General features: G+C 36.7%; 1 protein-coding gene across 1 annotated transcript; it reads left to right on the top strand.

The window, feature by feature from the left end:
• Positions 1 to 19,528: 19,528 nt before the first annotated feature.
• Positions 19,529 to 79,798, top strand: cplx1 (complexin 1). The gene is made up of 5 exons (XM_088632240.1): positions 19,529 to 19,682; positions 19,807 to 20,058; positions 20,986 to 21,101; positions 62,330 to 62,505; positions 74,406 to 79,798. Exons 3-5 carry the CDS (start codon positions 21,071 to 21,073, stop codon positions 74,601 to 74,603), a joined length of 405 nt encoding a protein of 134 aa, XP_088488366.1. The 5' UTR covers positions 19,529 to 19,682; positions 19,807 to 20,058; positions 20,986 to 21,070; the 3' UTR covers positions 74,604 to 79,798.
• Positions 79,799 to 144,179: the final 64,381 nt, after the last annotated feature.

The raw sequence follows: 144,179 nt of genomic DNA on the forward strand, positions 1-144,179 counted from the left end.
ATCATACAGTATGTGTTATATAGCATAAATCCACCATTGGCACTAAAATACAGCAGTTTAATGGATACATGTATGTATACTAAACTGCTATACAGTATATCTGATGTATTTTTAATTATTTTTTTATTTTTTTATTGATTCCTTAATCAGGAACATATTTCACTGTGCCCTGTGTCACTTTAACTATTAAATATTTATTTTAAAATACAAAACAAAAGAACAAAATACAGCAGATAAATGTAAAGGCAGAATGGAAGTTGACAAAAAAGGAAAATGTGAAAAAGAGGGTGTCAAGCTGAACCTTCACTGGAACAATTCTCCAAAAACCTTTTCTTCCCAATTTGCAAGAACATAACATCCCAAAATACTAATGTTAATTAGTATTAACCCTCATTAATGTTTCAATGTAAAAAAAGGAAAGCTGTGCAAAAATGTGTTTATACCGTATATAGTACTATATGTGTGTATTGCACTAATATAATTTATTTTAATACTAATGGCATCTCATAATCCTGGTCATACAGTACCACTATAATTCATTGATTGCAGATTGTGATCTCCATTTTTACCTTAGTTGATTAAAACTGATCAGTGTATGGCTATATTATAATATTTTTTTTAACTGTAAGTTATAACTTTACATTCTGTAAATTTAGCTTCTTATTTAATTCAGTGAATGTGTAAAAGAATGATCTTAAGGTGGAAATGCAGATACTTGATAGAATTTGCTGCTTATCTAACCCAGTGAGCAATCGGGAGAACTGCTTCGACTGGAGAAGCCGGTGAGAATGACAATGAAATTCCAGTGAAAGAGTCAGAAAGAAAGTTTGTATTGTGAATTAATTTCTGTGCTGTTGTATTTTTGCAGCTGGCATTTTTATTCACATTTTTTGTGAATATGTCCTGCTTTGATAAGTTTCCATTATTTTTCCCCCTCTTCTAACAACAGTGTCTTCCAGAAGTCTTTTTCTTCATTGTCCAGACAATAGACAGCCTTTAACAGGGATATAAACAAATTTAAAGATAAATATTTGATCATTCTCACAATTTATCACTCACTTATTAAAATCCAAATACACTTCTTTAAAGAAGAATTTTGAAAATGCTGCTAGGTGAGATTTAAGGTTATCTCATTCTATACCTAGCTTTGCAAATATAAATATTTTTGGCTGCAGTTTCATGAAGAAAAGATGTTTTATCTGAAGACTGATAGAAAATGGAGAATAATCACTAAGGAGAAGCAGGAGAGGGCACAATGACAACAGTCACAGCCAAAGAATCAATATTAATAAAGAGTCACCTTTGGGTCATACATGTGTAGTCAGGACACATGAACAGTACAGCCATCTAAAATATGTGTCAAAACTAATATCAGAGGAAAGCACTCTGCAGTAATCCACAGTCCTATCCCACATATTGTTTTCAGTTCTTCATAGTAGATTGATAGATTGCACTTGTGCTGGGTTAGATGTTACTAAAAAGGAAGCTTCATTTAATCTGTTTTTTTCATTTCTTAGTCTAATAATCATATTTTATACGCTACGTCTACATATAAAATATATATCTTAGCAACCAGATTTAAATGTGACATGGCTGTACAGTATTTTTTTCTGAAAAGGGGATTACATGCCATCAATGGGACCTGAATCGTACATCAGTTTTTTAATGCACCTGGTTTAACAAGAATTCTCAGAAAACAAGGGATTTTGTGGACTATAAAGTAAACAAAACAACTGAAGTTGTTAATATTACTATTTGGAGTGTCACGCCCAGTACATCAAGAGGGCGCTCTACTTCTCTCCTGTTCCTAGTTCCCTGTGATTATTCATGTCTTTCTGCTGTGTATTGTTGTGTAGCCTATTTACTTTCTGCTTCTGCTCTGCTCCTGGCTCAGCATTGAGGTTCAGATGTCCTGAGATCCGCCTAACACCAGGTCACTCCTGTCCATGGCCAGAGGGCATTGGTTTCTTTACGGCATTTCCTGAACAGCTGAGCCCAGGCTAACCCCCGTCTCGCCGCTACATATACAATAGGGTCTATTTTTGCTCTCCTGCCATTCCACGGTTCGTCCTCTCCGACATCCGACATCCGTGACATGGAGTTACTGTATATTGTTGAGGTATTCCCCAGGAATCCGGAGTACGACAGGGCTGCCCCCTTTCACCCCTTCTCTATGTTCTCTTCACAGAGCCCTTAGCAGAGGTGGTGAGACGGGACCCTGTCATCGATGGCCTGGAGATACCGGGAGGTTTTTTCTTCCTCGAGACTCGGAAGCGCTATCCGCTCCCTCTCTCTCTCTCTCCCTCTCTCTCTGCGTCCTTGGCCTCTTGGCTGGGAGTAGGTACACATGGCCTGCCCGCGGTGCTTGCTTTCCACCTCGAGACTCGGAAGCGCTATCCGCTCCCTCTCTCTCTCGCTCTCTCTCTCTCCCTCTCTCTCTCTGCCTCCTTGGCCTCTTGGCTGGGAGTAGGTACACGTGGCCTGCCCGCGGTGCTTGCTTTCCACCTCGAGACTCGGAAGCGCTATCCGCTCCCTCTCTCTCTCGCTCTCTCTGCCTCCTTGGCCTCTTGGCTGGGAGTGGGTACACGTGGCCTGCCCGCGGTGCTTGCTTTCTTCCTCGAGACTCGGAAGAGCTATCCGCTCCCTCTCTCTCTCGCTCTCTCTCTCTCTCCTTCCTTGGCCTCTTGGCTGGGAGTAGGTACACATGGCCTGCCCGCGGTGCTTGCTTTCCACCTCGAGACTCGGAAGCGCTATCCGCTCCCTTTCTCTCTCGCTCTCTCTGCCTCCTTGGCCTCTTGGCTGGGAGCAGGTACACGTGGCCTGCCCGCGGTGCTTGCTTTCCACCTTGAGACTCGGAAGCGCTATCCGCTCCCTCTCTCTCTCGCTCTCTCTCTCTCTGCCTCCTTGGCCTCTTGGCTGGGAGCAGGTACACGTGGCCTGCCCGCGGTGCTTGCTTTCTTCCTTGAGACCCGGAAGCACTTTCCGCTCTCCTCTCTCTCTCTCCTCCTGCGCCTGCACCTAGCTGGGCTTTGCCCACAAGGACAAAGGCCAGGGCTCCCTCGCTGCTCCTTTTGCTCTCTCTCTTTCCCTTTTTCTCCCTCAGAGATGGCAGACAAGAGGACACTGATCCGGTTCCACTGGATAAAGAAGACGGAGCCGATGCCGACTGCAAAGGCCTTCTTTATGACCTTCCTGCGAGGGATCTTGCAGTTGGTGGCCGGAGATCTCTACTGCCTCCAGGACAACAAGGCAGAGAGATATATGGAGACCTACATGGCCACGGACGCGGCATACGAAAAGGCAACGAGACTGATCAGGGAGAAAGGTAAGCACCCTGGTTTCTCTGATTTCAGGCCGGAGCATACGAGGAAGACGAATCAGAGGACCATCACGGTTTGCACATACAATCCCTACGTACCAGCGGAACGGGTAACAGCGTACCTAGGGAGGTATGTAACCGTGGTGGGAAAACCGACAGAGGTCAGGGACGAAGGCGTCTGGTACGGCAAACGCCAGTACCGAGTCCTCCTGAAGGAGGACCCAGAGGGCGTTGACGGTTTCCAGCACCCCCCGGCTCGCTTCAACATCGGAGCCGACAGGGGGTACCTCTACTACCCCAGGATGCCGGATTTTTGCAGCAAGTGCAGACAGTCCGGCCACAAGACAAACACATGTGACATCGTCAGATGTCACAACTACAATGAGGACGGGCACCTGGCAAAAACCTGCCGGGCAGCCAAAAAGTGTGACGGATGCGGCGCCGAGGGACACCTCCTTCGCCAATGCAAGGTAAGCAAACCTTCGTTTGCGCAGGTGGTGGAAGCCGGCAGGCAGAAACCGGTCTCCAGACAAAGGGAAAGGGCTGAGAACAAAGAACCCGCACCTCCCCCGCTGAGACCCGAAACTGCCGAGGCCACACCCCCAGCCGCATCGGTGCCACAAGATGGCCGCCAGGAAGAGGGACAAGATGGCCGACCGGAGGAAGGGCCCTGGATAACTCCCAGCAAAAACGGAAAGCGAAAGCGGGAGAAGAGACCCAGGGCAGATCCACCTTCGGCAGGACAGAAAAAGAGAGTGGTAAGGGAAAACCGTTTCCTCGTCCTAGAGGAAACGGAACTTTCTTCCCTCCAGGCCCAGGAACAACCGGAGGAGGCACTTCAGGAAATGGAAACCCTCCCCCCCGAGGCCCAGGAAACGGAACCCCCCTCCCCCGAGTCCCACGGACAAAAGGAGGAGGCAGCCCAGGAAGAGGTAACCCCCTCCCCCGAGGCCCAGGGACAACAGGAAGAGGCATCACAGGAAGTCGGAAACCCCTCCCCCGAGGCCCAGGAACAACAGGTAGAGGCAGCCCAGGAATTGGAGCCCCCCTCCCCCGAGGCCCAGGAGCAACTGGAGGCCCCCGAAACTCCCAGAGAAAGGGAAGAAAGGAGTCTTCCTGAAGCGGTGGCAGAGAGCATCCTTGAGGACGACGAGGATTATTTCGAAGCCGCCCTGGAGCCCGGACTGATGGTAGGGCTGGACCTGTCCAGCATGTTTACTTTTCAGTCCCCAGCGAAACCTGGAGGGAGCCCAGCATATTCCCCCCAGGACCCGAACGAGAGGAGTTACATCTAGGCTAAACAGTGCCCAGATGTAGACTCTCAAGTTTCTACTGTAAGTACAGAGAGGAGGATTAACTTTCACTAGTTTAACCATGACTGTGAAACTAACCTTCCTAACAACCAATGTGAGAGGGCTGAGAGACCCGGTGAAAAGACGGGGAGTCTTTCATGATCTGGCCTCAAAGTCTTTCTCAGTTTGTTTCTTACAGGAGGTCCACCTGAAGGATGAAAGCGACAAGCTGACATTCACCAGGGAATGGACGAAGGGAGAATCATGCTGGAGCGTAGGAGGGGTCCACTCTTCTGGAGTGGGAATCCTCCTCGTAAACCCAGAGATGACGCTGGTTTCCTCCTTCTCGGTGGTGCAGGGCCGGATCCTGGTCGCAGACATCGACTGGAGGGGGCAGAAGTTGAGAGCGATTAACGTCTATGCACCGACGGAACCCTCTATCCGGAAGGAAGTGTTTGCTGACCTGGCCAGCTGCTGCACCACCAACAGACAGGTGGTGCTCAGCGGGGACTTCAACGTCGACCGGGAGAAGGGGAGCGACGCTAGCTCGGCAGAGCTGGAGTCGCTACTCAAGCAGTTCTCCCTGGTAGACGGCTTCAGACGGTGCCGCCCTAACGACGCCGGAACGACCTGGAAAAACTCCCGGGGAGTGTGCAGCCGCCTGGACTATATCTTCCTGCACACGACCTGCTCCCTGGAGTCGGCGACGGTGTCCCCAGCGTGGTATTCCAACCACGAGCGCTTGACGGTGGTGGCTAACACCAGCCTGCCGGCATTCGGTCATGGGTACTGGAAGCTGAACCGGGAGATACTGGAGGAAGACGACTTCAGGGCACTGTTCCGGAAAGACTACGCGAGCTGGGGCGATCTGAGAGACGGCTACAGCTCCGTGGTGGAATGGTGGGAGTCGGTGAAGGACAGGACCCGAACCCTGGCGCAGACGTACTGCAGACGGAAGGCGGCCAGGGAGAGGAAGGAAGCTGCACGACTCCAGAGGCAACTCGAGGAGGAGTATAGCTCGGCTAACGGGGGAGGAGCCTTCAATTCAGCCCGGGCACGGGACCTGAAGGAGAGGCTCCGCAGACTGCACACGTAGAAAGCCAAGGCTTTCCTGGTCAAGGCACAGAGGGAGCATTATGAAAATAATGAAACCTGCTCCTCCTATTTCTTCAACCAGGTCCGGGGAGCCCAGAAAAAGAGGGTGATCCACAGCCTGAGACGGGGAGATGGAGAGGAAGTGCTGGACGAGAGCGACAAAGTAGAGGTGGCCACCACTTTCTACACGGAGCTCTTTTCAGAAAAGCAGACGGAGGTGGAGGCAGGCGATGCTTTTCTGGAGGGGCTGACGGCACGAGTACCGGAGGAGGTGAGGGAGGACTTGGAGGGTCCGATCACGGCCGAGGAGCTGAAGGCGGCGCTCTTGTCTATGGAGAATGGCAAGGTGCCAGGGCCGGACGGACTCCCCAAGGAATTCTACACCTGCTTCTGGGACACCCTGGCGGCAGATCTGGTGGAAGTGGCGCAGGTGATCTTCCGCCGGGGGAAACTCGGAGACACCATGAGGGAGGGCGTCATCTCCCTGCTCTTCAAGGGAGGAGACGCCGCCGACCTCAAAAACTGGAGGCCGATCACGATGCTCTGCGTGGACGTAAAGATCCTGTCCAAGCTCCTGACCGGCAGACTGAGAACCGCCCTCCCCCACATCATCCACAGCGACCAGACGTGTGGGGTGGAGGGGCGATCCGTCAGCTGGAACCTCCAGCTGACCAGAGACGCCATCGCCTGGGCCGAGGACCGGAACGTGCCCATGATGGTGGTCAGCCTGGACCAGGAGAAAGCCTTCGACAGAGTGAACCACAGCTATCTGTTCAGGGTGCTGGAACGCTTCGGTTTCGGAGAGAGTTTCAGCCGCTGGATTCAGATTCTGTACTCTGACGTGGGCAGCAGAGTGAACGTGAACGGAAACCTGGGGGATTTCATTCCCCAGGAATCCGGAGTACGACAGGGCTGCCCCCTTTCACCCCTTCTCTATGTTCTCTTCACAGAGCCCTTAGCAGAGGTGGTGAGACGGGACCCCGTCATCGACGGCCTGGAGATACCGGGAGGCGCGGGGGAAACCCTGAAGATCTCCCAGTACGCCGACGACACGACGCTGTTCCTGAGGTCGGACAGGGGGTTGAGGAAGGCCCTGCAGGTCATGGAGCAATACTCCAGAGCCTCGGGGTCGAAGCTCAACCGCCGAAAGAGCAAACTGAAGTTCTTCGGGCCCTAGAAGCACAGGACGACGGCGCCGGAGGATCTCGAGCTCTGCACGGAGCCCCTCAGAATACTGGGGGTTTCCTTCCAGAGCCAGGACAACGAGACCAACAACTGGACTGAGAGGATCGCCAGGGTGAACGCCAAGCTGGGTCTGTGGAAAACGCGGTCGCTGTCCTACACGGGGAAAGTGATGGTGTTGAAAGCAGACGTCCTGCCGGCTTTGGTTTACCTGGCGGTGGTGTACCCGCTGCCGGCCAGACTCAGACGAGCGCTGCAAGGGATGGTCTTCGGCTTCGTCTGGGGCGGCAGGTACGAGTATATCACGAGAAACCGGATGTGTCAGCCGGTCGAGGAAGGGGGTCGAGATGTCCCACATTTCCCCCTGAAACTTGACTGCATCTTTTACTGCAACCTCTATCGGGCGCTGCGGGAGCCCATCGGCCACAAGTACCAGTACTTTGTCAGGCTGTGGCTCTCCATCCCGATGAGGCACTTGGTCCAGTGGTCAAACACTGGGCCCAAGGCAGAGAGGCGACCGAAGTTCTACACCCACGCTGTCAAGTGGAGCAGGAGGTACGAGGCCACGAGACAGCCAGAGCTCTGCACCAACCACAGAGCTCTGTACAAAGAGGTGAGGGGGCATCTGGTCGCCGACGAAAGGCTGCGAGTTCCCAGACAAGTCTGGGAAAGGACGCAGCCTAAAGAACTGGACAACGAACTGAAGGACCTCAACTGGATGGCTGTACACAAGAGACTGGCTACCAGAGAGGTCCTCTACAGACACTCGCTTACCAGGAACCCGCATTGCCCCCGGGACACGTGTTTCGTCGAGGAGACTCAGGAGCAAGTGTTCTGGAGCTGCCCCTTCGCCAAGGTGGTGTGGGGCAGAATGGACAACACCATGCAACTCTTGGGGATGGGTGCGGTGCTCAGTTACCAGTACATTCTGCTGGGGCTGGCACCTACCGGATTGGACAAGGGGACGCAGTTCCTGATGTGGCTGCTGCTGTCCCTCACAAAAAAAGGCCTGTGGGACGCGATGAACAATCTCATCCGGCACAACATCAAGTGGGGAGCGAGAGAGCTGAAGGAGAGGATCCTGGCGGACCTCAGGAGGAGGATGAAGCGCGACGTAGCCAAATGGGGTTTCCCCACGGCGAGGGAGCGCTGGAAAGGACTATGGACCCTGTACAGGAATTAATGGTTAACAGCAAGTGGTAGGGTTTGGAGGGACTCTCATAATAGCGCAAATCCACCAACACTTGCAATGATTGATAACGGACAATCACCGCCGTTCCGCCGTTGTTTTATTACGTGGAGTGTTAATGTGTGAGATATTTCCTTTTGAGATGTTTTTTTTTTGGAATAAAGTATATTTTATAAGAAAAAAAAATATTGTTGAGGTATGCAGCACTCAAAACATTTTAATATTATTTTAATGGTTGCTTGCAAAACAGTGGTGTAAAAAGTGGATCTAGATGTAAGCATTTTTTCCTGTTTGTATTTCTGGCTCCAGAAAATTTGTAGATCTATATTAATGCCTTTCTTAATTAATATTAATGTTTTTCTTCAACTTTAACCTCAGGATGAACCCATCTTTCAAACGATGTAGTTAACAAATACAAATATTTTCAAATACCTGTATTATTTAAGTCTGTGATATAGTAGAATGTCCAATGTTGTTTTTCACATGTGTTATTAACAATTATTACTTAGTAAACTTAGCACATAGTGCCCATAACAAAACATATAATTCAATTTCCTGGTGCTTTTCCATGTTTGTGCATTGCACAAAAACATACAACACTGATCTTTGCAGGAAGGTGCTCATTAAATATATAGCTCAAAGACTGGTTTAAACTTTAAGTGTCTGTTAAATTGCATATTTCATTTAAAGAGATACAATGAAGAAAAACTTTTTTGGTTTTAAAAATATTGACATAGCTACAAAATATGACATGATAGTTAAATCATGTTAAGACATATACAGACTGCATATACACAAGCAGAAGTGATTGAGATTATGATCTAACCTTCCTCTTGAACTTCTTTTAGATCTCCATAATTGCAATGGGACTTCTATCTGTTCATCTGTTCTTCTATTTTCATTTGGTAGAATAGCTACATGGAAAATGGGTTGCCTAATGTTTGACAGTGCGGTTTCTATGATATTGATTATTTTAAGGATTATATCTTAAACTGCACTGTGATGGACTGGCTTCCTGCACAGGCTGTATCCTGCCTTGTGCCCTTTGTTTGCTGGGGTAGTGTCTGGCTCCCCTGCGACCCTGAATTGGATAAACTATTCAAAAATGGATGGATTTTTGGATTTTGAAACTGTACAGAAAGCAAAAAATGTAAACGTCCAAAATGCATAATTTGAAGGAGTGAGACAAAGGTTAAGAGATGTAAAATGGAAAAGAATAGATATTAAATCAGTGAAAAATTAATCACAACAGTTTCTGATAATTGATAACAAGATTCTGAATAAAGCACAGAACAGATTTATCCCAAAAATCAAAAGAGCAAGTCAAAAGCTAAAATATCGTATCTCAAATGCTTCAACAAGCTAATTAAGATATACTATATTTGTGAAAAGATAAAAAAAAATAATAGCAAGATGCAGTTAAAGAAAAAGAGTACACTCATAGCCCGGTATCCAAACTGAATTCATTCCTGAAAATCTGTTCGGAAGGCGGGAGATCGTAAATCGAAAACAAAAATTCTATTATTTTCGTATGGGGAAGATTCCACCCCATTCCGAACTGAAGACAAGTTCACTCAAACACCCTAAATGTATAATACCTTACAGACCATTATAGAAAGCATAGTGAACAACACAGTTTTAGTCAAATAAGCCAACTATAGCTGTAAAATAATTAATGATATCATATTTACACTTTTTCATTCTTTCATAATAGATGATTATCCAAGCGATCGGCTAGGACAGTGTGCATACTGTTGTCGACTATTACGCCTTACCATAATGAACAGCAACTACAAAACAAACACAAAAAATACAAATGAGAGCAAAAGCTTTCGCTGTGAGCATAAAGAAAGCACTGCTGCCTCACGGCATCCTTAACCATAATGCATTGTGCACACGCAGCTGTTCGGTGGCACTGAATTCAAGTGTACAAAGAAGGTTCTCACCCAAAATCAGTCACTTTCGAACTTCAGAATTTGGATAGATGAAACTTCAACCTTATAACGATTTACAGGGAACAAATTCTTCATGTTTGGATTAGTGAAAATTTAAATACCGAATATTCTTATACCTGGGTATGAGTGTACAATGAATTGTGAACACATTCAAAAAGGGCATTAGTCCAAAAGAAATGGAAAGAAATATTGCAATAGAGGTTAAAACATAAATAATAAAAAATATATGTCATTATTACAACAACACATGAACTGTAAAGCATGATGTAAAACATATCAGTGACAATAGCAGACAGCTTCTAGACAATGGAAGTGAAATGGCTTACTGTATGTACTAAATGAGCAATTCACTCAGATGTTAACTAGGTAAGAAGTCAACAACATGTATCACGAAGCAGAAGGCCAAGGTTTTGTGTTAAATACAGACTTTTATGTATTTTATCCATGTGGACTGTTTTAGGTTAGTACCATAAAAGTTGTATTGAACTGAAGTCTGAAGATCATTATGGACAATGTCAATTTTATGCTGTTTTATATCTTTGTGAGTAGATTTGGAGGGATTTTTTAGGCTGTTTTACTGTTGGAATTTGGAAACTATTGGAAAATCCATTTTGCAGCCATGCTTGAGATTACTCATAGAGGTACAGATGCAGCCATTCAAAGTGAGCGGTACAGACATGTACCGGAGGTAATTGGCTACGGCGTCGCACATCGTGACGCAAGATGACGCGGGGTACCGCGGTACGTGATTGGTTGACCGACAGGGACACTCATGGTCTGTTGGTCTGTCATAGAAAGACTTACAGTAAACGTCTTTACTGTGCCCGTTGTAGATATTGAATTTTACCACTGAAGGGAAATCTTAGTAGCTGAGCATAAAAAGAATAGGAGCATACTGTAACGCGTGTGAAGGCCATAAACTATATTAATTTTGGAACATAAACATACAGTATATGGCTGGTCTTGGTACTTTAAAGAAAAAATACACACCAGTATTCCATTTCTCCCTAAACATTTTAAGCATCGAAGTCTTTAACTAAAGAGATACCGTAGTCAACAAGCATACTTTTAGAATTTGATTAAAAGGGAATATAATATGGAATCGCGTATCTAACGAAATTAATAACGATATAATTATATTCATGAACCGCAACACAAGAATAGTACACGCTGTACATTGTCTGTCGATAATGTTTCTGTAGTGCTTTTTCAGCAGTCTGCATGTGACCTTGCTGGTGGCGCTGTGTGTTAGGTTCCTGACTCCCATGTCACACGGTCTGTGATCGAATCCCACTAAAACTATGACTCTTTTTTTAACAAACATTTCTTTGAAAAAATGAAACGTTTCCCTTGGTCAGAGATATAAATATATAATATATAAATAAATTAAATTTAACTAACATGTGAAATAGCGTGTGAAAAAGTGGTAGTTTTAAGCTTTTCTGCTAATATAATATGGAATCGCGTATCTAAAGAATTTAATAACGATATGATTATATTCGTGTACTGCGACAGGGCTGTGTAGGGCTGTTTCGCCTCTCTCTTCATGTGACTGTACCAGGAAGAGGATTTCTTTCCATTCGAAACGTGTATTTTAAAAGTTTAAGAAGTAAAAACCTTACAGCGTACACAGATTTCTAAACTGATCAGGATCGTTATCTTTGTCTTATGCATAATAATGTTCACCGCTCTGTCCAGCAAATTAATAATAAACTTTATTTTATATACCGTTTTAAACGAATAAGTAATTAGATTGCTCATAAACCTAATCACTTGCTTTTTCTTTTTATTTAGGCTCAGATTTCAACTATAGATCGTATTATTAATAACCATAATAACAACCAACCAACAAAAACAACCATATAAACATAATACCAACCAAAAACATAGATAACGACCACAATACAAAATCAAATATATCAAACCATTATACTCTCGCAAATTCCTCCAATTATCATAATCCCGCCCCTTATGCAAAACCAAACCCTCCTCCCATCCCAGTTTATCCTCTTTATCATAAACAAAATCCACCTCAATTTTCAACATAAAGCATTACACAAAATCAATACCTCAACACTCCATACTCAACAACGATAATTCACAAACAGCCAGAACATGTGACTCCACATTCCCAAACAGACCTCATTTCCATATCCCCGCCCCTTATGCAAAACCAACATCCCTCCCCTGTTCTCTCTCTCCCCTGGCGTTTGTAATCGTTTTTATTTTCAAATAAATTTTAGCAAAGTCATGTTTTTTAAAAATCTTAAGATTTTTATATTTATGTCTTTAGTTAGTGGTTTCATTAGTGACAAAGGCTAGTGACCTTTGTTTCATTAGTGACAAAGGCTAAAAGGGCTTTTATGTAAACCATGTTTGCTATTAATTCATTCAGGGCTAAAGTATGTTCATTGTCTTCAAATGAAAGAAGGGTTCCTTTCGCCGTGGTCGGGTTGAAATTAGAAGCTTGCCACGCCCGGACTGTTACACCAACGTATTAGCATGTTAAAGCGATTTCATTGAGGAGCCTCGCCTTTCTTAACTAGTACTGTACTTACTGGGTTTTTGAGGGGGGGGGGGTGGGAGGTGTCTTTCGCTGGAAATATCGCCTGCTTCTACTTTACGAGTACAACCCCCTCTCTGCCGGAGTGCTGGCTGTGACGAATTAAACCGGTTTCACAGGTATTTTCAAAGTAGGAAGTACAGTGTTAACTGGTAGCTGGGCTCCTCAATGAAATCGCTTTAACATGCTAATGCGTTGGTGTAACAGTCCGGTAGTGGCAAGCTTCCAATGTCAACTCGACTCAATTGGAAGACAATGAACGTATTTTAGCCCTAAATGAATTAATAGCAAACATGGTTTACATAAAATACATTTTTCCAAGAAAGTTTATAATAATACGATCTATAGTTGAAATCTGAGCCTAAATATAAAGGAAAAGCATTTTCAGAGAGCAATCACGCTGTGTTTATGTAGAAAAAGCGATTAGGTTTATGAGCAATCTAATTACCTATTCGCTTAAAACGATATATAAAATAAAGTTTATTTAGAGATGAATGATAAGTGTTGCAGTTTAAATAATTTTCGTAGGAGGGCTTGGACAGATTCCAAGTGCATTTTTGCAATTTACGTTGCATTGTCCAATGTGCTATTGTAATACAGTTTAGAATACAGTTAGTCTAAACTTTATCAGCTTTATTTATGGGTTGCAATTTAGAAAAAGTCAAAAACTGCACTCAAAATGCAATTTAGAGCTTTCTGGCAAGAGGAGACACCCAAATTATAATGTAACATGCCACTGTTTGTGCATGAACAAAGTTATACTGCAATTTTCCTTAGATACGCGATTAAAAAAAATAAATTTTTTGAATCCCCGGCGGAACACACTCCATAAGAATCAGCACTTTTATACAGTATATCGCCTTTAAACACATATATTTAAACACGCGTTTACAATTTAAATCAAAACGCGATTCAAATCAATATAAATGTTTATTTTGTAACGCATAGGTGACATTGTTATTAAAAAGACTTAAATTCGATCATGTTGTGATATTTAGAAATATAAATTTGTTTGGTGCGAGTGAGGTTTTATTTAATCTCTGACCAAGGGAAACGTTTCATTTTTTCAAAGAAATGTTTGTTAAAAAATAAAGTCATAGTTCCATGGGATTCAATCACAGACCATGTGACATGGGAGTCAGGAAACTAACACACAGCGCAACCAGATTTGATAACGCTATAAAAACGCTATAAAATAATGTGACTAGGCACAGAACAAGTTTACAGCACAGTACAATAATAAATGCTGACCATGACTTTAGAAGCATAAATTACCTTACACTCAATTTAAACACAAGCTGTCTTTAGCCCTCTAAGCTGGTTCATACAGAAATGTAGAGATCCAGGCTCAGAACACACAGCTTCATTAGCGAATACATATGCAGGACAACTAGAGAAGACGTTTTACAGAGGATGGATTTTTAGAAACATCCCATCAGTGACATCACTGAAGTCAACTCCTAGGTACTGTAACTGTCGTGTGGATAGTTTCACAAGAATCAGACAAAGGTTTAAGCATCGCTTGTTCTAGATAAAACTGCAAAAAAAAAAAACCAACAACCCATAATGTACTTCTTTGTGGCTCTGTTTGCCCAAATCATATATTCACAATGTGAAATTTAGAAAATAATATTACGTAACCAAAATCCGCAATATGAAAACAGAACCTGTGTAATTGTTGATAGATGATGTACTCGTAACATTTTTACAAGACAAACTACAACATTTAAAAAATGACTTGTATGTACTTGATATCTCTAATCAATCCACGGCGACATTGTTAAAGCAGAGTCCCAGCACAAAATGAAACTAAAACGCCCTGGGCATACCGTTTCGCGCTTCTTATTAGTTGCTCAAAAGTAATTTGACCGTATGAAATGCATAATATAAACCTAGAAACATATACGTGAGCAGTATTTACGTAGTATCGGTGTTAAGACATACCTCTCAAATACTGTAAATCAAGTTAAAAATATCTCAAGACCGATTCTGGTCATAATGAAACCATGTTTCATGTATGTTTTCCGAGTAAGTACCGAGACCAGCCATATACTGTATGTTTATGTTCCAAAATTAATATCGTTTATGGCCTTCACACGCGTTGCAGTATGCTCCTATTCTTTTTATGCTCAGCTACTAAGATTTCCCTTCAGTGGTAAAATTCCATATGAATATTCAATACTTAAACGGGCACAGTTAAGACATTAAATATACATATACATACTGTATACAGTACAGTTTGCATACGGTAATATGTTTATGTTCCTAAATCAATCTCTTTTATGAGCATGTGAAAGGCATGGTGATTACAGTACTTTGCATGATTGGAAAAAAATGCGTGATTGCGAAATGCTGTGGTGTTACTTTTACAAAGACGGTCAATGAAAAAAGGAATGTGGACCAGGGCAATACTTTGAGTTTACACTTACAGCTTGTCCAAGGTCATTCATTATTAATAGTATTAGTAATATCTTCGTTAAAGACTTTGATGGCGACAGCTCAAACATGAGAGGTTGAGCTTTATTAGCTCCACCTTGCGGAAATTCCGGATACTATTATTTTGCTAGCGGTATTTACCGGTAACTCACGGTATTTACCGGTAACTCGCGGTAGACTGCGTACAGCGTACCGGAAAATAATGTGGTATCGCCCGTGCAGTTTGAATGGCTGCATCTGTAACTAGACTCTTTGAGAAAATACACTGATATGCTACTGTATATTTCAATAAATTTACATGGTGTGAGGAAGTGTGAATGTTATGTATTAAAATAAAGTGCAAGCAAGAAAGATTGCTGGATATTTGTTTGTGCATCAACATCACATAGCCGAAGCATAGACATACACCCATAAGACTGTAAATATTATGATTCCACTCCCCTTTCATCAAGGGTTTCTGCAATCAAAGCATGTAAATATGTATTCATGTGTATCTGAGTTAGTGTAGAATGTGAAAACAACTAAACAAGACAAAAGGATATGCAATTGTGCCAATTGAAATATTAACTTTGTCATGAAATTCCTTCCCTGACAGGTAAATATGGACAATCATCAATTCTCTATCTAAATTTCAGCTTGCTGTTATTACTTAAAACAGAGACAATCACATTAATATAGTATATTCTTTTATTACTTTTATTCAGTTGTAATAACAATATTGAATATTACCAAGACAGCTTGGTGAATAAAGCAAGTTTTAACATTATCATTTTAAGAAGCAGTATAAATTGATCTCTGAAAGTAAATGGTAGAAATACTAAAATGCTTGAAATCCTAGGAAGGTTAAGTGACAAATGCAATAGAATTTTGTACTACAAAACTTAAAGGTCTGAATATGTTCTACTTTAAAACTGACAAACTGTAGATTCATCACATGAATAACAGTGTCAAGTGTAATTCCTAGATATAAAGAAATAGTATATGTATTAAACAGAGGGGACTACAAAGGGCACTTGTCTACATAGAGGAATACTTCACAACCAAATTTTAAACATAAATCTAAAGAAACAAATGTAAATTGATAGGATGGTCTTTTAAAGTTGAAAACAATATGCTTTTAACTAGGGTTGGTCCCTAGAATATGCACCTCTGTGTATTGTTGAAATGCAGTCCCTTGGATCCTCCAAGAAAAGGCCCGGTGAGATTGTGAATCAATATGTTGTCAGTGAAATGACAATGTTCTGAATAATCTCCCATGGTTTATAACCTTTATTTCCTTTTTTTAGGAATAAAGCCCTCACAACTAAAATGAAATGCAAAATTAAAACTGTTATCACATCACAAATGTAGTAATGGAATACAATGAGATTTTTTAAATAGACTTCTGGGTTAATTCAATCTGAATTACTTGCAATAGATGTTTGCCTCTATAACTTGAATTTCTGCTTTCCAATTACTTCAACAGCAATAGCAGCACTATGAGAAAAGATATAACCTGCCATGCATGGAAAATGATTCCCCTTACCCTGTGTACTTTGCTTATAGAACGTTTCTATTTAGTTCTCAATTTACCCTATATCGTGTTTACCTTTACTGTAGAAATTATAGATCAATACATACACATAGAAGGAGACTACAGTATTTAGTAGGCTAAAAAAAGGACTTCTGACATGGGGGGGCTAGAATCTTCACCTTTGCAGGGATGTGCTTTCAATACTATGAAGCAGGGCAACTTGAGCATAACACTGAAGGGACAGTGTGCCTTGGTTGTTCTTACGTTAAGCTAATACACCAGAGTTGCTGTGTCCTTTGCCTTAGGAAATTCACTTCACTTTCTGTGATTATCAAAGTATGAGCACTGTTGGACTGAAACGACCATTTTTGGAGTCTAAAAGATGCTGCACAAGCTCCATCACTGCTAAGCCTGTCCAATATGTTGAAGAATAAATCAATTGTTCATTGATCATCACAGGTTCAGTGAGAATGAAAGCAGCATTTAAATGAAGCTGTTGGTTCTAATTGCAAGTTATGTTTCTAGTTATTCTTTTTATTCACCAAAGCATCTGTACAAGAACACTGTGTAAAAATAAATGACCTATTGTTATTCTGGAATCATACAGGCTCTGAAAAACACATTTATGGCACTGCATTATGCAAGGCAGAAACATACAGTATTAACTGTGTGGATGCCATCAATAGTCCCTTTTTGTATGATTGCAGCTTCTTCCTGATAAACCTTTATATGGCTTTTCAAGATGTAGGATTATTGCATTGCTTTAGTAGGGATCACCACACGTGTAAGTGTAGCTCATACAGTACATCCTTACTGAGGCACATGCTTTGAGTTAAAGCAAACAAGGTAATTTGTTTAGCTTCCCATCTCAATTAGCAATCGGTACAGCTACTGCACCATAGGTGAACATACAGTAATAAAATTTTCATGAAAAAACCCAAAAGGGTAGCCCAGTTCTAGATAGCCTCCAACCATTTATATATCAAAAGATTGTTCTTCTGACATTGGTGATTTTTTTGTCCTTATGAATCCAGGGGATTACATTTAGGTTCACTACCCCATTATATTTTCAGTCTTTTTTCCAATTGGAATGCAGGGTACAAGCCACTCTTTATTAGCACTGGCACCATAGCTGTTTTCAAAACTGCTTAAAGTAACATTCTAGCAAAAACGTGTTATACTGTAGGTAAAATAAATAAATAAAAAACATTATGACCCACTTAAAAATGAAATGGTGTATGTCTGCTAAACTATGTAAACTAAGGAAAAAATGTACGAAATACATTTTACAAAGGTTTGAATACATTGTACAAATTGAAATATAATACTTTAAATAAAGTGTTTGTTAAAAATACTAGGCTACAGCATTTCTTTAAATAAAAACCTTTTTTTTCCAGGAAATATGTTGTACTCGACAAAGGTAATTACATTCGACATGAAAAAGGATTACTTTTTATATAAAAGCTTCTTTACACTACGTAGTCTAAGTCCTAATAACTGCTCGGATTTGTAAATGCATTTTGGCTACGCTAATTTTATCAAAATGTTTTAAACGAACAGACCAAAATAACGCAAAACAATCTATTCACATCAGTGTATTTTCTAAATTTGCTATTTCGATTTTCTTCCATTCACCTTCGGTATTTGTACGGAATGAAATATAAACATTGCATATTCATATAGAGTTTGATATACAGTTGCCTACAATCTCACAGAACGCAAGTCTATCATCTCCATGAGAGAAGGCCGCCTTTTGGACATGGTGTCAAAAGCGATAATTAAGCAGCAATCTGTATTATCTACGCGCTTAGCCATCGAAAAATAAAAATAGTAAGAAACATGTCAGACGGACATGTTAACGTTTCTTTTTATTTCCAGTAGTAAAAACACTATACTTTCCTGACGTAACGGATGACGGATGACGCAAAATAGCTGCAATTATCAACTACAGTACATGAGGGTTCTCCCGGATACTTCTCTGAGGATGTCTGTGTTTGTCTTTTTGTAAGCTTTGAACTTATGCTGTATGTATATACATGACTCCACCCCCGTCGAACACACAAAAAAGAAACAGAAATAAGCATTCTATCATATATCGAATTATGTTTCTAGTTTACATAGCTACAGTACAATTAAGAGTACATGATTATTGGACTTAATATGATAATGGCATTATTATTTCCATTAGAAGTATTACTTCTATATTTATTATATATACTGTATTAGATATGTGTTAAGCAAAATATATACTTTTTATTCCAAAAAGATTCTTAAAGCAGCATTTACATTTCTCTTACATATCTTTTCAGAGAGCGTGCATTATTTACGTTTTGAATCAGTAAAAATAAAAAAATAAAACTGAATAAAAGTCCCGTAGGACATTTTTTTTCTGCAGCTTCCGATCCTTTTATCCTGTGACCTTGAGGTGGCATCACCTAGGTCATTTCTATCAAACACCCATTTCTTATTCAACAAGCATAGCAATCCCCTTACATACCCAAATGAGAGAAATACAGAACAGTGAAAGAAAAACTAAACAGGCAAGTTGTAAATATATTCTAATACATATACATGTATGTAAAATGGCTGTAATATTTCATATAACTCTATATTCTTGTGCTGCGGATGCTACCCCCATCTTAACAGCTATCCACTCACAGTATGAGTACGGTGTTTCCATATCTCTATGCAGGTTCCTTTTACATAGGTGAGATATCTGAGCATGCTAATTTAATAATCTCACAAACTGCATCCGAAATATTGAAAAATATTTTAATATAAACTTAAATTAGAGAAATGTAACGCCATTCTTACAGTGGTAATAGCGCTTTAAATACCCCAAGGACAAAAAGAGGTGAACGCGTGCTGCAGAAGCGATTACTGAAAGATGAACGACCAGTGGCTGTTAAACTCATTCTGAGCATCTCAACTGTGATTTACGCACACTCCTTGAATCTTTGCGGCAAAAAAGGGATGTGTTATAATGTGACAAGAACAACACAAAAAAGATATTATAAAAATATATTAAACCTCACCTTTTTCCCCACCTTTTGTGGGGAAAAAAGGAAAAGATCCATAAGGAATGATGAACAGGTATAAAATACAGCCACAATAATCAAAGAAAAGGAGGTTTGGAAGGTAGGTCACAAAATACGCTGAGAGGATTGTTTATTGTGGAAGTGAGCAAGTCAGGAAATTCCATTGCAGGAAAAGGGAGGGAGCGAATCAGCAGCATTAATAATTGATTGTTCTCTTTTCTCAGTGTCAGGACGTGGGACGTTTCAGAAGGTAGAACTCCATGTGATTCACTGAGTTCCTTCATCAGCAGCTGCAGTTCCTTTCACAAACACTCGTACAGTCAGTGTGCAAGAGGAAACAAGGACGTCCTTTAGGTTGGCAAACAGGGATGTGCGAATTGAGCAATTAAATATCCCTGTCTTCCATTGAAAGGGAACTTCATTTCGGAGAGTTAAGTCATCGGTTTTTTTTTCAAAGAAACAAGTCGCCGGGACAGGTAATTATTACGTTTGCTTTGAAACCTAGTTAGTTGATCCCGTTTGCGGGACAAAAGGGGAGCTCTCCGTTTACTATGGTGCTGAAATCAGTGTAAGGGAAGTGTGCACCGTTCGTTCTTTGTGGATATATGACATACAGTATGCAAGGAAGGTTCAGCTAAGGTAATGTGCTAGATTCCTGAACAAATAATAAACAAGGATTCCTAAAACGGTATCGTCTTCATAACATAAAACAATTCGGGTCACAAGAATAAATCAGTGAAACCGTAATGCATTCAGTAAACACTAGAGGTTACAGAGATAATATCTTTAATAACCGCATAGATAATAACTGGATAGAAAGTTTCCTGTTTAGAAACGGATTATCCCACTCCGCAAGACAATTAATATTTCCTAACCTCACGGAGAACTTGAAAATCAGAGGCAAACGAGAAGAACATATATTGACATTGAATCCATATACAGTTCCCACATAAGACATTTTAAGTTGCAGTTTCCTCCCCTCGGCTGTCCCGAGAATGCGATATTTTAAGCGTATTCACGTTTATTTTAAATACTGATGCACTTAAATTCCACAACTTTAAGACAGGTGTATGTATATTCTTCATTCAAGGTGACAGGAACACTGCAATTTTGTGTTTATTTTAATCATGGTAAGGTGAAACGCTGCAATAACCGATTAAATTATTTTATTTTCGTTTTAAGCAACAAAGTATATATTTTAAAACGTTTTAATTAAAAATACGTTATGTTTTCTGCTCTTGTCGTTAGATGAAAGACAAGGTTAGAATGACCTTTGAAAGCAATCTATTCAGGATATTTAACCTCCTTAGAAGTATTATCATACTGTCTTTAACACAATGGAAGGAAACAGTGTTTTTTGCTTATAATAAAAATGAAGTTGTGTTATGTGTTATAAATTTTAGATCTGGCAAGAAAGGACTACTTTAACTGTCTACTCTGAATGTAAGATTGTAAAGCAGAAGAAGGAAGGAATTAAAAGCCATCACCATGGACTTTGTTATGAAGCAAGCATTAGGAGGTAAGTTCTTGATCATGCCTTTTCTTCAAGTAGTTTCAGAAACCTTAAAACTGCACAGTACCACAAAGAATGGACCTTGAAAAGTTACAGATAACATATACAGTACGTATTTTAAAGGGGATGTTTTATTATTAATTTGCATAATGTGCACTATATTTTTATGGTCTCTATCATTATACCTTGGATAACTCATTAAAAAGTAATTTTTTAGCTTTGAATTTGTGAAGTGTCTTGGGTAGAAAGCTTGCTAAATGGCAACACTTTCTTTTTATAATGTTCATTTTTTTAATTTAAGTTCAAAAGTAATTCTGCATTTTGCATTTTCTGCATACAGAGCTTTATGGAATATGTCAGCTTTACAACTATTCAATAGAGGATTAGGACTTTTTCATGGATGCGTGTACTGGCTTTCATCCAGTTGTGATTCAGCATTTAGATAGAACTGCAGGAATTTTATTCTGCAGGGAATAATAAAAGCCTACTCAACAACTAAGGTCTCCTGTACACTATTTGTTGTGCAGAACATATTTATTTTTACTTGAAACAACGTAGCGCAACATGTCAAATTGTGGTGTGAGTGGAAAACATATATGTTGACAATGATTTAATTAGTTATATCTGCATTTTAAAATGTAATATACTTTATTCCCCAAACTAGGATTCCCACAAGTCAGAACCTCACAGTGATCCTTGCCCTTGCTTATTTCTTACTTCAGTTTACCACATTTTGCTAACTGTTCAAGGTGTTGTTAATTTCAATAGTATTATACATTTTAGCCTATTGCAATGACATCAGTCATTGGTAAACAATCTGACATTTGGACATATGTCTTTCAGACCATTGTTTCCCAATCGATTACTATACATTTTCATTTTTCCAGGATGACTGCAAATCCAAATCTTAGTATAAGAAACTAACAAAAACACAAACAAAATAATGGTTGCTCTAACTTATGGGATATATTTCACAAGTACGTCTCTTAAATGCTTTTCATAACCTTGTTTTAATATGTACAACAAAATATGGGAATCCATATTTCATAAATCCATACCACAGGTTGTAGGGTAAGTGCATTGTATGAAGGAGTAACATATTGAGACATGTATTCATGGATGTTTTACCAATTGTATGTTTTCTTTTAAGAAACAGTTTATTCTACTGTTCTCATGTTTATTTAATCATGTGTGGCAATGCATGAACCTACTGACATGATGAATTTCCAGGCACAGACCTGCTGATTGAAGGGAATATTCTGCAAAGAGGTGAAATGGGATTCATTCCATTAAACAGCCTTTAGATAAGACCATTTGTCAGGTCCATGGTCCAGTACACAGCTACATCGATAACGAAAATGACTAAAATCTACTGAACTGTGCGCAAAATAATTTTACTCTTGAGAGAATTGAGATATGTCAAGGCTTTCATGGTCATGTTGATTTTTTTTTCTCTGTGGGCTGAACATGAGCCTTTTACAGCTACTGCAAAAATGTGGGTTTTCTTTTCACATTGTGCAGCTTCCTTCACTTCACCATGTGCTGTGGTTGATTTGTAATGTCTTTTTCATGAGTAACATGATACTTTGAGTTTAACAATGACATTTTCTAAACATTACTGAAATATAAGAACTTTGAAAAAAAATCCTTTGCAGCTTTTACTCAGACAGTCCTCTCATATAGGCCTGGCATTATCCTTACTATATATTTATTTATATATATTTAAAGCACTTTGTGTTTTTTCTGCCAGTTCATCTGGACCATTTGACTTCACATAAATCAATATTCAGCCAGCATTCTAATGGTTCTCCAAATCTAAACCATTGGCTTAACATGTGTTTAATGTAAACTGACACTGTCCATCCATTCATTTTCTAAACTGCTTTATCCAGCAATGCATCAAGGGGGATGCCAGAACCAATCCTGGCAAGAAACCACTTAAGAATAGATAGGCAACATGCAAAATGAATGTCTATCATTAAACTCAATCTTCCAACATTCGCATGACATTCCCAGAAATGGAAGTTGAGAGATACCGTATCTAAGTTATGATAACAGATTAACTTCAACATAATTGAAACAGGATTAAAGAGGTCTTTACAAATTTGGCTTGTAAGTAGAAATGTAGAAATTAAATTTTATAATTTTGGCATATTATAATTACAGAGTCTATCATTTTATATTTTGCTGGGGAGCACTCTTTGTGGAATAAACTTGTCATTAATACATAGTATTAACAGTATCAATTTGTTTGTCAGTGTAAAATTGCTCTTTCTATAAGGAGCAGGAGTAGAACTCCTTCCTCATTAATCAACCCTGTGTGCAGTAGCTGTGTGTAATGTTCAAGTAAAGGAGATATTAAATATTTTAGACATTTTATTTTAAAAATTTGATTGTTCCGGTGTTGAATTTGGTGGTACACAACATGCAACCAAAGTGGGCAATTTGGTTTCTGAATTTGATCTTTTAAAGGTGACTAATATCCACAAATATGAGTACTGAGGTGTAACTGCACAGTGATTAGATGCTTATGGCATTGTACGATCTCTATTTTCTCTTACTGTAGCACACAGTTTTGAAATTAACCATTTCATTCATGACATTTTTTTAATTATGAGTATTGTTTCTTACTAATAACATCTATGAAATAATTTGAAACCAAAAGCCACCTTTTTCTTGTACTCAGTGTTTCAGCTGGAGTTTGATAGATGCCAAATAGAGCTAGATGTATGAGGCAGAAGTTCCTCAAGTGTCGTCATCGCTCACATGCTGTGTGGTTGCAGATAACAGACAATGAGGAAGTTCCTTTGTTTTTTTGTAATTGGATGTTGTGGCATTACGTGGGGGGGTGCCCAGTATGGAGGCGGAGCCCAGGTAGAAGGGCGACGCCTTGTCTTTGTAGTCCCAGATGTCTTCGCTTCTAGATGATGAGCCATAGATGGGCAGGTCCTATAAAGGCACACTGGACCCCTCCCAAAGGGATGAGCAGGCCCCCCCTTTGGAAGGGGGATTTTTACACCAACAGTCCCGGGGGGAATTACACTCATGTAGGGTGTTCTTTTGCTTTTCTTTTTCTTTTTTTGCCTGTCTTGCTGTGCAGTCCCACAGGGGCAGACTGTTCCTTTTCCACAAGTTTTATTTTTGTTTTTACCTTACACACCCTGTTCTACCAGACTGGATCCTGCTAAATAGGATAAATCTAATCTGGTCACTGCTGTGCTAGCAGTTCTTTTTTTCCCAGGCTGGACCCTGCAAAATAGGGTACGCCCAGCTGGGAGGTCACGAGGCACAGCAGTACACTTTTTGTTTATTTTTCACCTCTTTTTGTATTATTTGTGGTCCTTGCTACCCTCACATCAGTACTTCCATCCCCTCACCCGGGGCGCTGACTTTTTAACGGTGCTCGCCACAGCACCTCTCCCACCCCACTGTCACAATGTTTAGTATATCAACCCTCTCAATAATAATTGCAAGACGGCTAGAACTGTTAGCAGTATGGTTAGTTTCCAAGCAACTAACATTGTTTTATACTGTGGAAAAGTATTATGATAGTAGGAATAAGATGGATGTTAGCAGCAACAAACAAATGTTTAGGAATTATTTTGAGTTTAAAGTAACAAAAGCACTGACTTTTGTAATTAGAAATCAAGAGAGGTTATTAGTACGAAACATTAGTTCCATAAATAAAGAGTGACTCATAATAAAAGATAAAGATTGAAGCTGAAAAACATAAACTGCAATATACAGTACCAATAACTTTCCTATAATTACATGGTATGTCATGTAATTGCACAATTTTGCACTAGTGCTGCAATATTAGTACAGTATATCCTTATTTAATTTCTACATTACATTTTTAAAGATTGGTTTAATGTGTACATTTAAATATTTTGTACAAATACAAATTTAATAATAACTATATTACTACAGTAAATGCATATTATTATTGGGGCAGTATAGAGTGGTAGGTAAGTCTCTGGTCCCTGCTGCAGACATAGAGTTATACCTAAAATTAAGAGTGCATTACCTCATTTGGTCCACTCTACACATATAAATGATGACCAGTATTTCCGGGGATAATCATCTCAATGGACTGGTGTCCCATCTGTGAGGGTGAGTCGCATGCTTTTTCATACATTTAGTGCAAGGAAAACCAGAATAATCTCTGGTCTGTTGAGCCACTGTAGCTTGGATATGAAATTACCCATGAACATATTATGATTGTCAAAGGCATTGACAAAATCAACACAGAAGGCCTCTTCAAAATGAAGTGTAAACCATGAACCAGAAGACACAAGTGGAAACTATGTGGAAGAGCTTTTAAACCCCCCCCCCAGTAGGAAACCCTTCTTTACCCAAATGGGTTTGGGAGTATAGAACAACCTACCCAGGCATGTGATAGATTTCAGTACCTTGGCTTCTTTCAAGTAATAGCTCCATGAGATCCTTCGATCAATAAGCTGCTAACTACCAAACATGCCATATGAGAAGTCTCGAAAGAAAAGAAGATCTGAGCATTATCTGCATCTTCTGCATACAGAAAAGGTGATCAGAGCAGAAGTCATCAAAGAATAATGGAGACATTCTAGACATCTTTCAATGAAAGCTGTGTGATTTTTAAGAAATGGCTTAGACAGATTTTGTTAAATTAGAACTTGAGAAATTTTGAATCATTTTTTTCATATTGGATAATGTCAAACAAACTTGATTAATCATCTAATAACACAAGCAATTTGATATTTCAGAAGGAAAACATTCTCATGTGGACATATTTGTTGACGCTGGTGGAATATTTTCTCAAGCAGATAAGCAAGTACTTGAGCACCTAGGTTTAAAGTTCTTTGGTGTTAGTGTTTCAACAGGTGAAAGACATTTTAATTTTTAAAGAGTATCGTGATCAGGCAGCCATCTGGTTCATGCAGAAAAAGTGTTTTATCTTATTGAAATTGTACTGTTCCCAGAATGATACCTATTAGCATTAACTGGATACATAGTTTTTGAACTACAGTATAAAATGACATTAAGTATTATAACAACTTAGGCTGTGCAAAAGTCAAACCTGATATTCCCAAATTTTACATCAAATGATGCAGTAGTATCAAAGAATAAGACTTTAAAATGTCAAAGAGGTGGGTCATACTGATGTTTTGTTTGACAAAAGAGCACTTTTTTGTGCAAAAAAACACTGTCACATTGCAGTATCCAGTTTCTTGCCATGCCAAACTACCAGGTTTGGAATTGATTACCTACCAAGCTTTAAACCAGAAGAAATTTAGAAAGATAAAAGTAAACAATATAAATTTACTAGAGGCTTTCAGGCTTTGAAGCCTAATGATTTAGCATGTGGTGAGAATGCAGAATGCCAACTAGACCAGCCAGCTAAACTCACATCTGTAGACTTGAAAAGTAAAGATCAGAATCCTTATTTAGTAAGGAACCAGATAAAGCAGGTATCTTGGTTATCTAGGACAACTGCAAAGCAGGATAAACCTGTTTCCAGATCTTTTTCTGCAACATCAGTATCCATAGTGTGTATTGAGCAGTGCATTCACTCAGCAGTTTTGTAGGCAGAATTTATATCACAAATACCAATCCAAAAAAGCTTGTCATACGCAAATTTAATAAAATGCACAAAAAAAGCAGTATGAGAAATACTTAGGTGTTCATGTTGACAAATCTTTTACCTCTTCTGAAATGAAAGGTAAAACATGAACCAGAAGATAAAATTGATTATTTACTTAGAAATGCACTAAAACAGAGTACAGGAGATACTTCTTTATGCAAAGGATTGAGGGAGTATGGAATAGGCTACACAAATATACCATCATAGTCTGACTTCTGTCACTTAAAATGTTATGGAAACAACTACTTGAACTAAACAACAGGATCATCTACAGCACATATAAATAAGGGACAGACAACAAGGATCTTGAAAAGACAGGTCTTGCTTAAATTGAGTAACAACAGTGATGGAAGCTCAGAACATTCAATTTGCGTATATTAGACTTCCAGAATGTTTCTGATAAAATCCATATAAAAAGATCAAACTACAGGCATTTAGTGAAATGAGTGTTCTTGAACTGAGAATTAGTTTATAAAAAACAGTGTGCAGATGAGGCGTGAATTCACAAAATGGGGTGTTGTACTGTACCTCATGGATCTATACTAAGACCACTGATCTTCCTAATTACATCAATGATCTTGATCCTGGTAAAGTTAGTAAACTAGACATTTTTGCAGCTGACAAGATAGTAGTATTTGCAAACACTATATAAGCAGCAATTGAAATAAAGATAAAATTTAAGACTGGATAAACACACAAAAGATAATATTTTGGATGAAAAAAAGTTACTGTACGTTTCATATTAAATCTTTTTCTGAAGGTTTATTACAGAAAGATGTATACAAAGTCTTCTGCCAGATACTGTCTGCAGTATCTGTGTCTTTTTCAGTAAAGGTTTATTTCATTCCACCTGCCCAAACAGGCAAGTTTATATAGGAGCCAGGATATTCTCAGTGAAAGCACATTGAATCCCATATCAGACAATGAACCATGACTTTAAATTTTTAATGTCATTGTTAGCATCACAATGGCACAGGTAACACATTTCCTTCTTGCTCAGCTACTCATTTTAGAAGGAAAGCCTGGGACCTGGGAGCCGTCTGGAAGGAATAAGAGCAAGCTACATCACTTGACCCTACTTGCGATTGAACCCGGGACCTTTCAGTCAAGAGCTAGACACCCTTGCCATCTGAGCTTCCACAGCTCCTAGATGGATCAGTTACTGAGCATTATTTTCCTATTTGTTTCCAGTTTACTTTTTCTGCTTTGTTAAGTAACCACTATAATGTTAAATAATTGTCTTTTGTATCATACTTACCACATTTTGTTATTTTTAATAAGTATGGTACTAAAAACAGCGCACCTCTGACTCGAGGGAAAAAAGAAGTGTTGTACTGCATGTTCACTGACACTTATTGATTTATCTTCTGACCTAAAAACAGTCATCTCTTTTTGCTGAGCATGCACAGTTTTAGCTGTGTAATTAGAAGAAAGAGCATGTGATGGGAACTACAGCAAAGCACTTATGCATTAACAAGAACTATGTTATAGATGACTTGATAATTTATTCAATTCACACAGTACCATGGTTAGACTCCCCATAACAAATATTAGTAATTTGTCAAAAAGGAATGCTTTGCTGTGGTATTTGCTGAAGGAAGACAGAGAAGATTGCACAAAACGTACTGCATGATAACCACCATTAAATAATTAAAAATTTGAATGTCCTCTTTGATATTTATCTTTCCATTCCCAGAACTGAATCCTAGTTTTTTTTTTTTACTGATATAGCATAATGCATTAAAAAGTATTTATTGTGAATCTGAAGAGAGGAAAAATATAAACAGTTAACAATGTTAAGTAGTCCCTTCATCTGCTGTAAGAATTCAAAACTGTATAATGTTGAGTCTCATTATTAGGAAACCATATTATGCATTTGTAAACTGTAATGTCAGCGGCCAAGCATAAACACACTCAGGAGACTGAAAGGACCAAACACAATACACAATACACTTTTTTATCAAAGATGTTATGAACAGAAAAAAAAATCAGATCAGCAGAGGAGACTTTGATTGTGAATCTTGTTTATACTTAAGTGCCCATCATAGGTACTGTGTGAGCAAAGTTAAAACTTTTCTTTACATTCAGTCAATTTGTATTTGTGTTTGTAAGATTAATATGAATAATAAGCACAATATAATATATATTCTATTTTTGGGTAATTTAATGGATATATTTGATCAATAAAAGCAACAGAAGCATACTATGTGTTCAAATTTGTTAAGTGAACACAAGTATTAGGATACATCAACTTTAAGTACATTTTAGAGTGTAAAAGTCATTGTTTGATTGCATGGCTCTTTGATGCACAAATCACATAACATCTGAGACTTATAGAGCTCATCAAACCCTTTGTATAACCCTTGCCTTGAAGGTACTGAAGGTACTCCTCCTGTTTGACTTCAATGTAAGCCTGCTTGTGTCTGAGAAGTTGCAGGGGTCACTTAAACTGGAACCTGAAGGAACTTTGTCTGACTAATCCTTCTTCTACCTGAAGGCACTAAGCTGTTTGAGCTCCATGGTTTGGGAGGTCCCAGTAACATTCAGCTAGCGACATGGCCTAGGCTTAAACTTCCAAAATCTGCTTTGTTGAACCAAACCTGCACTCAGAATAAGCTCCTTTACTGGTTGAGCCAGTCTAGAGCCCACATACTGTATGACTTTTAAATGCATCTACTGTATTAATCCTGTCTTTTATTAAACCTGAAACAGATTAAGCTTCTTTTGTCTTAATAATTTTACCCCTGAGTCTTGTTGATCTTTTTGGGATTTTACCTTAGTTTACTTTGTGTTTTGAAGATGCTATTGTTGTGTATAAACCATATACTGCATACAGTATATACTCTGTTAAACCAGATGTTGTCTAAATATGCCACTATAAGAGTTTATATACCAACATGCTAGTACATGTGTTGTTTCCAAATAGTTAAGAAATCAAATTACAGTAAGAAAATAATATTAAAAGAACTTTAGAGATTGCACATCAAAAAGTTATTTTGAAAAACATAATTGTTGCAGTGCATATCATGCTTTTATTTCTTTCCTGGTTGTTGTTTATTCTAAACAAATGTTCTGTGTGTTTTATACTATTACTAACCAAGTACAAGCTTGGTAATACATTTATGCTTGGAGTACACAAAAAAGGTCCTAAAGAAGTCAAGAAACTTTCTTGGCTGGATACGTAGAGGACTAGGTGGCAATGGGAGAGTGTAATAATTCTCAAAAGAATGCTTATATTGTATATTGTATTTGTCTTTCTAAGGATGGAGCAAAAGGTAAATGACAAACCAAATACCTACAATAAACTAAAAGGAATCTATTGTTGCTTTTTTAATCTTTATATATTAGCAGATGTATAGAGATTAACAGAAATAATGGATATTTTCATGTATACAACTAAGTATTAATGTTCTACTGTATATATACCGTGCATACATCTTTTTTTGTTCAGTCTTTGTGAAGTGAATTTGTGAAGTTTGAAAACCATTCTGTAAGAGAAGCGACCTGTTTTAATTTAATAGGAAGAATTCCACATGTAAATGATCAAAGTGATGAACATTGATTGAGAGAAAGAAAGAGATACGTCTGTTCTTGGAATAAGTGCACTGCAGCCTTCAGTCTGCTCCTGGACTTCAGTTGCTTCAGGCCTCCATTTGCTTTAAGCCAATAGAAATAAAGACACCAAGACAGCAGAAACCTATTCTGGGAGAAAGTGCCACATTTAGTCAGAACTGCAGCAACCTAACAGCCTTAGGAGAACACAGAAAGACCACCCACAGAGAAGAGACATTAGACATGTGCCTGAAGACCCATCACCCATCATCAGGGAAGATCAATCAGGATATTAACCAGGCAGAAAGGGAGTCCATTCCTTACCTCTCTGCAAATGATAGAGATGGTATTTAAGGCACAAACTCCACTGAACACAAGATGTGGGTAGCAAGTGTGCACTAAGGAGATCCTCAGCTGGAAGTCCTGAATTTCTAGATACCCAAGATGGGTCCTCAGGAGGGGAAGAGTTCCTAAGAAGTATGGAAATCCAAGGAATAAAGTTATAGAAGATTGATTACTAGAGAGACCTACATGTATGAGGGCTTCACTAAAAAGTGATATGCAATGAAGATATGATGCAGGAACAACACTCCTGAAATTAGTGCAATTTCAAGGAATGCAAAAAAGATAATTTCAGAAAATCTTGTCATAGAAGAGGTATCTCGTATGTGAGATGATCCAGAATGGGAAAAGAGAGACTGCCATGCCAAAGTTGTGCTGAAAGAAAAAAAGAACAACTGTCTTGATATAGTGTTGAGGTACAAAAAGGAGGAGAGGAAGGGGGATCTCACCAGAGGGTCTAAAGAAGATCAAATTAGCTCTCTTCTTACCAGGAGAGGAAACAGAGAGAATTCACATCCATATCCACATCAAAACTGAAAGGACTCCACTAAGACGATCAGCTAATTATCCTAATATTCAAGAAGCATTCATTGGTACACGCTAACTTGGGCAATATGGGAGAGAAAATTCTGAGCTCAAATACCACTGGGCTCTGACTAAATCATAATAGCTCAGACCAGCTGTAGAAACAATTCAATGGTATGGCCACCAGGAAAGGGTGATTCTCTACAACTTTATCTACTGTCTCTTATATTGAATAGTGGCTCATTTATCTGTACCGATACCATTGTCCAGCATTATTGTTTCTAAGACAATGGCAGCCACTGTATTATTTTCTTTCTTGTGTACTTCTGGATCTCTCCATTGTGTGGTTCTATAGCGGAAGGGAAGGAACTGTCCAGCACTGGGGTAAAACAATAGATGCCACCAAAGCCTGGTACCTTCCAAAGTACCTTCCAGTACTCCGTTATATATAACAGAAAATGCAGGTATAAATAAACCACAATTAAGCCAGAAGGCTCTATCTGTACCTTATTCTTTATCATATTAAAATTCATTTCAAGCAGTCCTCCAAACAAAGGATTATCTGCCATCCTTATGAAAAATGAAACTGAGGTCCTGACTATGTTACCATTAAAGATCAGTTCAGTTCACTTTATTGTCATTCTACACTTATACAGATGTACAAGAGAGAACGAAATATAGTTTATCCTGGCCCGATGTGCACAATACACTAGAAACAATTAGCATAATGTTACAGTACAGTACAAAAGAACACACACGAGTGGGGGACCGAGAAAGAGTAGGTAGATAAATAAATAAATAAATGGGTATTTACAGTAGTACAAGTAGTAATGTGCAAATAAGCATTCTGAAATGCAGAGGTGGTGGGGAGGGGGGGGGAAACAAGTGCAGACAATAGTGCACGACATAGTCATAACACGACACGACAGTGAGACGGGGGTGATGGCACAGCAGTGGGTGGTTTATCAGTAGGTGGTGATCAGTCTGTGTGCTGTTTTCAATTCAGTAATCTAACAGCCTGCAGTAAAAAGTTATTCCTGACCCTGGTGGTGCTGGCTCGCAGGCTGTGATACCGTCTTCCAGAAGGCACGGGTGTAAAGAGACTGTGAAAAGGGTGAGAGGGGTCTTTGATGACGCTATATGCTCTCCTGACACACCGCTTGTTCTTGATGCTCTGGATGGTGGGCAGTGAAGTCCTGGAGTTGGACTGGGCTGTTTTCACCACACGCTGCAGAGCTCCCCGGTCAGAGACAGTGCAGTTCCCATACCAGATGGTGAGGCAGCATGTCAGGATGCTCTCGATGGCTCACCTATAGAAACTGATGAGGATAGGAGGAAGAAGACCAGCTCATTTCAGTCTCCTCAAGAAGTGGAGACACTGTTGTGCCTTTTTGACTAAGTTTGATTTATTGTGGGTCCAAGAGAGGTTTTCAGTGATATGCACCCCCAGAAACTTGAAGCTATGCACTAACTCCACCACTGAACCATCGAAACATAGGGGAGTATGGACGGCCCGAGTTCTTCTGAGGTCGCCATCTCCCTGGTCTGTCGACATTGAGAGACAGATTGTTGTCCTTACACCAGGCTGCAAGCTGCTCCACTTCATCCATGTAGGCTGATTCATCGCTGTTAGTGATGAAGCCCACAACTGTGGTGTCATCAGCATACTTGTTGATATGATTACTACTGTATTTGGCAACACAGTCGTGGGTCAGCAGGGTATACAGCAGTGGGGTAAGCATACAGTCTTGTGGTGCAATGATGGCATGGGAAGTGTTACCATGGATCCTCACAGCCTGGGGCCTGTTGGTCAGGAAGTCCAGGATCCAGTTGCGCAGTGGAGTTTTCAGTCCCAGGGAGGACAGCTTGTGTATCAATTGTTGGGGGATGATGGTATTGAATGGTGAACTGAAGTCTATGAACAGCATTCTGAAATAACAGTCTTTACCCTCCAGATAGGTCAGGGCCAGATGTACTGCAGCGGCAATGGCATCTTCGGTGGATCTGTTGTAGCGATAGGCATACTGGTGTGGGTCTAATGTGGGTGAGATAGAGGCCTTGATGTGTGACATGACTAGTCTCTCGAAGCACTTCAAAATGATTGGGGTGAGTGTGATGGGGCGATAGTCATAGATGACAACCTGGCCTACCAAAAGGTTCCCCCTAAATTCAAATGGTGAAATCATTTTTCTCAATCTGTGACACTGCGTGTGCATAATGAGCACCACATGTCCACCTGGTGGATGCTGCCCTTTCAGTATTAGATGAAGTGGGTAACCTCTTATATGTGAAACACTTTGAGATGTTTTGGGATGAAACACACTATATAATTTGAGGCATTATTAACATTAAAGCTTAGGCACAGATCCCATGTCTCAAAAATATTTACTTAGCTTCCACATTCTGATATAAATCCTGGAGAAGCAACAACAAGAAACCTTTGTTTATTTGGCACTGCTTTCATTCCTGTGGCTCTGCCATCACTGCTTCAGCTTCACTGGGTTCCTAAAGGGAATTGAGATAATCATGCTCATGGCATGGCCAGACTGCTGTGTCTTAGTTAAGGAGTCTGAACCAAAACTGCAACAGATAAATTCTACTGAAGAATATTTGAAATGTTTTTCATCTTTTATATCAGTTGTACACACTCTCAAACATAAATGTCTTGCTGATATTTCATCTGAAGGTTTCTCTCCTCTTTTTCAAGAAATGAATTGCTATATAGTTCTCTTTTATGAAGACAAGCAGCATGTGCCAATACAAATTTTCATACAGATATCTGAGAGCTGATATTAAAATGTCCATGTCCGACATAAAAATGATTGTTTATGGAACACGTCATGCATTGCTTCGATTACAATTCAGTAGTTGTCATCTTGCATTTGTAACATGTATGTGTTGCTTATTATTTCTGACCATAGTCAAATGCTAATTTAAGATTATTGAATTATGTTCTCCCACCCTTAAGATGTCCATGTTAGACAACTTATGATTTATACAAAGTTATATTTGCGTACATACATGAGAATATATTCATACAAACACATATACATATATCCATAAATAATGTTGGTTAACAAATGAAAATGTCAAGTTATTATTGCAGTATTTGTTTATGATTATTGTTACTGCTGTTTTTTTTTCTCTGGTTGGCTGTGGCTGTTATTCTCGGGAATAACGCATGGAATAATGCATATTAAGCAAATGGGACCTTGAGTGACAAAATCATGTGAGACTCAAATGTGATTTTACTCTTGAAGAGGTATAAGTTGTATTTTACATGGTATTTTAAAGCATTTTTTAGGAGAAGAAAGCAATTTATCCTAAATTCCATACTCTTATTTTAGTGAGTGGAAAGAGAATGATGTGTTCGTGATACATTCTTTAAGTACTTACTGGTACTGTGAAGGCAGTTTATTTTAGAAAATAACAATTTTCTATTTAGAAATAATTAAATGCATGTAAAACCCATGAATTATGTGTAAACACAAAGAAGCCTATTAGTATACAGCAGGGTGCCTGAGTATGTCTTTTTTGTTGAATGTCTAAAGCATCTTTAGACATTCAAAGATAATTTTAAGGAAGTTCAGTGTTCGACCAACCCCTAAAAATGTCATCAGAAACCACATTGCCTCTCTCTTTACCCATTCACAGGGTAGTCAACCTGAAAAACAATGTAAAACAAAGACAATCATGTGCAAGGTCTGACTGCTTACATTAAATATGATATGAAAAGAGCTTCATGTCTGCTGTTATGATTGTCTGTTCCTCTGTATAATACAGTATGTCTACTTTACAGACACTGAGAATTTCTATCAGTTTTCATTTAGAAATTCCCATGAAAATATTAATACCACAGTGGGGATTCTTGTTTGGGAAGAGTCACATTTTGTGTCTTAGAGAACTAAAAGATGATAAAATCTCACTTTTAAACCTTAGAAAACACAAAACATTTCTTTGCTTGTGGATGAAAGTCTGTTACCCACAGCGCTACTGAAACCATTGCACCTTATAGTATGATTTTCAGCACCTTCTGTTGTCTTTTCTACTGCACATTTTTGCCATGTTTTCTTAATTCTTCTAGAGGACCACAGGAAAGACACCAACTGCATCATTTTGGCAGGATATTTCAATTTATGCTTGGAATGCACTGCAAGAATTGCACTGCTTAGTGCATCTTAAAACTAGCAGGGAGCAGAATGACTCGTGACTACACTAAAGCTGCAGTAATTTCAGAGGCAGCTTCAGTTACCATCTGCCACTGAGAGATTCCTCCTGAACAATTTATAGTATTGTATCATATGCTTCTTCTTTCAACTGTGTTTTAAATGGATATGCAAATAGCATTTAGAGGAGTTGTTGTTGGTAACAATTGCTGGTTCAGAGAGTTTTCTTCACTGTTGCTATGCTGTCTTGGAGAGTTATAAATTTGTAGTTGATATTAATTTATATTTTTTCCTCAATAACACACAATTGCAGCATTAAATTATTAAAACATTAAAACATTTTGGTTGTATATCATGCAAGGAACAAAGTTGGTATTCAACCATTTCTGTCCTTATGATGATGATGAAATATGAAGTTATAACTGCTGACCCTTTGATTATCAGGCATCATTTTAGTCCGGGGTATATCTTAGTTATTTTTAGCATTCTGCTTTACTACAGACTGATAAAAAAGAAATATATATCTAAGAAGACAGTATTAAAAAGCATTTTCATAGAAATGCTTTTATAACTTTGGATCTTTTATAACTTTGAATTTCACATGTCAGTATAATATAATTGTTCAATTTTTTCAATTGTGCCTTGGTATCATTTTCACAGATGCACTGTTTTCTGATTTTTTAATATTAATATTTTTAAGGTGTTTTTGGAAAAATGTTCTACTGTGTATTCGAAAAAAAATATATATATTCAAAACAGCAAACTATGTGCCTTTGAGGGACAATTAACTATCAATGTGATTTTTAATAATGGTCATAGTATTATTATTAATTCTAGGATTAACACAATCTTTAAACCAAACTTAGTGGTATTGTTGGTTTAACATTTGATTTAAAGCTATACTTTGTGCTTTATGTGACAGAGCTGTGTATTTAAACATTTGAATCTTATCATTCTAAGATTAAGTGAAAAGTTACAGTATAGTACCATTTGAAATGGTTGTAGCTGAAATGAGGTAAGATACAATTAGTTTGGATTAGAATATTGTATATTATATATTGTCTCAATTACCTAGCCACTCAGAAATTAGAAAAAACTCAGAATAAATACAAACAAGTGAAGTCACACAATTGAAAAGGGAGTCATTTGTTTAAATTAATCCTTTTTTAGTTTATTGTGAACATATGTATAGTACGTCTTCATTCATTACTTCTTATTGCAACATTTTTTTTCATATTTGGACTTATGTCAAATTTCGCATTCGCTAATAAATGTTAGAAAATAAAAATCTAATAGACAATTGAGAACTACAGGCATAGTATATGGCTGTAAAATAAACATTTACACTGACACACCTTTGCTAAGTGTTAGTAAAAATACTAATAAATATATGACATAGTTATTAATATACTCTGGATAAAATATGATAACAAATGTGAGACTTCAATTATAAAATGGCATCATTCACATACATTTAACATTAAAAATAAAATTACAATTTGGTATTGATAAATTGCAATCATAACTTTAAGTGTACAAAAATAAAGAACAGTTGTCGTAAGCTTGCATTAACAAAGTCAGTTTTTCTTAGTACTAATCAGCTTTTCCACATACAATTAAAGTCACTTTTTTATTGATAGAATTATGGCATATTCTACCGTATTGTCCTTATACTGTAAGTACAGTACATCTTCTAGGTGGAAAAAAGTAGAATATTTACAGTTTTTAATCAAGTATGTTTTTGGACATTTGATGAATCTGCTGTAGTCATTCTATGCACTGTTTACTAGAATTCCAATTAACTGACTGGTTTTACCTTATTGTAGAATGATTGTTACTGTATATTTGCATAGCTGTTTTTGTCCAAACCTTAGAGGGTTTGAGAAACTGGATAAAGACCAAATAGTTTAAAGATAAGAGCCATAAGAGTAAAGGCCATACTGTGTCATGCTTTCCGCCACACTTCTTGCTAAAACAGTTTGTAGTTTTGCCACCATGTGCACAAAGGACACAAAAATTACCAATCTTTGTAACACTTTTGCAATCATTGCAAAAGAAATGCTTGCAAATTCATTCTTGTTTGGTTTTGGTCATCTTCATTTAAAGGCTTCATTTGCCGGACTGTTCTTATTCATGAGACTGTGTCTTCTATCAATATGAGCAGATTGCTAAGTGGCTTTGCTGTAAATTCAGTGTCATCAGTGATTCCCTTGTGTTTAGGCCTACAGTCTCCTTAAATTTAAGGACGCCAGCTGTGCCTTTAATGATTAATTGTTTTTCAAAGCAATAACCTAGGTTTCACATAATGTGACCGAGGTACTTTATGTACTTTTGTGTCAGGTGTGTTCTTGTTTTTGCATTAGCTCTCCACTGGAAAGCTTAGGAACCTTCAATATGTCTTCATCTCTAAAGCTTTAATTTTCTGACAATCTGCTTTTCTTAGTGTCCAGCTCTCACAATCATTCTTGCTCATTCTTGTTTAATTTAAATATTCAGAGTATTGTCATTCTACAGTATAAACGTTAAGAGGTAGGGGACCATTTAAATATTTGATTTTTAATTAACACTTTTATATATATATGCAAAACAGAATATACTGTTATATGTTCTATAATTATCTTCTATACTTAATTATGTGGAATCTAAAACTGATTAAAATACTGCTAATCTAACTTAAAATCACTTTCCTAGTTGCCTTTATACTGTATGTAATAAAGACTAAGAAATTAGTTTCTGTTAGTTGGTTGCAGACTGTGATACCTTTACTGTAAATCATACCTGGCTGCTCTCATTTCCAGAAAGAAATGTGACTAGGTCACATGTGTTTGATGCAAAGTGTTACTTCATTGTCAGATGTGTTTTTGTTTGTTTTTGTTGGCAGTTGTATTTTATTCTTTAATTCTTTGTTTTGAAAAAAATGTTAAAAAATGTCTCTTGGTCCCTCTTTGAGGTGCAACTGTTAAAACCTACAAATATGAAGGAGATATACAGGATACCCTAACATAAAAAAATAACTTTTCCTTACAATACAGTATATTCTTCCTGGTACATGCATTTAATTTACAATACATGGCCTTCCATTCCTTTATTTGTCACCCTTTAAAAATGAGGAATTAACTAATTTATAGTGTGTTTTAATATGCAAAAGTTTACTATGGTAAATGTTCATGGAATATTGCCTTTAACTATGGTAAATTGTATCATAAAATATTCATACCATGCAGGGTATAACTGTTGCCTGTCACTTACCCAACCCATTCTTTTGCTGTCACTTTTCTTTTGGTTTTTGAGCTATGTCAGTGACTATATCAAAGAATCATTGCCTCACCTTTGAGAAATCACAAAAGCAGGCACTGTATCACACACACACATACACATATATATATATATAAGTCTGTATAAATCTGTTATCTTTTATTCAGTCCCTATAAAATCCAACAGCATGCACCAGCTACCGTTAACATGGCTGGGGAAAATCGACTAGATGGAAAGGTCACATTTTGAACAGGGCATTTCAGACCAGTGCAGATTCAGCCCATTTATCAAATACCATCAATTCATAGAGGCTGCCCTTCATGTTTATCGTCAGTTTGACCTCGCTAAAAGTCAAGCTGGTGCACTGTTATTTGGGAAGAAAAATCCAATCAATATTTCTATTGGTGTTGAAATATAGCCAATTGGATATAAAATCCCACCTGCTTCTGTATTGTAAATCAGTGTGACATCGGAAAAAGCAAAGTGACAGCAATGCACTGCAGCATCTGCTGCATTGACAGAATATGGACAGATGGAGCTGAAAAGGGCTTTGTCCTGTGAAACACCAGCAATATTGTATAAGTTATTGCATACCTTCTGCTGGACTTTCAAAGATACATTCCTCAATTAAAAAAAAAAAACAAGTGGAAAAAGGGTCTTACATTTGTATGAATTTTGTAGTGAAATTATAAAAGATTGTGAAAATATCCAAGTTCCAGGTTCTCTGATATGAGCAGGTTTGTGTGAATCCACCACAGTAATCAACAGCCTATCAAAGCTTTTCTGTACATAATGTATACTACAGTACAAAAACAGTATGCTTATAAAAAAACTTCACCTACTGTATCATCAATAATTTAATAATTTATCTAATTTTAAAAATAATTTCTTACACTGTTATTTTCAAATGCATTTAAATCCAAACCCTGGCAATACTGTTAAGACTTACTGTATAGAACATTGTCGCTGAGTCAAAAGTATATCAGCAGTTCAAATGCTTTGAGCCCCATACTGGATTTTAAAATTTGATTTTTTTAAATTCTGGTTCTCTGAAATTGTTCTATGTTATCCTTCAGAAAATCATATGTTTTAATTACAGTTTTTTCTACCACTGTACTTCACTTTTTAATTCCGGTTCCATATAATCGCTGCCATCCCAACTTGATTGCATTTTCCACTTCATATGTTTAGTGTCACCTCTCATGGTATTAGCACTATAGAATGGCTTTTCATAAATGGCTTCATAAACGTAATCCACTGTACATTATGAAATATCAATACTCAAACTGAGCACATTCTTTAAATAAGCTACTGTAGGTAACAATGTCTTTTTTATTTTTTATATTATAAAGACTAATGGGTGACATTGTGGCACAGTAATTAGCAATATTACTGTACCTTGCAATGCTGGTGTCCTGGGTTCAATTCCTAGGGTAATACCTGTGAGGAGTTGACATGTTCTCCAACTGAGAACAAACTGGTCCGGGTGTGAGTGTGTGTGTTTGTGTCTACGTATGTATGCCCTGCAATGGACTCATGTCCAGTCCAGGGTGTATCTCACCTTGCACCCAGGGCTTCCTGGGTACACCTTGGAGCACCCTGACCCTTAATTGATTGAGTGGTTATTGAAAGTGATGTGATGATTATGACTAATTGTTTTTTTTAATACAAAATATCCCAATTTTGAATCATCATTCGAAAATATCCCTTTTTTGGAATCATCATTATGTACTGGCTCACAGTAGCAACCTCACAACATGACAACATGGGGAGAATGAGGTAGTGGAAATGATGTCATTGTTAGTCTGCAGGTGCTTGAGTTAAACAGCAGAGTCCCTGTTTTGTCAAGAGCTGTGTGAGCCCTGACCAACTAGTCCCAGCTGCAACCTCTGCAGTTCTGAGCCAATAATTCAATGACACCTGGGGAATTTGTGGTCTCAGTCAGCTAGTGACATGACCCAGGTCTGAACTTGCAGAATCTGAATCATATAGAGCAGCCAGAGCATAAAGTAAATTAATTTACCACACAGGAGCCCCTGAGCATAATTGTCTGGGGAATTTCCAAGGAAAAGTTCTATAACTAAATGCTGCAGCAAAATGCTGGTGATGCACTATTCGGACATATCTATTGTCAATTAAACTTAAAATAAATCCATTAAGTAATTGAAATTCAGTGGAGTAGTGTTGAAAGTCAGTAAACTGGTAATGTTTTCATCTTGTTTAAAGCATGAGCTGTCAGCATTCTGTAGGAGTGAAATCTAAAGCTAAAGAACACACAGTCCCACTCTAATACCAAATTAGCACTAAAAGACCTGAGATGAGCTGAAAGGCTTAAGAAAGTCATTGTTTAACTCTAATAAAGAGCTAAGCTAAAATTAGATTTTAAAATGTTTAATCATGTTATGTGATGGGACTTTAATATATTTGTATCAATGTCCTTGTCCAAAGTACAATAAACTGCTTTTAATTCTCAGTCAGAAGCAATGGATATCTAATAATCTCAAATGAATAAAATAAAATGTTGCAATGATAAGTCACTAATAATCAAATGAATTCCACAGAAGGAGAGGAAATATAAAAGAACAATGCCTAGAGACCAAATACACACCTATATAATAATTATATCATTAATCAGAGAAACCTTATTGCTCAAGATGGCTGTTTATTTTATTTCACTACAGGAAAGGTTCAGCAAAATCCCATTGAGGACATGAGGAAATTAGTCAAGCTATGCCCAGTTTCTCACATTTCAGTAGATTGGTGAGATCCGCTAATGAGGTTCACCAGGCAAATAAGCTCCAGCAATGTGGTATGAAATAGATTTGCTCATCTATGGCTCTTCTTTGGAGTAAGACTGAAAAATAAATTGCAAAGAAAATATATAATTTTTTTAAATTAAAATGGTAATGTTAACTATCTTTTTCAGTATGATTTGACTTTATATACTGACTTCTGAGTTTATCACACCAATCAGACTACGGTATAACCTTATCCTCAGCAGTACATCCATAGACAGCCTTCTGGAGAAAAAGTACCTGGAGCATCTCAAAGTTTTTTTAACAGATTTTCTGAAAAAAAAAACTGATTTCTTGATTCATTTTTGCTCATGTAAAAATCCTTATTCATATAACACACTAACAGCACATGATGAAAAACTGCGCCTTACATAATTATTTATATTTCAATCATGCGCGCAACCGAAATTCCACCAGTGCACACAGTCTGTGTGTCTGTGTCTCCATGGAGAAAAGCTGGGGTATGCAAAAAGATGAATTCCTAATGCAAGAAATTGTACAGGGCTAATAAAGAAACATTACATTACACATTACATTACATTAACCGCATTTCCTCCATTTTCAGGCAACCATCCTTTTAGCTTGTTACTCCACCAGTTACTAAAGTAACAAGATCAGGACAGAGATCAATACCGCCAGAATGGAATTAATCTATTAATTTCCTTGTCCACCAGTGTCTTAAGTCTTACTCAGCCATAGAGTTCCACCACTGCTCTCCGTTCTCCAGTGAATCTCTCCAAGTTTGTTTTTCCCCGGATTTTACTACTTTGCTTAGTTTATTGGATCTCATTCTTGGATTTCCCTTGAATTCTGCTTTGCCTCTTTTTTGTGCTTGACCCTGCTGGTGTTGGTGTACTAAACTTTGTTTCACAGACAACTCTTTTCAGATCTCCCTCTATAAAGTTCCCATGTGATTCACTGCCTTCAACCCCCAGCTGTTAGACCGTGCTTACAGTGTTTTACTTTTGGTTTCATCTGCCTGTTCACTAGCTGATTCAGTACTTACTCATCACTTCAGCCCCCTGTTCTAAAGCCATTGCGCCTCTATTAGTGAGTGCAATGGCATTACAGTTTCTAATTAAATGTAATAATCATAACCTTGAAAATAGGATCATCAGAATATTTTTGACAGCATTCACTTGCTATTTACTGAATTCTGTTAAAATGTAACAGAATGTAAATGAGTTGAAAAGAAAGAGGGAAGAAGATTCAAGTCGGCAAGTGGTTCTAAAACCAATGCCATTAAACCATCTTGATAATAGTGCACATTATGCTGTAACAGCATAGATTATGCTGTTACAGATAAGACTTTAAGACTTTATTGATCCCGAAGGGAAGTTGATGAAAATATTTCCCTTCGTTATAATTAACCTGCAATACTATAGCCCTGGAATTGCAGTATATCTTTACAATCAATAGCCCCTCATTACAGAAAAAACTTTCTCTCAGTTTGTTCTCAACCCAACTGCTATTACTCATCCAACATATGATACCTGTAGGAGTATAACTGCATAAGAATGTCAACCTCTACTGCCCATGCTCGAATTGTCCTGTCAACTCTTACATTTCACAGCTCTGCACAGCAGGTGTTAATAATAATTATAACTTGACAAGAACTGACTTAATGCCTTAAAAACCAGCAATATATTTTTTTGCATTTTTCTCACAGAAACATAGAAAAATGTAGGAACATAGTCCAATTTAATTTTTGGTGATAAAGTACAATACTTTGTCATGTCACAAATTTCTTACCTGTACATCTTCTCCTGTCATAGTAAACATCTGACATAATCAACAGAAACTTGCAATATGAAATTGAGCCATAATGCAGAGATATTCTAGTCACAGAATAATATTGCAAGGTGTCATCACTATTATCTTGAGCTTTGGTGTGCGCTAATAACATTTGTCAAAGAGAGAAAATGCCATTGAAATGAGATCTGTCAAACAATATTGATAATATATTGGTTGTTGTTCCATGATGAGCATGACTAGAACATTATTTTGTGACTCTTCAGACTTCCCTGTTTCTGTTAAAATCATTTTTTTCCCTCTGTAACCACTTTTGTAAATCTCTTGAATAAACCCTTTACACCTTGAAAAATGATGATAGGAGGACTTGAAACATTACAAAAAAGGTGTTAAGAAAATCAACTCAATGGACTCCTTTCCCTTCAGAAAACAAGGCAGAAGTGACAGTAATGAGAGTGCATTCATAACTGAAGATAGCAGACCCCTCTTTAAAAAAAGAGGAGTCTTGAACAAAATATACTTGAGATACTTCAGAAATTGACAAATAAGATTCAAACTTAAAGGATGGATTTAATTACTTATTTTATGAATGCTTTCTTGCATTTTTTTCTGTTATGTGTTTCTGCCTCTACAGTAGAAAATTCATTTTCATCAATACTATTTTGTTGATTTGGTTCACTTTTATCAATTGGTCTTTTGAAATTATTACAACCAAATTACTTTCATAAAAAAATACAGTGCAAACTAAGTATTATGTGAGCAATTAAAAAATGTAGATGATGTAAACTGTGTCCTTAAGCAATCTTTCTGAACTGAAAAAAAATGGTAAAATAATCTTTATCTTTGGGGCACTTAATACATCTGTTACAGTAATTTTAAAGATGTGGTACTGTATATGTCCTGCTGAAATTGTTTTTAATATTATAAATAACTAAAGAATATAGAGGATAAATACTGACTCTTGTTCTGCAAAAATAGTCTTTGAGCCCTGCTGCTTCCCTTGCAGTGAGTCAGCACTGGAGGCAGGAGCAGCTTGTTCTCGTCCCCCTCTGATCTTCTATTTCAACCTACTCTTTTTATTATTCCCTTCACTTAGGGAATTCTTATTATTTAGAGCAGGAACACCTCCCAGCGACAGCAACTGTTACACAATTTTTTGGTGGCCTCAATTCTCTGCATGCGACAGAGATAACTTCTAGACCATTTTAAATTGTTGAAAGAAATCTATCCAGCCACCGTAAGTAAAAATGTAAGTGTTACGACCCCAAGTGTCTAGGGGTAAAGGGGTGTAACATTTAGGATAATTTTTGGAAGCAGGTGGGTTCTGGTGAGGGACTAGGAAGCGTGATATTAAGGGGTTGGTGCAAAAAGTGATCATTTTAAGGTGAATAAGTGACTGGTATGAAATAAGACACAATAACACACAGGGTAAGGAACTAGAGTGGTGCCAAAGAAAAGAAAATAACAAACAAAATGGAGCTGGCTAGGAAAGTGAGGGAAAGCTAACCTGACTACAAAAGAAAACCCGAAACACACGGTCTTCTGCGTCTTCAACACCCTAGCTAAACTCCACTGACTACCCAAAACCATACAAGACAAACGGCACTCACCCGTACTAAACTAGTGTTACTTATACAGAGACCACCAACTATGTGTGCAGAATGTACCCGACAACCTAAACTAACCTTATATACAAAAGTTCGCACAAAAACGCAAGTGAACTAGGAATACAAATAAGGGAAAACAAGAGTAATCAACAGGAACAGGGTACAAAAGAACACAAAGGATGAACATGTAACACGTTAGGGCAAGGTAATGGCAAAACAAGGATAAACACAAACAAAAGAAAGTACAAGAAATGAACAGAAATCAACAAAACAACAAAGCTGAAGCTATATGAAAATACAGACACACACAAAACAAACCTACAAAGCCGAAGAGCAAAGCCAAGCCAAGCCAAGCCAAGATGCAGTCTGATTGGCTGAGAGGCTGATTGATGATGATGTCATACGGAACAGTGGTGTAATGGTGGGCCAATGGGGGAGGGAGAACAATCAAAACTGTATGTATATTTATAGACTTCAATGGAATATAAATCATATTAATAATTAATAAAGTATGAATGGCAAATTAAATTTAGCTGATCTAAAGCCAATATAGTGAGTGTAGGAGGAAAAAAATAAAACCACGTGCAAAGAAAACAGAGGAAATTTAAAGTATGGCGAATTATTAGTTTTGAAGGAATTACATTGCCACTGATGTTTTACAGAATAAAGATGCAGAATAATTAAACAAAAAATATATTGATTAAATAAGTATCCAGATAATTTTACTTCACTAACCACTTCCTAGAACTGATAGTGATTTCCTAATATAAAATAAATCTTAATTTATTCCTGCATCATTTGCTATTTTTTACAGGGGACACAGGTACTTGACATAAGCAGATATTAGATTTTTATTCTATAACTATGGTATACAAAACATTGTGATGCTACATGTGGTGGTTCACAACAGACGGGGCCCTGATCAAAGACATGCCCCATGCAAAAGTCTTAAAGGCAGACTGGTATAGTGTTAACATGCATATTCAAGTTTTAGCTCCAGATCTATTTATGAGATCACATCTGAGTGATGTACTGTTAACAGCACCCATTTGAAGTCACCTCACATCACAAGCAGACCTCCACAAATGACACAATGTCATTAACAATTACAGTGCCTTGCGAAAGTATTCAGCCCCCTTGAACTTTTCAACCTTTTGCCACATTTCAGGCTTCAAACATAAAGATATAAATTTTTTATTTTATGTGAAGAATCACCAACAAGTGGGACACAATTGTGAAGTGGAACGAAATCTATTGGATTTTTGAAACTTTTTTAACTAATAAAAAAATGAAAAGTGGGGCGTGCAAAATTATTCGGCCCCCTTGCGTTAATACTTTGTAGAGCCACCTTTTGCTGCGATTACAGCTGCAAGTCGCTTGGGGTATGTCTCTATCAGTTTTGCATATCGAGAGACTGAAATTCTTGCCCATTCTTCCTTGCAAAACAGCTCGAGCTCAGTGAGGTTGGATGGAGAGCGTTTGTGAACAGCAGTTTTCAGCTCTTTCCACAGATTCTCGATTGGATTCAGGTCTGGACTTTGACTTGGCCATTCAAACACCTGGATACGTTTATTTGTGAACCATTCCTTTGTAGATTTTGCTGTATGTTTGGGATCATTGTCTTGTTGGAAGATAAATCTCCGTCCCAGTTTCAGGTCTTTTGCAGACTCCAACAGGTTTTCATCCAGAATGGTCCTGTATTTGGCTGCATCCATCTTCCCCTCAATTTTAACCATCTTCCCTGTCCCTGCTGAAGAAAAGCAGGCCCAAACCATGATGCTGCCACCACCATGTTTGACAGTGGGGATGGTGTGTTGAAGGTGATGAGCTGTGTTGCTTTTACGCCAAACATATCGTTTTGCATTGTGGCCAAAAAGTTCGATTTTGGTTTCATCTGACCAGAGCACCTTCTTCCACATGTTTGGGGTGTCTCCCAGGTGGCTTGTGGCAAACTTTAGACGAGACTTTTTATGGATATCTTTGAAAAATGGCTTTCTTCTTGCCACTCTTCCATAAAGGCCAGATTTGTGCAGTGTAAGACTGATTGTTGTCCTATGGACAGACTCTCCCACCTCAGCTGTAGTTCTCTGCAGTTCATCCAGAGTGATCATGGGCCTCTTGGCTGCATCTCTGATCAGTCTTCTCCTTGTCTGAGCTGAAAGTTTAGAGGGACGGCCAGGTCTTGGTAGATTTGCAGTGGTCTGATACTCCTTCCATTTCAAGATGATCGCTTGCACAATGCTCCTTGGGATGTTTGAAGCTTGGGAAATCTTTTTGTATCCAAATCCGGCTTTAAACTTCTCCACAACAGTATTACGGACCTGCCTGGTGTGTTCCTTGGTCTTCATGATGCTCTCTGCGCTTTCAACAGAACCTTGAGACTATCACAGAGCAGGTGCATTTATACAGAGACTTGATTACACACAGGTGGATTCTATTTATCACCATCAGTCATTTAGGACAACATTGGATCATTCAGAGATCCTCGCTGAACTTCTGGAGTGAGTTTGCTGCACTGAAAGTAAAGGGGCCAAATAATTTTGCATGCCCCACTTTTCATTTTTTTATTAGTTAAAAAAGTTTCAAAAATCCAATAGATTACGTTCCACTTCACAATTGTGTCCCACTTGTTGGTGATTCTTCACATAAAATAAAAAATTTATATCTTTATGTTTGAAGCCTGAAATGTGGCAAAAGTTTGAAAAGTTCAAGGGGGCCGAATACTTTCGCAAGGCACTGTAAGTACCTACTGTACAATAACTGTGCCACTGCAATTTATAAATTCACCCTTTTATCTATTGTATTTTTAAACATTTAAAATGTCATGACTAATAAAAAGCACAAGGAAAAATGGACAAAAGGTATGTTCAATTTGTTGTTTCTTCCATTTAAATATTTTAACCTACAGTATGAAAATTTCCTAACTTGTGGGTCTATAAACTGTCTCAAGGTGACTTATCTGTCCAGATCAGGTGAATGTACACTACTTCTTCCCCAGTGACTAAAGGGATAATTTCATAAAAGTAAGGTAACAGTTGCCTGTGGCAAAGGAGGGTTATACTTGATGAAGTGGAAGAGGAGAGTTGGGAGGAGATACACGTGTTCTGTGTTCTGGTCACCCAGATCTGGTGATACGGGAGTGACCTTCTGGTGTCACCACACTTACTTTAGGGCCTGTAAGTCCATAGCTGTGGGTTAAATCCCCAGAGTTCTGAGGAGCATTGGCGTATTCTGTATGAGGTCACAGGTGGGGTGATGTTTGTCAAACATCTTGTTGGGTCTAGGCCTAAACACCAAAGGCACTGCTCTAGTCCATCATTGTCTAGATGTTTGTGGTCACAGGCTGCTCAGCAGTAGAATGCTACGAAGACAGTCCAAGGGAAAAAAAAACATAATAAGGTATTAACTAGTGCCCTGAAAGTCACTTTTTTATGTTTTACACAGGAAAAAACAAATACAGGCCAGCTGTCTTGCAAAAAGAATATGATCTGCTTTGGGTCCGGTAAGACCATAATACGAATGAATTTTGAGAGAGGTCCATGAAATTCAAAACCAGCTCACTAAAGCAAAAGAAATGCTGTTAGGGAACAGCATAAAAAAATCTATGAAATGGTGTTTTCTGCTAGACAAACAAAGTATTTCCTAAATTGAGAGGTATCAATGTTGCATTTCCCAGGAGGAAAAGACTGCATTTTCCCTAAAGGAAAATTATACTTAAAATTATTTTTTCAGATAAATTATACCACTGTAATGCTACTGTAACTACTGTAATAGTAATGGCTTACAAATACCATAATATTAACTAAAAAAATAGAAACTGATAAAAACTTCTGTGCTTGAGAATACTTTGTGCAGACTACGTACAGATAACGTAGATACATTGGTGGAAATATGAGTGTATACTGAGATGAGAAAAGTAAGTAGCAAAGATGATGTGGTAGTATTTGCCATTTTAAATTCCTAACATTACTGGATTATTGCCATAGGAAATATAGGCTTTTAAACTGATATGGTTGAAGTGATTTTTTAACCCAGTTTGTGTAAAGGCACCTGCTAAGAATTGTACTATTATTGAATTAGTGGTTTCAAATAGAATAAAGTGATAACAGTACATCTATATGATAAGGCCATTGGGAAATTGTGGCAGCAAAATGGTAACCTTTGATGTATATTTCATATGCATAATATGAAGTATAATCTCTGAAGGCTGAGTCTGAAGTTATTTTTCAAATAAATAAATGAAGATCTTGTAAACATGGAATTTGAAACAAAAGGTTAAAGATTTAATTGAAGACACACGGTTATATTTCAAATATGTTACCTAAGGTTTACAGAAAAAGATCACTTAAAACTAATAAATCACTGGGGCCCAACAGTATTTCCTATATGTTTTGAAGGAAATAGATATTATTCATAGATCTTTGTATAGGATATTTCAGCCCTCACTGTACCCACTTTGGAGAATTATACCAATACCATGTTATACTGTACCAATTATACCACAATACCCTATTGGAGAATTACCATTAATCTCAAAGGTGCTCCTTGTAAGGTCCCTCAAAATTATGAAACAGCAAAGCTTAAACTCTTACTTTTGCTTTGCAGTGAAGCTATTTGTATTTGTGATCATAGGTTAATATAAATGATCAGTATAATGTATGTTATTTTGATCATATTACAACAAAAAACAAACTTTGTGTTCAAACCAGCTATTTCAAATGGTAATAATCATCTGGACATATTCCCTTTAAGTCAGTTCTAGAACGAAGATGCCACAATTTGGTTGCATATGCCTTTGAGGCAGAAATACATGATATCTGTGAGCCACTGAGTTCACAAAACTCTTTTTGTAAAAATTTAAGATGCTGCGCTGCAGCCACTTTGAGTTTTTTCCTATACTTTGGGTATTCTTCAGTTTCTAATTACTGCAGCTTGAAAAAATTTAAAAATTGACTTGGCCAAAAAAATGACTTGGGCAGTCAATTTTTTATACCTTTTCCCCCGAAAAACATCTTTGCTGCATTATTTGTATATTTTGGGTTATCATGCCTACATGGGGAAATGTCACTCTATAAGTATAGAAGCATAACTAGACAAAATGTCTCTGTAATCTTCAAACTTCCTTTTGCTGCTGGCTTCATTAGTAACACACTATACATACCAATAGTGAGTCTGTTCCAACATGTGAGCCAGAGGGATCCGTGGATAACAATGGGAAGCTTTTACATGACGAAAGTGAAACCTCTGATATACTGTATTAAATGGCTAAATCACTCAGGAAGAAATTAACAATGTGTCTCAAAATTAAAGATACTAGAAACACGGTCTGTTATTCTTAGGCTGTTAGCAAAACACTTCCAATAGTCACTTAAGACAAGTATAGTATCCATTGACTGGACAAAAACTAACGTAGCACTAAAATGTTGACAAAACTGAACCAAGTACAGCTTACTTAAAGTTGTGAAAACAATAATTAGTCAGAGGATCTTCAGTATGACCTTAATCAGAGGATCTTCTGAATGACAGAAATTCCAGGGGAATTGTCTTATATTGTAGGTATTTGACAGAGGTCTTTGAACAAGCACCAGCAGTAAAAGAAATGAAAGTTAAAGATATACCAGCATTCTATGGTATATTTAGAATTTCATAAGGCACTTAATAATTTTGCTCATAAAAGATTAATTCTCAACAAACAGGTGGTTGTCTCTCAAGGCACTTCATGCACTTGAATTAAGAACTGGGATTAAGTTACAGTGAACAGAAAGCATAGCTACAGTAGATGGTGAATGCTCATGTTGGTGTAATTTGTTCCAAAGAGACCTGTGTAAAGACAGCTCTTCTAGTTTTACAGTATATCAATGACATGATTCTGATGTTAATGATGCTAGTTAAATGTACAGATAATAGTAAATGCCGAACATTAGCAGACACTATAGAAGTAGCAAAGGAAATTCAAAAAGGAGTTAGATAAAATTCAAAACTGAGCAAACTTCTGACATATGACATTTAATGTAGACAAATGTAGAATGTTACACATACGTAGCAGACACAAACTACACATACAAAATGGGGAACACTGGGTTTGATACAGCAATTGTTTTTGCTGGTATCATTTACATCTTCTTAAAAATATGGAGAAAAAATAAGAAGCATTCAAAATCCCCATTTACATTTAATGAAATCCCAATGAACATTTTTAAATTTAACACTGAAACATGAGCTAGAGGACACAAAGTTAGGACTTTTAAAAGACTTTTAAAGCTGAGAACAGGAGGCATTCTTTACATAAAGTGTAAGGGAAATTTGGAACAAGCAAAACAGACATGTTGAAGTCACTACTATTGCTTATTTCAAGAAATGGCTGGATGGTATCTTAAGGTCGACTGTTTACTTCTTATCAAACCAACTACATGGGCCAAATGTCCTCCTCTCATTTACAAATTATTTATGTCCTTATGTTCACCTTTTGGCACTTAGTGATAAAAAATAGTTAATGGATATAAGATTGACATCTGCCATAGATTAAGATCTAGTTTATGCATTTGGGGAAAGTAGAAAAAGCATTTTGAATCCACCGATATTGCATAATGTTTCTTACAACAATCAGAATCACGTAAATCATGTAAAATCTATCTTTCAATTAATTAAAAAAGAAAAGTGTTTATGATGAGTCTTAACTGCACTCGTTTGTATATAGCCACTATGAATCAAACACTAGAGCTAAAATTCCAATTTTTTTTTCACTGCTTATTTGTTCTTGATGTCACCAAAGTTATTAACTCCAGCAACATCACTTAATTACTGTAGCTTTTCTGAACAGTTTATCTGGTCATTAAACTTACATAATTAATGTTTTTTCATCTAAAAATAATAAAATCTTAGAGCTTGTGTTAATTTTTATTCATACTTTAAATCCCAAAGAGCTTAAAGTTATAAATGCAGAAAAATATAACTAACAATTTCATTGAAGTTAGAAAAATGTAAGAACTGCCTCAGAAGCATGAACTACCTTCGAAGCACTGAAGCGATTCCTTAATAAGGACCATTTCATTTAAACTTCACTTTCTTGAAAATCCTTGAAAAACAGCTTTTAAATTAAAATTGTATCTCTGCCTCTAATCATATATCTGTCTTTCAGTTATTTTAATTTCTGTGTTTAGAGTGAAATACACTATGTAACAAAAAATCCTGTGATATGGTAACCTTGCTATTCCGGTACTATATGTAACATGCTATAACGTGTATCATATAGGCTAAATTTCTGTCATATTCGTACCCATTACATACAACGACATTGTAGTTAATATTGCTCTTCCTCAATTGTTAATATTAACAGAGGAATATCCTGAAAGTTTATGCTTTCAGAATTACATTTCAAAATACCAGTAGTTTGCTGTATATCCTGGTAATTAAAATATGGTTTAAATCCTGTAATTTGGACACATACACTGTACTTATCAGTAAAATGCTTATTGGCTAACTTAATGGGTCCTACATTCAAAACACTCTGCCAACTATATCTTTTTATGGAGCAAAAGGGATTTAGTTACCTAGATTAAGTGTCTGGAGGCGGATTATAGAAAAATTAATAGAGTGTAGTTTGTGAATATTAGTTTTAATTTTTATCTATCGAAACCTCCTGTTGAAAAGTAGAGAACATTTAGTCATTTGTGACATGACACAAACACATCTGAATAAAAAAACAGCTTGAAATAATTTAATAAATTATAACAACTGGGTGCTAGAAAGGTTGAATTTGCAAACTGTGAAAAGGACTTTAATCAAATGTAGCAAATCAAAGTTGTCACCCTGGCTGTGTGAGAAAATATTTAAAGAACAAAGCTGGCAAAGATTACAGGGATTTAATAAAATGATATCTCTTACATTGATGTCATTTAAAGTATTGCACCTAGAGTTAGTTGTTACACTGTAGAATTTTGATGTATTGGAAAGAGTCCATAGAAAAGCAACCAGAATTATCCAATACTGGTGTATTTCAAATGCAGACAGATGAACATGATTTCTTTGGCCCAGAAGAAAGAAGACTAGTACAGGTCTCGACTGAATTCTAAAAATCCTGAAAGGGTTTGACAAATTTACCTCACTACTAACAAATCACTTAAATCCCAACATATTCAACAGGACCTATGACTACAGATGGACATTTATCACGATTTTTGTTTTTAAAATTTAGAAAGGGGGATGTTTTGGAACAAAATCTTACACAATTAGGTTTAGCTTACTTTAAGTTACCCAGTGAAGTGTTTTTAAATATTTCTCTTAAACTAATGATTTAGTCCTTTAGGGCTATGTTCAGTTTTGAGAAGGAACACTTGAAGAAGGTTGTACAGCTGAAACATTGTATTTCTCCTCTCCTTTTTTCAGATTGGAATTAGTCTTTACTTGTTCCTTTGCAGTCAATGCACACTGATGCAGATTCCCACTCAAATATGTTCAAAAATGCAAACTAGCAGGTTCACTTATAATGAAAGGGCACTTAGAACCTCACAGTCCTTGGTTGCCCCAGGAAATGGTAACATGTGTACGAGTAATCACATTCGTCCTGGGGATCTCAGAACACACTCAGGCCATTTATCTTTTCCTCCCTTGTTTTTCCAAAAAGCCCACCAATCATCCAAACAATGCCCCAATTAAACATCCTTTTATAACTCTTGTACAGCCGGTGGAGCCACCCAGGTCTGACTTCTTCCAGGGGCACCAAAGTCAGTACAGCATTTCTCCAGCGGCATCTACTTCCCCTACTTCTCAGCAACACGAAACTAACGTATTCCATTCAACTTCATTTCGTCAGCCATTTTTCCACAACATACTTGCTCTCCCTCAGCTGTCCCTGGCAACCTCCGATCACCCTCCACCTAGGCTTTCTTTCCTAGGCACTGAAAATCGTCAAGTCCTGCAGCTGCATTTCTTCCTGTCTGCAACTGCGTCTGTCAGCTTCAGCTAGCTGTGTTGTGACAGAAAAATCACAGATTACTTCAACAAGTGGAAACTTGTGAATTATGTCTAATCAGATGTGGCAATAAACACACAAGTTAAGAAAAATAATGCATAAATAAGAAAGTGAATTGTTAATAAGAATATCAAAATTACACTCCAGGAAGATAAGTACTTTAAGAAGTTTGGGAGTTTTTCTATAGCATTTTAAATTAATAAAGAATAATGAACAAAAATAAATGAAAAAGTCTTAGCAATAAGTGCAGAGTAAAATATTATCCTCTGTGGATCTATAAATAATTAAGGTGAGCTTTTTAAATAATTTATTCTGCCCTGTTGTTCTGTTTATTACTGAACTTTTGTCCTATGGTATATACTCTCACTCTCAATAAGTCTTGTGTAGGGACAAGGCCTATTGTTACACTTAGAATTAAGTTATATTAAAGATTTCTAATAACACTGGACTACAAGTTTTTTCAAAAGAACTGTTTCCCCAGATTTTTTTGGTGATTATGATAGATCTCTTGACATTGAACACAAATATAATTTCATACTGTATCACTTTATTATCATCATTATTGAGAAAAAAATAAATTAACTTTTATACAATATAATAAGTTTAATCACATAATGGTGCTGAGCCTTGCACTAATTCAACTGAGCTAAAAATGTTTTGCGGATGATTTTCATTTGTACTCAGTATCTCATGCTTCTCTGATCAATGTCCAACAATAATCAGCCAGCATTGATGGATTCCAGTTGCCCTGATACAGTTGTTGCATCGTAGGTACAGTATGTGATGTCACTCCATATAAACTGCAACACAAGTCTTTTTTCTCTGGTTAACCACCAACTCTCTCAATCTCTCTCTAAACTGGCAAACTGACTTTTACAACCACGTAACTACAAGCAGTCCAAGTCAGGATTTAAACTTTTCTTCAAGAAGCCAGGCCAAGAGCGTGAGTCAGAATTCTGCCCAAGATATTCTTCCTGAAACAATATGTAATGAAATGCATTTATATCTTGCTTCTTATCTCAGATGACTCCAAAGTGTTGTCTGGATAGGTGACTTATTTCATCAACCACAGGAACATACAAATGTCTGGACACCTGCAAGACATGTTTGCTCACTACACCTATTTCAAATGTGTCTTTTCCCACAAAATTTCTGAAGAGGTATTGTCAGCTCAAGTATCCACTAAAATTGCCAATCTAATGTGTCTTTTTGTGCTCCATCTTCTTTTTGCTTCTGTTGTATATATATATAATATATAATATATGTGTGCAGCACATCGAATTAACAAACTTGGCTAATAAATAAAACTACTAATTGTATAATTACCATATTAGTGTTATATAATAATATATTAATATATCAATAGAGGAATCCAGAGTAGGATTTTCACCAAGCATCTTTGTATTTTCATATGTAAAAAATGATACAGTAGAAGCGGTTGTTTACAATAAGACCAATGGAAACAGTATAGTACTGTATATATGGAAGCTCCAAAAACCCATTCTTGACCATTCATCTGAATAGCACTTTCTTTTTACCAATCATACAAGGAGATAACTACTATACTGTATGTAACCGTGGGTTTTCATCAGCATAACTCATGATATCAGTAACTGACTGGTGTCCTGTCCAGGGTGTATGCCGACATGCATTCTATGCTTCTGGGGTAAGCTCTGGGCTACTGCATCTCTCATTGGGAATAATCATCTTTCGATAAGGGAAGGTTAAACTCATGCTTTTTGCTCTATATTAATTTATTCACTATTTGGTTGTATAGTTTTTTCATTAATTTGTGTTGAAGAGAATCAGCTGCATTTAAAGAAAGCATTCATGGCAACACTTAAACATTAGCTAAAAATTCCAACTAAATTATCACCTAATAAGTCTGGAGTAACATTTAATGTGACAATGTGAGTTACTCCAAAAATGTGCTTGAAAAACAAATCCAAAGTCAACTCATAAGATCTGCTTTTGATCATTTTGTCAATATTTGACGTCCTCTGCTCAGGCTACATTCTGTTGTTACTGGAATGTCTTACTCTTAAATTCACCAATGTCTATTTTGTTTTAAATCAGTTACAATAAATATTCAATCTAGGGAATCTAAACTAAATGCATATATGCAATAATAACACCTGTCCACTAGGGGATGAACTAAAACCATTCTCACATTTCAAGCTGCATTCACTATACCTACAGTAAGTATTTCCTTCATTCCTTTTTAGCACCTTATTTTTGAGGGTTTTACCACACAGGCAGCAGGTCAAATCAATATCTGGTGTTATTTAAATAAAGTTAACATAAGGTAATGTAAAACTTTTACAGCATTCATGAAATGTACATACTGTAAAAATATTTTTTCTGCACTTTATAATAATATTTATAACATTTGTACTATGATTTTTTGGTTTGTTTCTTAAATTTCTGAACAACATTTTTATTGAACTTAGGTTGCTGTGCATGATTAATAAATCACAGAAGTGACTCTAGATTTTTAATTTTAGAGTATGAAAATACACACATTCAGGGAATTGTGTGTATTTGAATGGAGAATTGGTTAATAAATGGAAAATAGTACAGATAAGAGGTGAATGTTCAAATTGGGGTGATGTAATTAATGGAGTACCACATGAATCTGTACTTAGACTACTTCTGCTCCTAATTTATATCAATGACCTAGATTCTGGTATAGTTGTTAAAATTTTCCAATGATATAAAATTAGGAGGATTAGTGAATATTGCTGGAGAAGCAAGTTAATTTCAAACAGATATAGCTAAAATTCAGGACAGGACAAACACCTGGTAAAAGAGAGGTTAACGTAGTTTAGTGCAGGGATTTACGTGCAGGTGGTAGAAACAGAAACTATAAATACAAAATGGGAAATAGTGATCTAGAAGAGACTTAATGAAAAAGACTTGTGTTTACTGTATGTTGAGACTTCGCATTTTCAAAACAAGGTGCAAAACCAAAATGTTAGGCTCTATAATTAAAAGTGTAGAATTAAAATAAAGTCATGTTACAGTATGTTAAAAATCAACAACGTACAGTATTAGACCTCGTTAAGAATATTGTAAAATGTTGGTCATCATGTTACAAAGAAATATTGTTGATGTCCAGAAAAAATAAAACATTGCATGCAATCTGAGGCTAATGTGAATATCCTAAATAGTCTAATAGACTGAAATAACTTAGTCTTAATTGATTAAGAATTCAAAATGTTTAATGGCACTAACGAATAGACAATTTAATTCACAAATAATTAAAGTTTTGTGTGGAATATCTCAGCTGTGAATATAAAGTATAAATATAGTTTTTCCTTGATATGTGTTTAAATTAATAAATGTTGTAAACTATATGAATTTGTTTAACTTCTATTTTCTTTTTGTTAAATTTTCATATAATCACACTCATTCTTGTAAATTCTTGTGGTGACAGTTATACAGTATCACCTCATTATATTCAAATGTTGTGCAAGCTTTTAACTTTAGATCATTTATATTTATATATTATTGATATTTATATACTGTAATATCCAGAATTTACATATTTCCAGACTAATATATTGTACTTCAACCAAATTGATTATATTAATAGTGAAATAATTGTGACATAGCTCCTGATACCACAGATTGGGACCTGCACCTTTAGTGTTTGAGGTCATTCTTTCCACAGAAACCTTCTACAATAATGATTTGCAGCATTTGAAAAATATCTCAATGCATTCAAAGCAAAAAAGCAATTTCATTTTTTAATTGCTTCACATGGCAGATGTTGTGATTGAATGCAGAATAAAATTTACCTGAGATATTTATGCACTCTGCCTTTAGGAGACCTATTTTCATTGTAACTCTAATGCATTGCAATGAAACCATCATTTACTATACATGACACAATCTCCTACTGAAACAAAGGCAATTTTACCATGATGAAGAATACACAAAATAAGAAAAATAAAATCTTTCTCAAATTACTTTTGTCTCCTTAGTCTAGATCTAAACCGATTTTGTGCTTATGCACTTGTCTATCTCCATAGCAGCCACATTTATATTTTTTTAAAATTGTTGTTTACGCTCAAATTTGCTAATTTACTGCTTTGCTTGGAATATCCTATTCCATTACTGCAACTGTGATGGCAACATTTGGATTATATTGTAAGATGATTTATGTCCTCATATTGCATCGTTTAACAACACCTTTTTTCACCGGATTCATTTTACCAACAAATTTTGCCTTGCTGTTGAATCCTGGATAACAGATCTCAGGTGGGGCATTTGCTCTACAGAGATGGCATAAATTACTGTTAGTCCTCATTTACTCCATCTCCCCTCTTAAGACTTTTGGGAATACCAGGGGCAGTTGGGAACTCTCTTGTGGCAGTCATTTTCTGTTACCTGAATTAAATTTCCAGATGAATGACCTACAAGTCACTGGTATATTGATGTCTGATAGCCCCTACAGATTGCATTATAATTTAAATCATGAAGAGGTGTACAAATATTTCATTTAGAAGAAATGACTTATTAGAGCCTTGCCAAGAAACTCTCTTGAGAATATACCTTACTCCTTCTGTTTTAAGTGGTACAATGAGTAGTTTCTGCAAAAGGTGATACTGCTGTTTTTATGAATTATTAATGTTCATTTATGCAAATTAGAGGTTTTGAAAAATATGAGAATAAACCTGATTGCAAACTGAAAATTTAAAGGAGAGTTTTTTAGGTATTGATAGTTTTGTTTTCATTCTAAAAAAAATCATTATCTTTTGTGAAACTGGTTTCTGATTTTATGGTACTTTATGTACATCTTATGTATTATTATGTACATATATAAAGTAATTGTTTAGGCATGAACTCTTTTTTGAATATTATAGAAATCAAGAACTTCACTTGTATTACCATTATTATACAATTTCTGAAACAATATCACTTTTATTTTCATTTTCTTTGACCACTTTTTTTTTGTTATTGCAGCATACAGTCCATGAGATCTGTTCTGTCTGGTTAAAATGTGCCCCATCCTTATCCTAACGGAATAAGAAATCAGGTGAAGCAAATTAATGTTGTATCTCATGGTACAACATTGTAGTGCAACAGCAAAGATATTCACCATAGTTTATTAAAATCAATTAAAATTATATACGAGAGAAGAGAATACAATACAAAAGTGGGTCTTTCTGCCAATCTAACTAGTTTTATAACATTAAACTATGGATTCCATGCATTCATTGTGAAAAAAATGCCTCCTGTTCTAAATTTTAAATACACTTCTCCTTCTCCTTAGTTTCCATTAGTGGCCTCTGTTCCATGTATAACTGATGATCCTTAAGACTCCTTTGTTTCGACTTTTTTAATGCTTTTGAGGATTTTTAGTGCTTGAATAATGTTCCCTCATAGTCATTTCTGTTGAAAACTAAAATAAGTCTTTTAGCCTGTTAGAGCAACATTTTCATATAAGCCTGAGAAAATTAATCTTTTGTGTACATTTTTATTTAAATTCTACCTTTTTAACTAAATGTCTTAACATCCATCATGCTTCCCCACATTGTCTCTGATGAGAATAATGTCTCTTCATAGACATCTAATTGCTTCTTTAATAAGTACCTTGAAAAAAAGTTATCTGCCAGGTGTTTGCCAAATCTTGAATTTGGCCTATATCTTTCTAAATTTCCTTTGCAACTTTCACAGTCTTTGTTAATATATTTTTATGTCATCTGTAAATTTAAATGACTAACTATATCACAATTTGATATAAATTAAGAAGAGCAGTGGTGCTGGTAAAACTGGATGGACTTTTTTGTGGTATGACACCACTCCACTTTTAGCATTCACCCCTTGTCTGTACTCTCTGAATCCAGTCCATTGAGCAATTTTTAAAAAATGTGCATTACCATGAATGCTTTGAGAATCAATCTTTTATGAAGATCTGCCTGGATATCTAAATGAAGTTTACAATAAAGGTTTAGCTGGTGGACAAAACCTTGATTTAACCAATCACCTGATCTTTCCTCCTTATAAATGACCTTCTGCTCAGCAATACTATGCCTTTTGGCTTTTTGTTCTACACCTCTCACCTGCTATTCATTATTTGTTCCAAACTCTGATTTTCCAGAGGTAGCCCTTACAGATAGTCTTTCTGGTGTCCCTGCTTTTCCCCAACTGACCTTTGCTCCCTTCTTTTCCTGCTGCAACCCATCCTGGACTACACTTTCTAGTGCTTTGATCTCCATTTATTATCTTTTCTGAACACATTTGTCTGGAACACGTAATTAGGGAGGAGTTGGATGCTGCAAGCCCTCAACAGCTTATTGCTGTCTCAGGTTGACTAGGATTCTCCCTCCCTCTGCTCAGATGTGATTCATTGATACTCTAATATTAAAACAACTGAATTCCACTACTACATCATGGTCCCTGCCACTGCTGTCTGTTAACCTGTTCATCCTGTTTACCTTCTGTATTTGTTTCTTGTGTTTTCACTCCAGAAAACTCATCCATTATCTTCCTTACTCGCTTATCCATTGTCTTAGGTCTACTCTCTTTACCCTTTCCAAAACAAGCACTTGACTCTTGCCACTTCTGTCTCCAATCAATGCACTGCTATTCAAACTTCTTCTGAAAATTCTGTTTTTACTTAAACACATTTTCCAATTTAATCATATTAACTTGGGTTCTCTTCTGAAGCATGTTACTTCTGAGGGCCAACATACAGTTGATTGTGGTTCATTTACTATCTCCCTCAAGTCCTCTGACCCCCGTGTATTTAAAGCTTTAACTTATCTAAATGCCATTGGTTATTTTCTTTTCATAAAGATATTCTCTGTTCTATCTTCACTGAGAATCACTATTAATTGAATAACTACAAGACTTGAATTCTGGACTTGTCAAACTTTTTAAAGTAGTTTTCATTTTTATAAACATTACAAATTCCCAAGGCTTTTGCTTGATAGTATAATCATTTGATTTACTGGAGGAGCTTGACACTGCCTTCTGCTAACATCATCCTGTGGGACAGCAAGTGCTTGCCTTTAATATTTGCAACTCCTCCTTTCATTCCACATTGGGTGTCCTTGGCAGTCTCCTTAATACTAAGGTTTGCACATACTCATCCTGCAAATTTGCCTAGCTATTGCCATCAGGCCCACAGTCCTGTCCCATTTTCTGTCCATGTGACTTGTGTGTAATGAATGAGTGCAATTCTGGTCCATGGTCAGTATACCAGAGCTCATGGCTGAATTTAGCTTTCTTTGTCTGTTATAAATTGGATAGACTTTTTTTAACATTTTTTTCTGGATTCACTGGCTTGCCCTTCTTTCCTTTATTTGCAATAGTCTTCAATCAGCTGTATCTGACATGGACTTTTAATTCCCTTTTTGAAGGAGTCAGTCATGATTTATGATTTTCCCTGTTGAAACAACGGGAAATAAGGCTATAAAGCTAAAATCTGCAGCTCTTTAAAAGTTTGATGGATTCTGGCATCTGTTTTGACTACTTTGGGATGATAGGCTCTTTTCTGCTGTACATCCCACATTTGGTTATAAAAGTAGTACACAATTTTGATTTCTTCTGAGTGGCTATTAATAATTCCTTGATGGATGTTACCATCCAACACCCCTGCCATAGCCTCTCTTCCTTAAGTTGTCCCACAAAGTACAAGTGACAACTAGGCTGCTGACATCCTTGACAAGTTTCCCCACTCTGTGTGAGAATAATTGAAATCTCCCATGATAACCACTTCTTCCTTTACACATACATTCCTGACTTCATTATATAAGATTACTGTACATTAAAATTAATATCTGAATTGTGTGGTCTATTGCATAATCTTAGATATGAGTTTTTAGTTCTTATTTAATCTGACTTTCAGATTCTGTGACCCTTGATTCATCTTGTTTGCTGCTCTTTTTCATGTGTACTGCTACATCTCCCACTCTCGTCATGTCTCTCTCTTCCAGATGTTGTGTATTCGGAAATGTTGTATCCATCATTACAATACTGTATTCACCATTTCAGTGATTCTAATTATGTTATGTTTGCATGAAATGCAAAAATGCTCCGGGAATGTAGGTGTAAGCATTTCTTTACCTGAATGTACATATTTGCTTTTCACTTGGGTTCTCTTTTTATTCTGCTCCCTGTATATATTCCTTTGTTTTTTAATTTCACTGTAGATCATTGTCCCAGGTTAAATGCATAACAAACAACAATCAACACCCAACCACCTTGCTATTTATCCGAAAAAAACGTAATCAGCTCCTCTACAGTCTGTTACATACATTGTAATTTTTTAACCAATATATAACATTAGTAAAAGACAATAACATCTAGAAACCATAAAATTGCTTTTAAGAACATTACAAATTAACCTTTTAAAAACACACCCTGATTTTCCGCATCTTATTCCTTTCAATCTCCTTCTTATAGATTTATCTCTATAGAGAATAGAGCTATTCTGCCTCAATGCATGTCCTTTACTCCCATAAAAATCATGCCAGCAGGTTCAGTGAATGACAATTGGTGAAGCAGAACTTCAATATACCATTTTATTGCCAAGGATGCATCAGAAGAGAATTGTTTTAACTTTTCCTTAAGTGAGTTCTCTTAAGTGAATCACAGTTCGTTTAATAACAGCCTCTTGTCTCTTGTCTTGTAAAGGGGCCACCAAAGACATGGGGAAGATGCTTGGTGGAGATGAGGAAAAGGACCCTGATGCAGAAAAGAAGGAAGAAGAAAGACAAGAAGCTCTTCGGCAACAGGAGGAGGAGAGGAAGGCAAAATATGCAAAAATGGAGGCTGAAAGAGAAACAATGCGGCAGGGCATCAGGGATAAGGTAAGAAACCTCATAACTACAGTATAACAAATGTTATTACTGTACAGTATGTGTTGTAATTTCTACTGATCAATATCAGTTATGTGGGATTCTCAATAGAATATTTGCAGGTCTAATTTCATTTGCATTCATGTTCTGCTGTCAGGCATTTAAGTTTGAGAGCTGCCATAATTTAATGTAGCGGATGGCAGTAGAATAGGTAAAACTGGACTTTTAGTTTAATTTTACATTAAGCCACAGGCAACAATGTTTAAGGTTACATGAATGTAATTGAATTCCTCATTCTTAATTTAAATAACTAAGTATATTATCAGAATCAGGCAGATGAGATTGGGTCAAATTATAAAAATGAGCATGAAACGAGTTATTAGGAAGTGATTTATTTCTAAGATATACTGTTTAAGGTCTAAGACAAAGGAAATCTAATAACAATTTAGCCTGGTAGCACTTAATGCATTTTCATTTTTGCAAACTCCCCAGAGATAAATGTAAGTTATTTCTGAATTCTTTCAACGTACAGTGATGATCATCAGTGCTCTGCTCTGCATCCAGACTAGACAATGGAACACTGATTCTATGTGATTAGCCTAATCTATGAGTTGGGAGTTGTAATGTGTGAATTTGTGGAACCTTGGGAAACTTTGACTGGCAGATAACTAAAAATATCCCGTGGGCACTGGTTCTAAAATAAAAGAATATCAGTGACAGTGTTATTGGCAGGATTGTGATTCCAGATGCTGTAAGGGGGAAATAACTCAGCCTGTCTTCATTTTAAAGTGATACTTCTTCATAAGAATGACCTATAAAAGTTTCCAAATTAGAAAGTCAAATCAGCAAACTAATATCTAAGATCCATAGTATACAAACTATAATTGTACATTTAAAATGTATTAAAATATTGATGCTGCAAAGACAAGTGGTAAAAATATTAATTTATGGTCATTTCATTTAATTCAAATAAATTGTCTGAATGATTATTTCAACTTTGGAAACAATTGGAATTTTTTTTTTCAATCCAAAAGTAGGTCTTGCAAATCCCCAAATATTTTCATGCACTTCCCCCAGTAAAACCTTGCTGGTTTATGCTTATTTCTTTTCTTCAGGGCAGTGTTGTACTGTAGTGCATATTTTGTTTCTAAAATTTCTTCAGTGCAAAAATAAAATGTTTTTCTGTAGTCAAAACTGAGATATGAGCCTTGTTTACTCCTCAACAAGAGCTTCCTTTAGTCTCTTTAGCCTGATCTTCTCTCGGAAAGCTCTCTCTGTCCGTGCTGTTCTCACCATAGCCTCAGCACACTACAGGGCTACCAATCCTTTTATTATTGAAAAATAAAAATTACTAACAAATTCATTATTTTTTACTTTTCTATGTAATACAATACAGCTGGGAACTTATCTTCCACCATGCAACACTTTTTTAATTTTTTTTTAAATAACTCAGTTTTAAAAATCAACCTTACAGAAGTCCTTGGGCAGTGGGAAAGCACAACACTTAAACCAGTTAAGCAGAAGTGCAAATTTTGAAAACATAGTTATAAAAGTTATATTTTAAATACAGTTTAAACTGATGGCTTTGATTAGTTTTGATTTGTTTGCTCTCTTTACTATCATCAAGGATAATAGTTTGATAATTACATAGAAATAAGACCACTTCTGTGACAATTTGTTGTTATGTGCATTTTCTGTTTCTTTTTTAGCGTAGCTCTTTCTAAGAGAGTACATCTTTGAAATTGAATACTACTGTCTAGCAGACAGGTCAATTCCATCTCAATAACTGTATTGCAAATATACAGAAAGGCTTCTGTCTTGAATTAATTTAATAGTAGATGTGCTTTCTTTTTGTCAAAAATGAGTGTATGGTACACTAAGGTAATGCTGACCTTTTCAGTCAATTGTAGACTGCAGTACTAATGGCACATCAATCTCCATGGTTCACTTGGGAGAACAGTTTTATATGCCTCTTTCTATTGACCTTTTTTGTTTCAGTAGCTAGCAGAGTTTAATTTCAGTAGCTTAAAACTAAAGCAAGCTATCTTTTCTTCTTAACAGATCATAGTTCATATAATTACAGCTTAAAATTAAAATATTAAAACATGTAAGATATCTAAAATTTCGTAAAGTAGTTACATAGTCTTCTGGATACATATCTGTATGAAAAATAATGTTCTTAACCAGCCATTGTGATTCATGGACACATATGTAGTGAATACTGCAAAGACCCTGTGAATTTCCATGTTTTAATGTAATATTGACTTTTTTTTGCCCCACACAGGAAGTACAGTATACATATTATTTTGCATCTTGTATGAATTATGCATAATGTATCTATTATGTAAATATATTTCAACTATGATTTTACCTTTGATATGTATGAAAATGTATGAAGTGTATTTTAGACCTACAGTATGTAAAATGTATTGAAATGAAAACAATGTAACAGTGAATGCACATGGCATATTCCAAGTAGGCATGTATAGTACAACAAAATTCATAATGTAACTTAATATGGTCTCACATCAGAAATAATCCTTGTTCTTCTAAGTGAAGAATTTAATATGTAAGCCTTCTGATTTATATTGCCTGGACAAGCAATCAATCAATCAATCAAGATTTTTGTATCAATGCACGAACAGTACAGCCTACAGCATTATTGTACTGTATGCTGTAAGAATTATTAATACTTAAAATAACATCTATTTTTGGCTCATTACTTAACAAAATGAACTGCAAGAAACAGGGTTAACAACAACCAGCCAGCAATACTTATTCAGCATGAGAAAGCATTTTATATGGTTGTACTGCAGTAGTGAGGTAAGAAATGCACCACATGAATACAGTGATGTCATTGCTGCAGCATAACAAGGTTATTCTGGGAGTGGTGTTATTGTGAAATTCTTTCTAGAATAACACTGCTTCCATATACTCTGCAGTAAATTGACACCTAGTGTGAAAGAGCAGAACCTTCTTTGCTATTTATCAACTTGGGGCCGGTGGAATTTGTGCTTGGGTTAATGTCATAGAGGTTTTTTTTTCTCCATGTTGCTCTGTATAGTACAACCTAGTTAGGTCATAGAATTATTCTGTCTGTAACATTTTTGCTGTACTCATAAGCAAACTCAATACTGAAGATCAAAGTTAAGAAAGCACCTCTGCAACACAGATAAAATATCTGAAACTACATACACTAGGAGAAGCATCATTCAATGTAACAAATCAACTTGTCAGTGTTACTACAGTTTTGACAGTGAAAAAATGACATATTGAATAAAATAATGAGTTTCTGTATCAGAAAGAAAAGATTAAAACACACAGAACATTACCTGTTTACTAGCCAAAAATACACAAAGGAATTGGAAAATTCCCCACTGTAAACGTAATGTAACTTTGTACAACACGAACCATGGAATATATTTGGTTTATCAGTTGATTTAGTGTAATTAATGAATAAATAAATAATAATAAACTACCATTTACCCAACAGAGTTACATTTTACGGAAACTTTGGTTTCACCTTTTTCATGTTTACTTATTATTCTGTTGTTCTTAAAGCATTATAAAATGTCTGTATTTCCCTCATCAGAGAATCCTTTCTCATAACATTTTTGTTATGTTACACATATTGCCTACAATGGAGTGGGAAAATCAAGTTCTATAAGAAAAAAATGCCCCATCAAATGTTTTGCCCCATCATTTGTGTTTTGTTGAATATTGTTTGCTGTGTGGATTATGAAAATCTTTCATAAAATCTTTAAAAAAATAATGAAATACTACATGTTCTATATACTGTGTATATAGTCTTTTGAATACTATAAACTATACAATATTGGAAATAATTCTGGTAACAGAGGATGAGCTTAGTATATACTTCAAAGTATACTGCATAAACATGCACAGATACATAAATATAAGCTCAATACTGTATTACAGAAAAAGGAATACATTGTTAGAATATTAATATTTGTTATAATATTCCATTGCTTTGTACAAAGCTTGTTGTTTTCATGCTTCCATTTACAGTACCATTGCTGAACTGTGCAGTGTTGTTCAAAATATCCTTTCCAATATTTGTCCAGGTTCAAGCTCAAGTTTCTCATTTTAAATTTAATCCTGTATGGCTTTAATGATAATTAGTTTCACTGTGAAGGCCACATTTCTGTGAGTGTTCCACCAGCCTCTTTATATTATGCTGAAGTTTTCTCTACATAGTCTGTGTATTTGAGGTCATTTGGATGTTAAAAGATGATCAATGGGGCACTTTCCTCAGGAAATTATCTATTGGCATAAATTATTACCAGATGTACAGTATGCAAGCCCCCCAATACTTATGTCTGAGATACAGCTCCACACTTCTGTCGATCCACCCAATATTGTACAACTGATTTTGTAGTGTACAAACTGCCAATGATTATTGCTAAAAGGCAATCACACTCATTTGTGAAGAGCACTTTTTTCTATGGTATATTACACCATGGTTTAATTTCTTTTATCCATTTCAGTCTTTGTAATGTTATCTCTCAACAAAGATTTCCAAATAGCAACTTACCTGTCAAAACTGTCAAATTACTGTGAGAAATTTAACAGTACTTTTGGATAGTTCTTTTTAGTTTTTTTTTTCCTTTACTGCTATTGTCATCATCTCTCATTCATATTGTCAACAGTTCCAATTACCAGTAGTTTCTTCATGGGTTTGCAAATAGCACTGGGTGAAATGTAAAGCTTTACTGCAATATGTTAAAAGGAGTAACCTCTTATAGCTATTTTTTTTTACTTTAAGATGATTGTTATGTGTGATTTCCTTACAATGAGTGATTGTATTCACCACTTTGAAGAGTTTCTTCAGTATTAATATATTGCACAAATTCACAATTTGTCAGAATTAAATTAGTTTTCAGGCAACATTTTATTTTGGCATAAAAAATATTGTACCATGTGTACTTTGCATTGTATACTTTACTCAATTATTTCAAACACTTTATATTGCATTGGTACTGTACATCAAAAGATTACATTTGATTTTTTTGAACAAAATTCAAAACTATGTCATGTGTCTGGCCAGAAAGAAGTAACAAGCTCTGACACAGGAATGGAGGTTGAATGCTACTAATGTGTTTTTGCTATTATTTTCCAAAGATAGAGTTTTAAAGCCTAATATGCCCCTGTATACAAAAAGGGATTCTAGAGAACTTCACAACAAACACAAACTGTAAGGTATTTAAAATTTGGGGGGGCATTTAGAATTTTAAAAAGCGGATTATATCATATTTAATATTTAATTATATTTTATATATGGGTTTTGCAAAATTTACTTGCATAATGATAATATTATTAATATTAACTTTTTGAGTTAACTCTCAAGTTGCTCTTTGACATTTTGAGATGTGTCACTTTGGAAGGAAACAGTTTGTTATCAATTTGATATCAATTATCATCAATTTACCATATTATCATCAATTTACCAATTGTGATGCAATTGGGGGCATGGACACCACAAGGGCACCAATATAAGAGGGCCAAGTAGAGAGATACATCCAGCGCTGACCATGCAGTTTAAGAGTGTTTGTTATTTGTGTCAGAAATAATGTAAATATAAAAAATAAAAACTAAAAGAACACCTAGATCACAGTTTGATCTCCTGACTAATTTAAAGTTCCCTGTCTAAGTACTTGGGACAGCTAACCTGCCACTAGTTTGTTTATCTTGCAATAAAAAACACAGTTTATCAATGTCCTTGTCAGGTTTGTTTGTTTCCATTCAGCATCCCTCTCTGGTCCTTAGTCTTGTTTCAGTTTAAATCCTCTCCTGTGGATCTTTAGGTTTTCTTTCTTACGGCTCTTTTCTCTCATCATAGGTCTTCCAGTTGCTATATTGCTCTCTTCCAACCTCAGGTCTAGTCATGATTTCTTTCCTTTTCTCTTAGCCTCAAGTCTTACCATGATCTGTTTTCAACTGTCACACTCAAAACAGTGTATCCACTACTGCGCCATTTGGAGTGTTGCAACCTTCTATCTCTTTTGTACATTTTTATAGGCAGGAAAAGGACGCACAGCTGTTCCCTGTTCCAGCAAGACAGTTGATGCATCTGATGTCTTGGCATTCTCTTGCGGCCATTTTAGTGCAGGAAATAGTACTCATAAACTGAATGATTTCTCAGGAAAAGTACAATCCCAAAAGTACAAGATGATGCCCCTAGAGGCATCACACATTTTTATGATATTGTTTTAATACTTTTATTAAGTGAATCTAGATACAATGGGGAGCACCTGGCTAGTGTCAACATTAGTGTCAACAAGGCGATCTTTGCTGAAATGTAAGTGTCCCAGATTCAGTGATCAAGACAGTCCTACAGTTTACCTTGGTTTATCTTAGTTAATTAAGTTCTAGGTAAATGATTATGTGTCATTCAACAGTCCAGGAACAAAGTACTGTATATTAAGAAAGAGGGAGCACAGTGAAGGGGAGAAAACAAAAGAAAGACAAGAAACAAAAGAGAGAGAGGGAGAGGGCTACTTGTTCCACATCACCCAAGAAGACCAGATTGAAGCTATGCATTTATACCCTGTTATGGTTATGAGAGCTTTCTGTGGTTTTTAGGGAAGTCTGAGTTCCAGTGTAAAGAATCCCTGAGTTAAGAACGGGCTCTCCTGATGATTGAGTGCATTTTTGGATTAGGCACACAGAGAGAGAGAGGTTGTATTTTATTTAGTTTAAAATAAAGCTTATCTTGTCTTTTGGACTTTGTAGGCATTATTTAAGAGTCAAATACCTGGTAACAGTCCGTTTTTTTTTCTGAATGGTTATAACATTAGGCCTCTGGGATGTCCTATTTGAATGTTTGTAAATAGCAAAACTTGTGCTTTGTACGTTTGTGTTGTTTTTTGTTTAGTGTATGTATTGTCGTTGTTAAAAAATATTTGTTTAACTCAATGTGCCTGTAACTTTTTTCATATACGCTGTGCCGGAGAACAAAGAAACCATGTGCCTCTAACTATACCAGCAGCTTGGCATAAATTCTTTACAAGTTAGGAGTTATTTAATTTATGTATTGAGTAATCCACTCTGTCATTTCTGATTTTCTTCATTTTGTAACCCCCCCCCCCCCTTGTAACAATAGTTTCAAAGTCATTATCCTCTTTACTTTCAGAGCTGAATATTTAGAACAGGAAAAAACATATAAATTATGTCTATATTAAGAAATTAAGTGAGAACCTGTGTCAGTATGCAAGCTGAAAATGAATAAGTGTATTTAATTCAACACTTAAAAATGGAATGAAAAGTAAAAATAAAACATTTGCCATAGCCTTCTTCAGGTGTGTGGGAGAATGAAGGAGAGAACAGGAATGTTAAGAAAAGTATGAATAAGAAGGACAAAGAAAAGAACATGTGAGAATATATACAGAAGTTGAGAAAGGGGGTTTAATGTGATGGGAACCTAGGAGAAAACTTTCTGGTAAATTGTAACAGGCCAGAATCTGTGAATGAATAGAGAAACTTAGAAAGGTATTATCCAATAATTGAGAACGTGAGGACGATGTCAGCCTAGTTTAAGGATAATTTTGACTTCTGATATCTATTTGGAGGAAGATTAACTAGGTCCTTGATTCATTGTGAAAGGACACATACAGAAAGGTCAGTGTAATTACACCTAGAGGTAAAATATGGAACTGTTAGTTTGGATAGATCTTTGATCCTTAATGCTCTGACATGCTCCTTGACTTTGTTGGGTGATCTGTTCCTGTTTTAACAGTATAAATGGTAGGATACTCTCTGAAAAAGATACAATATTGCTATTGCTGATATTGCTCCCTTTACTTTATACTTTACAGCTCAGACGTTACTTTAACTTCTTCATACAGTATACTGTAATTATGTACTGTATCATGCTATTATTGGAAATATTTTCAAGGGTATTGAAAGAGAATGGTATTATGTACATATTGTCTTCATGGTACAAAGTGTTCCAAACAAAGGCTTCCTCAGATTTTGCCTTTTTAAATTGTGCTTTATCTAGATAATGGTTTATCATTTATTGCAGGATAACACTGTTAAATTTAATGGGGATTTTAATAAAGAACAGAGTAAATGTTTATTTTTTATTAAACATGAAACCTGTGAATCCAATTCACAAGAAGGTTTTGTATGTTGTTTCCAGCCTGTGTCACATTGTCACTTCTCGATTGCTTTGGGAAAAGCCTAGAATATGTCATTAACATTCAGGGCTATTTAAGAAATAAAACAGTTGTCCCTAAAACCTGGCTTCCTGGGCCTTTATGCTTAAAATGCACAATGGAAGGTCAATGCACTCCTGCTGAAAAAGCCTGCCTCTTTCAAACACACACGTATTTAGCAGTACACAGATGGCAACAATCCATTTATGGAAAGGGAAGCATTTTTTGCTAGAAAGGCTGACTTTCATTTTCTACTTGAATGCATCAGTGTCAGACATCACGCAGGACAGGATGTCATTGCTTTCTATCTGCAGCACTGTCACAGTGCTTTTTTCTTTATCACTTTGCATTTCCTGATGGTGCCTAGTCATGCCGCATAAGCATGATCTAGGTGACAGATCCATAGCTCAGGAAGAGAGTTTGCATCAGTGATGGTTGACATAGAACCCTGAGTTACCATGTGTCTACATTGTTTTATCACATCAGAATATCAGTGATAGTTAACATTCTGTTAGGTTTTGGGGGTCAAAGAATCAAGAAAAGGCTCAAGGATAGGTTTCCAGTATGGAAAAATAAAAAAATATCCATCTACTTGGCATAAGGCTACAACTAAAAGCCACACTCTTCCACATCTATCACCTTACTTCTTGTCTTAAATTTCAATATCTACTTTAAATTCCCTCTAATGAAGGAAAACATTAGAGAGAATAGTTCATTGCAGAGCACATGTAGGAAGGAAATGTGAGTGCAAACATAAAAATATGAGGATATTTTCAAATTAATCATATCCTATATATCCAATGTTCATTTATACTATTTGTATTTAGAAGAATATAGAAAAATATTAATTAAAAAATACAAAAAAGTTTCTTAATGAGTAGTATAATGATAAAAGCTGTTGACACCCTCTGAGAATTGTGGTCAGACTTTAAAATAATGGGCAGTTCAATCAGTATTGATTATGGAGAGTTGGGCATCATTTTAAAGTTTTAATAAAACTGTTATTATACAAAATAGTTTAGTGATTATTAGGAGTGAATTAAAAAAAGGAAAAGAAGTGCAAGACCGTTACAGCATTGCTGGCAATAAAAAAAAATGTTAAAATACCGTTTCTATTTCAGGACTTGTCATTAAAATACAAATTTAAGAGAAGTAGAGAGAAACTATTTCTAGATTACCCTTGCTATGACACATGTGATGAGGACTCAGCTGATATTGAAAGTAGGTCAGTCTATGAGCAACAGCTGGGGACAATAATGCAGAATTGTTCACAAATGATGTCAGCTTCAGCACATTTTTTTTCTGCTTTGCTTTGATACTGCTGAAACTACTGTACACTTTCATCTTCTTCATTTCACATTCATATTTATCCATATTAAAATGCACTCATCTATCCAGTATCAGATAGATGCTTTTTCTTGGTAAGGTTTGTGACAACCCATAGGGACTATACTTGATAAGATTATTGCAGGGCATACGCATAAAGTACACAATAATACAGTGATAGTTCGAAACACAAGCCAGCCTAGTGAGCATGTTTTTGGAAGGTTCAAGGAATCTGAAGCACAAAATAGCAAAAATCAACTTGAAAACACCACGTGTAATGTATCCCAGTCCAAAACTGACCCCAACACCCAAGGACCTATAAGACAGGAACACTAAGTAACATGTAATTTTGCCCCCCTCATAATCATATGATTTAAACATCTATACTGTTTGTGTTTCTAAGAATCTCCTGATTAGGTTAATTTTTTAAAGACTTTCTTCATTTATGTCAAATTAAAAACTAGATGACTTAGTGTACTATACCTTACATACTGTACATTGTCTTGACCAGGCCCAACTTTTAAGCATGCAGTTATCTTGCCTGAAAAACAATGAACGGCATATACACAGCTTATTCCATATATTCTAAGTAAAACACAAAATGAAAGAAGTACAGTAGATAATATGAAAGAAAATTGTATAGGTCATGATTGAATAGGTATTCAAATCCTTTGTCACGGCAAACCTAAATAAATATAGGTGCACAAAGTAACCTTAACAAACCACACAATTAATTAAGTGGCCTCTCTGTGTGTGCAATAATAGTGGTTCACATTATTTCAGAATAAATTCATTAATCTCTCTAAGCAAGGTAGTGAATTTGAAGCAAAGATCCCACCATGAAGACCAAGATCCAATTAACGGAAAAATTTGTTTAAAAACACAGATCAGGAGAAAACTATTACAACATTTCAAGGACATTTAATATTTATTTGAGCATGGGGAATCAAAAATTAAGAGGTGGAAAGCACCCAGAAATTGTATACTGTAGATCAGACTATCCCTGCAAGGAGAAACCAGGCAAGGAGGTACTGTAACTTTTTTAAGTAAGCATTGACAACTTTGAAAGACTTACTGAGTTCAGTGGCAGAGATGGGAGAAAATGTCAACAATATCCCAGTCATTCTACAAAGCTGGCTGAGATGACAGAGTAGAAAATCTCAAATTTCAAATGGAATTTGACATCCATAAGATCCATTTAAGAATTTAAGATCCATTTACAGTAAGTGTTATTGTAAATGTGGTACAAATGCTAATTTTAGGATCTAAATGCAAAACATTACATGGTCTCACACAAAACCAACATCATGGATCACTCAGTTAACACTATTCCTACTGTGAAGCGTGGTGGTGGAAGAATTATGCAATATCACTGCTTTTCATCAGCAGTGATTTGAAACTTGTCAAGATTAGTGAGAACAGAGCTGGAAGAAAGCACTGGCAAATTGTAGAAAAGTTGTCTCAGAACTAAAACTAGGACAAAAATTAATCCTTCAGCTTGAAACTGATCCAAAGCACATGGCTAAAGCTATCCTGGAGTGGCATAAGACTGAGAAAGTGAATACCCTTGAGTGACCCAATCACAATTCTGACTTTGATTCAGTGGAAAGACTTTGAAAACTCCTGTCCATAAGTGATCCGCAAATAACTTGAGAAACCAAGAGTAAATCTGCCTAGAAGAATTGCCAAAAATTGCTCCAAGCCATTGTATAACATTGGTTGAGCCTTACTAAAAAATACTTATTGCTGCCAGAAGTGTTTCTTACAAAAAATTGAGTTCATGGATCTGAATACATATGCAATCAACATATTTCATTTTTTCCTCTTTAGTTTTTGCTGATAATTGCTGTTACTTATCTTCCCCTTAGAAGTCTTCAGTTAGTGAAATCGATAGTGCATTATTTTGCTCTTTCACAGAACAGAACACCCTAGGAAGGTTCTGAATACTTTTGCAAGGCACTGCACATATAAAACAGCATTTTCTAAAAGCTTGATACAAACTACAGTATTTACCTCAGACCTTGACTGTTATGTGAATTTTCACAGGCAGCAGGTCTAAGCATTGAGACTTGTTTCTCAATATGCCTTAAAGTTGATGAATGAATAAAATAAATCTCTCTTCCCCTTTCTCGTTTTGCTTTGAAAATAAACTTACAGAGCAATCAGAATCCCATCTTTGGATTTTCTTGAGCAGATGACAAGATTGTAAGTTCTATTGGCTGCATCAACATATTTTCTTCCACTTTCACTAATAAACATTTAACTCCTGAGTAAACTCTGAGTCTAAGCTGATATGGACAGTTGGTCTTCATAAATTGTGACAACAGAGTCATTGCTTTTGAGAACTAAAAATCCAGCTCTTTAAACTTGCAAAGTTGTAACTTGTTTTTTTTTCTGTTGCTTTTTCAGTACGGCATAAAGAAGAAGGAGGAGCGGGAGGCAGAAGCTCAAGCTGCTTTGGAGGTTGCTGCAGAAGGCAGTCTTACTCGCCCAAAGAAGGCCATACCTGCTGGCTGTGGTGACGAAGCAGAAGAGGAGGAAGAGAGCATCATAGATACTGTCATGAAATACCTTCCTGGCCCCCTTCAAGACATGTTTAAAAAGTAACAGCTTTAGTGATATTTCATTGTTACCCTTTAGTTTATATGGCAAATTCATTCTCCCTCAGAGACTTAGGAAATAGTTCCAAGTTAATCATGTGCCACCTATTTTATTTGTAAATAGCCTCTGGTTTCAATGAAGTATATAATTATATATATGAAACAAAAATAATAATAAAAAACTCTAAGAGTATAAGCCATACTTTACCTTTGAGGAAAATCTCAGTCATATGTTGTTGTTTGTTTTGTTATTTATAATATTTATATATATATGTATACAGTATATATAAATATATACATACATGTATGTATATACCCTTCCTTAGTCTGAAAGGACGAATACTTATGATAAAATACACCTTTTGTTTCATAAGTATTGATTTACCATAACATTGTAAACTGGAAAAGCAAATAACTTCAAATTGAATCCAAACAGTCCATTTTCAAGCATGCCAATGATAAAATCATGTGTGAATATATGTACAAGGATTTAATTTTTTGGTGAATTATATAAAGGTTAAAGGCAATAATTCTGGCTTTCAGTTTTAATTTTGTTTTCAACATATCACATCATGTTAACATCTGATAAATGTGTGTGCTTCCTAACATTGAATGAAGTGCTATCCCAATTTAAGATACTTCTGTCACACAACCGAATTAGAAAACACACTTGAAATCCACAAGCAAAATAAACTCATAGATATACAGTATATAATATAGAACGTTTAATTATAAAAACTTTTCAGCAATGTTCTTAGGAACTCCATTACAGGGTGACATCATGGTGATCAGAGTAGCAGAAAGCTAAAGTCTAGAGGGCTTTTTTTCCACAGTTTCAAAAATTTAAATAGAGATACACATTTCTAAATCATTTTATGTTTTGTATGCATTTGATGTAAACAGTGACAACATTACAGGATTTCCAGAGAAGTACTATAATAAATGGCAGGTTAAAAATATTGATATATAAGATATACTGTAGTTATAGAAAAATATTGAGATAGAAGCCTGCAATACTAAACTGATAATTCCAGATAATCTTCAGTGCTGTGTGTTCAAATAATTAAATAAAAATTGAGTTTTCATATATACAGTAGTTTTCCCTGCCTAGCAGTGGGAAAAAAATACAAATTACCACAATACCACAGAAAAGATATTTACTTCTTAGCCTAGATATGTATTCATTGTTTTTTGCTAGGACATCAGCACAAAAGCAAGTCCTGATAAAGTGTTTGTTATGGCAATTTATGATTACAGTTACATTGAAAGGCTGTGATACCTGTTATGAAAGCACACTAACAAATGTTGACACATAATGCGTGTTAAATATTTTGTATGGTGCTCTACCTTGTTTATTAATTAATTGTTAAGGAAACCAGCAGGACTGAGTTTCCATTGAATTTGTATTAGTTCAAAAAATCACAGAAAAATCAAAATATTACTCTAAGCCTTTCTGTGGCTAATTTTCCCATTATAATACATTGACATATCTGCTGTACAGTTTTCTTGCTTCTTAAGAAAGCTATTCAGCATGTCAGTGTTTGTACTCTGAATACTGTAAATAGGTTCAAAAGATTCTTGGAAGCCTCTGAAATTGGATTGAATAGTTACAGTCCCAAAATTAGAGTATGATTATGACTGTTAAGCCCCACGGTTCTCACTTATGTCCTGATTGCATTATCTGCATCATACTGTTTTCTTACACATCTCCTCATACAGTTATGCCATTATTTATGAGACAGTCTTCCTTTTTTATATTTTTTATTTTCATCTTTCAATACACTTACCAGAAAAAAGAACTGCGATCAATTACATTAAACAATTTACCTTTTAAGAGACAAGCAGTGCTCATGTGCTTAAAAGTCATGTTTGTGAACATGAAGTCACTATGTTATTTTTAAAATTGTGATTATGTCAAAGTTGGACTCTCCAAGAATTTAAATTTAGAGATTTGAAGACAAAAATAAAATGTAATGAAAGATAATAATTGACATGTGCTTTACATTGTGAAGAAAAAGTTTGTGAACCCTCTAGGTTGGCCAATATTCTCAAATATTTTGTACCTAAAATACAATTAGACCAGTATGAAAATCTAAAAAAATGAAAATAACATAAGATAACATAGTGTGTGACATAAAGACCGTAGATATATTAGGATTATTTAAATAAATATGCTTGTGTGAAAAAGTATGTGATCTCTTAGATTTAGTAACCAATGTCACCTCCTTGAGCAGCAGTAACTTCAATTAGACATTCTCTCTGATAAACAGTTTTTTTTATTACTTTTAGCCCATTCTTCACACAAAATGTATTTCAAGTAAGTGACATTTTATGATTGCCTAGTATGAACAGTGTTCCTGGCATAATATTTCAAAGGGGATTTGGTCCAGACTTTGATTTGGCCAATAAAAATGCAAAATTAAGTTTTCTTCTTCAGGCATTCTGTTGCAGATCTTTAGGATCATTGTCTTGCTGCATGACATTTTTGACACAGCTTCTGCTGACAAAAGCAAGGTCTGACATTCTCTTCCAGAATTTGCAGATACAATGTTGAATTCATGGTTCTATCATTATGGCAAGGCATCTTGGTCCTGAGGTAGCAAAGAAGCCCCAAGCCACGATACTCCCACCACCACGTTTAACTGCTAGGACAAGGTTGTTGTGTTATAGGCAGTGTTTGATTTTCTCCTTTTTTGAGGACAAGACTTTTTTATTATCAAAAACTTTTGATTGTCTGTCCAGGGAGCATTCTGCCAGTAATCCAGAAATAAATCTTCAGCAAAACTTGTGAGGGCAGAAGAAATCATTGATCTCTAAATTTGTTTTTCAAGAGAAGTGGTTTGTCTTGAATTTAGTCTTTTCCTGATGGTTAAAGCATGAACACATACAACAGCCACAATAAGAGAGGCCTACAGACCCTTAGCTGTTATTCTGGAGTTGTTTGTGATGTTCTGGATAATCTTCCATGATGCTATTGTGGAGACCTTGTAGATGCCCCTTCATGAATGAAAAAAAAATATGTTTTTACATTTGTACATTTTGTACGTATACAAAACAAACTGTGAGCAACTAAACAGCAAATATTTTTAGGATTGAGAGAAAACGTAATCAAAATTAATGTAGAATGTACTGTCAACCCTCCTGTCAAAATGCAAGGTATCTCACTGAAATCATTTTTGGAGATTTAGTACACAAAACATTTTTTTATTTTTTGGAAAATAATAAACAAATGCATGAGGTATCTTCCATGCGTATTGTATTCAGAAAAAAAAAATCATTGCAATACAATGTATGTTTTAAGCATCTCAAGATTGTACACCTATAGTTTAAAATTGTTAGCAATATCACATTTAGAGCTTTGTATCCCAGAAGTAAAAGGACAATTAACAGGGATGTCTTCCACAGAGATATGAAGTATATCTTTTTTTTTTACATATTTTCTCCAACCTTGAAAGTTCTCTTCTTCTTTTCTCCTTTAAACTAGCATCTTTAAGGATTTTTCCATTTCACTGACTTTGGTCTGGGATATTGTAAAATGATCATGAAATGAAGCAAACAAATCAACTATATTTGATTTTGTCACTTAAAAGTTTTATGGGAAAGCTTTGGGAATTACTTTTATAATTTATTGCATATCATTCATAAATTGCATATCATCGTGCATAACTTCACTACAGCTTAGAAAAAGACATTAGTGCTATTGCAATGCGTAAGTGTATGAATTATTTATTTATATGTATTATATATTTAATCTGTCATATACACATTTGATTTATTGAACCAAAATATATCAGGAAGCAGAGCAAAATATCCAAATACTTCTATTTCTTATTTAATACAATTTAAATCTTATGGGATATGTAAAAACAAATAAATAGGAGTAGCTGATATCTTAAACTATGCTATTTGATACCCCATAATTATATTAACCTGAGGATAAGAATTTGTTAAATGTTTTATTTTTAAAACAAGTTTTTGTAAGCCTAACGTTCATTTGGTCATTTAATTTGATAACATTATCTTCCATCAGGACTTTTAATTTCTGAAAATGTTATAATTTTCATTATTCATCCTTGCTTGTTTACTTTTTATTACTTTTTACTAAAAGCAAGACTTATGTGTAGTGCTGCTGAAATAGTAGAACAGTATTGTCATTTATGTTACACTGGTATCAAAGGAAAAAAGTCATGCTAAATTACCAATAATAAAGCAAGAGACAATGGAAAATAAATCTAATTTACCCATTTCCTGATTACTTTGCTGCACATATTGTCAATAAATTCTTCCACTGATCCAGAAAGCAGGTATAATAAGTTTCAGCACATTAGATTGTGTGTTGTCCTGGGTACAAATGGTACAATTAAATAGTTGCATATCAAATTAGAAATAGTCATTAATACTGTATCAACATTAACACTAACCTGATCCACAAACGCTGTCTTCCATATATGACCAGAAGCAGTTGGTGGATCTGCCATATAAGTATTCATAATTAACATTTTCAGTATCTCACCTTATTTGGAGAAAAAGATTATACAGAATCTGGATTTTCTTTCACATCAGTACTACCTACATCAAAAACCTCATATAAAAAATGGGCTTGCAATTTTGTTTTAGTCTGATTTGTGAGTCTATTCATTCATTGGTATATTTTTCCAAGTCCCTGTTTTTCAGACATGAACATTCAGAAATGTATACGGTATGTGCCGAGTCACTTCATATCCTTACATCATCACTTTAATTGTAAGCTTTACCTATAAAAACTCTACTACACAATTGAACACCATGAATCTATCAAAATAGTTAATTAAAAATTATTCCTTTGATGTGTCCCGACTGTATTTGTCTAACATTTCTCTGCATTGTCTTCACGTGTTATCCTATGTGTTAAAAATATGCTATTTCTGATGTACTTTTATGTGTATAGATGTTTCTTCTTATGTCTTCTGGTGCTTGTATTCAAAATTCTGTATAGTTGGTGCATTTTTTTGTATTGTAATACTTTTCTTTCTTTTTTATTTTTGTTTCCACTTGTGTGCATGCATTTGGTCTGCAACAGTGATTTAAGAGACGTCTGTGTTTCCTGTGTGTTTCTATTCCATGTTAGCTCTCATTGCATGCCATCAAGTCAAATATTCTAGACTGTATTGTTCCTTTCATAATGGAATCACAGAACACTAAAAATAAAGTGATTTCATATTACTTTTTTTCCCCTCTGGTTTCTAGCACCATGTAGATCTATACATATAAAGGTGCAAATGAAAAAAAATAGCCCATATTATATTAAAAGAGCGGTATTTTGTAACCACAATTATCACTAAGACCAGTTACAATATATTACTTTTTTGCATTTGTATAGATTGGACAATGATTTGAGGCTATTGAAGAATTATCGTACAAATGTCACCCAGCTATGCTTCACATACAGTAACCCAGAAAATCTTGTTGTTTAAGGGAAAACACCTATTTTGTTCATTAACACTTATTATTTTAACACAGGGCTATCCCTAGGCTTCCAGAAATGTAGACCAATTTCTGTTCTGCTACATTTCAGAAATATCAGAAATGTAGGATAACAGAGCTCACAGCTACTATATACAGTACAAACAAAAAGGTACAGTATATACTGTAAACTTCATTCCTTGTGGTGTTTGTAGTGCTGTACTTGATACATAGAACCAGATATTCTTAGTTTACTTACCATGATGTTTCAGCCAACTTTCCCAGAAAGAAATACTAATACTGGGTCTCACTTACATACTGTACAGCATACAAGGAAATTCACCAAAGTAAGAAGCATTTTTGTGAAGTTTAGAGAATGCAGTTTATTGACAATAGGTGATGGTGAAAACACTGGCACTTTTAACCAAGGAAACCTGGAACCCGGAAGTTGGTAGAGAGGTGCTGCCTCACGACTGGGAGCTAGGCCCTCACGGGTAGGGAAGGAAGAGGAAGACTCCCCTTCCTCATTTTGAGAAGTGCTGCCTCAAGACCAGGCTATGCTGTCAGTGGATAGAAAGGAGGAGATAGTCCTTGACTCACTGTTGCATGAGAGGTGGTGCCTCGCAACTGGGAACGAATCCCTCAATGGGGAAGAGAAAGAACCCCTGACTGGAGGAACCACTTAAGAGGCACTCCTCAAGGGGTTGAGAATGAAGAAGAACCTGCTCAAGAAGGAAGCGAAAGAAGTCCCCTGACTTGCTGAGAGTCACTTTGAGGCGCTGCCTCGCAACTGGGAACGAGAATTAGAAAGTTAGACTTCCCAAGAATAATGTGGCCAGGGGTCCCCTCTGGCTCTCGCTTGAGAAAGTGGTGTTAATGTGAAGGTAGAGAGCAGAGGAGGGCAAATGGCAAACTGAATATCCAAAATAGCTTGGGCAGTGGCAGCTGAAGGAATGAGGAGAATAGGAGAGTAAAACGAAGGGTTGAGACCAGCATTGGAGATCAAAACTCACAGTTGAAGAGAAAACATGTACTTTACCTGGTTACTGAAGTATTCACAGCAAAGTGGATCAGGTTAGATGAGCATAGAAAAGAAAGTGAGAGACTGGGATACAAGACAGGTCACAGAGTCAAACACTCAATTCTGGAAAATGGAATACAGAGAAACTGGTGAATTGCAGCTTGTAGAATCTGCAGCAGCCAGACACGTTGCATCCAAGGGGTATGCTGGATTCCTCGGTGCGAGATGTAGTGCTGGAATAGAAAGCAGTGAGGACATAAAAGAGACTGAAGTGTGGGGTAGAACTGAATCCCAGAGGTAAAATCCTGTAGCTCCTGGAAAACAGGGGGGATAGCGAGGTTAAAATAGAGATGAAGGCGGCTGGTGGAATTGGTGGAAGGTAGTACATGTAGTCCTGGCAGAAGAGTAAGTTGCATACTGTAGGTAGATGGAACTAAATCATGTAGTAATGTGCCCATTGAAATCTGGGTGGAGATTTGTTCTAGACTCTGGAAATCCGGAACTTGAAGGGGAAAAAAGCTGTGATGGGCATCAGGATGTGGGATTTGGGTAACTGTGAATCGTAAAGAGCGTTGGCTGCAGCATTGGAAAGGTCAGAGAGGTATTTCTCACCAGAGCTGAAAGAAATCCAGGCGAGATGGCGAAGGAGGCTTGAAATTGGGGGGGCAGAGGATCTTCCTATTTCAGTAACAGAAGAGGTGGATTTGAAATCAAAATAAAAATTGATTACCCATTCTCTGGTTTCCCTGGACATGGATGGCAGCAAGAATAGGGAAGTGTTCCAGAAGGGCTGACAATCATACAAGGGGTGGGAGATCTTGGATTTGAGAGGGCCAGAAGTTAAAATAAACCATTGAGCATTGAATATTACTGCAAGACTGATGGCAGAAAAGAGACAGGTAGTCCAGACTAGAACCCCAACAGAGAGGCAGTTCCACAGTGGCGGACTAAAAGACCCACATTCTGTTATCCTTCCAAGCATCAGATGATAAAGTAATGTGGGCATTGAGACAGACAGACAGAAAGCGAGAAGAAGGGAGAAAGATTTGCCTTGAGGTACTGTGTAATGTGAATTGTGTAATTCTAATGCTGCAACTAGGATAGCAAGTCGCATTTAGCAATAATTTCGAAATCTGAAAGTCAGAGAGGAGGGAGGAAATAGAGACAGCTTGTCAGAAGGAAAGTGAGCTGCAAATTTGACCGTCTCTAAAGTGATAAGACTTTCTGCTGGAAAGCTTACGAGAAGCAATACCAAAATGGGGTGATCCAGTATAACTAAGAGGAGGCTCTAGGAAAGAGCCAACGAGAAAACCTTTCGGATCCCAGCTGGCATCAAGGTGGCTCAGAAGTAAAAGGAAGAATGAGATGGAATTGAAAACATGCCAGTAGAAACATCTCGAAGACCGTCTAGAGGGGAGTTAACAAGAGGGGAGGGAAGATGCTGAAGGGCGTGCTCCAGGGTGGGAATACAAATGGGTGTATGAACTTGGCAGAAAGAAGAGAATCAATTCGAGCAGTGGAACAGCTAAGTCTAGAGTGGGCCAGAAGTCATAAATATGCAAATAGGGGCATGTCTTAGGATAGGTTAAATTACAAATTCATTCAGACTGAAAATTTAATTGGGCATAAAACAAAGAACCACCTTAGCAAAGATCAGCTGTAGTAGTCCACCCCTGGCTCTGGAGAAGGTGAAAAGAACAGATGACATTCCTAAAATTAGAGAAATGTATGATGATTTATGTGGTGTTGTAAATAATTACTATATAAATAAATGTGACTACCAATATAAATCAAATTTAATTTGGGAGCATATTGTCATGAACTTGCCATAAGATATGAAATTATAAAATTCATTCATAAAAAACGCACAAAACCAAAAATATGTATAATACTTGTCAAAAATTTTAAAAATATGTATAAAATTATAAATATGCAGATGTTTGGACAAGTTTTAATATAAACAAAATGGCACAAGGAATCTAAAAGGATAGTGCACTTTTGGAATTTAAAGTTACAGGTGGAGGGGGGGGAACTCTCTGTTTCCTAAGTGTGGCAATGTTATGCAGCGCAGCACACGAGACAGAGATGTCATACAGTATGCCCTGCCTGGGGACACCCAGACAGAGTCATGTACATGTTGTTAATACGACACCATACTTGTACATCATAGATGATTTGATAATACGGGAAACAATGTGATATTGGAAACTGTACATTATTATTATTATTATTATTATTATTATTATTATTATTATTATTATTATTATTATTATTAGCAGAAAATTATTGCTAGTTGTTTAACAAAATTGGGTAAATTTGAAAAAACAAGGTTAACAAATCAAATAAGAAATAATAGCATTATAAATAGCAAATTATTATTAGCTAGCAAATTATTTTTTTTAATCCCCACTCTAAACCATAGGCAAGAAATATCTACAGCCTAAACCTTAATTTCATGTATACATATTAGAAAAATATACTGGAATATATATATATAATATATATTGTTAAAATTTTTTATCCTTATTTTATTCACAGAAATCACAGTTTTTTACTTCAATAAAAATAAAAATCAGGTAACACTAAATACTGCTACATTCAGTAAAACTATTTTTCATACCTGATTTATACATTGACTTTGTCCTGCTTGTTCAGCTGTGTTTTGAAATATCCTTGCGGGTCAACATTTAGTCAATAATTATAATTTTCTTGGGATTTGATATGTGTTGTATCAGACTGTTACAGGCTCTGGCTCAGTGCTCTAGCACTAAAATATAAAATAAATAAAATTCTCAAAGCAAGATTCACTATTGTTACTGTGCATGTAGGCAAAAGAAAACAGAATTTGTGCAAAAATGCGTAGTTTTATTTTAAGCCTCACATTTTTGGCTATCATTACTCACTTACTTGTCCACTTGGTTGCACTACTTACTTGTGGTGCAAAATATTTAAGGTTTGTTCTTAGAGTACATGGGGCCCTGAAATGGAATCTTCTCACTAGCGTTTACTTCCTGCTCGGATATTTCTTGGACTCGCAACCCACTTTGTCCTGACCTGAGCTTTTGAATTTCCCCAGTGCTTTGCGTCATAGTTACAGACTTGACTAGTTTCTGGGCCTCAGCTTGGATTCCCTCGGTGCTTTGCTAAGTGTCTTCCAGACTTTGACTTTAATTATTTTGGATAACAAAGCTGGATGGTGTTTGTCTGTACATGGTCCTACTTGTATTTTCAGAGAACTACCACAGCACACTGCCAGCAGCTTCCCGGTTTCATCTTTCTCCCGCCCAGCATGTGGGTTCACTTATGTCTCAAAGCCAATGCTTAGTTCCACCTTAAGTAGCGGGTATGGCTTTAATGATTTTTGAAATTTGTGCAGAGATTTTTACTTACGGGTATAGTAAGTATATAATGTTTGCTTACATAGGTGATACTTAAGATAAAGTATTATCTTTGTGTATTATATCAACAGCTACCACTGTACTGTATATAAATACATATTTTATTTAATGGCTAACTGAATTTAATTAAAACCCTTGTATTTTAATACAAGGTTGTATTTCTAATTGTCAGTACAGATTTGCATCATAATACTGAACATAGTAACAAATTACATTTCTTGCTTTGGTTAAACTGTTAAACTGACTGTGAATGCAGATTCCAAACTAGTTTTCTTTGCAACTCATCTCAACCTCTATCTTTTGTGAAAGTAGCATATACATGCCATAGCATCCATTGATCTTTGAAATGCAATGCTTAGATTTGTACATTTTCCAATTTCAACTTTTCCATATACAGCAGATCTACAAAACCATAGAAGAGGTTTTTACAGTGCAAATGTAATAAAGATTACTACATCTTCTAAAAACCTATACCAGGGAAAAGGATAGGATCTGTAGTTTGATTCTGATTGAATCATTTTAATCTTAAATCTTTGTTATTTATTGTTTTTATAATGCCATGTTGAAGTGTAATAGGAAATGAAACTATTTTTTATAGTAATAATCTTTCCTTACACTTATAGAGCCCTTTTCTGGACACTCCACTGAAAGAGCTTTACAGGTTATAGAGGCATCCCCTCCACCACCACAAATGTGCAAACTCACCTGGATAAAGGACCGGCAGCCATAGTGCGCACAGTACACTTACCACACATCAGCTATCAGTGGGGAGGAGAATGGAGTGATGAAGCCAATTCATAGATGGAATTATTAGGAGGCTATGATTGGTAAAGGCCAATGAGAAATTTGGCCAGGATGCTGGAGTTACACCCCTACACTTTTCAAGAAACTCCCTGGCATTTTTAATGACCACAGAGAGTCAAAACCTCGGTTTAACATCTCATCTGAAGGACAACGCCTTTTGACAGTATAGTGTCCCCACCACTATTCAGATCTTCCAGCAACAACCTTAGTTTTTGCCAGAAAGTCTCCTATCCAAGTACTGACCAGGCTCACACCTGCTTACCTTCAGTGAGTTGCAGTTGTGAGTTGCAGGGTGATATGGCTGCTGGCTTATTATTGTCCAAAATTCTCATTTACGTTGTAGGTGCAATGTTTAAATGATTCAGTAATTGACAATTAACAAGATGTGTAGTGTTAAACTTTAAGTATTCCACCCGTATATTCTGCCTCTGCTTGTGATATGAGTATTTAATGCCCTTTTTATATAATGTAAATAAAGGCTCTTTTAAATTAGATATTATATAATATATGGAAAGTGTATATCATATGGAAATAAGTTGTAAATTAATTCAAAAGATTTGGTCAATTCATGATGGAACAAATAATACTTAGCAATACCAATTCTATTATAACCTAATTTTAAAAGTTTGTACTTACAGTTAAATGTTATCATGAACTTCATTTGAAGACTGTAAGTTGTAATTGTGGTGCTATCAGTGTGTAATTTGCCCTCATATAATTTCACAGATACATCAAAGACATGCAAATAACATCCCTCTTTGTAAACCCTCTTTGTCATAACTAGGTCTCTGATATGAGTACTAACAGCCTTAAACATCAAAGCACACTGGGTACAGCTGATGGAAGACAGCCCAGTTAAAAATAAGAAATTGTTTTTGGATTATGTTAAATGTCACTGGGGAAGTGACTCTGCCAACAGATTTTAATTCATTGAATATAATAGGTTGACATTTTCAGGAATTTGTTTTTTGTGCATAATGTGTTGGTGAAGAAATACAGAACTTAATCTGCATTGCTAAAAGGTATCAAGTGACGGAGAGAATACGAAGGAAAACAATTGTAATTATGATAATAGTACATACAGTAATAGTTTCCATCATCACATTTATTCCTATGTTATCAAGTAATCTATAATGGCCAAAATTCTAATTGGCCCTCACCAATCATGGCCTCCTAATAATCCCCATCTATGAATTGGCTACATTACTCTGCTCTCCTCCCCACTGATAGCTGATGTGTGGTGAGCGTTCTGGCGCACTATGGCTGCCGTCGCATCATCCAGGTGGATGCTACACATTGGTGGTGGTGGAGGGGAGTCCCCATTACCTGTTAAGCGCTTTGCGTGGAATGTCCAGAAAAGCGCTATATAAGTGTAAGCAATTATTATTATTATTATTATTATTATTATGTACAGGTATGGTGTCATATCAGCAACATGTACGTGACCCTTTCTGAGGGTATCCCCAGGCAGGGCATGTGACATCATTGTCTCATGTGCTGTGCAGTATAATATTGCCACACTAAGGAAGGAGAGAGTTCCTCCCCTCCACCTGCACACTGTTATAACCTTCCTCCCATTCATCTGGATCAACAGGGTTGGAGAGCTGAGAGAGATGTCATAGCTGAATTCTAGTTAAACAGTAACCAAATTTTCCGGATATATTTTTCCTGATTTTATTTAGGTTATTTTATTCCAATTACACTGTTATTAGACATCTGTTTTTCTGGCTTAAATAAAAATCAAATCAAAACAAAGTTTATTTATCAAAAGCACAACAATACAGCATGCAGCAGTAGTTGCTGGCAATGAAATGTTTTTTCTATAAGCTCACGGGGGGGTAAAAAACACAAAATTAAAGTTACAAGAGAAGGTTACATAATAATACATTATAGTACAATAGAAATTTAATAAAAATAAACTTAGACAATACTCAATATGTATAGAGCTGCTATGTGTCCATGGTGAATGCAATATATTATGTCCAAGTAGTGCAGTTATGCTGAATACAGTGAAAACTGTGTGTCCATGTAGCCATTACGGGTGATTTGCTAAAGGAGCTGCAGGTTGGCTATTTAGCAGTCTTATTGCAAGGAGGTAGAAGCTGTAATGTAATAATGGGGGAAAGTCTCACCTACATTACTTGATTCACACCAAAAAATGTGGAGAAAAAGTCAATATCCTATTCATTACATTCTTTACTGTATTGATGACGATGATTTATTTTCCTCCAGTCTTAGCCTGCTCAAAATTCTTCATGTTGGGTAAAATTAGGAAACAACTTCAATTTAAGTATTTAAGTAAGACCTCCTTGGAAAAACTAAGCTTGCTGCTGGAAGAGGTGTTAGTGGGGCCAGCAGGGGGCGCTCACCCTGCGGTCCATGTGGGTCCTAACGCCCCAGTATAGTGACGGGGACACTATACTGTAAATAGGGACCGTTCTTTCGATGAGACGTAAAGCGGAGGTCCTGACTCTCTGTGGTCATTAAAAATCCAGGGCGTTTCTCGAAAAGAGTAGGGGTGTAACCCAGGCGTCCTGGCCAAATTTCCCATTGGCCCTTACCAATCATGGCCTCCTAATAATCCCCATCTATGAATTGGCTTCATTAATCTGCTCTCCTCCCCACTGATACATTAGCTGATGTGTGGTGAGCGTTTCTGGCGCACTATGGCTGCCGTCGCATTATCCAGGTGGGTGCACATTGGTGGTGGTGCAGGGGAGTCCCCATTATATGTAAAGCGCTTTGAGTGGAGTGCCCAGAAAAGCGCTATATAAGTGTAAGTATTATTATTATTATTATTATTATTATTATTATTATTATTATTATTATTATTACTATTATTATTGCATTATTTTGTATTGTCAGTACCACTTGGATGATATTCTTGCATTTTGTCTTGACCTGCTGACAGGTTCTCCCATTATGGACCAGTTATTGTAAAGGCACAAATTACTGCTGCAGAAAAATTACAATTACGCAATTATTATTAATAATAACAACAACAATGATAATGTAATGGAAATACATGCTTGTGCATTTTTTGTAGTTTTGTCTTATCTTCAGATATATCTATTGGTTTTCAAAATTAGCTTCCATGTTCAATTTAGTGTCAATTCTATGCCAAGTGTCTTCTCCAACTTTTGCAGCTGCCACAGTATAGCTCTTCAGCATCACAATATATTGTATCATAATAGTTTTCAATCAGAAGTCCAAATCCAGGGGCACAGGATTAAGACACATGTTCTCTCACCTTTTTTCTGGTGGATGAAAGATTTGATGCATGACTCACCTTGCCCACTGAAATGCTGTGTGAATGCTCAGTTAGTCAGATTGTTTAAACCTGAATCGCTTTAGCCATATAATTTAAATTTGCCTTCGTGGAATAATCCTGAAGTCAGTTATCAGATTTAATCAATCCGGGGATATTGAGAAAATCCTGAATTAGTTTAGACCTGTTTAATGAAACAGTCACATTGAGTGACTCCGTTGTTGAATATTTGGGAGCAAAGCTCCAAGAATTAGGAATATGATATGGTACATTTCATTTACACATGAGAATGATAAAGGACTTGTGAAAATCCACAACAGTTTTAACATGGCAACCTGAACTTGTAAAGGTTTCATAGACCCTATCATTATAGAAAATATCTTTCATACTCCACAAGTGTAAAATGTATTCATTTTTAAAAAATGTATTTTGGGATTGTAACTTCAAATGATCTCAAAATAGAAATATACCTGTTGATTCAAGGGCAAAACATGCTTGCTACTCCTCACCGGATATAACCCTGATGTTACTGCCCGTTCAGCAATTGACCAAATATTGAAGAAAACAAAAAAGCACTTTATTACAGTCAGTCTAGTTACATGCACAGTTAGTTCCTCTGTCATACTGTATTTGATAGAAATTTCAGGCGAGAGCTACTGTATACAGCAATTTATTAAAATAAAACATTTGAGATACTGTATTTACATTTTTTAAGTTCAATTCAGAGAAAATGTTTTGTTTTCATATGTGGTCAAGTCATGTACAGTACAAGTTCTACAAGTAAAAATAATGTTTTCCAAATCTTCTGATAAAACAACTTGTTTTTAATTTATAAATAATCTGCCACTTTTCCCCTTAAAACAGCAAAATGTCAGATGAACAGTGGATCTTCTTGAGTAAAATAAACTGAGCCTCTAGAAGCTCACACATGTACTGTATAGGGACGTGAATGTCCACAATAAAAAAAAAAAAACAAATACTCATCTGAGTCAAGAATTCTACATATTTATAAAGATTCTCAGGATGACTTTAGAAAATTTTTGCTCCAAAACTGAGTTAGCTCCTAATTTGCTGAAAAAATAGAAGGAAGTAAAAGGAAGGAAAACACCAAACAAACATGGGTAATTTAGGTACAGTATGATGAGGTAAAATTAAATATTTTTTTAATTAAACAGAACTTTGGGATTTTTACACAATTCGGAAATAAAAATAGTAACATTGTATTTTGATCTGACATATTCTATATGATGTTTATATTAAATTTAAATAAAATATTGTTATGTTAGATGTACTGTAGTTTTGAGGAGTGCAATTAGGTTCATTGTCCCATCTTCTACAGTACAACATTAGATTACATTTACTTAAATAAAAAAATGATTAGCATGAGATCTTGGGGATAGCCATTTCATAACCAGCTGTTCCATGGTTATTCAAATGCCTTTTAAACAGCAGGTTACTATGACTTGTATTAGTTTCCTGGGGAAATTCAAAGTCAGTGCCAATTAAATAGTGGGTACAGTACATAATAAAGAACTAATATATTGTAACGCTTACGGCCGACAGGGCGCTGTGTAAGAGCCGGCGTACCAGAGCGGGTGACGTCACCGCCCTTCCCTGTGATAGCAGGACCACAGCTACTGGGCTGTAGAGAGATCTCTCTTTGGCTCACGGGGCTAGGTCGCTGCAGAGAGACGCGGAAGTCCCGGGTTCGAGCCCCCGAGGGTGCAGGGGCCGACCAGATGCGGCAAGGGCGCCCGCCTGAGCCCCCGTTGCGTTACAATATTTTGGCATTTGCGGTACTGTATTTTCATAGTACGATTCAGAGTTCATAATATCTGTCTCTTCTGTTGCATAACTACTGTGGCATCCCTTTACAATTACTGAAATAAAGAAGTATATTCAAAACAGATGGCTGGATAAACTATGACAAGTTTTTTTTTTTCAGTTTCGTTCATCGTTCATATATTTTGGATTGTATTTCACATTTATTATTGTTAATCATGGCATACAGTAGAATCCAAACCTTAAAATACCTTTCTTTTAGGAAATTTTTATCAATGTCCAATGCTGAGTGCCTGATTCATGCATTTATAATATCAAGGCTTGTTTTCTCCAACCCTTTATTCTATGGGCTCCCTAACTCTCTTCTCAACAAGTTGCAAGACGGTCAAAACAAAAAAAGACTACTAACTCACACCAGACAGCATATCAATTGTACACTTAAGTCTCTACATTGGTTACCTATAAAATCACATATTCAATATAAAATCTTGTTACCGACTTTCAAGGGTTTATACAATCTCACTCCATCAGATCTCCAAATTCCTCCATGTTTATACTCCCTCTGTTCAGGCTCTGTTGAGTTGAGGCTGGTCCTCTCCTCAATGTACCCAGGACTAAATCATGTACTTTGGGTGACTGTGCATTTTTATGTCACTGCTCCAGTTTTGTGGAATTACCCTTCTCTGCCTCTACAACAGACAACATCTTATCTCTCTTCAAATCTAAGCATAAAACTTACCTTTTTACCAAGGTCTACATCTGATTGCATACATTTGTAAAAACCTGTATGCTCTTGTTTTATCTTTCTTTCTTTACTTTTATTGTACTTTTTTGCCTTTTTCTTTATTCATAATGTACAGTGTCCTTGGGATTATAAAACATAAGGAAATAGTAGACATTCTGTATCTGTAAATATACAAAAAGTTTTGAGTTTTATATGTAGTCATGTTTCTCTATTTTGCCAATTTTAATACATTTAAAGTTTCAAACTAGTTATCTTACAGTACCTACTTTTCTGGTCAGAATGTCTATTACCACTGACAACACATCCTGCAACATGGTACAATTTGCTTCATCAAGCTGTATTTGGTCCTACTTTAAGTGTCAGAATTGGATGGGAATAATTAGAAATAAATAGTTGTATATACAACGTTCCCGTCTTTGCATGTTTATTATCAATAAACATTATTTAATTTGAATACTTGTTTTAGGTGTGGTTTAAAATTATTCTGGTTGTCAGTAAAGTTATAGTTACTTTTGCTTCATATATCTATTTAACAAGTGATAGAAAAAACGTCTTCACTTGCTAATTGACTTTCAGATGCATACATTTTCATTACAGCTATTATCATTGTGTTTTAGATAAATGAGACAGAGCTAGCTGGTTAAAATGCAGGCAATCTTATATTCTCAAGGAACAAAACAAAAAAAACAGAAGCATAATGCAGTCTTATTGAATTGTAATAAAGAAACCTAGGTTTTTAACTTTGTCTCCAAGGCAACACAATAATTAAGAAACTGAAACTAATGTGCTAGAGTTATACATCTTAAGCATAGCCAAAGACATAATATGATAAAAGTATATAGATGTGAAATTAGCTAATAGCTGATGAAATATGAACAGTTGCCCGATAGTTTTAATAATAATCAAAAAAGATTGTAAGAATCTAAAAAAGAAGTTGGGACCATAAATCAAATGAGAAGGCTAGTCAACTATTGAAGTTTTGTTATTTAAAAAGTGTCAAAAAATATATTTTTAAAAAGCTTCCATTTCAAGCCATTAAAGGGGCTGTTTAAGCTCAACTGCACAAGAAACATTTCTTAACACCTGAAGTAAGCAAAATAAAAGGGAAATAATGAAATGATTGAATTAAAAAATAATTATTTAGTCAAATAAATTATTTTAAAATAAAATATATTCTTCTTTAAAGCTGTATAATAAAGCTTGCACATTTCCTACAACAATGTCAATCAAGTTTAAAGGAAGGTACTGTATGTTTAAAAGAATGTTCTAAAACAAGGATTATGAACAGTACAAATCAATGATGTGTTACCATTTATTAAAAAGCAATATCAAATGTGGAGAGTTTATTGTAACATGAGTCTTCATGAGGTTCCATTAAGGCTTTGTAACATCAGAATGAAAACAACTGCAGTTTAATGATTTCTCAAGAAATCAAATGCTCCTCTGCTGAATACTTAAGCTCCCCCCCCCCAGTATGGACTATGCCCTGGAGAAATTAGGGACACCCATCTCTGGGTGTCATTTTCCAGAACAAACAATAGCTTCTGGTGTCAGCCACTGCAGCCCCAAGGTGTCTCCCTGCCAAATGTCCAGTGGGGAAATGGCAACTGCTGCAGTACAGCATGTTCCTACCAGTAAGAGGATTATCATTCTACCATTTTAAGGGATTGTCACACAATGGCCTGAGGAAGGCTAAAGTAGGTCCATTTTATAACAGAATGGGTCCGCCACAAAAACACTCAAGTAAAATAAGTGCAGTTTATTTACAGTGCTCCCAGTCCCCCACAACAGAAAACAAAACCCCAGAAAGAAACAAAACTAATTCTTCAAATGAAGATAAATCCTCCTTATTGCTTTCTCTCTGTTTTCAGTTACACTACATAATGCAACAACCCACAACAACCAACCCCCTCTTAGGCTGAGGAGCCAGCTTAAATAGCTGGTAAGCCCCTCCCCCTCTAGAACAAACCATTTATACAATTCAATGCATGGTTTTTCCCATCTCCTTAAATAAGCCTTGAGAAGTGGGGTTAGGTTTGGCCTTCTGAGGCAACCATAGGCTGACCCACCCTGGAGGTACTGACACCAAACAAACAGTGAGTATCATCCATTTTGAGAGCACTCTCCATTCACACTGCAGTACTCACTCATACCTGTGTTTAAATATGTGAATGTATATGAAATTAATTAATAGCAGTTACTAGTCAAGCCCTGAGTGTGCACCCTCAGGAACTTATCTAGCAACCGCACAATGGAAGGTGTATGAATATGTATTTCCCATGCTATCTGTACCTTGTGACAGGCTCCTCTGTAACAAGGATATTCATACTGGCAACACCCAGTCTGGGCTAGGCAGTACAAAGCAGAGCTGTACAGAAAATACAATTTTGAGCTGCAAGGGTCTGAGTTAATGAATGGATGAACCAAAAGACTTTGCTGACATTTAGGAGGTACTCTCTGTCCAGAACCAACATCAAACAAGTGCTAAATATTGAATTATAGGACATTTGATTTCAGCAACAAACCCTAGAGAAATTTTCAATTTTCACAATTTAAGAAGACAGATAGAAAGCCTCCTGAAGATTAAAAAAGACCTTATAAGAAATATCTATTGACCCCAATTAATAAATGTCCCTTTGGATCCTCAGTTCATCTTCACAGGTATGATATTGAAATTAATCCTTCACTCATCTGTATAGAAAGGCTCTCATAACTAACAAAGGGTTTCTTGAATATGTGTTAAAATTAGTGCTCAAGAAATAATAGAAAATAGGTGGTTTTAATGTTTAGCTATAATTGTGGTAATCCAAATTCTTATAATATTTTCACTTTTTTTTTCACTTTATATTTCATATATACTGTATGTATTTCACTATATAATTTGGACAGAGACCAGTCAAAATGAATTGGAAATACAGGAGGTACAGGGCTTAGGACTTCAATAAATTTTCCTATTCTGGAATGAGAGACTTACAGTAGAATGGAATTACAGCTGGAAGGAGGGGAAAAGAGAAAAAATCATAAAAAAATAAAAAGAGGGTGATGACATTGCCTTTTTAGAATTGAGGTGCATTTGGGCAAATATAACATCATGATTGATCGGAGAAATGAAAACACTATGGAGGAATCATTTTGTCGACATTTATTTGTTGGTGAAACTAGCTAACAGTATACTGTATAAAGACACTTGAAAAACCCACTCAGACCCACACTGTCTCTATCCAGTCTCTTGAGAAAAAGCAAAACCACCACCTGAAGTGCAATCTAATCCAGGTGAGGATTAGATCCAATATAGAAAGGAAGATCAGGAGGGGAGGGGTAAATTATTACTGCTGTATACATACCAGTCATTATTACTGCATACATACCGGTCATTATTACTGCTGTATACATACCTCCTAACGCTAATGCTAAGGAAGCAGTCAAAGGCTGTCCAAAGCTATTAGTAAACAAGAATCAGCACACCCTGATGGTGTTTTTATTATTGCAGGTGATTTTAATCAGGGAAATCTGAAATCAGTCCTGCCTATCTACAACCAACACGTTGACTGCCCCACCAGGGGAAACAACACTCTTGACCTTGTTTATACTAATGTACCCGGTGCTTACAAAGCAGTACCTCACCCCCCTCTTGGACAATCTGACCACATCTCCCTGTTCCTACTCCCAGCCTACAGACGACTTCTCAAACGCACCAAGGCTCCAGTTATAACTGTAAAAACATGGACCAAAGAGGCAGAATCAGGACTGTTTTGAGTGCACAGACTGGAGTGTGTTCAAAGCCTCCCATGGATCCCACACTGATATTGATATGTATGCATCAGCAGTCACTAGCTACATCAGCAAATGTGCTGATGATGTGGTGAGCGTTAAAAAGATACGCAAACTCCCGAATCAAAAATCTTGGATGAACACTGAGATCCACTCCATGCTCAAAGCCCGTGATGCAGCCTTCAAATCTGGTAATGAGGAAGAACTGAGAGGGGCTAGGAAAGAATTAAGAGCTGGCATAAAATCTGCCAAGAAACAGTACAAATCCCAGATAGAACACCACTACAACACCAACACTAACCCACGACGCATGTGGCAAGACATAAATACAAACACAAGCTACAAGAGCAAAACAAGCCCTGTAAGCACTACTGACCCCTCTCTTCCAAACAAGTTTAACACCTTCTACGCACGCTTCGAAGCTCAAAACCCTGAACCAACCACCTGGACCACTGACTCCCCTACCACCCCACCCCCGAAACTATCGAAGCTAGATGTGTGGAAATCACTAAGTAGAGTGAACACACATAAAGCTGCTGGACCTGATGGTATCCCTGGCCTGGTACTCAGAACATGTGCCTGGCAGATAGCTGATGTCTGTACCGACATCTTCAACATGTCCTTGGCCCAGGCCACTGTACCTAGCTGCTTCAAGACGACCACCATCGTGCCAGTACCGAAAAAATCAGCCCCCACATGCCTAAACGACTACCGCCCTATTGCACTCACCCCCCTCATAATGAAGTGCTTTGAAAAACGACTTATTCCGCACATTAAAGCCAGCATTCCAAAAACACTGGATCCTCTCCAGTTTGCCTATCGCACAAACCGCTCCACAGAGGATGCAATCTCTATAGCTTTACACACCACACTAACCCACCTAGATAAAAGGAACACCTATACAAGAATGCTGTTCATTGACTTTAGCTCAGCATTTAACACCATCGTACCCATAAAACTTTCTACCAAACTCAGGGCTCTTGGTTTAGATACAACCCTCTGCAGCTGGAACCTAGACTTCCTCACCAGCAGACCCCAGACTGTCAGGATTGGCAACCTCACCTCCAACACACTCACCCTTAACACCGGTGCCCCTCAAGGCTGTGTGCTCAGCCCACTGCTTTACTCCCTGTTCACCCACGACTGTACTGCTAAGTTCAGCACAAACACCATCATCAAGTATGCTGACGATACCACAGTCGTGGGCCTGATCACTGACAATGATAAGACTGCCTACAGGGAGGAGATAAAACAACTCGCAGACTGGTGCTGAACCAACAACCTATGTCTCAACATCAGCAAAACCAAAGAGCTGATTGTTGACTTCAGAAGACAAGGAAAAGTTCACTCCCCCATCTACATAGATGGGTCTGCGGTGGAGATGGTGAATAACTTCAAATTCCTAGGCGTTCACATCTCTAAGGACCTTACATGGACACTGAACACCTCCAGTCTCATCAAGAAGGCACAACAGCGGCTGTACTTCCTGAGAAGGCTGAAGAAAATACACCTACATCCACTGATCCTCACCAACTTCTACAGATGTACGGTGGAGAGCATACTGACCACCTGTATCACAGTCTGGCACGGCAACTGCACCGCATCCGACTGTAAGGCACTACAGCGGGTGGTCAAAACTGCCCAACACATCATCGGCAGTGCCTTACTATCCATCCAGGAAATATACAACACCAGGAGTCTGAAAAAAGCCACCAAAATTATGTCTGACCCCACTCACCCCAGTCATAACTTGTTTATTCCCCTACCATCTGGCAGAAGGTTCCGGTCACTCCAGTCGCACACAACTAGACTCCAAAATAGCTTCTTCCCCAGAGCTGTCAAGTTGGTGACGCCCCCACTCCCTTCCACCTTATTATAGATAGCTAGATACTTTATTGATCCCGTGAGGGAAATTGCAGTGCAACAGCAGCTTAACACACACAACACAGCCACAGTGTAACGAATTATATAATAATAGTACAATACATACAATACAATACAAGACTTACTCACAGTCCTTAACACACACAACACAGCCACAGTGTAACGAATTATATAATAAAAGTACAATACATACAATACAATACAAGACTTACTCACAGTCCGGACACACAAAGAACAAAACTAGAATAGAACAGTACACAGAAAAATCGTATCACACATATGAATATAAATATAGATGTAAATATAGATATGGATGTAAATATAGATATAAATGTATTGCACAGGTCCCTGGCATATATTGCACAAAAAATGGTTGTAAACGGGCAAAAGAAAAAGAAAGAGAACAGATGTAGCAGTAGATGTGTAGATGCGTTTAGTCCAGAAACAGGTCACTGTCGATGTTGCCTCTGCCAAGACACAAGGTGGATGCGTTGTACAGTCTTATGGCAGAAGGCAAGAATGACCTCCTGTAGCGCTCCCTGTCGCACCGTGGATGAATCAGTCTATTGCTGAACGTGATCTTCATTCCTGCAAGCCTGTCATAGAGGGGATGGGAGAAGTTGTCCATGATGGCCTCTAGTTTGGACATCATTCTCCTCTCAGCCACTACCTCCAAGGGGTCCAGGTCAGACCCAATGACAGAGCTTGCTCTCCTGATGAGCTTGTTCAGCCTTTTAGAATCCACTGCTCTAATCCCAGAGCCCCAGCACACCACTGCGTAGAAAATGGCACTCGCTACCACCGACTGATAGAACATATGTAGCATCTTACTACACACATTGAAGGACCTGAGCCTCCTCAAGAAGTAAAGTTCTGTCCCTTCTTATAGATGGCCTCGATGTTCTTAGACCATTCCAGTCTATCGTTGATGTGCACTCCCAGGTACTTGTATGAGTCCACCATCTCCACGCCACTCCCATGGATGTAGACAGGAGTAGGTTTGACCTTTTTCCTCCTGAAATCTACCACCAGTTCCTTTGTCTTTGTTACATTCAGTTCTAAGTGGTTCACCCCACACCACTCCACAAAGCTGCTGACCAGTCCTCTGTACTCCTCCTCCTGCTCACCCTTGATACATCCCACAATTGCAGAGTCATCTGAGAACTTCTGCAGGTGGCATGACTTTAATTTGTACTTAAAGTCCAAGTATAGAGGGTGAACAGGAATGGAGAAAGAACTGTCCCTTGAGGTGCCCCTGTGTTACTCACTACCTGTTCAGACACACAGTTCTGAAGTCTCACAGACTGTGGTCTGCCTGTCAGGTAGTCAGTGATCCACGAGGTCGTGGAGGCATCGACTTGCATCTCCTCCAGCTTCCTCCTTAGAAGTACGGGCTGGATGGTATTGAAGGCACCGGAGAAGTCGAAAAACATGATCCTTACAGTGTTGCCAGCCCTGTCCAGGTGTGAGTAGGCCCTTTGCAGCATGTAGATGATCGCATCCTCCACACCAACACTGGGCTGGTAGGCAAACTGTAGGGTGTCCAGTGATGAGCTGACCAGGGGTCTCAGGTGGGATAAGACCAGCCTCTCCAGTGTCTTCATGACATGAGAAGTCAGTGCAACTGGTCTGTAGTCGTTGAGGACAGAGGGGCGCCCTTTCTTTGGTACCGGGACCAGGCATGATGTCTTCCAGAGCACCTGGACTCTCTCCAAGCGCAGGCTCAGGTTGAACAGTCGCTGGAGCACTCCGCTCAGCTGATCAGCACAGGCCCTCAGAACTCTGGGACAGATGTTATCTGGTACTGTGGCCTTACCCTCGTGCAGCCTCTTCAGCTTCTTCTTCACCTGGTCAGGTGTGATGGTCAGCCTGGCCTGGGGGATGGTGCTCATAGTGCTTTCAGTGCTGCAGGTGTTAATGGCGGAGGTGTTGGAGAGTGGCAGCTGTGGGGGATGGGTGGGTGAGTAGCTGCCGGGGGTTGTAGCTGTAGGCGGCCATGTTTGTGGGGGGATGGAGGAGGTGTTGGGCAGTCGCAGCTGTGAAGGGTTAGGGAGCGTGTGGCTGTGGGGGGATGGGTGTTGAGCCACAGAGGACCCAGAATCAAACCTGTGAAAGAACTGGTTCAACTCTTTGGCCATCTCCAGGTTCCCCTCTGTTGCACCCCCAGCCTGTTTGAAGTCAGAGATCTCTCTCATGCAGCTCCATACATCCCTCACCCTATTCCTTTGCAGCTTGTCCTCTACCTTCCTCCTGTAGGCATCCTTGCTCTCTCTTAACTTCTGCTTTAGCTCCCTCTGTACACGCTTGACCTCTTCCTTATCCCCCCTCCTAAAGACTCTCTTCTTGTCATTCAGAAGAGCCTTCAGGTTGCTGGTGATCCAGGGTTTGTTATTGGAAAAGCAGTGTACGTCTTTGGTGGGGATGGTGTTATCTACGCAGAAGTTAATGTAGTCAGTGACACAGTCCACCATGCTGTCTATGTCGTCCCCATGTGGTTCGCACAGCACATCCCAGTCGGTGGCCTCCAAAGCACCACGTAGATCCTCCATAGCCTCCTGAGACCATCTCCTCACAGTCCTCATGGTCACAGGTTGGCGCTGGACAATAGGCTTGTATAGTGGTGTAAGCAAGACAAGGTTGTGATCTGATCTGCCAAGGGGGGGAAGGGCTGTGGAACTATATGCATCCTTAGCATTGGCATATAATAAGTCCAGTGTTTTGTTTTCTCTGGTCGGGCACTTAACAAACTGGTGGAAAGTAGGCAGAGTGGTGGAAATAGATACGTGGTTAAAGTCCCCTGAAATAGCTATAAAAGCGCTTGGGTGCTTTGTTTGTAGCCTGGCTGTGACTGTGTTTATGACGTCACACGCTACCTCTGCATTTGCCGTAGGTGGAATGTAAACAACAACAAAGATGGCGCATGTAAACTCCCGCGGCAGATAGTACGGACGCAGTCCTATGGCTACCAGTTCGATGTCCGGGTTACAGACGCGCTCCTTAACATGAGTATGTCCAGGATTACACCATCTGTTGTTGACAAGCACCGCGAGCCCCCCTCCTTTCCTCTTATCGCTCTCGGTGTTACTGTCCGCCCGCACCGTCTGAAAGCCGCCGATGGTAACGTTCGAGTCCCGAATAAGTTCCTGCAGCCACGTCTCGGTGAAACACATGATACTGCATTCACGATACTCGCTCTGGCTTCTCACCAATGCTCCCAGTTCGTCCATCTTGTTCGCTAAGGACCTCACATTTCCCATGATGGTTGAAGGAAGGTAGGGTTTAAATCTCCTTCTCTTCGCCTTTTGCGTCACACCAGCCCTACAGCCTCGGCTTCTCCTCCTCAGCTCCTCCGGCACCGATGGCTTCTCTCCAGTGAGTAGAGCCGGACGCGCTAGCGCGATCAGCTGGTCCCGCGTGTAGACAATGCCTCTGTGGCTATCGGCATTGCAACCCGATAGCCACAGAGGTCCGAGTATCAGAAAAAACATGAAAAAGTTTCTCAGCTTCCTAGTATCCATCATGTTGTGATCGCACATCTAGTTGCCGGCAAAGGTATGAAGAAAAAACACTAACACACTAGCATTAACTAACTGAAAGAAACAAAAAGACAACAAAAAAAACAAAAAGACAACAAAAATTATGATCTCTCCTAACGTCCTCCTGTACCCACAACGACTGTATTCCTACACCACCACACACACATGTAAGCCGAAATTGTACTGTCCCCTCGATAGCCCAGTAAAACTGTAACAGGCATAATAATATTGTAACGCAACGGGGGCTCAGGCAGGCGCCCTTGCCGCATTAGGTCGGCCCCCCACCGTCGGGGGCTCGAACCTGGGACTCCCGCGTCACTCTGCAGTGACCCAGCCCCGTGAGCTAAAGAGAGATCTCTCTTTGGCTCACCGGGCTGGGTCGCTGCAGAAGCGGGGTGGGATAGCCCTTTAAGCGGGGGGCGAGTGTAACGCTTACGGCCGACAGGCACTGTGTAAGAGCCGGCGTACCAGAGCAGGTGATGTCACCGCCCTTCCCTGTGATAGCAGGACTACAGCTACTGGGCTGTAGAGAGATCTCTCTTTGGCTCACCGGGCTGGGTCGCTGCAGAGTGACGTGGGAGTCCCGGGTGCGAGCCCCTGACGGTGGGGGGCTGACCTAATGCGGCAAGGGCGCCCCCGTAGCGTTACAATATTTAATATTTATTAATTAACCATACTACTTTTAACCATACTATTTTTTGCACTGTTCCAAGAATTACCTTGCACTGTTTTTGTCCTGTTATATTTTCTCTGTTTGCGGAATTTTGCACAGTTTTGATCACTTGATTACATGTTATTTATGTTATGTTATTACATGTTACTGTTATTGCTATTGTGTAACTGTCTATTGTCTTATCTTCTGTCCTATTTATATACTGCACCTGAGTGACTAATGAGAAACACTTTTCATTATACTATGCACCTGTGTAAGTTTAATGACAATAAAGTTGAATTGAATTGAAATGTTAGCCCTTCCTGCTGGATTAACTCTAAGTATTTATTTTCCAGTTATGCCACATGACAGCATCTTTAATAACATATGTAAGGTTCAGGGATACCATCTCTTGAATATATCATTTCACATTCATTTTCCACTTTGTTCCTACTGTAAATTCAAAGACACAAAGTATTTTTTAAAAGGGTCATTTAACATTTGGAAAAAAATATCCTGAATATTACCACATTTTTAAAATTTGTTCTTGATAGATGAACTCATGAATCATTTTAATTTCATTTAAATTGGGATTTGTCTACTTAAACAGAAGCAGAAACTCAGTCTCTTATGTTCCCTCTTCCTGTGATCAAAATACTGTTAGGAAAAATGATCACCCAGAGTACATGTTAATTGGTTCAAAATAGTATTATTTTCATGCTGCTTTATTAATATTGAACAGAGCACAACTAAAAAAGGAGGCACTCTTTTTCAGCTTTAGTTTTTTTACCTTTCATCTCAAGAGCTGGTTTTCAAGATTAAGCTCTGTTGAGCTGCAAAATTGAACTGCCAGTGGTGTATAGAAATTTGATAACTATGGTAATGCTATAAAACATGACATCTGAATTTCAACTTTAAAATAGCTGTGCAGTACAGAGTAAAGTAAATCACTATTCCACGGTTCCTACTGTAAGCTCAGTACACATTAAAAATATAAGAGTGGTCTTGAATGAGAACCTTTCATCCCTGTGGAGCTTGCTTAAATCCTATAATCCAAATGACACTAATAAATCACCTAGATAATTATGGTTAGGCCCTGCTACAATAGTTTCAGCAACATTTTTTAGAAACTTTATAAAGGATTAAATATTCTGCATAAGAAGTGGAACAGAAAAATCTTCACATATCTGACACCATTTGACAAGATCTCAGTCTACATTCATGTTCGTGAATTCTGCTGGATAAATATACCGGGAAATGTGCAGTATTTTGTCATGAGCCTTGTTTGATTTGTATGAAGACTTAAAAAATTTCAGTCACTTATTACTGAAGTAGCATTGGTTATGACTAAAAATATATCTTCATTGTTAAAAAGATGTTGCTTTTTTGTCATTCTAATCCTTGAATGTTTTAAAATTCTGTTCTGTAAGACATACTGTATGAAGTTAATATGGATTGTTGCTTATATTTGTAAAGGAAAGTTACTGACAAAAAGTGTTTTATCCTAAAAATGTTGTTTACAGACAGAGCTGTGCTGCAGAAGCAGCTGGATACTTAGAACAAAGTGTGATAGCACTCAACTCGTCAAGGGCACGACGAAGAAGGGAGTATGAGAAACTATTTGAATAACTGCTCTTCTTTGCTTAAAGCAAAAACCTATAAGGAATGGAAAATTACTGCTTTGCCTGTCCTTGAAGTATTGCATCAGCTTAAAGATATAAAACAAGGGCTCTCCCTGCTTGCTTTTGAATCAGCTTTCACTTCTCTGCACAGACGGGTGATGGCTTTTTCCCATATTGCAATATGAATAAAGACCTTACTAAGTAATCGAGAATACTTTCTGTGGCTCCTTTATTCTAACCGTAAAAGTTTCCATGACATATCCAACATCTTTTTTATACCCAGCACAACAAGTCTAACTTACGATATACAACATTAAAATAGCCAGTATTTTCAATTGTTATTTTAAAGTTTTATCAACTAGAAATTGTATTTACCTGTGTACTGCAAATGTTTTAGAAGTAATTTACATTGGGATACTTTACTAATTTTAAATTTCACTGTCCATTATTTGACCATTACAATGTTGTAATGGTGATAATAAGAAGTTTGTCAAGTTTTAACAGGTTATGATGATTAATAAGAAAGGTGTTTACCTAATGATAGACATTTTTTTTGTAAAATCTGATTGCAAAATATCTAAATACTGTACTTCCTAAAAATCCTGAGATGCAAGTAAACCAGTTAGAAATTATTCTTGACTAGATTTCTAAAAGCATGATTAATTCAAAGCTTTTTTGTATTCTTATTCTTAATAAGGTATTATTTGCTCATTCTTAAAGTTACATGGATGCAATTCTGTCCATATGCAGAAACTGCACTGTAACCAGAAATTCATGCTGGTGAGGACAGTGCTCCCATCCATTCTTGTCTAATCTATGACTGCTTAATATCTAATCTGTTGGCTGATGTACTGTATCAAATGTTAAAAAATATATTGTATTTTTATATATATATATTGTATTTTGGATGTATTTTAAAGAGAGTTTAAAAATGTGTTTAAATAACATGTTTTTAAATTTATATTATAATTATAATAAATTTACAAAATTCAAGTGTTCGTTAAATCATATAAAAATATACATCCCCACAGATTTTATTTTTACTGCCATCTACTGCTCTGTAAAAAAATGCACATGAGCAAGTCTGGAGCTATTTGGCAGAATTATTACAACAGCATAGCTGAACCAAGATTATAATTTTATTTTCAGTTATTGCTTATAAAAAGATAAGTTTGACCAGAATGTTATAATCTACCTCTGCAAATCCTTCTCAAGGCTGTTTGCTTTCTACAATTTGTTCATGATTTGCTTTCAGGTTTAGTCCTGTAATACATGACTATTGTATTATCCCTGCACTCTTAATTATATCAAAGCTGCGATAGAACTCACTAAGGACATATAACTTTTCAGTGGACAAACATTTACCAAAGATGCTGAAGAATAGCTTGAATCTGGTTTGAATAATCTGTAGTGACTGAAGTTTTGGACAAATATAATTTTTCATAACCGACCTCAATACCGAAAACATCTAATTGGTATCTACAGCACTTTAGATTAGCAGAGCTAAATTGACACAAATCATTGCATTTTTGTTATAATGAAACTACTTTTCTCCTACAAGCTTTTGAACCCTTGACACCTGTCAATTTAAACCATAAAAAGCAAATGTTTTTAATTTTTGTACAACAGCTTCAATATACTGTATATATGATATGTATAATGAATAGAACTCGGTTTGCAGTAGCGTGTTATACATATTGTCACTCTAAATAACATTTTATTAAAACTATGCATTTCATAATTATATTTCCATTGAAACCAAGGCAAAAGAGGTTATCTTTTAGATTTAAAATTGAAAGTGAAGCTAGTAGTTGCAGGAGCAAAAAGGTAACAACAAAATACAGATGTAACGCTTACGGCCGACAGGCACTGTGTAAGAGCCGGCGTACCAGCGCAGGTGATGTCACCGCCCTTCCCTGTGATAGCAGGACTACAGCTACTGGGCTGTAGAGAGATCTCTCTTTGGCTCACCGGGCTGGGTTGCTGCTGAGAGATGTGGGAGTCCTGGGTTTGAACCCCTGACGGTGGGGGGCCGACCTAATGCGGCAAGAGCCCCCGTTGCGTTACATTGGTGTCTGAGTGGGATGGGATAGCCCTTTGCCGGGAACGGCGATTTAAGCGGGGAAGAGTGTAACGCTAATGGCCGACAGGCACTGTGTAAGAGCTGGCGTACCAGAGCAGGTGATGTCACCGCCCTTCCCTGTGATAGCAGGACTACAGCTACTGGGCTGTAGAGAGATCTCTCTTTGGCTCACCGGGCTGGGTCGCTGCTGAGAGACACGGGAGTCCCGTGTTCGAGCCCCCGACGGTGGTGGGCCGACCTAATGCGGCAAGGGCGCCCGCCTGAGCCCCCGTTGCGTTACACAGAGAAATCTTGTGAGAACGTACAGTAGTACTTTTAACCTCAATATTAACAATAACTCCTAAGTCTGTCTAACACATAAAAGCTTTTTTCTGGCATCTTTTCTTAGAATGAGGCCCTAATTCATGTAATTCATGCAATCATTCTATTCTACATAGATTATTGGCCTTTACATAATACAAGAACTTCTGAAAGGATACAAATGAGAAGAGCTTGCATGATTTAATTGATCTGAGAATCAATCTAATTGTTCCGCTGAATAAGTCGGGTACAAGGGTATCAGCTTCCACAACATGTTTGGCACTAGCAGAGCTGGAAAGCTTGTTCCTTTGTATAAATTCCCATTTTTGGATGTACATTCCACTGGTTTCCACATGCATCCTCTTGTTTGCATTTCACTACTTATTCAAAAACATGTCTAGTAAATTGACTGTTTATGTATTTGAAAATTTGAATCAGTCCCCCTTGCAGTCTTTTTTGTGAAAAGTAAAATAAATGAAGTTATTTAACTTTGTATGCATAAGGCATTGCTTTAGAGATAATGTGTCTGGTTTCTGGACTAATTCCATGGCTGTATTATTTCATCTATAAAATGCCATTCTCCAAATTATTTAGAAGATGAAAAATACCTAAATCCTATATACAGTACAGTATATGTAATTTCTTCAAACTCTTTCCAGTTTTATGAAGATAATGTGTGTTTTAAATATCTACATGTAATATTCTCAACTTTACAATGTATTACTATAAACTATAGATTTTTATAAATTTCCATTACAAATTTTACAGTGCTGGCTAATTCTATAGTCTTGGATAAGAATATTATCTTCACTATGTCCATGTCATTTAAACTCCAGAATGCATCTGGTTACTCTTGTCTGGATTGATTTCGACAAATAATATATTTTCAATAATGTGGTTTACACAATAACTTTTAAATAATATTCTAAATGTACACAAATTATACACAATTATACACAAATTTCTAATTGAGGCCTTACTATGCTCACGGAAAAAAGGAACACAACATTTTCTGGAATGAGAATACTATAGTTTCTGCTTACTGTATGTACTTTCACAAAAAGTTGTCAATTTGTTTTAAGCCCTCTGACCAGCAATATAGCTTGTACAGTGAAGCATTGTAACTTACCAGTCACACGGAAGCTTGTTAGGTGCACTTTACCCGATGAGGTCCAGGTGGAATAATCCCTGATCAAGTCACCATTGATAAGGCTGTAATTCAAAGCTTAGGCCACTGCAAGAAAAAGGCCACACAGTTTTCTGTGCATTCCATAAAGCCTCGAATGTCACCAGAAGCAAGGGAGAGGGCAACGGAGAGGGTCATTGGCATGCTGCAGGCAGACATGTCATGTGCCAGCGTTGCCAGACACTATGGAGTAAGCCGTTCCACTGTGTCTCGACTGCAGAGAAGGTTTCAGCAGACCAGCAGGACAGATGACCGTCCAAGATTTGGTCGCCCTCCAGTGATCACTGCCGGCAGACAGTGCCCACATCAGTGAGAGGTCAGTGAGGCTCCATGCTGCTGGACTTAGTGCAAGGCGACCTGTCAGAGGCCCTCAGCTCACATCTCCTAGATGCCACACCCGAATGGCTTGGGCCAGACAGAGGCTGCGATGGACTCGCCCGCAGTGGCATCAGGACCTCTTCATAGATGAGCCACTCTTCAGCCTAACCTATGCAGACGGGAGGGCCAGAGTGTGGAGAAGGAGGTGTTGTTTCTTTTTTTATCAGTATATTTCATTATACAATTTTAGCATTGTATCCTGTGATTTATATTCTGCACTTTTGACTTTATATCGTAATATAATTTTTTACTTTTCTTACTGATTCCCCCAAAATGTGGCTTGTTAACTAACAACCAGAACCTTTATCATTGACATTAATTGAAATGAGTAAATTGGTCCTGACACTGATCCCTATGAAACTCCATTTATTTAATCACATTCATCATTTATTTGTGCTCTGTTTTTTTGTCTATTAAAAGCTTTCAATACATGCATGATTAAGAACTTTATTAATCAGAATTTATCTAAGAATTCCAAAAAGTTTATTTAGCAAGACATACCTTTTCTGAATCCCTAACAACATTTCATAACCACATGCAACTGCATTAACAATGAACATGTGAAATGAAAAGTAGGAGGTACAGTACTTAAGAAGCTCAAGTAGCCTTAATAAAATCATCACTACATTTAATTCTATTTAATATACTCAACATTTTAGTCCACACAATATCAGAATTAGTCCCCTGGGAAGTTTTGTAATGTTCTACATGCATCACTGTTGAAGGGGAATGATACACAAGCTACCCTTTTGATCTGTTGTATTAAAGAGATTTATTCAACGGTCCCCACAGTTTCTGCCTCCTTCATGTGCCAGACCACCATTTTTTTTTCTTCAGTAATGAAGGTCAAGCAGAGTTTTACATTGCTTCACGGATACATTATATCTCAGTTCTTTTTAACTAGCAAATTTTGCTATAATGCAGTTAAATTGTCAATAAGCAGCCTATATAAAACCTTGTATCTATCATCTTCTGATCAGATTAATTTTACTTGAAAGGAACATTTTGTAAAGTGTCTAGAGGTTTTTTAAAGGGTTAAATCTCTGTAGTAATTCCTCTGGAACATTAGAGATCACGTTAAATATAATAATTCTGAAGCAATGTAGTACACTTCTTGGAACCATGGAATACTGCTTGAACTCTGAACAAGATATACTGCAGTTATATTAATAAAATATGGCATGGTGATATGAAGCTGAATTTCCACAAAACGAGCACAACGATTCAGATGGCCCTTTAGAGGCCTAGAGCAAGGAAAAGCATGTCGATATAGCATAGGAGTTCCATAGTTACATTTGAAATAAACCAAAAGAAGATAATAACATCTATTACTAGAGTATACTGAAGTTGAAGAGTCTTACAGTATGTGATTTAATTAAGGCTTTAAGCAGCTGTTTTTTATTGATTTAGGTTCTTTAAAATCAAACCATAAATAAATATATTTTAATATAAATCTCCTGAGAAGATTAAAGGTAGAATCTGAAATATATCTTAAAATGTTCTTTGATAACATGTGAATAAAGGTAGAATTGGAACTGTTTCAATGTTTATTGAAATAGGAAATATTTAACAGATAACTTTGTAGTCAAGGTCTCAATCTCAGCACATAAATAGATTTTATCCACATACACACGCAATAAATTGTATGTTCCATATTTCTTTGTTAATATCCGTGCCATGATTTTTTTTCCCAAAGAGGGAATAACTTAAAAGGATTCAATTACTTGTAGTTGTATTTAATGTAGGTTAGTAAAAAATCATTTCTGTAGACATTTCAGTTAACGTCCAAGGTAAAGTAAAAAATCATTAAGATTAATTTGCTGTAAGTCCATAACACAACCATGATGCACACAGTAAAATACTCCTGGGAATAGTTAACAACATTGCAAAATTCTACAGCAAATCCCAATCGACAGGCCATTTTCTGTAAGTGGTGAAAAACAAAAATTATTTGTTTCAAGACACCACTTAAAGTAGTAATGTGGAGCAGTGATTAGGGCTCTGGATTCCAGACCAGCTTTTCATGGGTTCTAATCTTAAATGGAATACTGCTGTTCTACTCCTGAGCAATGCACTTCAGTCAGAGTTCAGGTCAAATTTCCTGCTGGTATTTTCCAGGATGTCAATGTAAATGAGAGCATGACCTTAATTGACTGTTCTGATTTAATAATTTATTACATAAAATGTTTTATTTTGTTTTTTTATTTTTAATGCTAAATTCAAGATAACTGAAAGTTTGCAACAGGCAATTCATAATCCAAAAGCTTAACACTTGAACAGTGAAGGAAAAACACTTGGGAAGAGCTCTCTTTAGAATGCTTTGGATAACAAAACCAGTGTCACATTGTGCTCTGAACCATATTTGCAAAGCCTTGTACTTTGCAACTTTGACACTCCCTCATTTTATCTAATCATTACATTCTAATGCATTATTCTATAATGTTTTTGAAAACGTATTTAAATATTTTTACTATTACGTAATTAATAAGCCTTTTAGTTACAGTAGATAACATCTACACAGGACATATGGTCTTCCCTTGTATTGTTATTATTATTTTATGTTTTTATATACAGTATAAAAGATCAACAGTACTCTACATTGTTATTGTTAAGGTTGTAATTTTAACACTGTATATCGCTCAAGAACTAAAGCCTTACATACTTCAGCACAGATGCTTTAACTGTGAAGAGGTCTTGCAGCCTATGCAACTAGACTTTTATATCTTCCAAGTATTCTTACACCCTTAATTCCATTTTGAAAGCTTTTTTAAGAAGTGCAAATTAAACTAATACGTGTGACATGCACAGAACACCTGAACTGTTAAACGAGGTTATGTTGCACTTCTAAAATATCCACAAAGCTGTCACCACACTCATTCAACTAGGATGCTGCATAATTAAATTTGCATCTCTTACATTCTGTCATTGGTTCTCTCTCAAAAACAAGCTTCCGCAGTAAGCTACACCCCTGCATATCTCACTTTGTCATGGAACACATTTAATGTGATTTTCATCTTCATGAGTGTTTGTGTTTGCTTAATATCAACAATGGCAAATAACAAACATGATGAAATTGCAATGTTTGAGAACTTTGGGGAAAATTTTTTTTTTTTCAATTATCTTCATAAAATGTGTATGGAAAAATCATTTTTATTTCAATCACATATAAATTATTCAGAATGTAAAGTTCAAATACTAATCTATTTGTATAGTACTATTTAATGAAAAAGCATAGAACAACACAGTACTTGTCTATAACATAAATATGGGCACATTAAACTACTAGTCTGTAGAATGCCAACTTCTGAATGTAGCCCTTTCTAGACATCAGACAACAAAATGTATTTTATCATTCAAGAATGACTTTTGGATAATTCTGAAAACAAACTTTCATTTATATCACTATAACATACTATTTACATCACGTCTAGCTAGGACTTGATTTCCTTCATCTTACTCTTTTGGGAATTCTGTCAGCCTCATCCTCTCAGGCAGCCCGCTGCTTCCTAAACCAGATGAGTTACACCAAATAACCTTTCGATATGATTCTTCTTTATGCTGTATTAATTAGGCTGAACTACTGAATGCAGCTGATGAAATAATTTAGACCACCTAGGAAATTGAGACATCAGGTGGAAATAAACAACAAAATGATAGGCCTTCCAGGAAATGAGTTTGAAACCTAGATTTCTAGAATAGTTGGAGACGTTTTGCATAATAAAACTAAACTAGTTAAATTTTTTTAATAAATTGAGAACAGTATTCTACAGTAAGGTAACTTTTTTGGAGGTAATGAAGCATTGTCACTACAGAGTGAACAATTTTTAGCTATTTATGGTAATGGCTTAGTTGCAAACAAGATGTGATTATTTTGAAGTTATCAAACACAGAAAATGTAATTGGCAATAACAATATTCCAGGAATTTGCTCTGTCTGCAGCATTGAAGTCCATATTCAAAATATTAACTTTAGCTAAGAGTTTGTATGAAGCCAGTAATAAAAACAAATAGAGAAAGCCAATCCTTTTGTTTTCGCCCTGAAAATAAATGATATTTTGAACCTGGCACATAGACAGCCTTACTCCCCAAAGAACAGTATAGACACACATTGCAGAATAGAGACATAAGTACAAAGAGAAAGAGCCAGAATGCTTATTTTACAATTGCAAATATTGGAACAAGTGAATACCCATTCCTTCTGTTACTCCAGAAGAGAAAGAAGAGTTAGCTTATTCGCGATTACTGTATATGAGAGCCATGTTTATACGATTATTAATGCCCTGGTATCTTTTGTAATTATGAGGCCAAATTACAACACAGGGGATCACTAGAATAAATTAAGTTTTGCAGGCTGTGTGGCAGGAGATCATACATTCTTAAAGTGTACATCAAGATCCAAGACTGTCAGGAATAAACTAAACAAAGCTATCCCCATCACACACATATACAGTACATTAATAATAAACTAATGCTACAAAGAAAAATCACACAACACCTCTACCTCTAACACTAACTCCAAAATCTCTTTCACTCTGTGTGACACTCCCTTAAATATATATAACACACAAATCAATCCTAATGTGAGAAAATGTACTCTCCTAAATTAGCTTTACTAAATAATTACTCAATATTAGAATACGTGGGAATACAATAATCTACTGTTAGAGGCCTGTTTAGTAGCGTAATGGCAGACCATTGTAGTCTTTTCCTGGTCAGGAATGTACAAATGATAAATAAATTAATGATATAGATATTTATTATAAAATAAAATTAATATTGTTAAGATCTCAAAATAATTATTTGTCAATGCCTAAATCTAATGCAAAAGACATAGAAAGGAGTGGGAGCATTTATTAAGGGGCACACACTAACAGGAAATGTAACAGTAATAGGAATTTTTCATCCTGACTAATTGGTCATTAAATGATGACCATGGCAGTCTTTAAAAGAGTATATGTGGTACTGTCACAGAGTAGAAAAAATTGGTATGGTTCAGTAGGTAGTGCATAGAATGGCCAGTGTCTCCTTAAAGAGTTATGCATTTCTCTCCTTGTCTTTTTAGCTTCCCATTGATCAAATGTCCTTTATGCCCAAAAAATACATGGATTGCCACACAGTTCAGAGGTGACATGTGGGATCTGCACATCTAACTTGGCCTCAAACTATGAGGGTGGGTTCTAGTTCTAGTAGAACACCCTTACTCTTTTCGAGAAACACCCTGGGATTTTTAATGACCACACAGAGTCAGGACCTCGGTTTTACGTCTCATCCGAAGTATAGTGTCCCCGTCACTATACTGGGGCATTAGGACCCACACAGACCGCAAGGTGAGCGCCCCCTGCTGACCCCACTAACACTTCTTCCAGGAGCAACCTTAGTTTTTCCCAGGCAGTCTCCCAGTCAAGTATTAACATGAGAGACAGAAGAAACTGAAGCAAAACATAGATTGCACCACAGGTCTTAGGAGAGGACTCAGACACCAGCGGCTCAACAAAGAGCAGTACAGGAAGGCTCCAGCATCCTTTTCTCCCTCCCTACTTGAAACTGGACTACAAAAACAGACTGGAAGGTACATAAGGGATTACATTGTTCAGGATGGATAGATCTAAGGATAATGCCTACAGCTATACAGAGTTGTTTTCTATGTGGCAGAAGGAGGCATACCAGGTCACAGATGGAGCAGGTTTTAAAGAATAAAGATGCTGGTCTACTCAAGGACATTTTGGTCTTGGTAACTGGGGTCCATGGGTTTTTTGTGCTGGTTTGTGAGAGTGTTACCCTTGCATATAATTTGTCTCAGGTGTTCTGCGTGTCAGATAGGCAGTAATAGAAATTGTTGTGTTATGGGGATCCTTTATATGTGATGGGTAGATTGATAGATAGTAACAAAATGGGATATTATGTAAGATGGCAGTCTAACCTGGTCTGTGGGTGCACTGATGTTTCTAGAAGATAAAAAGAACCTGTTGCAGGTGGTACAGTATCTTAGCACCTTTAAATTTCCTAGGTGATGTAGTTTTCTTCAAAAGCTAAAATTATTCTAATTATGCATTTAAGGGTTAACATTCACTGTAGTAAACCATAGTTTCCTGGATAAGCTCCAGTATGAGAATACTAAAATATTTGCAGTTAGTATCAGAAATTATTTCTGTTTTCTGTATTTGTCATAAATGGGGTCAACCAACAGCCTTCAATAAAAGTCATAGGCTAGTTATAGGTTATTTTTCAGTCACCACTGGAAGAAATACAAGCTGCAGTATATTATATATTGGTGACATAAATCTTGTACCAGCCTGCAAATGGTGTTTTGTGGGATTTTGTCTCTTTCCTCTCACAAACAATAGGACACGTAAGTGGCTGTTCGCTGCTTTTTGTGCCCTAGATAGCACCTGTTGCAAATCAGGTTGCCAACAATCACAAGAAACAAGTTCTGTCCTGATCACTCCACTTGGACTTCCCCATTGATCTTGTCAAAGTGTTGTGACTTCTGGTTTTCCAATATTTGGCCTATCATTGGCAGATTGGCTGCAGCTTCTTGTCAGTTAACAGGTTGAAGGCTGACCACAATGGTAAGTTACCAGAAACAGTTCATTTAGGTCAGATATGTAAGACATGTTTATTCCTTTCAGTGAACTTATTTCATTTTCACAAGGCTTGAGATTCAGCAGCTTAAATTTTCTCTCATGATATGTGCTGGTCAAATCCCTCAGTAATGAGATGATTTAGTCATTAGCAACAGGCCATGCCACATGAGTGTATCACGGTCAGTTATGAAAGACAAATTAATAAACAATGCCAAAAAATATTGAATCATTATCTAAATCCCATACAGTAGTTTAAAAATAGTATGTACAGTATACATGGTGTGATTACTTTTGAGGCTGAGTATGCAAATTGCCTGTATATCACTATAATCAAAACAGATACTGTTTCATCAGAATGGATTGCTGTTTGATCCTAGTTGCTTTATTGGTAAACACAAGGAAACATGTATGGGAATGTAATTACTAAGCATCAATCTTATTATTTCTTGCATAATTTAGTTCATAACTGAAAATATAGTGAACTTCTGCATTAGCTGATATCTTGCAAATGAGGACATTAACACTAAAAAAAGGTGCCTGAGATTAATTTAGATGTGTAAACAGTAGTTTACAAAAAGTGCAGTAAAACAAATTGTTTTTCCTTTCTTTTGTTGATATCTTGAGTTATCAGTTCACTCACCACTTATCACTTATCATTGATGTTTGAAGGTGAAAAGAAAATGTCTTATTTTCAACTTCAAAGTAAACTCTCAACAGTTTTTATTCAATTTCTGTCATAGGCAGATACAATATTGTAAATTATCATAGAGCAGACATTTGCTCTTGTATTCAGTTTTGGTGCCCTGTGAATGAAAACAATAAGGAAAACTTTTATTGCAGGTCATTTCCAAAAACAGAGTGTAAGAAAGGCAATTATTTTGTTTCCTGATTTTATTTTTTATGGTCTCAGGGTCATACAGTACTTTGAATAGAGCAATATGAAGTCTGCTGTATATCCTTTGAAGAAAAATATAGAGATTCTGTTTACATGTCATATCATTAAAATGAGATTAATACTTTATTTTGTTTTGTTACAAAATCATTATTTTCTTAAAACATACATTTTTTGTTTCTTGAGATTATTTAATTACAGTGAAATAACTGTAACACTCACAGCCCTGTGGATGCACATAATACACATGAAGTTATGTCATCATGTATTTATTTTTATAATCTGATTATGCAAGCCAAACACGCTTAGGTATTAACTAAAATTGACATTTGCCATCTAATAGGATCTTTTAATAATGTAATAATGTTATTTTATCGAGGAAGAACATTGCAAGGGAAGAAACCAACCAGTTCATAGCCAATAAGGCAAATACAAGCATTTATTACTGCACATAAAGTTAGAAGCAGTAACAACAATTTATTGTAGAATTAAGCTCATAACTTGAAAACATGAATAACTTTCCAGAGTGTGCTTTATTTCCTAATCCCTTCAGGGCTTAAGGTGTGATTACCACAGGCAAGAAGCTTGTGGTTCCATTTTAGACATTTATGAAAAACACTGCCTGAGGAGTCATAACAGGTGTTGTTTAGTGGGGACCACAAACCTGACATTGCAGCATGACTGAGCCCTGCACTGTAGTAGACAAGGCAAAAAAATGAGAGGACATCAATGTCAATTGAGATCAAGAGCCATGGAGGTTGAAATAATATAACATAGATGCAATAGGGAGCTTTGCAGATTTTTTTTTAATTAATTTGCATATCATCAGCACCTATTTTAATGACAACACCATTCCAGCTGCTAAGAATCGCCTGAAGTGCACATTAAACATTAATCAAAAGGCACTTAAAAGAAAAGTTAAAAATACATTTTAAAGATCCTGATACTGAAAAACAAATATGTATTTATATATTTTATTTAAATGTTTATATTATTTAATATATATATAACTCCTGTAAGATTCACTTAGAGACCCCTCCAAACATATTAGGACAGTGAATTCTAAACAGGAATTTTTACTAATAATTTTAACAATAACATTTCTAACAAAACCACATGACTGATAATTCAATTCTTTCATATTTCTTTTTTAATAAAGTCAATAGAGCACTATCTTGCTTTAGTTAAACACATTGATAGTGGTGAACCTTTATCCATGAACAAAAAACATATTGGGACAATTGAATGAAAGGCATCTTACAGTATGTCAATCTGGTGCTTGTTGGTAGGGGCATACATAGTTAATAGTAAAATAAAATACAAACCAAATTACCTTCTGTTAAAGAAAAGCAGGCAATATTAGAACTTGGACGTACCAAAATCAGCATTCTGGAATATACTGAAGAAGGAAAAAAGCATGATTATAATTACTAATAACAAGCAAAACTGGACATTTTAAGGAACCAAAATCTGAAATGGCAGAAAAAGTCAGAGCTGTCAAGAAAAATACTAAAAGAGCAGTGAAATCACTAAATCTCAAGTACAGGGGTAGAGGATCAAAATGTAAAAGACTGAGACAGCAGAATTATAAAAGAATTATAAAAGCTACAGTACAATACAGGATGTAAACCTCGAACACACAAACAGATGTACCCAGCTAGAATTTCCCCAAAAGTAAAATGTTAGCCAGCAGAGTTTTGGAACAAAGTTTCATAGATAGATGAGACAAAGATAAACTTTTACCAAAGTGATGATAAAGTGTGAAGAAAGCCTGGAACTGCAAATGCACCAAAGAACACTATCTCAACAGCGAAGTATGGTTGAAGTAATATATCCTAGGCAAGCATGGTCGCCCATAGATCTGGCTCCCATAGCTTTGTTGATGATGGCTGCACTAGCATGAATTTTTGTTTCCATGTGTAGAAGAAAATGCTACCAAACTTGTTGGGTGGCACTTTACCATGCAGTATGACAGTGACCCAGACATTAAAGGCAACGTGACCAAGAAGTTCATCTGGAGTTGTTTGATCAAATTCTAACAATGGTGAAACAAGTATAAAATATAACAAATACAAAAAGATGGTGTGCTTAGTACTTTGGCATTAACTTGTCAGACCTGGAAAAGTAGAGTAGACTGATGTGGAAAACAGAATAGAGCTGGCTCTTGCGGAATTTAGCAAGACCAAAAGAATACATTTGGAGCTAAACTCCAAAAGAGAAAGAATATCAGGTACGTATGTTACTAGAAGCCTCGGGAAGGGGAAAAGTCAAAGGCTGACACCAACCAGTTGGAAGCCAGCCAGAAAGGAGGATAGATGGGAGAAGGAACCTTTACCTGCAGCTGCCTATGCCCGAGCACTACAGACAGTACGGAGCTGAATGAAAAAACAATTGGATTTGGTGCAGACTGATGCTGTGTGAGGCAGAAAGGGAAGCAGTGACCAGGAGGTCCTGTGGTGGACAAAGAAAAGAAGGATTAGGGAGAGGGAAGAAACAAAACAACACATATGGATCAGAGCCAGAGATGAGGTGGGTCAGATGTTTGACCAGAAACAGAGAGAGAAGGGGGGATGAAAGGCAAATAGATCAAGTGAGATTAGGAAGAGAGAGGGAAGGGGAAGGAGAACAGATCTGTAGTAGTGACAGCTGCCCAAAGTTGTTCAGAGTTTCTGGGAGCCTTATTGACATCAGGAGATTTATCTTCATGTGGCACCAATGTGGGATGGGTTGAAAAACATAGTGCAGATTTCCAGGAAGAGTAAAGTTAGTCAATAAAAAACTATTCTCAATGAGAATTGGAATGTGCAAAGTTTTGTAACTGTAAATTTGAATTATACAAATGGCTAGAATTATAAACACAAAAATATACTTTAATGAGCCTGGTCAGTATCTGGATGGGAGACCTCCTGGGAAAAACTAAGGTTGCTTCTGGAAGATGTGTCAGTGCTCACCCTGTGGTCCATGTCGGTCCTAATGCCCCAATATATTGATGGAGACACTATACTGTAAAAAGGCCCCATCCTCCGGATGAAACATTAAACTGAGTTCTTGACTGTGATCAATAAAAATCCCAGGGCATTTCTCAGTAAGAGAAGGGATGTTACCCTTGTGTCTTGTCCAAATTTCCCATTGGCCTTTACCAATCGTGTCCTCCTAATAATCCGCATCTTGGCTTCAACACTCTGTTCTCCTCTTCACTGATAGCTGGTGTGTGGTGAACATACTGACACACTATGGCTGACATCACATTATCCATGTGGGTGCTATACATTGAAGGTACAGCACCCAAATTTCAGCAGCCAGAATCCTGACCAGGTCTAGTGCAAGTGTTCACATTACTCCTATCCTGGAGTCCTTGCACTGGCTTCCGGTCAAATTCCACGTAGACTTTAAAATCCACATGCTCACCTATAAGGCTCTACATGGCTTGGCACCTCAATACCTGTCTGAAATATTATCGCCCTACTCCCCACCTCACAACCTCCGCTCTTCAAATTCTGCCCTCCTTACTGTCCCCCAAGCCCGTCTACATTGTATGGGCGACAGGGCCTTCTCCTGCTATGCCCCCAAGCTCTGGAACTCTTTGCCCAAGGATATCAGAGAGTCACCTTCTCTAAACTCCTTCAAATCCAGACTCAAAACCTTCTTCTTCAGAAAAGCCTTTACTTAACTGGTTCCCTTCTTCACCCCTCTGCTCTTCTTAGTACCACCTTCCACAGTCTCCTCTATTGTTATTGTTGTATTGCTGTAATTGTAATTGTGTCTTATCTTGTGTGTATTCTTCTTATTTATTGTTGTAGTCTTCTTATTTATTGTTATTGTCATCCTTTAAAGCGCTTTGAGAAGCCACCTTTAAAGGCGCTATATAAAATACATTTTTTTATTATTATTATTATTATTATTATTATTATTATTATTATTATTATTATAAGGTGGTGAAAGATAGTCCACATTATCTGTAAAGCCCTTTGAGTGGAGTGTCCAAAAAAGTGCTATATAAGTGTAAAGAATTATTATTATAATTCTTTAGTTTCTAATGTAATTTTACACTAATTAAAATAAAGACCTTTATCACATAGCACTATTTAATTGATCTACATAGTCACGGAAGGTGAAGAACTCTTCAGTTGTTGCTATTACTCATATTATGACTGGGATTTCTAGTTTATTGGGACTTGGTCCCATTTTTTTCATTACATTTAATTCTGCACAGAATAACTTTCAAAAAGCATAAGGCTTGTTCTTCTCCACTATATTTCCACGTAACGATATGGTAAAACATGTTCCTGCTTCTTCAACAATCTTCTTGATGTGGAAATGATCCAGTTTTCATCTACAAATCTTTTATTTTGAAACATATAATTGCCTCGACGTGTGTGATTTTTCTCTGAAAAAGGAAATATTCAAAACTTTTTCAATACTTTATTTTTTTCACATGCCATTAAAGTTTTAGGAATTGTCAGATAATGACATTGGAAATACATGTGCAAGATGCATAACATTCGCTCCCTGAAAAATGTTGTCAGATGTACTTTGCAGCTGGAAGGGCTCTGATGTTGACAAATGAACTTTGACATTTGAATCATACCCAAACATGTACCTGACATTTAACTCCTTTCACCCATAAAAGCTATCAGTTTGAGCATTAAAGTTTTTTAAAAAAAGTATACAGCATTTTAAATCCAATCCAAATTAAATGTGTACAAATAAACCTGCAAAGGTACACTTTTTTTAAAAAATAAATGTGAAATTAAAGTTTTGTTTCACGAACCTCTTTCATGATCTTCTCAATAACACCACAAGCCACTATTATAAAAACATGAAAAACTTAAAACTCAAGTTTAATTGTGATCTTGACCAAAGGAATGTGTGATCTTGATATATGCAAAGGAAACCTCATCAAAAACAGAAATAGATGCCTTACATAAGTTATTTAATATCTATTAAGAATTGCCATTGAGAATTGGAAATGCACAGTAGGGATAAAATCTTGAACAGTTTGATTTCCTGAACAGTTTGAAGCCCCAACAGTACAAACACTCTCTGCAGTCTGTAACCAATAACCATAGACCGGCCACTTTTGGGGAAACACCCTATCTCCTTCAGGTTTTGTAACTAGATAACTATTTGGAACAAGTAATAGGTTTATTCCATGCTGAAAAAAAGAAGAAAGAGAACACAACGTTTCGGCCGTGGAGCCTTCTTCAGGTGTCAACACCTGAAGAAGGCTCCACGGCCGAAACGTTGTGTTCTCTTTCTTCTTTTTTTCAGCATGGAATAAACCTATTACTTGTTCCTTTGCAGCCTACGCATGCTGACGCAGCTACCCACCTAGATAACTATTTTATTTGTGTCCCATTTCAATGGAGAGGAAACTAATCCTGCCACCTCTCCCTTAATTTTAACCTATAATCAATAATATATCAACCTTTATATAACAAGTAACAACCAGGATTTTCCTCTAAACCTGTTTAAGCACTCTTATTTGGCTGATCACGATTGGCTGGGGACATAACCCATAGCCTTTACCTGCTATTACTTTACATGAAAAGCCTTGGTTGCCGACAGTAAACTTTCTATCCAACTTACTGGTTATTTGCACGGACACCACCTGATAGCTACTGTACACCTCCATAATAATAAGGGTACTGAAGCTCATTATTTTTAAAGCTAACCCAATGGGGAAAGCTAATCATTGGTTCTCCTTTACTGGTCTTCCAGAATGCTCTCCATATGGTATCTAAACTTAACCCATCTACTGATCAACTCAAAGCAATTCAAAGATGGATCTCAACTAAAAGGAAGACTCAACCAGAGATACTGTAGATATAATACAAGACACACTTATGACAGGTATTATGTTGTGTGTGCTCAGTCCATGTGTGACACCACAATGAGCATCAGCTGCATCAGGGTGCAACTCTGCTCCTACATGTACACAATTGTTCTGACTTCTCTTCTTTCCTTAACAGAAACATTTTAACCAATATATGGTCCTACAGTATAGACACCTCAACCAACCAAACTGCCCTACAATGACTGTTGCTCTGTTATGCCATTTTACAGTTGTTCATAGATTTTATGCTACAACAATCGTGGTAGTATAGATGAGAATAATCAAAGATTCTACTTTGTGAGGTTTGTGCTTCTTGGGCATTGAGTACATATTTACTACTTTTTGAGAATACATGAAAATTAATATATTTCATTAATATCTTGTCAACTAATGTAACGTTCTTGTTGGGTGTGCTTCGCAGCAATGGGCAACATTGAGCTGCATGGCAAAAATGTGACATTCCAAGTTTAAACAGTAGCATAACAAAGGCTTTAATAACAGATAATATCTCAAATATCAGATCTTCTACAATAATTTAGTATGATTTACCAACAGGCCTATTCTATTGCAAATCTTTTATTATCCCAGCTACTGTTGGATTAAATAAGGGCACTTCAGGCAGATAAATCTCTTTGTGAAATCTGGGTCTCAGGAGAGTTCACTGCTTCCCATCTGTAATATGTACAGTAGTTTTCAGCTTACTACAGCTGTATGCATTGAGAAGGATGTTTGATATTTTTATACAACTGCATTAGCTGTTAAATCCCAGAGAAGCCAAATGTAAGTTGTATCTTAAAATAGGTCATTGAAAATCTTAAACATGAACAGCATTGCATTTTCTCTTAAGACTAACACCATGCAGACTTTATAAAATGTTTATGTGTGTAAGAATCATATTGACTATAACATTTTTTGGTATACTGATTTTAAGTGTCTTTAGAATGCTTAAATAGAAATGCTAATTATAAAGACAATCATATTTTAACCTCACTCAAATAAGCATTACATTTTTTGTTCACTTTATCTCTTTATCTCGGAGATTATCCCTTATCTCTATTTTCTATCATCTAAATAATTTAAGAGTAGTGTTCCAGTATATTGTTATTTTTGTTTCAATGAGTAACCTTAGCAGTAGTTTCTTTAGTATGCCAGTTTCATTAAAGAAAATAATCCCTCTGTACTTGTTTTACATTTTGATTTGCCCATCCATCGATTTTTTTAACCAATTTTCCTTCAATTTAGGGTTGCGGGGGAGCTGGACCCTACTCCGGCAAGCAACGGGTGCAAGGCAGGATACACTCTAGATGGGATGCCAGTCCATCACAGAGCTGACACACAGTCACAAACACAGACACGCATACACACTCACACCTAAGAGCAATATTTCCCAGAAGCCAATTAATCTACCACTATATCATTGGTCTGTGGGATGAAACCAGACCACCCTGCGAAAACTCACACAAACATGAAGTGAACATGCAGACTCTGTGCAGACAGTAACCCAGGTCCAGAATTGAACCCGAAGCCCCAGCACTGCAATGAAGCAATACTAACCACTGTACTGCCATGCTGTCCTCATTCTATTTCAAGAAAGATGAAAAAAACTGCCATAATATAATTTCATTCAGAGATCATTTGCTGTCTGCTTTAGTTCCATTTAAATTCCAATTATTTGTAAAGTGAGTACATGGACAATGTTCATTCTACATTCTAAGAAGTACAAAACCTTTTTTGCTCCAAAAATAGGCAATGTATTAATGTTGAAATGCTTTGCATTCAATTACCACTGCATGGCTCCATTGGGCTTTTTATTGTCCGTTTCTTTTTCTTGATGGTACATGACAGCTGCCAAGGTTTCACATATCACGAGAAAAAAAATCCCATTGCAAATGCAACATGCTGTCCTTCAAAAAGACTTAGTAAGAGAAAAGTGACGCTCAAATGAAACTCCTTCTGCATGAAAATAGGCCACACAAGCCCAGTGGGCAGCCATCTTCTTTAAAGTGTCAGGGAAAATGCATTTGGAATAACAGAGAACCGTTTTCATAGAACCCCTAGAGAAATGGGAAATTATCTTGTGATAATTAAGTTATTTATAGGAGGGAACCTGCTGAATCTTTCAAGACATGAGGGAGAAATCAAATGTGTATGTCAGAAAAAGTAATACCAAATATCATCAGTGCCAAGTATATTGATTTTCAGGGTTTTACTTTTGAAGGATGTTCTTGTAAAAGCAATAGGAAAGGCAGTAATGAATAACTTGTAATTTTCTTCACCAAAACAAAAAAAAAATGATTTTGACTGCATTGAGAAGCAGTAAATAGTCCCATGATAAATTTTCTTAATCCCTCAATAGCTTACTAAACATTCAAGAAAGCAATTAATTCTTTACATTTCGGTTAAAAAAAATTACATTCTAATAATTTGTGTGGAGTGCTATATTATCTGTTTGAATTAGACATTGAGCTTTTAAGCATCTATGGATGACTTGTACAAATTGTTAAATTATAGTTATAAATTATTTGAGGTTGCAAATGTGGGTAAGGGTAGAAAATCTCATTATTTTCTGTAAAGCTAGAAGCAATGAAAGAGAAAGACCAAATCTTGACTTTTAACAAAAAGGACAGTTCTATGCTTACTGAATGGTAAGGAATAGCACTTAACAAGCAGCAAAGAGAGCGGTTTGCTAATTCAATAAGACAGCAGACTGAAGTATAGTGATGCAACATGTCTTTTTGTAGCTCATTGAGAAAAGCTTACTTTATCTATAAAACTTACTATATCTGACTTACAAATCCTTTCTCACGGTCACATGTTTGCTTTCAGCTTTGCCAACTCAGGCATTTAAAAGTTATTTTTATCGATAGATCTTTCATAAGACATAGTGTTATGTTAATTATTTATTTTTAAGTCTTCTTGATTGTGCTGTCAGCATCAGGCATTCTGTATGTTTAAACATTTGTTTATTAAAACCTTTTTTTCTCTAACTTTAGCAGACTTACAAAGTTGAAAGTGTTTGATTTTGTAAAGAAACAAGTTTAAGTGTCATCACAGTTTGTTCAGTTCATGCACAGTTTGATAGGCTTGTGTTATGCCAAAGCTTTGTACTACTCTTCTAGATATGTACCAGTAACAGTAATAAAAAATCACAAAAACTCTATTTCTTGTCTTAGAATTCTATTTTCACAAATGCATATGACAATATTCTCTTACTTTCTTTCTTACTTTCTTTTAGGCAGCTATAACATACTGCACGCCTTTACAGATTGACATGATCTACAATGAGTTCTTTACAAATGTCTTCAGCAAAATTGTTAATTTTTTAGACCTTTTAGCTATTATATATAGGACAAACTCCACATTTTAATAAAGACAATGCTTTTTCACAAGTCCACATTCTTATCTGATCCACTGTCATTCATTCACTGACAGCCAGGCATGATGTATTTTCTGGTTTGGAATTTACCCTCTTATACACAAATGTGAAAGCCTCTGATCCAACAATGAATAATAAGAAATATGCATCAGAGGTACTTAGGTATATGCAGCCTCTGATAAGATGAGTTTGTTTGTTTCCAAGAACTGGAATATTGTCTCATTGCTCAAGTAATGTTCCAGGTGGATGGCTTCTGAGATTAATTTTTATGTTTATTGGCCATTTATTTTTGAGTAGCTTACATAACAATTTTTTTTACAGTTTTTAAATGTATAATAACAGTAAATATACAGAGTATACACTATGGTATATTTATATTTTCAGAAGGCTTTTAATGGAGTTTATAACAAAGGTTGAGGAGGGATGACAACAACCAAGTTCAATCAGACTCAGCTGTCAGTAATTAGCAATTGCTCCTGCCATCCATTCCTCTCCCAAAAAGCTTTAAATGCCTTAGAGATCTTATCTCTCTCTCTTGCATGTCTCTTGCTTCCCACCTCCACCCCATCTCCACCTCTGCAGCTACCCCTTTGTCACCCTGCATGGGGGTCCTGGTCTCCTTGTGCTATGGCCAGGAGGTCAGCCCTCAGCCAAGGCCCTCAGACAATATTTCACTCCATGACGCTTTAATCTTGGGTGTTGTCATTCCTAGTGAAATTAAGTTCTATTAGACCAATATCTGAAATAGGCTTACAAATTGCAGACAATGAGATTTTAATGCAATGCATGTGTTTGAATTCAAAAACAGTCAAAGAATATAAAACCGATTAAAGATAAAGGGTGAAAGCTTTGATTATAGTCATGTATTTAGGTTAAGTTCAACAACTATCTGCATTAGGACCCCTGATATTCTTCATTTACATCAATGATCTAGACTCTGTTCTCTGATTATAACAGACTTTGATCTGTTAAAATCATTACATATGTGAGGTCTGCAGACAATACCAAAAACGAGCATTAGGAAACACTGTCCAACTAGCACAGTAAATTAAAAAAATTTGATAGAATTCAACACTTGGCAAACACCTAAGAGACGTCATTTGATTTTGCAAGTGCAAAATTTTACTGTACATGCAGGTAGTAAAATAAAATATGAGATACAAAATGTGAAACTACTAGTTTGAAGAAAGTACAAATGAACAAGCCTTAGAAATTAGGACCAATATACAGAAAAAAGGCCAAACTGATTAACAAAATATAGTAATAAGTCCTGTTTTATAATATTGTATGATAATATGGTGTGACAAAAAACACTGCTACTCTGGAATCAGTCCAGAGACGAGAGACCAGAAAGTTCAGGGCTTAAAGCAAAGCCTTACACTGACAAGCTGAAGGACTGGAATCATTTTAGCCTCGAACAGACAACACTATTAGGAAACCTAATTCAAGCATTCGAAGTTCTCAAAGAAATTGACAAACCTAACCTGCTGAACATCTTCAGAATCACAAGTAAAAAGATGTCATAAGTGTAAATTATGTGGAAATATATTTAAAACCCAGGATTGTGTGTGTAAATAGACATCTTAAAAACTTTACTAAATAAATGACATTGCACACAACCTTTTGTCTGAAGGCCCAAACCCTTAACATTTCAAAACCATTTTTAAAAGGAGTTTTTAATGCTTACCAGCATCCCAAAATACATAGTGTCAAGTTTCTAACCAACACTGCTTTACACGATTACATTTGTTTTCTCGGTTTTGTTCGTACTTTTTTTCCTCCAGGCAGTTTCTATTCATTGTTACAAACTCTTTCGGCTTCACTTTTCTGTACTGGGAATTTGGTCTTTCTTGTCTGTCTCTGAGAACTGTTTATTCTCAGAAAGCCAGAGGAGTCCAGACTGCATGTTATGCAGACCACAACATCTTTAGAATTTTACCATTTACCACAACAAACAGAACAGCTACTAAGCACATTCTTTATAAAAATGTGTATATAAAACTGAAATGGAAAATAATATTTAACCATTTAAAATGTAACATGTATTTTGCGATCACAAGTTATTATCACAATTCCAGTAATGATACTAGGTTTTATATGCTATCTTATAAAATCCTTCAGGTTATATGCTTCATTTTTTTCCCTTAAAAAGAGTCCATAATTTGCTATAATCTTTTTTATTTTAAGATTCTTGTAACTTGGCTGTTTTGGAATATTATCACGTGTGTCTGAGAAATATACTCCTGTTAGAATTCTGTATGTTTTTCAATTTCAGTCTAGCCTACACCAGTGTAGTCCATGTTTAAGGGGTGCCCCTAATTTGAGACTAAAACTGTACAATAGTAAACTCCTTAATTCCTTAAATGCTGCTGCTTATTATTAAACAATACAAAAAACATTTAAAATATTTTCATGAAAAATTGAGTTTTATTATCCGAACAAGTGTATGCTCTTTTTACCAAGTAATGTTTGCAGGATTAATAAATACATGACTAACACACTTGTCTACACTTGCAGCATTGTTTAATTAAAAGTGACAGCAAAAATGAATTTGTTAGAAAAATTAACTAGTCGCAGATGTTAAATTAATGGAAACACATAGGCTGAGAAGGGGGTGTCTAACTCATTCGTTATGGTGGGCCAGATTTGATATAAATGTACTTCCAGTGGGCCCTACATTCTATAAATCAGTATTTCTCTCTCCTAGTCCTGGAGTACCACTTAGAGATTGTTTAATGTTCTGTGTGCTGATGTTGTTGGAATAATGCACTTTAGGGTATTTTTGTAACCAAGGTCTGGGTGCATAAAAAAGCCTTAATAAGTGCAGGCACTTGTCCTCTGCAGTCTCTGTAATGCTTGTGCTTGTTCTTATTTTGTGCCAGCTAACAAAATTTCCATTTTCCAGGGTTACCCTTTGCATATTCTTCATACCTAGAAGAGTGGAGAGAACTGCATATCCATTTGCTTTCTGTTTAAGTAAGTTCTAGGAACCAACAACTATTGCTCCATCACTGGAAACAGGTGCAGTTCCATCTATATAGCCAGCAGCCATATCACCCTGCAACTCACAACTGGCAACCCACTGAAACTAAGCAGGTGTGAGCCTGGTCAGTACCTGGATGGGAGACCTCCTGGGAAAAACTAAGGTTGCTGCTGGAAGAGGTGTTAGTGGGGCCAGCGGGGGGCGCTCACCCTGCAGTCCATGTGGGTCCTAATGCCCCAGTATAGTGACGGGGACACTATACTGTAAACAGGCGCCGTCCTTCGGATGAGACGTAAAACCGAGGTCCTGACTCTCTGTGGTCATTAAAAATCCCAGGGCGCTTCTCGAAAAGAGTAGGGGTGTAACCCCGGTGTCCTGGCCAAATTTCCAATTGGCTCTTACTAATCATGGCCTCCTAATAATCCCCCTGTATGAATTGGCTACATTACTCTGCTCTCCTCCCCACTGATAGCTGATGTGTGGTGAGCGTTCTGGCGCACTATGGCTGCCGTCGCATCATCCAGGTGGATGCTGCACATTGGTGGTGGTGGAGGGGAGTCCCCATTACCTGTAAAGCGCTTTGAGTGGAGTGTCCAGAAAAGCGCTATATAAGTGTAAGCAATTATTATTATTATTATATTGCACCACCTGACCCAATGTGATTATTTTTGCATAGAAGTAAACAATTTACAGTGCTAAAATGTACTGTGAAGAAAAATGTCAAAGGTATAAGGTTATCTCCATAATAAGAATAGATAGAGTGCTTATAGATAGTCTACACACCCACTTCAAAGTAACATTTTGTGTTCAAACAGCCTGAATTCACGACACACCAAATAAGAATTTATTTAACCTTTATTTACACATTATAACACACAGGCTCCAAGTGAAAATGAACGATTCAAACTTTCTGAAAAGTACTGTAATTACAAATGAAAACCTAAAAAATGTGTTGAGTAAGTATACATACCCCTGAGTTAGTGGTTTTGATTGAATTACAGTCATAAGTCTCTTTGGATAGGTCTGTACCAATAAAGCATACAGAGATTTGGCAATGGCTTCCCATTCCTCCTTAAAGAATGTTTCAAGCTCAGTTAAATTGCAAAGGGAGCATTGATGGACTGCACTCTTCAAGTCACATGTTTTGAATTTGACTGAGGTCACAGCTCTAACCAGGTTGTATTGTGCACTTCATCGAGACTCGATGGGGGCTTTTTTGAGTAGCGGTTTTCTTCTTGCCATCCTCCCATACCGCCCAGATTTGTGGAGAGCTTGGGATATTGTTGTGACATGTACACATTGACCAGTAACTGACATAAAGGTGTGGAGGACCTTCAAAGTTGCCACTGGATACTTGGTGGCCTCTCTGATCAGTCTCTTCCTTGCTCAGTTATCCATTTTGGAGGGACATCCTGATCTAGGCCAGTTTTCCATGATGCCATAGGCCTTCCACTTCTTAATGATGGTCTTGACTTTATTCCAAGGGATATTTAAGGCCTTTGATTTTCTTATATCCACCTCCTGCTCTGTGCTTTTTCACAACTTTATTTTAATAGCCCCTTCTTGCCTATAGTAGGCTCTTTACTTTGAAATGCACTAACCAGTTTTAGGAGATCTACCAGAACAGATTATTTTATTCTAAAATCATCAAAATCACTACCATTGAACACAGCTGGAACATTTACAGTACCTTGTTATGTGATTTGGAAGGCAATTGGCTACATCAGAGGTAATTTACAATTGCTGTTTCTTAGGGTTGTGCACACGCATCCAACCCATTTTTCAGGTTTTCATTTGTAATCACAAATGTTTGTTTGAGCATTTGTATTTCACTTAGAGGTTAATTTGAAAAAGAAGTGTTAGTTTGGAACAGATATGTAAAATTGCTATCGGCACTGTATATCTACAATGTTAGAAGTTCATTTTTAGATCCAAAGGCAGGACAAATTGTGAATGAAAGGTTCTAGTGGCAATGGATATTTGGCTTAGCAGTGGTGTTGGTGAGCAGGTTGGAACCTGGGATCCTTAAATTACTGATCACACCTGTCTGTGGTCAGATCATAACATCAGCATTATAAGTGAAGGATGTACTGTATCTTTGTTTTTCTTTCACAGCATTTCTCTATAGTTCTATATGAATCCAAAGAATCCCTGAGGTGAGGATGGGTTCAGACCTCTACCCCTGGACCATAGACCCTGGAAGTGAAGTAAGAGAACTTCCTAACATCAGAGGCAGATGATAATGTCCTTAGGTTGAACCTCTTGAACAAAGAGAAGACTGTGTATCAAGAAAACTGAGAGAAAGAGGGAAATTGGCTGTTGCAGCTTTGGCAAGAAAATGAGAAAGCAATGGTGGACCTGCCAGATCTTTCTAAATCTGTAAAATTGGAAAAGACAGAGTGGCCAGATATCTGTCTAACTCGGGAGGAAGAGCGAGATAGGCTGCCCTTTGGTTCCCATACAAGGGAAAGGCTGAGAAGAAAAATAAACTGTGACTACACCCTGAGAACAGAAAATGGCTAACACAAGAGTTCCAAGGCCTGATATTATGATGAGTGCATGATCCAGGTGGAAATACATCTGCTAGGTGTTTCACCCACCCTTTCCTGTTTTCTGCTACCATCCAAGGGGAGAGGTTGCCATTGAAGTGTTAGTCTTTGGTGGGTAGATGGCTTCCTTCGTAAGGCGAAGGGTATTACTGTAGGTAGGACAGTGGTTCAGGCAAAATGGCAGCTCTGGCCTGAAGTATATTCCCCAGAAAACTGTGGAGAATGGCCTGCTTTCCTCAATCACATGATTAGTTGGGAGTAGACAATTGGTCAGGTATTGATTTAAAAACCAAGAATCAGAGGCTTCCAGTGGAGAAAGATCAGAAGAGTGAGAACACAAGACTCTTGTAAGACTGTGGAGCTGTGAGTCTGTGTGACAAGAGTATTCTGGAACAAGAAAGTTGCTTAATTACTTAGTAGTTGATAGTAAAGAACTAAAGACATTATTAGCTCAGCAAAGGTTGTAGGTTGGTGTTTTCTAAAACTATAAATGAAGAGCACCAGTTTTATATCTTATGTTCGCATTTATGTCTGTTTTCCTAGGATCAACATATTATAAGGTTGCAAAGGAATAAGTAATAGGTTTATTCCATGCTGAAAATAGAAGAAAGAAAACACAATGTTTCGGCTGTGGAGCCTTATTCAGGTGTGAGAAAGACAAGGCAGTTAGCAAAGGTAATGTAGCGGGAGAACAAAAGCTGGGAGAGAGGAGGAGAGAGGGGACTGAAAGAGAGGCCAATCAGGAGGTGTAAAGTCAGGATAGGTGAAGAGAGGTGTGAAATGAAACCTTGAGAGGTGAAATGAGAAACAATGGGCTTGGAGAGATCTTTAATCTTCACAGCCCTAACATGTTCTCTGAAGCGGTCTCCGAGTCTCCTTCCTGTTTCTCCAATGTAGATGGCTGGTCTTTTACTGCAAGAGATACAGTAAATAAGGTTGCTGGAGGTACAAGATGCCATTTGAGTGATCCAGAATTGTCCTGAGGTGATTTGAATGAGTGTGGTGTTAGATATGTACTTTCAGGTGATATAGCGAGCTCTGTTGCAAGGCAAAGTGCTTTGTGTGGGTGGTTGCTGAGGGCGGTCAAGGGAGCTGTGAACAAGAAGGTTACGCAGATTAAGTGGTTGGCAATATGAGATGATGGGGCTGTCAGAAAAGAGGGCCCCAGTGGGAGATCATCCTGTAGGATGGAAAAGTTGTCATTAGTAGTCCTGGGGATAGGAAGTGTGCTGGGGTGGTAAGGAAGCACCAAAGGAATGCGGTTGTTATGGCTGGAGTTCCTGATTGAGTTGATGGTCCAAGGGGTATTTTTGGCTCAGGCAAGGGCCCTGTCAATAAAACTGCTAGGGTATCCTCTGTTGATGAAAAAGGAATACATTTTGAGGGCTTGGTTCTGGAAATCGATGTCATCGCTGCATAATCGTCATAGCCAAAGGAACTGTGAAAAAGGGAGAGTTTTTAGTGTGTTTGGGGTGAAATGAGCTATACAGGAGATAGCTGTGTGAATCCGTGTGTTTGTAATAGACCGAAGTAGAGAGTCGGGGAAAGTTAATGGAGAAGTCGATGTCTAGAAACGGAAGAGTAGTGGAAGATATGTTAACTGTATATTTGAGGGATGGGTGGAAGTTGGTTAAATGATGCAGAAAGTTCGCAAGGTGGTCCTTAGAGCATGTGGCGGCACCGACGTAGTCATCAATGTTTCGCTTGTCGAGATCAGGGACATAGCCAGTGTAGGAAGTGAAGAAGCATTCTTTTACCCAGCCGACAAAAATATTGGCATAGCTGGGTCCCATTCTAGTGCCCATGGCGACTCCACTTGATTGTAATGAAATAACACTGCACATGAGGCATTTGTAGCTGTCAGTATATAAAACTTTTTTTATTGATTCTAAAAAACGAATCCAAAATGTAATCATGTTCCTGGAGCCACTGCAGGGAATCAGTAAAATATGAAGAGGTACTGTTATGTGAGATGAATCATACTGAAAGATATGTGTTTCATAATTTTTGATTAAACAGAAAGTGACCCAAACCAGAAATAGTTATCTTGTTATTCCTAAGGAAAGTCACAGAACAGGTCATATACTGTACTGTAGTTACACTATATTTACTGGAAAACGTATCTTTTATTTTAGTTTATTGAACATAATAAAGAGAAGAATCAATCTGAATCCCAATCAGCCAGACAAACTGGGAATGACAAATGTAAAAATATCCCTTTTTTTCCCAAAGGCAAGGTGTCTGCATAACTTATAGCACTATAATAAAATACATTTTAACAAAAAAAATAGCATTCATTTATTTTGTGATCACAGTGCTGGGACAGTCTTTGAAAATTCTGGGGCTGATTTTTATTTATGGCAGTCACAAGGCATTGTAAATATTTTGGACTGTCTTGATGCAATCAAAATCTTTTTGTAAAAAAATGTTCAATACAAACCCAAACAACACAATGAAATATGGGAAACAAAAACTAATATTTCTAGCCACCATTGTCACAAATATGAATTAACTCTATTTGCATGTGTAGGATGCAAATCAAACTGTCATACATGAAATCTTTTATAAAAGTAGCATAACTTGCATTGACACCTCAATTTTCTGCTAGTTCCACCATCTGAAAGAACTTTCAAAACAGCACAATCTGTGTTGCAAGGCATGTAGTGTACAGACAAGAACTACAGTGGCATCAGAATTTTCAGATTTCAGAATTTCCAATGTTTTGGTCCGATGTTTTCTTTTCTGATTAAAACAGACAGCTTTGATTCCAGCAACATGGGTTTTTTAGAGTTTCAGTGGATAGGTGTTAAGGATTTTGAAATGCAGCTAATTGATTTACAGTGTTCAGACTTCTGGAACTCAATGTTCAAGGATCTGCAAAAGACACTTGAGGCTACTGAAAACGATCACAGCATCTCTATCATGGCCTGTTGAAAGTCCCTGCCAGTGAAATTTGACTTTTGAAGAAAGTGGCATTTTCAGTGCTCTCAGCAATTGAATCAATGTACCTCTGTGGACAAATATTTTCACACATGAAGTCAGTTTTTGTCCTTCCCATAGCTGGTTAACATGCCTGGTGTTTAAAGTCACAAGCTAAATGCCTGAGATTAGAGAACTCTGCAAGGGAACTCAGCAGGGGCATGGATCACACTAAATCCATCACACTAAATTTTAATATATGCCTGTTAATTTATGATTTTTAGATATCATATTTAAATAATTTAGCAATCAAAATGTAGAAATAAAAGGGTACAGAAATTAGAGCTACAGTGTTATTGACATTAAAAAATTATCAATGGCATACAAATCCAATAAAAAAATTTAAAAAGCTAATTCATGGCTTCTGAAAGGTTGCTGAGTGACATCCAACCGGGTGACAGAGTGACATGTGACATTCAGATTGAGACTTTGTTTTGAAGCCGGTAAACAGCTTATCTGTCCAACTATTGATAAGTTTGCATGGAATGGCTTGTGTCTCCATAAGTGACAAACATTTGTGTTTCCTTGTTCTTGAGCTTCCCATTGATGAAAGATTCACCTTGCACAGATGTTACCACATCATGCACTGTGCACAGGCATGAAACTGCAGGTAGGTAGCAGTCCAGAATGTGCACTAAAAGACTTTTGCACTTGAATTGTTGTTCAGTCTTTCAGGTTTAGTCAGTCACACATATTGTTATTGTTGACAGATGGTGATATCTTTAATTGTCTGGATAAGAATGTAGAACATGAAAATGAATAAAGAACATATAAAAATTATCCTTTATTTTTTCAGTTTTTTTTGTGTGGTATCTAAGCAGACCTAAATTGTTCAGCTATAACCATGTGTATTCCATCTTGATCCAGTTGTATGCAAAGTATCTCATAATAGAGATCATAAGAGTCTTCAATAAGTCTAATGAAGGAGAGGACTTTGCTATTTAATAATTTCCTAAAATGACTGGAAGATTGGTGAAGTTTCTACATTTGCTGTCATCCACATTGTGCAAAAATATTTACTGAGCACTGCTCTACTTTGATTTTCACAATGCAAATGTATTAAGTCTAGTAGTAAAAAATAATTAACAGTTCTTCTCTGAGATTATTTTAGTATTTTATATCCATTTTTGTGAAATCCTACTGTCAGGTGAAAATTTTGACAGCAGCTGTGTTTAAAACATGAATGACACAACAAGTGTTATACAGTGTATAGAGCACTTATAGGATTTGAAGTAAGAATAAATTAAAAAGTACATACTGTACAATACACAAGAGGTAGCATTTAAATTCCTTCTTCAGATGACATCCCACAGTGATTTTTAAGACTTTGTTGGGAGGCATTTTGGTGGCAGTTAGAATATTGAATTTTTAATTATTCATTGAGTTCATAAAAGGATAATTAAAAGAGGAAATTAATTTGCCTCTTTTTGTTTCATGCACCAGTTTGTTTCCTTCTAAATAATTTAGACAATCCCTGGTGATTCCTGTCAAATGTCATTCCTGAAGCCACATTTAAAAAGACCTTGAAGGAGGAGGAGGAATTAAAAAATACAGTGGAAATAATAAAATCAAAATAGATTTTATTTTCCTCACACTATAAAGTGAATGTTGAAGCACGTTCTGCTTTTATCTTGTTGACAGGAATGGAATGACCAAGGGGAAAATGGGCACTTGTGAGGTAGCAATGCATTAAAGGAGAACATGGAGCTGCCACTAAAATGTCACTGCTGGCAAATAAAAATCACAGCAAACTCAAATGGGTCAAGAGATCTGCAGCAACGTAACAAAAAAGTGGTGCTATATGGTGCTATGTCTTTACTGGTCCTAAAATCTTTCTGTATTTCTAGATGTCATTCAAATTAAAGAGAAAATGTAATTTTCTCTTTTAAGTACATCCTTATTTCTATTAATATTGTTTATGCCAATCATTCCACCTTTGTCTAAAGCATTTTTATTTTTATTCTAATTATGATATTATTTATATTTAATTATCTTTAAATATGAAATATTATAAATGCTTTTTAAATGTATATTATTATATTTATATTATTCCTAGAGGCTGTAGAAATAAAAGGTTAAAAAATAACCAAGTCCGATGATGGCATACTGGCTTACTGCAAACTGGAGATAGTGTTCAAAACCTATTCCACTCCAGGGCATTTCTTTTTCTTTTTCTGAAGCCACTCCAGTGTACATTTGGATCACTGCCTGGCTCAAAGGTGAATTTTTGTACTAGTTTGAGGTCTAAAGCAGATTTTCCCATGAGTTTGCCTTTACTTTTCTCCTTCTGTGCTCTCAACAGCTTGGACAGTCCTCCCAGTCGCTGCTGAGACAGTTATAACCATAAAGCTGCCACCACCATGCTTGAGAGTAGGGATGGTCTTGAGTGATGCACTCTGATGGGTTTGCTGAGATGTAATGCTTTATTTTTAGACCATAACATTCAAACTCTGTCTTGTCTGATTTGCCACATTTTTGCAGAATCACTCAGTGCTTTGTTGTAAACTCCATAAAGGATTTGATATATGTTTCCACTCTACCTTACAGGCCAACTTTGTGGAGTGACTGGGATGTTGTTGATCCATGGACTTTTTCTCCCATCTCATCTATTGAACCCTGTAACTCTTTCAAAGTCACCATCGGCCTCTTAGTAGTATCTCCATCCAGTTTCTTCCTTCCTTGCCCATCTGCTCAGTTTAGATGGACAGCCTGATCTAGGCATTGTCTTGGTGGTAAGATACACCTACCACTTCTTAATGATTGACTTTGCAGTGTCTATCATATTTGTTATACCCTTGTCTTGGTCTGTGTTTTGGTCTGTGTTCTATAACTTCAGACCTGACTTGTTTTGAAGGCTCCTTAGTTTTCATGATTGTATCTTTGCCTAAATATTACTTCCAGACTGAGTGTTCATACACAAACAAATATATTTATTCTTAAATCATGAGAAACACTATCAATGTACGGAGACAGAAGCCACTCAACTAACTGCATGGCTCTTCAAGTATTTTTATGTTAATTTAGGTTTGCCACAAAGGGATTTAATACTTGTACAATCATGACTTTCCATTTTTATGGAATTTAACTTTCCATTTTTAGGTTTTATAGGATCTATTTACAGTAGTTATTTCTTTTTGGTATTTAAATCTTTTGTATATAACATGTTTAAGTGCTATTTCAAAATGTGACAACTGCAAGATTTAAAGTAACAAAGGGTGAAGTAACTACACGGGTTTGAATACTTCTGCAAGGCTCAACATCTGAATGACATATGATTTCCACTCAGCTTATGTAGTGATGGAGGTATGGGTGTCTTTTCTGTTAGTACAGAATATGAACTGCATAGGCTCCATGGATTAGGTTTATGTAATACTAAGAAAAATGTTGACAGCTTATTTCAATAAGATAACAATACACACTGAGTATCTGAAAGGGGTAACAAGCAGAAACACATCCTGATAAAGTACAGGCTCAGTGACCACAGTTTGTCAACACTGGTAGCTCTTGTTGCCCAGAAAGAGGAAGTGTGCTTCCCCTTTCTGGGCAACAAGGAGAAACACAGGAGAAACACAGGGGAGATGTACCTTCTGAAGAAACAAGAAACACCCAGGGATTAGACAACTAATCTCAGAATTCCCACATCTACCAGAAGCTTCCAGTCTTAATGGGAGAGGTGGGAGGAAACTCAATATCGAGCCCAGTATATGATCTCCTGTCACAGCCTGAGGAACAGACAATGAACCTGTCTCACAATAATGTGTGTTGTATATGAACATCCCATAATATGTTTCTACTCTGTAAATGCTGCGTTAATTGTACAGTTTTGGCAACATTGTAATCAATCAGTCTTGCTAATAAAGCCATTTCATTGTATTTGCAAAGATATCGATGGTTTGATAGAATTAGAATTTATGGTACGGTACTGTAGGTAGCATTGCTGCCTTGCAGTCCTCGGGTTCTGGGTTCAATTCTGGACCTGGGGTACTATCTGCATGGTATCTTTCCGTTCTCCCCAAGTTTTGTGTCGGTTACCTCTGGGTGCTCTGGTTTCCTCCTACAGTCCAAAGTCATACTGGTACAGCCAACTAAAATGATTGACTATTTTATTAACTTTTCAAAAACTTCTGATTTACAGTAGTTCATCATAATATACATCATAAAAATGTAAAAATCTGTTTTTTCTCCCAGAGATGACTGGCTTGGTTTAATGCATACCTTTGTAATAGACAGCAATGTGTTAATTATTTATGAGTATGAATTTACATTTCTTGAATTCCAAAGAGGTGTTCCACCAGGCTCAGTTTTAGGGCCTTTTCTCTTTTATTTAACTACTTACCCTTATTATATAAAAATTCAAGTGTTCATTTATATGCAGATGATACTGAGCTTTACACCTCTGACTCAAATTTGTCACATACTGTATACTGTACATTTTTCTTTACAAATTGATTTAGTATAAAAGTGGTTGTCTACAAATAACTTGATTTTAAATAATGCAAAATCTTATATCATGTTATTTGGTACAAAACAAAGTTTCAGGACTGTAAAGAATGTTTTAAGAAACACCATCAGTTAGAACTGTGTGTAAAAAAACTTTTTAAAACTTATTGAGGTATTTTAAGTACAGTAAGCCATCCCTTATATATAATTTTTAATTTTTAAGTATAAAAGTTACAGTCTAGCATGAATGTGACTGTCGACTGCATGAAACAACGTGCCATTCTTCAAGAAAACTCAGAAAAGAACAGAACATTAAACTACCTGCCAAATTCAACACATAGGCAGAGGCTCTCTACCATTCTAAAAACATCTCTCTCTTAGTTCTTTAGGGACATGTTGGCAACAATGAGCAATTTAGAGATGTCATTGCATTTGGAGGCTTCATTGTCCTGTGAAAAGCAAAAACAGTTTTGCCTTTAATTACTGTTTCTGTCAGAGTGTTCTGTTTTCACTCCAAGACATTTCCTATCAAGTATCATTGTCTCAGTTTTTATTGAAAGAAGCTGTCAAAAGCTTTCTTAGTATTACAGAAACTAATTCCATGCTGCTTTTTTGCAGTTGATGTTTTTCAGAAAACTTACATATATTTGCTTTATTACAGTTCTTGACAGATCCTGTGTGGAAAACACATGTCATACAGATATGGGTAATGCAGGGATTTAATAGTACTGAAAGTGAAGGATCTAAAATTTTAAATCAGTTTATGTATTCTTATCATATGATTTCAGCTTTTAAATAAATCATCAGCATTCAGTGCCCATCAAATACCAGCTTCTAGTTTCCTTTGACAGTTTTGGAACAGATTCCTTGATTTTTGCCACTTGACAAACCTGCCTAGCAACCTTAAAAAATCATACAAAAACAATTGCTTGTAACATTTCATATTTGAAGACTAAAAATTAAATCAAAATAATTTCATATAAAATGTATAGGAAATGCGGAAAAATAGTAGAAATAGTATTGATAGATACTGTATAGGGATACCCTTAAAAAAGAAAATAAGATTAATAAAGATTTTTAGGTCTAGTATAGAGATTGCACCACTTTTTGTCTTTTCCTTGCAGAACTCTTACAGCATCTACATTTGCCAGCAATGACATTTTAGTGGCAGCTCCATGTTCTCTTATAATGCATTGCTACCTCACAAGTGCTCATTTTTCTCCTTGGTCATTTCATTCCTGTCAACAAGATAAAAGCAGAATCTGCTTCGACATTCACCCTCCAGTGTGAGGAAAAATCATATAAAATCTATTTGTACTGTTTTAATTCTACTTTTTTAATGGAACTACATGACCTCTTTTCGTGGTCTTTTTAAATGTGGCTCCAGGAGAGTCATTTGATAGGATTCTCCAGGCATTGCCTAAATTATTCATAGGAAAAGACTTTGATGTGGGTAAATGCTCAGTCCTTCACCCTGGGAGTGATGGTATCCCATTGGTTGGTGATTATTCAATTCTTTCATTTTAAGCAACTGGGGTTGCAGGAGTAACCTTATATTTTGCTAGTGTTTTCTTTTTTTACCTGTCACATGTCTTCACTATCAGAAATTTCTTTGGATCTCTTACAAAGTGAACAGGTTAATGTCTTTGATAGCAAAACTCACAATAATATACCCAGTTGACAGTCTGTTGACAGTCAGTCAGTCATAAATGCTGGAAAAAATGTCATGACCGCCAGTCATCAGTGATCCACCCACAAACGAGCTAACCAGTTCCAGCAGCGGACTAATCTTAACAAGCACTGCCGCACATGTTAAACCATCACCACCCGCTGTACCGTTCTGCATTCAGCTCTATTTAAACCCTTTAAACTTGCTACTTGCTGATTGGTATTGTCTATTCTAGAGAGCTGCTACCTCGCTCCTTTTTTGGAAACCTCCCTTGTATGACCACATTCGGCTTTTTGAACTTACCTTTGCTCTTGACCATGAACTCGACTGTCGATTCAGATTGGACACCTGTGATGTTTTTGCCTCTACTCTCTCTTTCGTCTGCATAGGATCCTTCTACTTCATTACTTGGATTCGTTACAAAAAACTGTCAAACATCCCAAACATATGGGAACAAACACAAAAAGATTTCCATTCTGTTGTACGAAAGAGAACATCTGAGCTCCTGGAGGGTTCTTGAAGATAGTTGACAACCAGAAAACTATTTCTGTTGATGCTCCCAGGCAGAGTCAGTTTAACTCAGGAAGTGTAGGGGCTGTAACCCAGTACCTGGAGCCAAGAGAGGGAGAAACCTAAATTAAACATGAGCCAAAGTTTGTGATAGATCAAAGCTATTTTGCATGCCTACTGTATTTAAAGAACTTCCTAATAAATACCACATAATGACATTATCTGTTGCACCCAATATGACTACTGTTTGCTATTCAGCATGTTCAACCACTGCAAAAGTTTCAAACAAGAAAAAAAAATACTGCAAATGATACAGGTAATCAGATGATAGTCCATCATTGATGGGGCACTTTGGAACCCAATAAAAAGCATGGTACAATCTTACTGGATCACTGATTTATTTTCATTTGAAAGAGAGAAACATCAGTTTTGCTTGTTAACTATTCAGGGATTTGTCCTGTCATTTAATAAGTGCATACTGTATAATGCTTGTAACCTTAAATATTGGAAAACTGCTGCACTTCAAGTTGAGAATGAGAGCAACACTGTGACAGAAATGTAATGCTTACCTAGATTTCAATTACCTGGATAAAAACAATACTCTTAAGTACTGAAACAAGTCTTGAGTCAAAGGGTTCCTTTATGTCTGACAGGGCCATACAGTACGTACTAGTTATGGACTTACTGTAGGTAGGATTACACTATAATTTCTATATTCAAATTCCACATGATGTCTTTAAAATCAACCTAAACTATGTCTTTGCAAATTTAAAAAATATAATCTACTGACACAAAATTGCTTGAATTGTTACATAGGATGAATGTCTTTTCTATTTCAGTGCATGTAAAACATTTTTTGACAATGAATCTAATTTTAAGATTTTCACTTTTCATTTCTCTACTGCTGAACCACTGCTGGTTGCTGACAGGTTGAATATATTCAGTCCTGTAACCTTTAATAAGGAAATTCACCTTTAGTCTTTCATCACAGTATTGATGGGATTCTGAAATAGCTCTACAGAGCCAGGCTTGTAAATTTTGTTTACCCCAAATGCAAAAAGTGAAGATTGTGTTTGTGGACTCACGTTGACCAGGTAATGAATCTAAAAATGCTGTTATAGAGTTGATTTATTTCAAGATTTTGAAATACTATATGTTGACAAGCAGAAGTACTGATATAGCATTTAATGGCCAATTTTGAAATCTTTATATAGTCTCAGATTCTTGTTTCTACAGGTATATGAAAAATGGTCTACTTTGGAGTGCCACATACAGTTAAAGTATATTTCTATGCAATTGTAGAATCTCCTATGTGGAAGATGCCTGAGACTGTTCTCTGCATTGCTGTACAGTAAGTGGGTATCTTTTTATATATTCACATATCCATGTTTCCTTCAGCATAGAGTGTGAATGTTATATACATAGGATGAACAGTCAATTAAAGAATTTATAACCATCCAGCAAGTGTTGCAGTATTAGAGCATAGTACAAAGTCAATATGTACAAGCTGCAGCAAAATACACAAATCTTTATCTAAAAACGTTTCATTGGCCTGCATGGATGGAAGACAAATTATTGATTATATAAAAAATATTTTTGATTATATAAAAAATGAATATTTGTTAAATACAAATGATTTTGTTTATTTTGTGTGCCCTGTAGTGACACTGCCACCCACAACATTACAAAACCTATATAGGTTTTGCTTTCTACATATATATTCAGAATATAATGTTTATCTGCATTAAATATTATCTGCCAGATGTTTGTCTTTAATTTTATCTATTTTTTTAATTTTCTCATTTGTATCTATAGTATTTATAACCTTGATATTAGCTGCAAATGTCACTAGTTTATTAAATATAAACTAAAAAAAAACTATATTGTTGATCTACTGTATACACTATTAAGAAGAACAGTGGTATTTATGGTATTCCATTAAGTACATGACAATCTCATCAAAATGAGTGCATTCTAAAACTACCATGTAATATCTCTTCAAATACAATATACAATATATATAAGACACTGTCTTAAAGACAATAAAACTCTTATTAATCCACCAAATGGTTAAAACATAAAGTTTGTAATGTCACTTCTGCATTAAAGATTGTTAAATTATTATTTTTTCTTTTGACATCTTTGGAATTAAATTGGAGTTTGCTACCCAAGATAGCTGCCTCTTGTCATATTTAAACATAACTCAGAATTTCTTGTTGCATAAGCATCATCAATCAATCCAAAACTGCATACCGTAAAGAACTTACAAAATCCAAAGTTCTATATGTCAGAAAGTTCTTCTTTTAATGTGGAAATAATTTTGAAATAAAAAACTTTTATATGGAATTAAGGTTTTAAATGATATGCTACAAATACATACTATGAAACAAAATAAGATTTTGCATTTTTTAAATTGCTAGCATATGTGACAAAATACGAGTTAAGGTTATGGAGGCAGTTTGTTATTGAGTAAGGATATAGCTCAGTCTTTACACTCTGAAATGTGCCTATTTTATATTCTACTCTCAAATACAGAATCTTAAGGAGAAAAACTGTATAGTTCCCAGCTGGCAAAGGGTGATTAAGACCAATGATATGCATTCCTTGAGATAGATTAGTAAAGATATTTTCAATGAAAGCTTATGAAACCAGTGCTTGGGGATTTGGCATGAAGATTGACTTGTAAGGCTGAAGTTAGATTGGCCAAAGCCTTGAGATCATATAAGTAGTGTGTATTTACAGTATACAGTATATACATCAATTAATTTGAATTGTTTTTTTCTGGTGCAAAATCCATATTTTCATTTCTGCACATGTACTGAATGGACATTTTTTTTTCTAAACCCACCTTTTAGAGCCATCTGTACATGTCCTGTACCTGTAGTGCTTTCAGCAGTGAACAGACAAACAAGATACATTTTTATTTTTATTGAGGTCCGCACAAATGTATTATAGTTTCCAACGACTCTGTTGGCTTGCATGCCACATGCAGTCACAATCCCACATACTCTGTTAAACAGAGATATGGAACCTACTGTAGTATCACCAACTTTGCTGTACATTTTAAATATTGATGACACAGATGTTCAATTCAATTTCAATTTTTAGACCCGGGCTAATCCTGCATTCCTCTGCAATAAGTTCATTTACATAGTGTCCAGAAATTGGCTGAAACTGGACACTTGTCTTTGACAAATTAATTTGGCCCAATTTTGCACTTTTTGTTAAGCTGCGCGCCTGTCAGTCAAAACTGGTCAAAAATAAAAAGTTTGAAAACAATCTTTTTCAGAGCTAAATTATCTTGCATTTGGCATTTAAACCCGAGTAAACACATGAGATTAGCAAGACTTGAGTGTTATTTGTATTCCTGACCTGTTGACGACACCACACTTGTTCATCTGTGTATGCCATTCCAGCAGCAGGTAACGCAAGAAAGAAGGACTGGAAAATGAAAGCAGATTCACAGCAGTTACTTTTAGAAGGTCATGAAACTGATACTTTAAGCATTTTGGACTACTTTGGAGTATTTTGGGTAACTTTTTGAACATAGCTTTACAATGCAAGGTTTTTTATAAATGTTGTGTTGTGAAAGTGCCCGAGCTAAGGTTAGGGTTATGGTGTGAGGAACACCTAGACATTTTGTGATGCATTTGCTGTGCTCTAGGATGCATGTGTAATGTAGGAAAAGTGTTGTTTCGTTATTTCTTTGACAAATTAATTTGGCCCTATTTTGCACTTTTTGTTAAGCTGCGCGCCTGTCAGTCAAAACTGGTCAAAAATCAAAAGTTTGAAAACAATCTTTTTCAGAGCTAAATTATCTTGTATTTGGCATTTCAACCCGAGTAAACACATAAGATTAGCAAGACTTGAGTGTTATTTGTATTCCTGACCTGTTGACGACACCACACTTGTTCATCTGTGTATGCCATTCCAGCAGCAGGTAACGCAAGATAGAAAGACTGGGAAATGAAAGCAGATTTACAGCAGTTACTTTTAGAAGGTCACGAAACTGACACTTATGCTTAGCTGGTCACAACTGGTATGGTCTCTGGTTGCATGGTAAAATGTGCTATTATTATGGCATTACTATGCAGCATGTTTAAAAAAATGTAAATACACTTTAATACAAATACTATAAGCACGTAAATGTTTCAAAGTCAACACGTAACTTATATTTGTAGTAGGTACTCATTTTAAAAGAGTTTACCTACATCTATTGATATAATATTAAAATGCATTTACTTGTCATGCATCCTGTATTATTTAACATGATTAAGCAATTTTGAAAATACGTTTCCAGATTGATACTGCACATTGGCGGTTGAGGGGAGTCCCCATTATCTGTAAAGCACTTTGAGTGGAGTGTCCAGAAAGCGCTATATAAATGTATACAATTATTATTATTATTAATTGCATTTTAAATAATTTTATAATAATGACCCCTACATGCAGAAACTACTTTTTTCTTTGTAGCCTAATTATGCCACCTATCAAATATAAAGGGTGTAAGGACCGTTCATCCCCTGCCTTATCCCTCAGCAACATTCATCACTACACAAAAAAGTAACTCCAACGGGCACTCTTGACTCCAGTCTGTTCCAGATCCGTAGTCCATTTAGGTAATAAGAAAAATACACTAGAATGTCCTCATCACCACATGTAGCACAATTACATATATATAATATATATATGCGAAACCATTCATACAGGAAAAGCACAGAGATACTGAGAAAGAAACTGGCCATTACATGCAAACACAATTAATCACAGCCTATAAGTCCTCTTCTTAAACTGCTGGCAATCTGTGACATACAGTAAACATTCTCCTGTCATTTCAGAGGCAAAACACTTGCCCTTCATGAAAGGACCTAATGCATCATAGTATATGATCTTGACCTGACTGTGCTTTAGTGATTTAGCAAACATTTGAGAAAGAATGAAAAACTTGCTGTCAGTCCTGTTGTGGTACAGATTTGTACTCTTTTGTTGTCACTTTTATTTATTAACCATGTGTTTTTTGTAAATGGCCATATAATTACACTGGTTGTATCTCTGAAGGTCACAAGGTCCAGATCAAACCTTTTGACATTCCCTGACAAATTCAGTTAACCAAACACAATGTTTTAACTTTTCCTCAGAAATGTGTAATGTTTGATATTTATAGCATTGACATAACAACTTAACAACTATTTTTTTTAGGTTTTCAAAAAGAAACTGAAAGGAATATACAGTGTACTGAACAATAAGGGAAAATGTGGATAAGCCTGGTTGTTTAATAGAGAATCTGTGATTTCTATGACAATGATTAAAGTTTTTGCCACATTATTATGTCTATTTGTGCCAAAAGTCATCCAGGATAATTTTGTCTGCATCTGAATTTATTTGTAAATGAAAGATTTTCATATTTATATGATTTTTATAATTGCAGACTTCACTCTTTTCAGACTTTTCACTTGTCAAGACTTAAGACAGGAAGCTCCAAAAACACCTTAGTCCATTTGCCAATCCAAAAACCAACACAATTTATATAAAAAATACAAAGACCTCAGGCACAAATTAAAGAATAAATAAAAAGTACTTTACTATTTCATGAATTCTCTGTGAGGAAACAAAAATAACAAATTTTACCAACGCAGAGGAGAATGTTTATACATCCCATCCTTTCATGATGTGATCTTTATAATCTTCATATTTTATGTTTGGTACAGTAATTGCTGATACTATGTACTTAAAAGATATGGTTTAAGATATAGTGGTTAAAAAATTAATCTGCTTGCTTATTTTAACAGTCTATGCTTGAACCTTTTTCAGATTTACTTAAGTAGACAAAAGCCATTCAACAATTTGCAAATTGCAAGCTTGTAAATTGCTGAATTTGTGTGAAACCAAACTTA

Source organism: Lepisosteus platostomus, chromosome 1, assembly GCF_059453375.1.
Source record: "Lepisosteus platostomus isolate fLepPlt1 chromosome 1, fLepPlt1.hap1, whole genome shotgun sequence".
Classification (NCBI taxonomy): Eukaryota; Metazoa; Chordata; class Actinopteri; order Semionotiformes; family Lepisosteidae; genus Lepisosteus; species Lepisosteus platostomus.

What these genes read in the sequence shown, in the direction of transcription:
- cplx1 (XM_088632240.1), top strand. Translation starts at nt 21,071, where the DNA reads ATGGACTTTGTTATGAAGCAAGCATTAGGAG. An exon ending in TATGAAGCAAGCATTAGGAG is followed by an intron (nt 21,102 to 62,329) that starts GTAAGTTCTTGA and finishes TGTCTTGTAAAG; the next exon opens with GGGCCACCAAAGACATGGGG. An exon ending in GGCAGGGCATCAGGGATAAG is followed by an intron (nt 62,506 to 74,405) that starts GTAAGAAACCTC and finishes TTGCTTTTTCAG; the next exon opens with TACGGCATAAAGAAGAAGGA.